The 144,179-nt window shown below is 39.4% G+C and overlaps 5 protein-coding genes across 10 annotated transcripts; 4 read left to right on the top strand and 1 right to left on the bottom strand.

Moving 5' to 3' along the window:
• Positions 1-14,982: 14,982 nt before the first annotated feature.
• Positions 14,983-21,369, bottom strand: neurod2 (neuronal differentiation 2). The gene is made up of 2 exons (XM_066698930.1): positions 21,240-21,369; positions 14,983-18,073 (listed from the first exon to the last, which is right to left on the bottom strand). The coding sequence occupies exon 2, from the start codon at positions 18,064-18,066 to the stop codon at positions 16,966-16,968; it is 1,101 nt and encodes a 366-aa protein (XP_066555027.1). The 5' UTR covers positions 18,067-18,073; positions 21,240-21,369; the 3' UTR covers positions 14,983-16,965.
• A 24,788-nt stretch (positions 21,370-46,157) lies between these two features.
• ppp1r1b (protein phosphatase 1, regulatory (inhibitor) subunit 1B) lies at positions 46,158-85,339 on the top strand. Its single transcript, XM_066698929.1, has 5 exons — positions 46,158-46,625; positions 71,129-71,212; positions 72,047-72,122; positions 78,859-79,008; positions 80,707-85,339. Exons 1-5 carry the CDS (start codon positions 46,515-46,517, stop codon positions 80,877-80,879), a joined length of 594 nt encoding a protein of 197 aa, XP_066555026.1. The 5' UTR covers positions 46,158-46,514; the 3' UTR covers positions 80,880-85,339.
• An 11,578-nt stretch (positions 85,340-96,917) lies between these two features.
• Positions 96,918-112,503, top strand: stard3 (StAR related lipid transfer domain containing 3). Of its 6 annotated transcripts, none has more exons than XM_066698924.1 (16): positions 96,944-96,995; positions 100,273-100,345; positions 101,018-101,241; positions 102,183-102,260; positions 102,517-102,594; positions 102,950-103,003; positions 103,494-103,620; positions 103,992-104,093; positions 105,794-105,849; positions 106,506-106,598; positions 107,065-107,127; positions 107,595-107,690; positions 108,887-108,966; positions 109,148-109,252; positions 109,512-109,605; positions 109,820-112,503. In XM_066698924.1, exons 3-16 carry the CDS (start codon positions 101,029-101,031, stop codon positions 109,925-109,927), a joined length of 1,347 nt encoding a protein of 448 aa, XP_066555021.1. In that variant the 5' UTR covers positions 96,944-96,995; positions 100,273-100,345; positions 101,018-101,028; the 3' UTR covers positions 109,928-112,503. The 6 variants fall into 6 exon arrangements, with proteins under 6 accessions (XP_066555025.1, XP_066555019.1, XP_066555021.1 ...); XM_066698923.1 differs by lacking the exon at positions 96,944-96,995 and adding an exon at positions 97,088-97,250; XM_066698928.1 differs by lacking the exon at positions 100,273-100,345 and having other exon boundaries at positions 96,918-96,995; positions 103,494-103,611.
• Positions 112,504-119,179: 6,676 nt separating this feature from the next.
• LOC136747031 (melanoregulin) lies at positions 119,180-124,831 on the top strand. The gene is made up of 6 exons (XM_066699985.1): positions 119,180-120,797; positions 121,281-121,452; positions 121,831-121,990; positions 123,431-123,521; positions 123,869-124,032; positions 124,574-124,831. Exons 2-6 carry the CDS (start codon positions 121,361-121,363, stop codon positions 124,829-124,831), a joined length of 765 nt encoding a protein of 254 aa, XP_066556082.1. The 5' UTR covers positions 119,180-120,797; positions 121,281-121,360.
• A 10,440-nt stretch (positions 124,832-135,271) lies between these two features.
• On the top strand, positions 135,272-137,945 carry tcap (titin-cap (telethonin)). Its single transcript, XM_066698921.1, has 2 exons — positions 135,272-135,720; positions 136,993-137,945. The coding sequence occupies exons 1-2, from the start codon at positions 135,572-135,574 to the stop codon at positions 137,381-137,383; spliced, it is 540 nt and encodes a 179-aa protein (XP_066555018.1). The 5' UTR covers positions 135,272-135,571; the 3' UTR covers positions 137,384-137,945.
• Positions 137,946-144,179: the final 6,234 nt, after the last annotated feature.

Here is a 144,179-nt window from a genome sequence, read left to right as displayed (position 1 = left end):
TTACTGTATTTCCCTGCATTGTTGAGTTTGTATGTAGTAGTCTAAATGTGTATTCTACCACTGTTCAATATGTAACATTTATACTACGTGATTTTTCAATATTGTTGAAAAATGGTAATCAAATTCACTGATTCATTGAAACTCAAAGTTGAATTCACTCTATTAATTTAAATTCATGGCTTCACAAGAAGTCATGTAAATTAAGGTAGAATTTTATTTTTTATATGATAGTCTGTCAACTTTAATTTCCCTTTGATCAAACAGGTAATATGATACCATATTTACAGTAACAGCAAGAAAGTCATCAGTCAACAAACCCATTATTATTATTATTATCCAGGGTGACTTACAAAATATAAGAGCATTATAAAATTGCAGTACAGTTCAAAACATAATACAATTACAAGTTCAAAATTACACAAGTGTATAGGAAAATATACTGTAAATACACTAGATTATCCCTTGAGACTCAATTTATCATACTATAAAATATGCTTTGCTCATTTAAGTTACACTGCCTTGACTTTATTAACTTACTGTAAAAAATGTTACAGTTAATGTGTTTTTAAAATCAATTAATTGCAGCAATAACAAAACATACTTTATTTCAATAACTTCATTTAAATTAGTCAAAACAGCTGGTAGGGTTTGCAGTCTACATTCAGGTGAAAAAGCTATGCTACACTTCAGAAAATTAGCAATTACAAACTGCCGTTATTTCCGTGTCAATCCAATGGCTAAAAATATCTTGTTTTAGTGTATTCTATTCACTGGCAGTTGCATATTCAAGTAAGAAGCAACCAGAGACTGTTGACAACCCTTGTTTATGAAAAAACTCACAATATAAAAAGTAGAGTTGCTTCAAAAGTACTATAGTAGGGTTGTGTATTCTAAAAATCCTAAATATATTTTCTGTCTGTTTTTGCCCAATACAAACTGCAGCTTGGTAGGGAACCTGAGATAACAAAAACAAAAAACTAGTGAATTGAGCATTTTTGCATTTTGATTTCATCAATGATATTAGAACTAAAAGAAATTGCAGGCAACTTTGTTTCTTTTATTATTTCTTTTATTTACTTCTTGGCAGACACCCTTATCCAGGCACCTTATAGGTTACACAAGCAATACAACTCAAATTAAATTCAACTTAAAAATAAATACAATTAACAATTTAAGAAATACAAAAGTGCAGAAGTAATGTTTCGCTTTTTGAGCTGTATCTGCAGGTAATATATGAAGTTAATATTTTAATATGAATTTATTTTAATGAAATATGTAGACTTTGCACTTTGGTTCTCTTTTAATGGTTGTATCATATACATTGTTGTTGTATGAACATCACATGCAAGCCTATAGTTTTCACAAAACCTTTATGGTTCTGTACTGTTTATTTTACTTGGGCAGGAAGGGAGTCATTGGGGATATGGGTTTCTAATCTACAGCTTCAAATCTCAGAGTAACGAAACAAGTAAAGGAGCGTTTGTGTTACTGTTTGTTATAATGTTATTGTACATATATTACATGTCCATCCAATGGATTGGACTGTCTGGATCTTGTGTAACTATGAGATTATGTATGGTATGTGTGTGTGTTGGGGGGGGGGGGGTATAGCGGTTGTTGCTGGTCTAGGCAGATGGTGCTGCCAGAGAGCTTGGGGGTCTCTGATGATGTGGCAGTCACATGGCCAGGAGTAATTGCCCGCCATATTGACCAGTTTGCAGTGCTACAGGCGGACTCTCTCCCAGCTGGACTTGTCAGATGGCGTTGTGTCCAGCTCACTGAGCTCCCTTACTGCACTCTCTATCCTTCCTCTGATACCCCAGTGGACTAACACTCTGCACACCGCTCCCAGTCAACTCTACACTGCGCCCCCAGTTCACTATCCCTGCCCTGCCTCTCTGACCCACTGTAACTCTCTACCTTTGCCTTCCAGTGGGCTCTATGGACTGTATTCATAGCAATCACACTGTCGTACTAAGTTAAGTCTCACATAAAACTTTCACATTAAGAAAAGTACATTAAATGCTTTATGCTTTTCAATGTACTATTCTACATTGAAAAGTAAATACGACATTATAGTTGTTTGGAAATGGGCCTAGCTCTCTCTACATTACTGAACACAGCATGCTTCCACCAGTAGACAATTACACTCTGAAGAGATGGATACTGCTCAGTCTGTGTAAAAACTCTTTTTGGTAGTACAATGCCTGCCAGTCCTTTATTCTAATGACAACAACAACTATTTTGGGTGAAAGACAGGGCAATATATAGAGTTTCAGTTAGAGGTTGTGATTGAGTTACTTCAGAGGCATGGAGTTTCCTGAACACGTATACATTTAATAATGATTCATGAGTATTCACAATAACTATATCTGCCAAGAACATTGTCAGAAACATATCTTTGTCTGAGACCACACACACAGTGTTGCCTCCCGAACTGAATTATGCTGACTTTAGAATATAATTACCTTATTATCCAGTTTGATCAAAAGATTACAGTTTGGTCTACTAATCCCAACAATAATAATCCATAGCCACATTTAAATAAACAAACAAACAAACAAACAAATAAATAAATATTCTTGAAAGATTTTATTTTTCCCAAGAAATAATAATTCAGATATATCACATAGGTAATTTGTTAAAAATCGAATTGTTACGTCTCAAATTAACCAGATTCTTTTAAACATACTGATTGCACTTATACATCTTTTTGTTGTTGTTGTAGTTGCCATTTCAAATGAAGTTTCATTAGCAGTGCAAGACAAGTGTTTTAGCATAATTTAATTTAGCACAGCCTGCTTTTCAATTACGAGATAATGCAACAAGGTAAGCAACTGATTATAGCTTAACTATTTCTACAATTAAATTAATGCTCAATTAGTTTAAAGAATACACATATCTCTATGCTGTAAAAAGTTTCTCTCACACAATTCCTCTCACAGGGCCCTCTCCAGCATCCATAGCAGACCTTTTCCTCACTTATGTCTTCCAAGGGGAATTATGTTATAAGGGTGCTGTTCTGTTGAATTAGGTTGGTAGTGTTAACACATAAAACATTAAACTTGGAGCATTCTGACTCAATCACACCACAGAATTAGAAAGATTTTAAATAGTGTTATATATATAATGCATAGGGCATGTTCTTATAAAAATAGTCAAATGCAGTGTTTCTGTGTGTGTGTGTGGGGGGGGGTCTTAATTGAATGATTATTACATTATATTAACTATATATAAATATCTACATATACATGTGGACAAGACTAGTATAATTAACCAGCCCTAAGAAATAAAGTGATTAATGGTAATCTCTAGAGCTGTTGTCTGTACTGTATGATGAATTTCCATAGGCTGCGAAACAGCAGTTAGAAGTGGTGGTAGAGAGTTGTCTCTTTGTTAGATACATGTAATTTGTTTTACACCATTGTTTTAGGTTGTTCAATTTATTATATTCTACCAAAATAAATGTTTGCCACCCCCCTCCAAAAACACTCCTTATGGTTACATTTTGTGTTGTTTCACCCATGAGAAGAGACTAATAGCTATTATTTTGGTAATAATTTGTTTAGAATCACTGCTTTTTACAGTGTACATTTGTCTTCTATGTGAAATTACTGCCTGTGCTCATATACTAAAAAGTGCTTTCTTTGCAGGGTTACATTTATTCTATACTCTATAGTGCTGGCTATGTTGCTACATCTATGCAGAATGCAAGCTTTGCTTGATATTTTACAAAAACATACACATTATAATGCAATTTTGAGAAAGAGTCTAAGATAAAATAGCCTACCTGATTGAGCTCAAATTGGCGGGGGTGGCATGGGCGGCAGTGGGCATGTGAGGCACAGGGAATTTGGGAGAGCTGTGCTTTTCCAGCTCCAGGGCTTTGGTCATTCTTTTATTAAAATGTGGTCTTTCTTTTGCATCACAGACACTCCATTTGAGCTGCCTGCCTTGTCTGTGCAGAGTAGCAGCATTGTGTGATAATGAACAGATGTTGTGGAATTTCCACTGAATTGCTATTCCATGCCAGCTTTGCCCCTTGGCTGGCATTAGGCATAGCGTACAGTCTGGCACTCTATTCTTGCAGGAGCCTTGTCTCCCCGAGAAACCCGCCTCAGAGAGCTGATATTGCCAGGTCTGTCCGTATTACCTATCAGCCGTAATGGCCAACAATGGCTTGCCCACAGTCTCTGTTTTGCTGATGCAAATTCTGCCATCACTGGCATCGGGAGAAAGGACTGAGAGGACTGTAAACGCAGACTGACAGAATGTAACCTGCCTTTGATTTGAGAAAATGTGCTGCAGCCATGATCTTTGACTTGAAGGCATTGCAATGTACAATGGTTGCATCACCTGCAGAATTCTGTGGAAGCATTTTAGGATCTATAATATTGATGATTAATGCTAATTGCTCAATTTTCTAATGTCATCCATGGAGTTCAAGAATAAGCTGCAATCATCATCAATTATCTATCTATCTGAAATATAATTTGGGGGTTATTTTGACTTTAAAGGCTGTGTATAAAATACAAGTTTGGCTAATAAATTATAGTACATGATCATACTGTGTTGTTCGTGGAGCAGAAAAGAAGCACACAGTGTAAGTATGCCTGACTATAACAGCATGTGTCCATGCAGCAGTCACACCCAGTACTCGACACAGAGCTGAAAGGAGTTTTTCTGCATTACTGTGATATGATCTTGTGTTGTTTCTGTGTTACCTGACAAATTGTTCAGATGGGCTTTGAGAACACTCTGACAAAACATAGAAGAATAAAAATGTCAAAAGATGTTACACTGGATGCTCAGGGTAGTTGAAAGCAGTGTATTTTCAAATGTGTCTATACAGTTGTAAAACACTGTAACCTTTCTGTGTTTTTGTAACTGGACCGACAAATGGAAGGATTTTTTAATTTTGTTTTAAAATTACAAATACTGCTTTCAAAGATACCTTATACAGTTGCTATTTTTTAAAAGCTTTATTTAAGCATTAGGTCAATTAAGAAGACATTTTCAAATTTGTATTAATAGGATAATATTATCAAATCTAAAAATCGTGTACATTCATATTGGGAATATTGGTTTATTATTGTTATAATAAAAAATATTAGTCCTTATAAATAATGTGAGTCTGATTGTAAGACATGAATACTTTTGTGTAAATCTATTATATTGCGATTATTCTTGTTTTTTTTATTTTCTAAATTCAATACACACATATGCTGTTATTAATCTGACATTTGACACTTTCCATGTGTTATACCTTACACATCGCGTTTAGTTCATTGTCACCCGTGTATTTAACACTTATTTTTCAAAAATGGACCCTTCTGTCTTAATGATACAGCAACAGTTTTTACAGCACCCCACCCCCTAAATTTCACAGCTCCGCGGATCTCTGTATTTAGGCTTAAACGGTGTGACTCGGCATCGCACGCAAAACTGCGGCATTTTGGGAGTTGCACTCAGCTCCGGCTCACGATTAATTTCAGAGGCGCTTTATACATCTTTGAGTGTGCGATATCACTTCACAGTTAGGTCGACCATTACCCAGTTATCATATGAAACAGTTATCGTTGAATCAGTAGCAGAATGACACACAATGAAATCCGAGACATGGCTTTGTCAGTCCTCTCAGTCCTTTCAGTTCTCCCGTCATGCCATCACCGCCTTCATAAGATGGTTAGCTTATATGTATTTAGGACTAGACAATATCAAACCTTTGACACGCCCGCGTATCGCAATGATCAAGTTTTACCCTATTGCGCTTTAACTAATAAATACTCCTAACAATAATTGATACCTTGCAATCGTACTTTGCATTCGCGGGTAGGTAAAAGTTTTGTTTTTGTCTAGCCCTATATAGTATAGGCAACTTTACTTGAGTTTAACAGCAGTTAGTTGAATTGATTGTGGTGACATTTTATTAATCGCACTCTTCCACCAAGTGTTACCTTGTACAAGTGGAGTCGTTTAATTTTAAATACACTGTAAAAACGAGTGGGCTATTTAATTTAAACACTGAGATATACTCATCGCTTCCAAATTTCTGTTACCGATATTTTATTTTAACAGAACTTTGATATATACATGAGAGAAAAGAAGACGATTAATTTATTTAATTGCGTTACCCTTTCAATTCAGTGGCCTTTTTACTGCACGGAGAATTTGACTATAACAACACCACAGCGGACGGAAAGAATTTGAACGGTCAACGCCAGAAGTAACAGATCCCAAATGTCGTGCAGTCGCTCCTGCAAATAATACATATAGATTATAATAAAAGAATCACTTGCAATGTTTATGAAAAATAACTAGAATAATGTTCATATCTGGTTCGTAATAACAATGAACAACTCTTAATCCATAATAATAATAATATAACGCATTTGTTAAAAAACAACTCATAATTTATTTTCCTTTACATATTACTGAGCATGAATAAGGACAAATCTTTTTTGTTTATTTTACTATTGGAATATTTACAGATACACAACCACTATGCTGGGATATTTAAAAAGCACACAGGATCCTACACATGCCGTGTTAACAACAGCACAAAATGTACAGTACAATATACTGAAATATATTAACACACAATACCAAAATTCGAATTATAAAACTATACATACATACATATATTATGTAGTAATAGGTTTAACATCCCAACTTACTTTATTCTCCAAGTAAAACTTTTTATTAATTGTTGCGAATTTGTGTGGATTCTATGACGACTTTGAATAATGCCCCCCACCCCACCCCACCCCACCCCCCACTCCCGACCCCAACATAAACAATCACACAGATAGAGAAATACATATTCAATTCAATTCAAACCTTTATTTAACCAGGTAAGGACACTGACAGTAAGTTTTCATGTATATATATTTTTATAAGCGTTAATTACGTGTTCATTCCAGTTTAATTGATCTTATCGACTATAAATATACATATATTAAAAACTGATCACACTAAGCTTTCCAATGTTGCTTCATTTGCTTACTTTGACTCCAAGTCAAAGACAAGAACCAAAGTCGTCTTCACTGCGACGGGTATGGCACTGGCTCGGCGCTGTGATCTTGTTGGTCACCTGTGGCGTTTCCAGCGCGGATCAGAGGAGCGCACAGGAACTGTCCTCGGTGCTGAAGCAGCGATTCTCCGAAGCGCCCTGCGCTCTACAGCATCATTCGATCACAGAGGTCAGCGTGTTACTTCATACATTCCTCCCTCTATCTTCCTCACTCCCTCTTTCGCATACATGTGTACATGTGTATGTGTATGAAAGTTTATGGAACGTCAAACAGTTTTATTTTCAGCTTTTCGCTGTAGATTATTATTATAGTTTTTATTATTATTACGGTTGTGTTTATTTCAGATCAATGTATGCATATATAATTATTTCCATCATCTTACATCACTGTACCTCAATAATGATGAGATGACTATAATTCAGTCACACACAAGCGCACGTCCGCACAATAGCAGTTTTAAGTACTGCTAGTGCGCACAACTTCTAGCCCTTTAAATCTCTGGGATAATGAACAGATGCCGCTGAATTAGGAAAGAAATACAGGCTCCTCCCAGCAGCGCCACTTTGGCTCGGCGAGCTGGCACATGGTGCAGCTGGCACCGGAGTCTTTGCTCCAGAGCCTGTATTTACTGGTGCAGAGACATTAAGCAACTTGGCACAGATCGCCACCCGGAGCTGCCAACTTCCGCCTCTGGAAACCGCGCACCTCACTCTGGACGGGGGAATATTTTGATAGATGCGCCTTCCCCTTCTCCCCGGCTCCCTCCCACCGCCTGCCTTCATCTCGCCGCGGCTCAAAGTTTTGCTGATTCGGTTGGAAGTTTAGGGAGTGCATTATCGCGGAGATTACCCTTTAATGGCTGCGCTAGCTGCCATTTTGTTGAAATCACGTTTTTTTTTCCCCCATGTCCCAGAAAACTCAGATATAAACAGATCGCATTAGTGTCACTGTGCCCGGCGTCTGTCGCTGTTGAAATGGGCTACAGCGTTCAGACCATCTCCTGTCACATACAACTGCAAAACTTGCATGACGGCCCCCGGGCTACTGGGGCAAGGTTGTTTACCCAGCAACCCAGCAATATGACACTCGCGAGAATTATGACCTTATTTACACTTAATCCAGGGTGTGTGTGTGTGGAAGGTCAAACAGTAGGCTAGTTTTTTGTTTGTTTTTTAACAGTTTTTCACTCTAGTTTATTATTATTATACCTTTTGTGTTAATTTGAAATAAATTGTATAGATATTTAATTAGTTACATACATAAACACTCTCACACACATATATTACATTGTAGATTACATTATTTCAGAGCCCAGGCATCAACAAAAAGTTTGCTTTTGAAAAGTGATTTTTGGAAAGAGAACAAACATTATTGTAAAATGGTTTTAATTAAAAAAAAACACTGCAACATTAAACATGTAACGTATATATTTCAGTGTTTCACCCTTATTATTTCTGAAATCTAAGAAATAAAATACAATACAATGATTAGCATATTGTATTTTCTGTCAAACGCACGTAGACCAACAGTAATCTGTCATAAAGGGTAACTGGATGTTATGAAGAAGACCAAAATCGTATGCGTAGAGAAGAAAGTATTATATTCCATTTTAATAATATAAGAGTAATATGATCGACATGCCAACTTTAATTCTTGTTTTTAACACACTTGTATTTAATTAACGTAAAAACTACTATTTTAATACAAGATGACCAGTCTGAATCAAACGGAATATAAATACAATATGAATACAAAGGGCCAAGTGTTCCTGCGGCATATCCTGACTAATCGTGAGGCCATGGCTCAAATCTATTGGCAGCATATTTTAGGGAGTTGATAACATTGATTTCAGGTCTGACCCAATGACTTTTGTTTAATTAAGGGAATACCCAGCTTCATATATATATATATATATATATATATATATATATATATATAATGGCACGATAGATTAAATTGAACATTGCTGCCCTTTTCCAGATTATTTTAGTTTAAAACTTTGAATTCACACATTTTAATAGTTCGAAACGAACCCTATACATGTAGGCTATATATTGTAGGCTATGTTTATGCTTTTTGTTTATATGTATTATTACATTTACCGGTGATTTGTGATTTCTTCTCGCCGCTGAGGCAGTGGACTGGGGGATGAATCTGGGCTGTTGCCTCAGCTCCTCGCTGGCCCTGGACAGGGAGCCTCTCGACGCTCGTCCCCGCTTTCTGTAGCGCAGCCCCCCATCCGCGCCGCAGCACTGTGTTAAAAGCACCCTGGACACTTTGCCCAACATATGGGTCTGGGGGAATCGCTCCAAAACCCGGGGTGGGCGGCAGCGGTTATCTGAGCTCTAGGGACAAGAAGAGCCACGCTGTTCCACAGACACAGTGCGTCCACAGACTGTAATAACACAGACTGCGCTAAACAAACATGGACAACACGCACATAAAACTATATATTCACACACACACACACACACACACACACACACACACACACATATATATATATATATATATATATATATATATATATATATATATATACACACACACATACATACACACTCTTAGAACAAACGTGTGGTTTAACACATTCGTTTTTGTATATACACTGTTGTATGTAACACTAACGGTGTAAAAAAATACACAAAATGTGTTTTATGCAAGACTGTATGTATGTATGTATATATGTATGCATGTATGCATGTTATTGTCGAACACCTGTTTCTGATATTAATTACTCTATAATATGTATTACTGTGTAAGATAACAGTTTATGGCTCACACAAGACGCATATACACATATGTGTGTGTGAACAGTTGTAGTTGAAAGTATTTAAACCCTTTAATTCAAACAATGTTATTGGGTAATTTACTTTAAGTGTTATTTTAATTATTCATTAAACTATGTAATTTGTTCAGTTATATTTGTCCAGACGTTTTGTGAACACTGCTTCAGTTTGTACATTCATTTCAAGTAAAGTTTGTGAATATATTCGACAGCTGTAAACAAACCTGTATCCTGTTTCCAAACTGATATTATTATTAATACAATATGCTATATATGGAGACTTTTTTAAAATAAATCTAAATAATGTATGTTTTATTTTATGTTTTAAATAACATTTGTAAATATTTTTGTACGGAATTAATTTAAAACAATTAATTATTATTGTTTTACATTTTTCAATATCCAACAAATTATTGATAATAGTGTTCCTACGATACACATAAATAAATACATGCATAAATAAGAAACATGCGGTATGTCAATAATAATAATAATTATTAGTAGTATTGTTATTATTACTTTATTAATACCATTTGCTAATAATAATAATATTACAAAATAACTGTAGACTTTTTTCTTCTTGTTTTCCCCGTCTGTTTGAAGTCGCTTTTCCTATGTCTTAACAATTGACTTGGGTGTTAAATAATGTGTTAATTTTAACAGTACCTTTGCATTGTTAATTGTATAACACGAGGTGTGTGTTATCCCTGATCAGCACATTTTGTGTTAATTTCAGAACAACTTACTATATATTTAAAATGAACCTCATTAGTTGATACTGTCCCTAATACTTTACTGGGGTTTGGAGACAAGGACGTGATGCGCGCTGAAGAATTTGGACTAACACCCGAGACTTCAGTCTCCCGAGACAAAGTTTATCATAATGCTATTTGAAACGTATTGCTGCAATATTTTACAGGCGGGAAACTGGAGCCTAAAATAATTCGTCTTACCTTCAGTATTTCAGAATCTTGTTATTTACATAATATGCATTATTATTATTATTATTATTATTATTATTATTATTATTATTATTATTATTATTATACATTGAAAAATATATCACTGAAAGATATTTTCATTGGCTATTTTTGGCTTTGAGCAACTGAAAAAATATATATATAATCGTCTTTAAAATTGGTGGTGATCATGCAATAGATAGTGCACACCAGGTTTTGGATATCCAATCGTCAACTTAATGTTACTCACTGTTAGTACAGGCTGATAGTTTCATCCATATTAGCATAATCTGAAGTCTCATATTTCGTAAATTGCAACAATATTCGTTTGTCTGTCTATATATATGTATCTATGTATCTATGTATCTATGTATGTATGCATGTATCTAGCCATCTATTTTTCCATGTCTGTCTATTTCTTTGGATATTATAAAAAGCTTGACCATGTTATTATAATTGTATATTCGAATATTCATCGTGAAACAGCTAGATCTCTTATCAGTTTATTTCTTAATTGTATACGTTTTCCACTTAATACTTTAACACGAAATAACGAGCATTGCATGGAATTTGAAATTAAACAAGTTTAATAGACTTATTTTTCTTTAAAACAATATCCAGAATTCAGAAGCACAGTGTTTAGACCCAATCGTGACAGAACGTTCATTTTTATTTTTTAATAAAGGAATAAATATAGAAAGTAAAAAACATGAATACTTAATCAACGAATTGCATTCACCACAATCAAACATGGCACAAAATACTTTAAAAATGTAGAATTATACTTTTGTTACCACTTATGGAAAAGAAACATATAAAATATAAAATATGGACCAGTACCCTCACGGAACAAAGAATGGTAGGTGAAAACCTTTTCATTATTAAAACCCGAGTTTTGTAGAACACCGTAAGCAATCACTGGGAAAACTTTGGGGCAAATATTGCACATTATTATTATTATTATTATTATTATTATTATTATTATTATTATTATTATTATTATTATTGTTATTATTATTATTAGTAGTAGTAGTAGTAGTAGTAGTAGTAGTAGTAGTAGTAGCAAATTGCGGCGTAGTAGTAACAGGCCTAGTATTAGTATATTCTTTTTTAAATAATATTTTAATTCAATAGTCTATGTTTATTGACATCTGTATATGTATTTATTTAGTAATGTGTGTATCACTTAGATGTGAGTTGTTCATTTCTCACCTTTATGACCCCCGCCCACCTACTTCCCAACTGGTCTGAAAAGCATGTGTTCCCTGCTTGACCTTGGGGCGGATTAAATCACAATTTCGACACACAAACATTTACGTTTTATCATTTTTGTGTTCGTGGTATCGGTTACATTTACGGCTCAAAGAAAGAAGCATTTTACTGAAAGTCAAGCCGGCATTAAATAGTTGTGTCATTTACTATTAACAGGTGAGTCGAAGTTTTTTGGTCAGAATAAATAAAAACTATGACTGCACCGGAAATAGCAAAATAACATATTTGTACTCCATAGTCGCCTACATTTCAAAATAGAGGTTTGACTTACAGAAACTCACACCGCTACCGAGTAGTTTTGTAGTACTGTACTCTATTAGCGGGTGGGACAAAGTATTGATGTAATCCCAAGCTTTGTCTCAATAGCGAGTAAGACACCGGGACAGGGCAGGACACCCCGGGCTCTAAAGCGTCATTTACACGAGATTGCTCGCTAAATTTATTCTCTGACTCGCTTTCTTTTTACAGGTAAACAACAGATAAAGTAATAAATATGCGCCCTTTTGTTCAGCTAATCACAAAACTCATTTAACTTGTTTGGGAATATAATTATATTAACATCATCAAATTTTCATCATCATCATTTTCCTGATTATTATTATTATTATTATTATTATTATTATTATTATTATTATTATTATTATTATTATTATTATTATATGTTCTATAAACACTTTTCTAAAACTCGTAGTGGAGAACCGAAGTTCCGTAATTGGGGTAAACTACGCTTCACATCGTCGCATTATTGATCGCACACACCATACATATTCTATTATGAATAAAAATGGGATAGTGTGCAACTTTTAAAATTCGTAGTTCGCAGGCAAGTCAAAGTTTCTAGGCTCAAGTTTTGTTTCTTATATTCACCAGCTCTTGTATTGACTAAGTAGCTATGTTTCTTGACGGTCCTTGCAGTGCCCCCAGTTTAACAGCGAACCTCCCAAATTTAACTAGCGAAATCAATAAATAAATAAACGAATAAATAAATAAATAAATACATACATACATAAATAGTGTCAACAAATGGATCTTGAACAATGTTATTACCTCCCTGTTTCTTGTTTCTGAAACTGTAACCATGCGATTCATTACGACCCTTCTGTTGTGAGTTTTGAAATTCATATTTTTTTCTCCTTCCCCCCTACAATGGGAAGGATCACTTATGTATGGTTTATTTTTAGTAGCTCAAAATGTACACCAACCGACTATAAATAGCGAGCATTATACTGTCCTTGAATCGTTTTCCAAAACCAATATACTGTATTTACAACGTCCTGAATTCCCAATATAGCAAATTATTGGTTTGCTTCCAATCCATTTGATGAAGCAGAGAATGCAATGGCATGTGTAGCACACCCGATAGGGAGTCAACAGCTGGGCAGGAAGGGCGTCTCAACACCTGGACAGAGCAGGCGCAGTGGAGTGGGTTTTCTTAGTCAAACGACGTAACGCTGCCATTGGAGTTCTTCGGCGTTTCCCAGAATCGTTCAAGGTTAAAGTAAAATGAAAATGGCCTTGCTCTTTAGAAATATACACATTCCAGATTTCCCTTCCTAACACAAACAGTATACTTGATCATGTAGGTTACTTGGTCAACATGAAGCAATTTTCAATTCAAATGTTTTAGGATTCCCCGGGGGTGAAATAATTCCCAGACAGAAGACAGAGGCGACACAGAGGCTTCAAACTCGCGTCGATCGGTTTCTGCGACACCGTTTCGTTCTCGTCAGCAACCACAGTTGGTTCCTCACTTCTACACGTCATTCCGCTTCTCGACCAGAAAAAGTCAGTACACATATAGTTGGAAATTAAGTCTCTTTCCTATAGGAATGCATTAGTTGGTTCACATCCGTTTGCGATGAGATTTCCTTTGCAAAGTGACATTTGAGATTCCGCTCCTCTTTCTCCAGCGCTGATGTTTTCTGCAGCGAGCACTGAACATTGTGTTGTCCTGCTGTACAGACCTCTTCGTGGTCCAGTCTATTCCCATTGCAACGCTTTTCATACCGTAACCCAATATTTTACACGTAGAAACATAAAGCCTTGTCCAGATCCAACAGTTTACATACGAAATGATATATATATACACACACACACAAATAATTGTAATAATGGTAATGATAATAACATAATAAGATGCATTTTTTTCTCTAATCAAAGTAGTCCTATTGAACAGACTAGATACATGACTTGTGCAGAGGCAAGTTACTAATTGTTGAAACCCAGGGGGAGATGTTCAATGTATTATTTAAGACTTAATACTATTTCACTGGTCATTTGTTCTATTTTTCATATACAGCTCTGGAAACAATTAAGAGACTCCAAGTTCAGAAATCAATGTTAAGTGGTCTCTTATTTTTTTTCAGAGCTGTATATATATATATATATATATATATATATATATATATATATATATATATATACAGCTCTGAAAAAAATTATATATATATATATATATATATGGAACATTGAATAAATAAGAAAACGTGTATTATCTCGAAATAAAACCCCTCTTAATCATATGCCTTCATTGCGGAAATACGGAATATCAGAATGGACTAGTGGGTTACATAAAAACACATTAAAAACAACACTATGTTCAAACTAGGATAACACATTTTAATTAAAAATCTTCATTGTGTTGTCCATGTTTAAACATATGCATGGCTATTTTCTGCTTTTGGGTTGTTATCGTTATTATTATTGTTGTTGTTATTTTTATTGTTAATAATAATAATGTTAATTGATTTGTTGGTTTATTGGATTGAGCCTGGGCACATGACATAGACAATGAAAAAGGAAATAAAAAGGATTCATTACTTTCATTACCAGAACTGTATGTACCTATGTATTTTCATACAAAATTGGAACACCTTGAAAAAGGTGTATAATAATAATAATAATAATAATAATAATAATAATAATAATAATAATAATAATAATAATAATAAGCAAGTTATGGGCAGGGCACTTTTACAGGCACTACACTTGCAAGCGCGTTCCCCCAGTTTATTTTATTTTTATTTTTTACTATGAACGTCATAATGTTCTTATTCTTGTTCTTGTGCTTGTTCTTGGTCGTGTGATGTATAGGCTACGTATAAACACAAGGATTGTCTTGTTGGTCGCACCATTTTCAGATTCTAGCTTCTACTGTAAGAATTTGATTTGATTGTTATTAAGATTTGTTCTGCATTTGTACAGTATAGGATGTTTTTATGTTCTTGCCCTCTGATGTTTGTGCTTGTATGTGAACACTGCAAGGATATGCACGGTTACATTAAAACACACTTAAAATATCCATAGTAAGTGTATACGTGGCATTAGTATTAGTGGTAGCAGTAATGATAATAATAATTAAATAATTATATATCCTAATTTTTTTTATTTTCTCTTCTTCTGAATTGCCCTCATTTTGAAGATTAAGGTGTACCCTCACACCCTGTTTCTAATCTTGGGTATGGGCTGTGTGGATCACAGTGGGGCAGTGTGTGAATCTGAACAGTTTCCAGGGCATTTTATCATTTGTAAAAATTAACTCCATCGTCAGAATGGAGCTTATAAAAGAGGGTTATTGCACTGTTTGTACATGTAATGTTTGCTGTTTTCAAACTATAGACACAGGGAGCAGCCTTCTTGGCCTAATCGAAATAGTCAAGAATTGAAGTTAACTTTTTTTTTCATAATTATTTAATAATAGTGCTCACCCTTTGCACAGTGCACAAACTGGCAACAAGAACCCCCTGCCAATGAAGCATATGTAATGTTTTGCATATTAATTCAAATAATTATGATTGAATAATAAGAACTTTTATTTATCCTGGTTTGATATATAAAAACAAATATGATTTTGTTATTAGTGATTTTAATAGTGTCCAATATGGTTTGAAGACTGGCGGTATGTTTGTGAGAGTTTTTATTTTACTGAACCACTGACTGAAGTCTGGCCTATGTTTTAAAGGTACGAACGGAAGTTTCAATTAGGCTATAGACAGCCAGGAATCATGACTTATGTAAGAAACCGCATGGATAAGATCTGGAACACAACTTCCCTTATCAACAATTTTCAATAGTATTTTCATCACAGCTAATTCATGCCTTGCATATTTAGATTGATAACAAGTCACGAATCAGATTTTATTTAATGTAGCAGTACACACACACACACACACACACACACACGTTTACGGTGTTGGACGTAGAAAACTAAAACGTAAAATATCCGAATGTCTGTAATTTTTAAATGTGTTCACCATCTCTTTTTGCAAAATAACCAAATTCATAATCTGCCATTGAAATGGAGGGCTTGGTCCGTAACTGGGATTTTGTTCATTAAAAAGGTTTAACGTTAGGCCTACAACTTGTCTTGCATAGATTTATTAAATTATTATTTCCTTATTGCTTTTAATGTAGTCTAGGCGATCCTACAAACAATGTACTCTCCCCAATATGTAAAATACTCCAATCCACGTCGCCGACCTTACTGGTCTTCTAAACCGCTGTAATTTGGGTGCGTTTTCTTTACTTTCTTTAACCATCACTCTATTAAGCATAATGCTAGAAGTTATTAAGTAGTATAAATGTAATAACCTCTTTTTAAAAAATATATTTAAGTAAATATTTTTTAAAATATTTTATTGTATGTATATATGGCAGCATTTAATCCAATACTGTAAAGTTGTTCACACCTCCACATTGTACAGGTCAAGTCGGGATTCTACCATGAAAAATAATGAAAGAAAAACTGATGACGTGAGAGTCTGTTCTCCCTCTCTCTTTCCGTGTTCAGTGGGTATAGGCGTGAAGGGGAGGGGTGTCTTTGAAAAGAGTACAGTTAGATACTGTTCACCAGTTCAGTGGATCGTGGTGGTGTGAAGTCGGAAAGGACAAGTGGGGAGGGGGGTGTAGCTGCTCAGTTGTGGAAAAACGCGTTGAGCTCCTCGTACATGGGCGCCCTGTCGTGGTGCAGGTGCATGTCGTGGTAAGGCAGCACGTTGTCGGAGTGCACGGCGCCGCGGCCGCTGGACGAGCCGAACACCAGGCTGTGCGCCGCGGGCCGGGAGCTGGGCAGCGCCGAGTAGTGCATAGAGTAGTGGTAGCTTTTCTCCGCGTCGGGCGAGGCGGCAGAGTCCTGTTGCTTCAGGGAGAAATTGCCGTTGATGCACAGCGGCGGGCTTAGTGGACCCTCGTACTCCGAGCTGTTGTACTCTGGGGAGGCGTTCCCGGTGTAGAGAGACTCGTAGGTGGAGCAGTACGCATGGGTCCTTAGAGGGTGCGAGTTAGGCATGGAGCCGGATTGGCACTGGGGACTGGAGAGCCGGGAGCACTGATAGGGGTAGGGATGCATGGAGAAGGACGAGTTGGGACCGTGGAACCGACCTCCCTCCTGGCACTGCTCGGTTAAGAAGTTCCTGGAGTTGAGCTGCAGACAACCAGCCACCAGGTTGGTGGTGGGCTGGGAGAGGCCTTTGCATAAAGTCTGCACGTAGGAGACAAGATCTGGCCTTTTCCCCGAGCGCAGGATCTCGGACAGGGCCCAAATGTAGTTTTTAGCCAGCCGCAGTGTCTCTATTTTGGATAGTTTTTGCGTTTTGGAGTAACAGGGCACCACTTTGCGCAGGTTGTCCAGAGCCGAGTTGAGGTCGTGCATGCGTGTGCGCTCCCTGGCGTTGGCCTTCTGTCTGCGCATCTTGGAGCGCTCTATGCGCGCCTGCGTCATCTTGCGCTTCTTCGGGCCCCGTTTTTTTGGCCTTTCTCCCTCAGTCTCCTCACCCCCGTCCTCCTCTTCACCATCATCATCCTCCTCGTCCTCGCCAGCTATTTCCGATTGGGCCCTGCTGCTGTCGCCTCTGAGGTCCCCGTCATCCAGATCATCGTCATCTTGCAGGCCGCAGCCGTGCTCCTGGTCGTCGTCCTTGGCCTTGGAGTCCTCGCTCTCGCTGTCATCCGCCCAGCCCGAGTACTTCTGCACCTCGGGCAGCAGGGAGGGGTCGCTGAACAGCCTCGTCAACATGGCAGCACTGTGATGGGGACCGCAAAGCAACAAGACATCTTTAATATCCCAGCGTACATAGACACTGCTCACAAACATTGTAATATCAGCTAATAACAAAGGCAACGAATAATAATGATGAAGAAAGGTCTTTAATTAAAACCAGTGTCTAACTATATATTTACAAATATCCTTCTCAAAATGGTCGGGCTGTTCTTTCATTTGTAACGTGGTAATATCCCATTGTGAAACACATGAATAAGTAAGTAAGGCCATGCAAGTGCTCTTCACATCACTGATGCTTTTGAAACCATAATAATTAGAAAACAATAGAATAGCATTTTTTTTCACCCGACTTATTTATTCCTAAGGATGTTTAGTGATTCATAATAATAATAAAACATTTGATCGCAGAATACTTAGTTTAAACCCGCAGTTTGAAAATACAGGACTAATCTGGGGCACGTCCATTACAGTAAAATTAAATAATAATAATAATAATAATAATAATAATAATAATAATAATAATAATAATAATAATAATAATAAAAACTATGCCGATTGCTAAAATAAATTAATCCAATCCAAGAGTGTTCACAATTTTATACGAGGCAACATTTCGTCAGATTTCGACAGGCGGCCTCCTTTATCTGGTAGCTTAATACCCTTCTGCTGTCCGCACGCCTGCCCGTCCCCTCCTGGCGGGGCTGAGCAGTGCGGTCCCGCGGGGCTGTGGAGAGGGGTGCCCCGTGTCCCTCCCCCGGCCTGGCTGCATTCCAGCACAGCTCACCGAGACGTCTGCCATCCCCCATCCCTCCCTCTCAGAGCAATAACCCCCACCGACACCCCAACCATTAATACAGCCTCCTCATTCTCATTAACCCTTGCGGATTTCCCCCTTTTCTCTTAAAAGCTGAACGCCACTCTTTTAAATGCTCCAGTCATAATAATACTAGACATGACTGCAGCTTCTACTGCTCCTGCTCAGCTCCAGTAAAAGCAGTCCCGTTGACAGTGAAAATCAGTTTATATTTTTCCTGTATTCTACTTTTATACAGCTGACCCGCCGTACAGAAGCGTCTGTCGTCTGTGAGTTTGTGAGGGGCTTGGATGCATTTCACATCTCACAGCCACCAATGGAAATGAAGTACGAAAATAAGATTGGGAGACGTGAAGTGTTAACAGGGTGGACAGCTGGGCCGCCTTACGGTCTGTATTCAGTGAATCTGTTAAGGGAAAACGAGGGGCTCCAGAATTTTTCTCTCCATTTATTTCCAGTATTTTAGTTATTTCTTCAATGGTTAGTGTGGCCGTCTCTTGTGACGTTTTTATGTTTTCTTGTACCCTTGGGGATTGCTTGACCATTTGCATAGTTGCCAAATAGGACTGGTTATAGTCAGAACGGAACATACAATCCTATCAATATTCGTGCGCCTACATCGACGAAATAAGTTGTTTGTTTTCTTCAATAAAAATAGACACAAATGTCCCGTATAGCTTTTGCTGCCATAGCTACAATGTATTCATTCAGATAATACACCGATTCCGTTTTACATTCACCTCATCATAATACATGCTCAACTTCTTAGAGACTTGAAATAAAAAGTACACTGTCTTAGTTACTGATATTCATTGACACAAAATGGATGAGAAGCGACTGACCCATTCGAACCCTGTCTCGTCTTAAATGTAACACAAAACTTTGCCGTTCTTAACACTGCAAAACCAAATTGTATCTATTTAATAACATTATCTGAACTCATATTTCTAGTAGACTGAGGAAAATAATATATCGACTGTTGCAAATGCAAGATAAAAAATGTTTTTTAAATTTGGATATTTAACATTAATGCGTTGAAAACTTGGTTTCGGTCAACTTGCGAGAATCATACTACAGTTGCACTCGCAAAGATTTTTATTTGAAAGAGTGCGACACTGGTGTAAGAATCGTTTGCTTAGTCTACAAAAAGCTATGATGGTTATTTTAAAATTAAACCTTTACATACTGACTTGAAAAGGATGCTGGCAGGACACGTTGTTTGTAAGAACAATTTAATCATTCAGTGTGGTAAAGAATAGAGGAATAGAATGACTCGGGGACATGCCAGGGGCAAAATCCAGTTTTTAAATTCAAAACACAAGAGATTAACAAAAAGTTTTAATTAGCAGAACACTTATTTCACATTAAAACGATTTCACACGTTCCGCAATAAGCTCGGCTTGGCAAAATGCATACACGCACTAGTAACCCTGCTATAAAACAGAAAATTGAAAATATGCTTTTTGATCGTCTGTTTTTATAGATCATTAAATGTATATACAGATTTTTGTATTTTTTTTTACAAAATAAAATAAGCAAAAATAAGTCACAACTGAAGTAGAGGGTGACTGGAGTAGGGGTTGTGAATAGGGGCATACTTTCGTTAAATATTACAAAAATAAAAAATAAAAAAATAAGACTGTGAACATAAACCCCCCACCTCCCCCCAACCCTGACTACATTTAAAACACTGGTGATAAATACACACGGTTGCTTGCATACTACGGTGCTTCCCCGAATATTGTTGAAGTCCCCTGAGTGAAGTGTAGATGCTGATAAAAATATCAATACATCTTCTTCCTCAATCAGAGCCGAAAAACGCGGATGAATTAGTGTCGGTGAAGTGAGAAACGCCTCTGTATGTCTGCGCACCCATAGGGTTGCCGAACACGGCTAAAGATCGCGGCTATTCCCTTAAATCAAATATCGAATATCGAAGATCCCGTAGATGTCACATTAAACACATTGAATACCCCATACACAAAATACCAGAGCTTCGTGCTCTTTTCAATATTTATTTCCGAGAGAGCTCGGTGCTGCCTGTATCCGCCCGGTAGAAACAGCAGCAGTTCCCCTGAAATCAAGTAGCAATCTCTGCCCATGAAGACAGCGCGGACGTACAGACAGCGGATGCCCCCCTATTCAAACTTAAAAGACGAAGCCGAAATAATATAAGCAAAGCGGCGTGAAAAGGAGATTACACTAAAAGGTAAAATAAACCGTTGAATACATCACTACATGGAGACATAATGCGTTTGATAGTCAGGGCTTTATCGCATGTCTGTGTTAAAATGAGCCCAGTATTACCTATGCATTATTTATTTGTCGATCAATTGGTTTATTCGTTCGTTTATTTAATTTGTACTCAACTTACCTCCACGGGAGCTCTGTAGGGTGATGTGCGTCTATTTACATCATCTTCTGGGACCACAAGCGAGGCTCCTATAGGTGCGGCTGCCTAGTTCGGAGTGTTACCCGAGTGCGCGGAGACAGTGTGGCATCGCTACCAGGCAGGGTTACATACCAGCTATGATGCCAGGCCATATGGTTGGCACGTCACTGGCAAGAGCCATCACATGAGAGCCGGTGATTGACATGCGCCTGCATTCGGAGAGATTGCCTTCCCTCGGGAAGAAGGACTCGCCATCTGTCACTCTCCACTCGGGCTCACACATCCAGAAAGAGAGAGAGAGAGAGAGAGAGAGAGAGAGAGAGAGAGAGAGAGAGAGAGAGAGAGAGAGAGTTTCCTCGATGGAATTGCCGAACCGGTTCTCAGAACCAGACCGGGGCAGGGTAATGAAACCGGGGGGAAAGAGATAGGGAGATATCGAAGGAAGGAGTCAAGGAAAGACAGAGAAACGGAGGAGAGAGAGATATAAGAGAACTCAGGCGAGAAGGGGTGGAATATATGTTTTGAACTGAAGAATAGATAAAAGCCGAGCATGTAAATAAACCCGCACTAAAGAAACAAAGAAAAAACAGCAGAGATAAGGATTCGAAGAGGAGAGCATAACATTTAAGAAATAAAGGAGAAGAAAAGGTGAAGATGATGTCCAAGCAGATTTTGAACTGCCTTTAAGTGGACGATAGATAGATCGATAAACGATAGACAGATAAACACATATTTAGATTGCTAGGCAGGGAGAAACACAAACATGGATACATATCTATCTCTCTATCTCTATCGTTCTATCGTTCCAGGCTAAGGACTACTACTTTAGTGTGCAATGTAGCAGTAAGCGACTGACGGGCAAGGCTGCTGGTACAGTGAGAGTGGGACCCAGGTGTGTTTTGATGAGGGGTTTGCTGACACACGGAGGCCCGGGGAGACGGCCAATCTTGGCAGTGGTGCCAGTCGAGAGCGGTGACGGATCGCCCGGCTACAACAGGCGCTGAGTTTCTCTTCCTAACCTGCGGCACACATGCCCGACTGCGAATCCATTGTTTAGCGCAAAGGGACAAACAATACAAAAAACTCCGCCTTTATCCGCTCTGCCCAACAACACTGAAGACGGGCCTGGGCATGGCACCAGAAGCTTCGTGTACCCTGCCATCCAAGAAACCACTTGCACCCAAAAACACATGCGGGACTTTCATGTTCATTTGACATGCGAGTAGTAGCACTGGCAACATCAGTGCTGTCCGTAATCGTAGACCAAGACGTGTGTTAGAGACGACCGTAGTTCACCCGACGTTTATCTGATAACACACAATGGCAGAATTTCAAAGCACAGTGGCACTAAAACTTTCTTCGGCGAGCTCAATCTGTTGTGCAAGGCTATTGTTTTGAAACAATCCAACGGAGCACATTTCAAAAAGTCTTCCCAATATGATTTGGTTGGGAAAATTACTGTATACACACAAACACAGAACTCAGTTGGTACTGCCCTTCAGTTTTCTGCAAGAAACAGAATTTGCCGATTCAAGGGTGGGCTTAACACACCAAATGGGTTAGATACATCTGGATGCATGTGCAGTACAATCTGTTGTAAGGCTTGTTAAAAGTCTAAAGGAAACAAGTGGACGTGTGCTTTCAGGCTGTCTCCTAAGGCTGCTGTAGAAGAGAACAAGGACAGCCACTGAGACATCACTGCTGTGTGTTTCCATGCTTTATGTAATGCAGCATGCCCTCCTGCCATAGCATCTGTAGATGTTAATTTTTAATCATTTAAAAAAATACAGTTACGACATTTTCCATTTATAGAATAATAATACAAACATACATATTACTGTTCTTGAATTTTTATGGACTTATTATTATTAATAATAATAATAATAATAATATAGAGAGATAGATCAAATGTAATTGAAAAACGTATTGATTTTTGGTTTTATCATTGAGGATATAAAGGTTTTGATTGCATTGTAGTATACTGAATTTTCTGTAAGTCTACAACTTACCTGGTGTGGCTAAGATCAATAATATCGTGGTGTTGGTGGGGTACTGACCCCTTCCTGAACACTACAGTCCCAGCAGAGTGTTGGGTAAGTTTCTGTAGTTCATAGGTGTGAGACATGAATTCACCAAGAGTGGATAGAAAGCAACAATACCAGGTTGGGCCACAAAAGAGAAAAAAATGTCTAAACAATTAAAAAAAGCAAGACAGGTCATGGAAGAACTGTGTTACTCAAAACAACTTTCTTGATGAAGGCACTAATGGCTGGGTCTTCCACTTGGTACCTGTTTACCATGTATAAAGTGATATTATATGGTTCCCCCAGGAAGAGATATATTTGTTTGCTAATGCAGAATGTAATTTTAATCTCCACACCCCCTTTTGGAAAAACAGAAACAGTGAAAAGAAAAGATAAGCTTCAGTACTAGTCTTCTATTTGTGGATGTTTTAATACCTGACCCCTCCAACAATGAAAACCTTATTTGTTTCTTTGGTTTAAAGACAGGTCTACAAGAAATTACACTGAAGCATGTTTTTTATGGCTTTTCGGAAAACATCCTGTAGGAACATTTTCACCTTCACCATTTTCCCTGCCTCACCTTTCCTCAAGAGAGGATCCACTCTGACCTCTTGGATCATGACCTTTCCTTGACCTTAGGCCAGTCTCTCTCAGCTGCCCGCTGTACCCAGCTGCAGTTGCCACACTCCACCGTACTAATTGCACATGCACATATGCAAATTCCTATTAATTAATTACTAGACTAATTAGTGCTGTGGTATTTGTGAGCAATAAATCAAGTGAAGGTGGGGGCGAGGATACAGCAGCCCAGGCCGCTGTGGTTGGCATCAAAAATTAATAGAGACCCGAGAAGGAAGAGTGCTGGCCGGCAGCACTGACTGTATGTGCGTGAGAGGCTGCGTGTGTCCGTGTTTGTCTGCATGTGTGGCTCCTTTTATGGGTGTGGGTCTGTTGAAGGGTGTGAATGTTTCGTGTGCGTCTCTTTGTGATGAAGCAATACAACACAATACGATTCATGGTTACTTGGAAACCAACTCAAAGCATTGTACAAATAAAATCCTTTTATGAACATGTATGGAGAGCATACAGTGTCTTCTCCAAATTAAAACCCTTTGAGAACCTATTTGTTCTTATGTGTGACATTGTGTAATCACCCAAAAATCACTCTTTTGTACACATTGTTGTTATCATTGACTGTGTGCCTGTCAGAGACTTATGTGTGTGTTGCATTAACAGGAATGTGTGGCAGTGGGGATTTGTGCCTTCTCTTTTTTATTTGTATGAATTTAGTAACCAGTTGTGATTGTTATTATGATTATTATGATTATTATGATTATTATTATTTCTTGGCAGACGCGCTTATCCAGGGCGACTTATAACGTGTAAAACAAAGTGCAAAAATACAGTTAAGTAAAAGGCATCAATCATTACAAATTCAATTACACTAAACATAGCAATTCAAAATACATTTTACAAATTCTAATTTACAATTTAAACAAGCAAGTACAGTAAGTGAGGTCTTACATCCTGGACGGTAAAAGCTAAGTGCTGTCAAGATGGAGGGTCTGCACCCTCCTGTGAAGTGAAATAAGAGTTATAAAAGAGTCACTAAAAGGAATAGTTCTAGTTAGAACACATAAGCTGCTCTTATGTGAAACACCCGACCAACCTTTGTTTTAAAATGTAGACTGGACCAATCAGGTTCTGGTCGGATTAGAATCTTGGTGGCTTCATTGGGAGCCCTGCCCTATCTGACCTATGCACTACCTAATCCTAACAGAACCAGTCAGCTGTGGTCTGGTCACTGAGGAATCTGGCAACACTTTGGGAATGACTGCAGGGAATTTTCTGCACTGAAGACAGAGGCTTTAACTCGAAGCCCCAGCCTTCAGCCCATAGAACTCAGAACCTTATCTCAGATCAGCCAATCATTGTGGGGGTGCAGTACTAGCGTCCCAATCATTCCTCATGGCTTTTATGTCGTTACATGATGTCATTTTATGTCAAGACAGTATGTTAAATATCTTCGAGGTCACATGATAAGGTATAAAAAATCCCAGGTACTTTAAAGAATAGTAGAATGTTTATAAATGTGATTAAGGCACTTGGCCCATCTTTTTATTTTTGTTGATAGTACATGATCAATCCCAGAATCCCTTCAGATTTTGAAGGTCACTAATGAGTCAGCCTTCACAATCTGCCTGCATTGCTGCTTCCAGACTCAAGCAACTCTTTGTTGAATGTGACTTCTGTTTCAGGTCTAAATGCTCATGGTGTTAATTTACATCCATGAGCTCTGGTCTTCGCTTCATTGCTGTGATAAGAGCAGTCACTTTTATTTTCAATAGCTTAGACAACATTAAACCTTGAAATGAACACCTCTGCAATCCCTTCTGTTTAAGACTAAAGATAATCAGATTATTTGAATTAGCACTGAATTATTCTGGTCTTTTTTTTAATAGTCTTCAGTTACTAAAGGGCCTTAGTCAAAATCGCACAGAATATTTTCAATGAGGTGTTACTATTACATTGTGTAATTTTAATATTTCTTTCCCTTTTCCTCCGCTTGTCACTATTTTTCCAAACATTCTGTTATAGTTTGTAACCCAATATTGTCTAGATGAAGATTTTCAATCAGTAGCTTTTAAATACTATACAATCCCTTTGCTTTCACTCTTATTTATGCAATCTGCAGGTTCTTGTCAACAAGTTACATTTGATATGTGTCTGCCCTTTCCTGAATAGTGTTAAGTATTTTTGTCACTTGATGTTTCTACAGGACTTGCTACTCTCCCTGTGAGAGTACCGGAATGTAATACATTTACTAACTATTGCAGGGTATAGGTCATTGGTATAAATCAAGAAAAACAGTGAGCCCAAAACAGATTGCTGTTATACTCCACTAATTACCTCACCCCAGTCCTCCCATTATCAGTACTCTCTGTATTTCTGCACATTAACCGGTTTTTCAATCCACATGCATCCACTTCAATCCACTTGGATTCCTGTGGTTTTCAATTTGAGAATTAATTTTTTATGTTATCAGTCAGTGCTTTGCTTAAAATCTTTGTAGGTCTTAATAAAAGACTAAGTGGTAAAAACAACAGCAGCAATACAAAATACTCATTACAAAAATGTGTCTTTTACAGCCTTTATTATCAAAATAAGAACATTGACTCTCTTTTCGAAAATCCTTTTAACCCAAGGCAAGTGATTCCTTTCAGCAGCTGCCCTGTTGAGATGCTTTATTGTATATCCCATCAGGTTCAATACAATTACATACAAATACATAACTAGTAACACTGAATACTGCAGCAGTACAGACAGAACAGCACTGCCTGTCAATAGGGTGTGTGTTTCCTATGTGTATTAATCATGCACAGGGCTTCTGTGTCAGAAGGACTGATAGGACACAGTGGGGCCTGATTCACAGACATCTTCCCTTCCTTATTGCCACAAATCAGCACTTCTTACTGGGGACATTCAGAACCCTGGCTCCATGTTGCATAATCATAATTCTGTTAAGAATCATCAAGGAAATAGATAGATAGACATAAGGACCTAAGAAAGGTATCAAATGGAAACCCATCTTACTTGTCTGTTGCAGCTTATCAAGCTATTTCTAAATAGTTTTGAGACTCTTCTAATTTGATTATTCAGGAATATTACAAATAATAATAACAACAACAACAACAACATGAATGTGTTTTTGTGCATCATTGGCAGCAGTGTGTGTCAGTTCTTGTAGGTGTGCCAGGCCCCCAGCATAGGTGTCCAAGGAGATCTCCAGTTTGAAATATTAATTTCCTGTGCGCACACCCAGCTGCTGCGTCCTAATTGCTGTTTAAGATGACTCCACCTCGATGCGCCACACTCCAGATGAAGACTGGAGGCTGTAACCAAAAGCCGGAGTGAGTCTCCACATGCAGATTGTCTGTGTGTGTGTATGTGTGTCTGTCTGTCTCTGTATGATAGATTGTTGGCCTTCGTGCCTGTTTTGCAAGTCTGGAACCTGTTGTTAATTTGAAGCACGTTTTTCTTTTGTTTTGTAGTGTTGATGCTGCTCTCTTAGTGCACATGACGTAGAGCACCGAAGTGTGTTCTCCTGCAGTATACCTGCTCTTGGCTACCTTAGACTTCATACCTGTTGGGCATAGTCCCTGGCCTCTGATAGTGGAGATATCTTGCTGGACCCTGTGGAGTGGAGTGATGTCCCCTATACAAATATAACAGGGATTGTATTTATTCAAAAATCTAGTTGTCATATATCATATTGGTAACCACAGTTATAAAAATTGTACATATTTTAATTGGCATTTTGTGACACTGAAAAATATTTAATTAGCAAAAAGAACCATAGATATATCACCAGTTATCACCATTGTACTAATATAACCTGATTTAATACCAAAGTATAGCATTTGTGACAACACTATGTATATTTGTACTATGTATACCACATAATATTATAATATGTACAATGTTTAATATAGCTGCATAATATAGCCATAGCTGGGTTCATTTAGTAATAGACCCTAATAAACTATAATACACAATGGATTGTTCTCACTTTTACCCTTTTATTCCATGGTAAATGTATATAGTGGCTCAGACTGAGCTCTCCCAATTCTCCCATTAGTGACCTGTGCTGTAGTTGTCCACACTCCTTGAAGTCAGAGACAATCTGTTCTTCTTTTCTCTCACTATTGTCTTCTTACATTTTCTGGTTCACACAATAAGAAACATAAGAAAGATTTCAAACCCAAATGGACCATTCAATCCATCTTACTCGGCTGGTTGATTTCAAGCAGCTAATCGATCCCAGAATTTCATACTGCTGTTTCCCAAAGGAACATAGACATTCAGCTTCAACCACATGACTAAGATGTGACATTTGGACCCCCCACACTTTGTTATAAAAAGCTGCTCCAGTTTTCAGTCCTGAATGGACCTAAAACCTATGACCTCTGGGCCACATTTTGTTGTCAAGCTTGAGGCAGTCTTCTGGATTTGATTTTGTCCATCTCATTTAATATGTTTGGAATTATTCTGCATCCTTCAGTCTCATAAGATCATAGATTTGAAGTCTTGGAAAATCACTCTGCTGATGAACAGCATCTGTTTTGGCTGAAAAGGCTCACTCAGGAGTGACTCGGTTGCATCTGCTGCACTTGGAGATGGTCTCTTGGGTTCCCACATGCTACACATAGGTTGTCCTCTCTGCAGAGCTCCTCTGCTACTTGTATGTTTTCTCTCACACCTCTATAGTTCTTGCTTGAGTTTGTGCTTCTGTTGACTTCAGTCTTCAGCAAGATCTTTCTAACTGTCTACATCAAATTCCTGCTCGGATTTGAACAGTTGCCTCAGTTGCCACAACCCCAAAACGAGTGATAGCACTGTAACTGTACTATACATTGTAAGACCTTTTACAGAAACATCTTTGAAGCACGGATGTAGGCATGCTGAGTTCCTTCTTGATGTGTCCATTTGGTTTGTTTCATAGGCATCACTGTCCGAGCAGTATGAATGTGCTTGGGAGATGCTTGCTCAAGCCCCTCTGTGTTGTAAACTTTACAGAAAATTGCGAGGCTCTGCAGGTAAAAGCTGCAGATCCTCTTTTCTTGTTGCAAGTATATTATGCATGCCTCACAACTGTAGAGGTGGAAGCTGATGTAGAACTGGCACTCTTCTGTTTTGCTGCATTCAGCCAGTTTCTTGTTGTTCCACACCCTCTTAATTTCCAGGTCAAACAAGAGGTAATCCATGATGGTAGACCTTAGCTGGGTGAACTTGCTGGTATCTTAAAAAATGAAGTTTGTGGCTTTTCAACATCTTGAACTCACGTCAATAGTGTCCTGCACACAAGTTCCTAAATTAGATCTTACTGCTGTATTGGACACTTTGCAGTAGATAACCAAACCTTTTTCAAAATTCTCCGTGTTGTGTAGATGAAGCCGAAGACAAATGAACATAGTGATAAACTCCTCTCTAGACTGGTCTGTTCTCTCAGGGTAAAGGGTTTGCAAGTCACATAATTGTTCTAAAGCCATAAGGTTTCTTTATGTTTCCACTCAATCCTCTGATTCACGTATGCTAATTGACACATCCGCTACGGCAACAGATACCTTCTAGCATGTGGTGCTTTGTCTGTCTGTCTGTCTGTCTGTCTGTCTGTCTTGTCTGTCTTGTCAGTCTAGGCCAGAGATGCACTACTGTTGCCAGCATTGACAGGGCAAGCTGAGCCATCTTGTGGGATTTTGGGCTTTTAATTATGGTAACGGTGGATTAATTACAGCGGGTAAACAAGGGGCCATGCATTATTGATGAATAAGGGTTAGTGAGGGGCTCCGGAGATGGTGGTAATTAAATCAGAACTCAAGCTGCCCTCCTCTCTCTGTACAAATTGCATTACTGTTACTATCAGTGTGATTTAAGTGGGGTGGTGCCGATGGATGGGAGGGGAGTGAGGAGGGGGCGCAGGGTAAAAGTAAGTTTTGACGAGAAAATGGGAAGTGAGGAGTTTCTGCTTCTCCTCTAGGTGAACATGTGTGTTGCTGTGTGCATGTCTCTGTCTGTACATATGTATGTGTGTACATTTCTGTGGATGTCTATCTGTGATTGTGTATATCTTTGCTTGAAGATAACATCTATTTTTAGTCTCAGTTAATCAAATAGATACAGAAACAGCAGGCTCACTTAGTTATGACTGAACTAAGACATGCTCATCCTCCCCTCAAAAAAAAGAGAAACATAAGGGTCAGGATTTAATTGTTGCTTTATTATATTATGATTGCTTTATTGATTTATCTATTTCATTAATGAGTGTTTACTCATTTCAAAATAAATTCTACTTTTAGTTGAATTGTGTTTCATGACATTTTTGCAGAACATGAACATGAATGAATATGCATATTTTCCCCTTCCATTTTGTATCTTCATTTTATCTTCACTTTTTCTGTTTGTAAATCTGTACTGCCAAGTCTGGTCATTTTCATTCCACAATGACAATGTACATCTGTGGCACAAGGGTGACACCTGCTGGAATGAAGGACTGCTGTACTGCCTTCTGAAAAACGTTGTATTATCGTATTTCTCAATTCTTCAGACATAATTCCTTAAACTATTTGCACAATTCTCAAAACAGGAAATGAAAATTACTGCTCAATTATTATTATTATTTATTTATTTATTTCTTAGCAGAAGCCCTTGTCCAGGGCAACTCACAAAATATCAGAGCAATACAAAGTGCAATAATACAGTGCAATAATACAATGCAGTTCAGGCATAATACCCTGGCTGAGCAGCTGAGTCGAGTAGTCGGTGAGGAAGGGATGGATTCGACATATGTTGCTCAGGAAGAATCTGCAGGTCAGCGTGGTGATGTGCTGAGTGTAGGAGAGCGCAGGATTGAGGGTGACTCCTAGGTTCTTAGCGGAAGAAGAGGGAGAGAGATAGTTTCCAAGGGGATTGAGATGGAGAGATCAGCAGAAAGAGGGGGAAAAAAGAGGAGATCAGATTTGGAGAGGTTGAGCTTGAGGTGGTGCGAGTACATCCAGGCGGAGATAGCAGACAAACAGGAAGAGATGCGAGAAGGGATTAGAGGGTCAGAGAAGGGAAAAGACAGGAAGATCTGGGCATCATCTGCGTAAAAATGGTAAGAGAAACCATGGGATGTGATGAGGGGGCCCAGGGAGCGAGTGTAGAGCGCCTGTGAGGAGAGGTTGAGGTGTGGAATGAAGAACCTCTCCATGTCTGGTCGTTGAGGTAGGAGGAGAACCATGTGAGAGCAGTCCCAGAGATTGCAAGGTCAGCGAGGCAGGAGAGGAGGATGGAGTGATCGACGGTGTCAAATGCTGCAGAGAGATCAAGGAGGATGAGGACTGAGGAGAGAGAGGCTGCCCGAGCACAGCTGAGGGAGTCAGTGACTGCCAGGAGAGCCGTCTCAGTGGAGTGGGCTGTGCGGAAGCCGGATTGCAGAGGATCAAGAAGTGAGTGATGGGAAAGAAATGCAGAAAGCTGATGGTGTACCGCATGCTCGAGGGTCTTTGAGAGGAAGGGGAGTAGGGAGACAGGATGGTAGTTCTGAGGAGAGGTGGCGTCAAGTGTTGGTTTCTTGAGCAGTGGGATGACAGCAGCTTGTTTAAATGCAGAGGGGAAACAGCCAGAGAGGAGTGAGGAGCTGAGGAGGGAGGAGAAGAAGGGGAGTAGATCAGGAGCAGTCACTTGGAGGAGGTGAGAGGGTCCAGGGCACATGTTGTGGGTTTGTGACGTAGGAGGAGAGAGGAAAGTTCAGAGTCTGAAAGAGGTGAAAATGAAGAAAAGGAAGCTTGATCGGTGGGAGACTTGGGTGTGATGGGAGAGGAGGGGGGACTGTTGAAGAGCTTGAAGTCTATGATCTTGGAGGAGAAGAAGGAGGCAAAATCATCTGCAGAGAGAGAGGGAGGAGGAGGAAGGGGAGAGGGGCGATGAGGGAGGAGAAGATGAAATAGAGTTTGCGGGGGTTGTTGACAGTGGAGCTGAGTGAGGAGGAAAATGTAGACAGTAGAGAGCGTTAGAGTTCGAGGGCAGCTGGAAGTTTGGACCTTTTCCATTTCTGTTAATCGGCACGCAGACTGGATTGTGTTGAGCAGAAAACGGAAGAGATCCAAGGCTGAGGAGGGGAGGGACGGACAGGACAAGATGTGAGAGGACAGAGAGAATCAAGGGAGGAGGTGAGTGGAGGAGAACAAAAAGGAGGTAGCACAGTTAACAGAGAGGTGGGAAAAACAGTCAATAGAAGGTAAGAGAGTGAGGGCAGTGGAAGCAATGGTGGAGGGGGAGACGGAACGGAGATTCAGGTGGAAGGTGACAGAGGGAGTGGGTGGGGTGGGGAGGGAGGGGAGAGAAAGGGAGAAGGAGATGAAGTGGTGGTCTGAGATGTCCAGGGGTGTCACAGAGAGCGTCGAAGGGGAGCAGCCTTTGGAGAAGATGAGATCTAGCTGGCCTGCACTGTGAGTGGGGGGAGACGGGGAGAGAGAAAAGTTAAAAGAGTGGAGAAGGGGAAGAAATCCAGCACAGTGGGAGGGGTTGGAGAGGTGGATGTTGAAGTCTCCCAGTAGGTTGGTAGGTGAGGACAGCGAGGGAATTGAGGAGAGAAGAAAGTTGAGTTTGTCCAGGAAGGAGGTGAGTGGACTGGGAGGGAGGTAGAGAACTAGAAGGAAGAGATGAGAGGGAGAGGTGAGTTCCACTGCATGGAATTCAAAATCATGATAGAGGAGAGAAAGGGGGGACAGAAGAGAGAAGGGGAGAGCAAGAGCCCTGTTCCTCCTCCCCACCCGGTAAGACGAGGGGAGTGGGACAGGACAAACAGAGAGGATAGGGCGGCAGGGGTGGTTGAGTTCTCAGGGGAGATCCATGTCTCAGTGAGAGCGAGGGAATCCAGAGAGTGGTGGGAGGCAAAGGCGGAGATGAAGTCTGCCTTGTTGGAAGCTGAGTGGCAGTTCCACAGACCTCCAGAGAGGAGAATGGAGGGGATGCAGGAGGAGGAGAGAGGCAGAGTGATGAGGTTAGAGGGATTAGGCAGGCAATGTTGTGCAGGTGCACGCAAAGAGGAAGGAGAGAGCAGGACAGGAATCGGAGAGATGGACATTGTTGCCTGCTGTTGCTGTGCAGTGTGTCCTCGCAGTCTTTTCCTTGCTGGAGTCCCACAGCTAGAGTCCCTGCCCTTTGGAATTGTGGCCCTTCGTAAGGGGGGCACTGAGGCTGCTGGCACTGACTGCTGGCGCAGAGGTCCAGGGGTCTGTTAAATACTACACCTGTAGCTAATTAGGATGGTACACACCTGCGTTGTGTTGAATGGCACAAGGCTGTCGGGATGGTATAATTCATCCCAGGCAGGACTGCTAATATCACAATTAATGGCTGCTTCAAATCTGAATACAGACAAAATGTGCCAGACACTATGTGAAATGTTTTAATAACTCAAATAATTTTCTTTAGCTATTGAGACAAACAGCATACAACATACAAACAAACACACAAACAAACAACAAGAAAGTGGTTTACCAAATTAGAGTTGGGGTTCCATCGTGACCCTTGTGTGAGCAGATATGGGCCGTGCTGTGTCTGCAGGCCTGGCACCCTGTACTCCAGGTCCCATGTGACTGGCTGGGTGCCTACACTGCAGCCTGACAGCACCTGTCTTGGGTATCTTGGTATTATCCACCGTCTCTGGGCCTTTTCAAGTGCAATAATGTATTTTTGGTAAGTGGTGACCAGAATTAGCCTTAGATGCCTTGTAGCCACTGGCGGCCACAGCCAATAATTGACAATTTCCACTGCTGAAATATTTGGAAGCAAAATATGTAATTATTGGTTTTAATCTTGTTTTTACAAAAAAAAGATACACAAAGTTACACATTTCAACATCAATATGTCATATCTCTATTTAGAAACTCACTTGGTGTCCTTTGTCTGTAAAAGTAAATAGTTGTCAATTCTTACACAATTAAAAATATAATGAAATTCAGCCAAACAATAGTGTTTTATTTCTTGCAAAGCTCTGATGATACTACATGCATTTGTTTAATCTCTGTTGTTTATTACATTTTTGGCCAATTTGTATCTCTTTCTTTAAATACCCACTCTCCGTGATGTCAGTGCTTATTTGAACACTAGAGGGCAATCAAAGCAAAGTGAAAAACAGGATTGAAAGCAATATTTTGGACAAGCATAATTCAGGTAATAATCAGTATATGTTTAGTTCTGTTATATTGTTTCTGGTAGTTTAGTAGAGGTGTGTACAGTGCCTTTACAGTGGACAGGATCCTTGGTCACTGACACTCAATGGCTTCTTGTCAGCCAATGTAGGTGCATTGATGAACAAATGTAGGGTTATCTTAAGGATAATGATTGTTGTCAGTGTACATGTACAGTGGACTAATAATTATCAGTTGCTTCATAGGCTCACTAGAAGCAGAGCAAACCAAGAAAAATCCTTGCAGACTTCAAACCCACTGAACACAACAGTGCCACCCCCTGTGGAGTCCAGGAAACAGTTGGTTATTACAAGCCCAGATTCAAACCAGTGATGTCTGGACTATACAACTGAAGCTGCATTTTGGGAGCCCCTAGTGTTTGCTTTTAAGTCCATCAAGTAAACATATCCCTCATGTTTGCATTCAAATGCCATGGGGATCATTGAACTCGTTGCTTCACAACCCCCCATCGAAGAGCAAAGAAACAACGCAATATTCTGGACAGACAACTGACAAGTGAAATATTGACAAATGCAAAGTACTGCATGCAGATGACATTACAGATACCTAATTGGTGACACAAAACATGAAAAAGAAAATATTCCCCATGAATTTATAATTTTACATTAATTTACCATTTTCTGTTGAGAAACTCTGATTTTGGATGAATCCTAATCAGTCCCGATTTGTGTTTCTTTACATCTCCACCTACTGACAAACTGCAAAGAATTTATAATTGATTCAATTTTTTAAATAAATGGTTCCGCTAAATAATTAAGTTGAAGTGGAACAAACACCAGAAGACACTACAGTCTTCTGGGACAAGTTTTCTTCAACAACAATATAGATAATGCAGAGAAGCAATATAAAATCATTGAAAACACTTGGATATTTTTAAGAAGTGAGTAGTTTTTGAGATTTACTTGAAATTTACTTGATTATGTATTTACAGTATAATCGTAAATCTCAAAAAACTACTCACTTCTAAATCTTTTGTAGTCATTTTTGTATTATTTCAGTATAAATACAAGTTAATTTGGATTCATATGTTGTTTTTTCTGACTTTATGTGAATGAAAAGACACAAAGTCGCCCGTTTCCTCATTGGAAATAGTTAAATTTCAAAATATCACTGTCCTGGTCACAAAAGCAAAGTTTGTGGGGAATAATAGACATTGTCTATAATTTTGAGGCATAAGCAATTAGGAAATAACACTTACTACCCAGGAACAAAAATTGTGTTACATAGTGAAATGTAATGCACAGTTTTGATACAGCTACAGACAATATTGGGTCACTTTAAGAAAAGCAACATTTGGGATTTAAATATATAAAGTGCTTGTTGTTTTACTTGCCCTAAAACTGCACTATTTGAATTTGCCTTTCATTATCATCATTATGAATTTTATTCATCACAGAGTACAAAATGCAGGCAGAACATATTTATTATTTTAATGTATTCTATGTAGACATGCACTCCTCCACAACCTTCCACAAATATACCTGATCCCTATTGGGTTACTATCTGGCACCAAAATGCTGCAGATGGTTTGAAACTGCTCAGGTTTTTTAAATAGCTCTCAAAACAGCATAAATAATGTGTAATTTAAGGATGTTGATACATTTATATTGTTACCTGATTACATTGGCAGCATTATTCAATATAATCAGAGTCAGTACTGAAACATTTTGAGATGCACTTTTCATACTTGCAAGAAAGTGACAGATTGTCTGAAAACAAATGTAATTTCTTATTTTTCCCCTTTTTAGAGAGAGCCCTACTTTCTCTGTCAAACATTTGACAATCAGAATGTGTGAATGGCAGATGGTTATTAGTAATCTGATTGGTCCAAACTAGTGCAAAATATACAAACAAAAACACCTAAAGTAAATAGAAAAGTAATGAATGTGAAACCTAAGACACATTCCATATAAATAGAAATATCCCACTGTAAGCCTGCGGGGTGATACCTGACAGCTGAACACGCCGGTCTTAAAACAATTCTCACTAGTGACATTTATGCACTGTACTCTCTGAGTGTTCATTTCTTTAAGTCCAGGGCTTTAAAAACACACCTGTCTTAAAGTGCCTGCATATTGTGGGAGGCAGTGGAGAAGAACCATAGTATCAGAGAAAGGCAGTGCAAGGTTCAAGGAGTTGACAGTATCACTGACAGGTGGGTGTATAGGAAGTACTCTGTGGGGCTGAATGGGGGACAAGAGTAGGCAAGGATGACTTTGGTGTGTCCTGCAAGTTGCTGCATGAGGCCGCATGTGTGTGTGTGTGTGTGTGTGTGTGTGTTGTCAGCAGGAGGGAGAGAGAAGGTGTGGGTAGGTGTATGTGTGGCTGTGCGTCATCTTCTGTTTACTGTCTCTGCCCCCCTCCCCCTCTCCCCTCCCACTCCCGCTGATATTTTCTGACTCATCCATAACCTCGCCAGCTCTCACAGTGAGGCAGTGGAATAGATAAAAAGACACCTCACAGACAGACCTTATTTTACAAAACACTGGGGTGAGAATGTAGGTGCAAACTGTGTTTCCACCATATTTTCATTTTATCTAATAATTTGAAATCACTGCACAGTTGTTATTCTGTTTCAAGGCCTGTTTCAGACAATGCATTGCTCTTCTGACTGACTTGACACTGCAGCCCCCATTCTTACATAAGAAGCATGCAAACAACCTTTGTGTATTTGCAAAGAGATAATCGGATCACCCTGAATCACTCAAAGAATCAAACTTGAAGTGTGGTTGGAATTCACTGCTCAAGTTGCCTTTGATTGTATTGCTTCTGTGCTGTTTTCCATTATCCTTGGCTAACGTGGATGGAAAAGACTCTCACTGAAAGTTTATTTGGCCTCTCAACTCACTTTGTTTGAGATTCTCACTCCTCGCCAGCCAGAAATACAGGGATTCCCCAAGTTAAACTCAGTGGTTAATGTTACTGATTTCTTTCAGTCCCATTTTCTTATATCTTATTTAATTAATGACAACAGACGCAGGCAGTGATGATGTAAAGCGTCTCTTGTGCTTTATTTCAGAGCTTATGTGGCATGTGGAAAGTGTAGAAGAGCTTAAAAATCATTCACACAGCAACACAACGTTCTGGCTTTATGTGTTCTCAGAGTTCTGGAAAGTTATGTGAGATCTTCTTCAAAAGAACAAATACACACAGTTTCCCAAAGTATGGTAATACAGCACAAAATCCTGGTCATCACTTGGTCAGTGTACCTCACAGATCACAGAACAGTTCAAGAATACTGTGCTACTGTGCTGCAGTCACTGAGGAGGATTTATTGAAAAAGATTTTATTAACAAAAAGCAGTTTATCTCACTATAAATATTATGATTATTTTGCATATCTTTGCTTTAATTACATTTCTGGACCTACATTAAAAAATACAGTAAAATTAGTGTTGAGAAATGGCATACCTCACTATGCCAACTCTATCTACATAATATCCCATGCAGTGAGCAGAATACAGCATAACGCCACCCCGCTGTCGCTCTCTCCACTTTTATGTCTCTCTCTATCTCTCTCCCCATGAATGGTATAGAACTGCATAACTGCGTGATCTTCTTCTCCAGTATGGAAAATTTTGAAATATATTTTAGACTTCAGACGTAATTTAGCTTTGTTGTCCTTCCTGCATGTGATTTAATATTAACAGACGTCCGGCATGGCGAGATAAGTGTTTTTCTTTATTTACATTTAAGGAGGACATCAGACAATAACATAAAAATTCTGTTAATTTATTTCTTAATTGTTTCTTCTTAATAGTGCTTTTTCTGTTCTTTCTTTTGTGATTTACACACCGACTCACTGTTGAAGAAGAGATGGCCTCTTCCTCTAATCCACCAAAAAGAAAACAAGATGGGGGATATATTGGCGATGCACAGGCTTTAGCCAAAACGTCTTCAGCTGTGGGCTTCAGGCCTCTCTTTCGATTGCCAACCATGTCTTCTCCTGCCGTTTTCTTGAGAATTTTCAGATTCTAATCTCCTATGCTGGTCAATTAAGACCCGTTTCAAGAGTGAGAACCAGAGGTGCTTCTTGTATACAAAAGGTATTGAGTTTAAGGATTATACTGCCCAGTCGTGTTCTGAGGAAGATGACCCAGAAAAGATTATCCCCAATGGAAGCACTTAAAATGGCACCTCACAAAGAAATTAAAACACAGAAAACAAGTAAAGTACCCAGAATACACAGCGCAGAAAATTTAACAAGTAAGACTTGTGCAGGGGATCATAAGTGATGCATTCTGGGGAATAAAGCATGGCTGTGTAACTGGAGTAGCTGTCCAGGAACACTCAGTCCAGTCCAGTAATCTGAAACGAGAATGCTTTGTTTTTCTTGTGGAAAATAAAGGGATCGATCCATCTCCTGCAGACCTAGACCCTGTGATCTGTGTTATTTTTCCTGTTATGGGCTCTGAATGCTGTTGGATTATCCTGGGCTCTGGCACTGGGTTTGTGTGGCTCCCCGGTCTAACAGATTCCAGATGGAATAGTAATAATAATAATCCAGCGCTTAAGACCATAATCTGGTGAGTTCTGGGAGCCGCTGAGCTGCGCAGTGTTGATTTACTCAGCGACATTCCCCGTCACATCTTCACTAATGCCCCATCCAGGGGCGGTCTGGACCACAGGCCTGTAAAGAGCTGAGATAGACTTAATCATAATGACTCACATCCTGAACTTTGTTGTAATGTATACTGCATCGGCACAGTGCTGCATATTGCAAGACCTGCGATGCAAGATCAGAGGCTCTCTTGAAGGCAACCTCTGACAAGTAATCCCAGGATTTCTCAGTAAAGGATTCAGAATTAAAATCGGGCAGCTGTGGCCTCCAGAGCCCAGGCCTGTCCCACACAACTATCATAATAATAATGATAATGATAATCAGAGTAATAATACTACTACTACTACTACTATTAATAATAATAATAATCATAATACAACTTTATTTATACACTGCCTTTTATACTTACAATCTACACGATTATGAGTAGACCCTTTAACATGCTGCGTAAAATCAAATCCCTAAAAAAACTATAGCCAGTTAAACTGTTTCATTGTCGATATACAGATTAAAATCTCTGTAGCAAAATCCTTTCATATATAGCAGATAATATCGTCAGGAGTTCTGTTAATTGCAACAGAAATAAGTGATTAGGTTTTGGAGGGCAATAGACAATTCCAAAAGAATTGGAGACTGACTATTAAATACAAAAAACAAAGACAGGAATGAAGAGAATTCCCCCTCGTTTTTGGATAATGAAAAATGCTAGCAAGGCCACCCCCTCGCCCAGCTTTTTGAACAAAATAATAAATTGAATTAAATCCCCATTCAAAAATGTATTACTGATACTGTGTCATGTTTTAGTTAAAAGGAAGAAGCCAAGATTATTATAGATATTAAAATCATTAGTGATGCTTTGTTTGATAAAGACCGAGCATTTAACAAGGCAAAACATAGAGTAACACAATAAATTGTGGGAAATTTAGAGGTAATAGGGATCCTAACAAGATTATTAAGATTAACACCAGCAATATTTGTACTTTATTTAAGGTGATAATGAACAGGTCTAGATGTAATATTCTCTATAAACTGTGTACATGATTATGAAGGTATCTCAGATTGCATGTCATGAGGGCAATCAATTAATATCCTGTCAAACGTGTGAAAGGACCAGGTGGACATCCATTTCCTGTTATATCAAAAAGTAGACATCATGAGCAGGTAGTTGATTTTTCTCAATAAACACCTCAAAACTGTTTGCTATACATCTTGAAATCCAAATATTTGCACCTATGTTTTTTAATGATGCTTTCAACCATAATATGAGATTAGATTTGCACACGTGTTCTCAATTTTTCTGTTTGCAGTAACTGTTTTAATGTTTGTGTTCATAGTTTCAGGAATTTTGCTTCAGCATAGGAGAAAAAGGTGTAACATTAATTATCTGAACCATTACTGTGCATCACTGAGTTTCTTGAGACTTTTCAAATGAGCTATAGATGATTCACTTTTGAACATGGCACTAGAAATTATCTGTGACATTATCATCAAATTCCAGAGTGCATGCACATCTATGGAATCCTGTAATGAGGCCCCCGCTCTCCTGTTCGTTATCAACACCGCCCGCTTTCTCGTTCGCTATATATATATATATTAACATGTGGGATGGATTGGAGGCCTATGTGAGGTGCCCCTTGAATTCGTCTGCAGAACAAACCACGAGGGACTGATGTGTCACAGCTGAGTGAAAAACAGCAGGCCCTACAAGAGATACAGAAATGCCACTACTATGCCTGCAAGGAGATTTTGGCTTAATCCCTTCCCACTGATTGCAAGATGGGGACTTTATGCCCAAAACACTGAGAACATCTTTCTTCATTTGCAAACAGCTGTTCTTACTTCTTAACTGTGGATTTACAATAACCAACAGGGGAGCTGGCCCTGTGTGTTTGTTCTGCTGCTGCATCAGGTTAGAGTCACAGCCCATCCACATACTGCCAACACGTGAGATGCTTTCACCTCCCTCTTAGGACTCTGTGTTAAAAACACATGTTTCTCAGGCTTGTCAGAACCTATGAAATGCATTTGGTTTCCAGTGCTGGTTCTGTCTATTACACAGTGGCGAACAACATGAATTTCAATGACGGTGAGCAGGGCAGTGTAAAAATTAATTGCTGGCCTATGTCTCTGATGGAATCCTGAGCCTGAACCAGATGTTCTCCAAAGTGGATTCAGTACAGCCCTTATGGAAGTTCATCCTGGTGAATTTAGCATATGATTTTTATCCTTTTAACAGGGGTTTACTATAGTTGTACCAACATTTGTACAATAGTTTCCTATGGTTTTCACTATGACGCATGCCTTCACTATGCTTTGCTACATTCTTTGCACGTCCCCCTATTTTTAAATAAAATCTCTAGTTAATATTAAATTATTTCCATTGTTCAAATTTGATCCCTAGCCACTTCAGCCTGCATCTGCCGGTGTTTCTGTTGCACGTTGTGTGCAGGACAGCAGGTACAGTATGTCACACACCGACAACGCTTTGATTATTTCAGCAGGCTCTTCAGAGTTCACTTTGTTTAGACATGTTAGTTTATCTTGCTCATGCGGTGGCAGTATGAAGCCTATATATTGTGCAGTCTTTGTTTTGTTAAAATGTAGCTTTATGTGTTTTTTACCCTGAAAGTTCTTATTTCTGTGGCAATGTTCCATTTTTAATCAGTATGCAATCTGCTTAAAAATATTAAAGGAAACAAAATATAGGCGTTGTTTTATCTCTCGTACTGTTGTTTTATAAGGCAGTGACAACGTGTCTATAAACGTGTTTTTACAAAAATGCAATTAAAAAAGTAAACATACTCTATGTTGTATGTGTAACTAACTTGCGTGTACAGCATACATTGCTGTCAATCATTTTAATTTTGGTACTTTATTTAATTGTTCAGGTGCTTTCCTGCATTTTAATTCCCAAACTTAAGTTGTCAGTTGTTAGTAGTAATACTAACTACAGGTACAGTTGCCTCCATAATTATTCACATCCTTCATAGACTACAGTGGGTTTGGCAACATAAATGCAACTGTACATTCAGTATTTGTTGCATAAATGAAAGCCAACAGTATTATTTTCAGACATTCAGTATAGGACTTTGTATTCAGTATTTGTCCATCATACTTGCATATCGAATGGCCTCCTCTCGTGTGTAAACTTTCTTATGTTCTTATTTGCTCAAAAACGAGTTTCAAAATTATTCACACCCTTAACATTCAAATCCAGTAAACTCTGGACTGAAATGGTTTTGCGATATCTGATCTGAACACTGATTGTCTTAGTGTTTTACATTTGCATGTCTTTATAAATCTGGAGGACACAGTACATTTACAATTAGGACAGTATCATTTGCAACTGTGTGGAGATGCAGAAATACATGTAAATGTGAATGAACTGTATTATTATTGTTGTGTGTTTCAGACCCTTTCCTCTTCAAAACAAACGTAGTATGTTGAGCAACGATGCAGAGCGACATATTGAAGATTTTTTAAAGTCCCTATGACTGAAGTCTCCCTTGAAGCCATTTGTAGTATCTGTAGCAGCAGCCCAAGTGAGGTAAATAAAGGTAGAAGGGGGTGATTATTTTTTAGGGTGACACAGAAAAAAAAAAGAAATAGTACAAGACCAAGTAAACACTTTACCAGTACTTTCAAGTGGGACTGAAAAGCTCAGTTGCAATAATATGTATTTGCCTGATTGTTCTTATAGTTTGTACAATACAGTATGCACACCATTTTTAAGGACTTTTTTTCAAACAAACAGACAAAGAATCGTGCCAAAAGAACAACTGGCAAGAAATAAATATATAAAAGAGGGTCCCACTCAACTATTTTTAGATGCCAAACCTTACACTTTGTTTGAAACCCATCCAAGATGTTTTTACAGTAACTGCTGTCAGAAATACCAGTGGCTAGAATACAACAAAAACAGTGGAACAATACTATTGAATATGTGTGTATAGCAATACATTAAAGTACGGTTACATTTAAAATAACTTGGGATACCATATAGATGTAGTTAAAAGCATTAAATACCAACCATTTGTAACAATAGTAATTTGTTTTCAGACTGTGCCCCCCCAAAACATTTAGCTGCATGACGCCCCTGAGTTATAGTACCATAGTAAACATACCATATAAATACTTATCATGGTATAACACGGTAATCATTTAGTCCAGAAATGCATTACAGTAAAGTGAAAGCATGTTGAACCTTTAAGAAACTACAGAAAACTACTGTACAAAAGTAAAATAACGTATGGTAAATCTACCAGGGCAAACTGGTGTAAGGACAGTACCGCAATGTTTATATCATTTTCTAATGGGTCTTTAAGATTAGGCATAGATTTTGGTCTTTTATTGTGTTATTTTCTAGACACTATACCTAGGGTCAGATTAAATCAAAACTTTGACCCACCCGTTAACAGAAAACTGCAAACCTGAACATTATAGCGGTTACATTTATGATTAGAAGAAAGTAGCATTTTACTAAAAATGAAGTCGCAACTGAGTATAGTTCTGTAGTTTTCTATTAGCGGGTGGGTGAAAGTTTTGATTTAATCCCAGCCCTAATCTGGAGATGAAGTAACAGGAACCTGAGTTATTGTAATTTTATTAAGACTCAAAGTTCATATTGTAACTGAAACAAATGACAACAATGCTTCTGCAATCACCAGCTTTATCTGCATCATACTTTTCCCCTTGTTGGTTCACAGTAACAACAAACGACTGAACATTCCTCATAAACAAATTCATCCTTTTCAGACTGAACTAAAATAAACACTGTGAGAGCATCTGAAAATGCTACGTATGATTCCTTAAAACCATTTACTTGCTTATAGCCACTTCTAATGTGATTATTCCTCCCCTATCATATATTCAAATGTAGTGCAATTTCCAATTTCCCCAATTTCCAGTCTCCTGAACCTTAACCAGCATGCTGTGTGAGTCCTGTGCATGTCTAGGGACTACAGGTGGGGGTGGGCTGTTGTGTCCTGTCCCCAACTGCAATTGCAGGGCATTGTGTCTCCAGAACCGGGGTCCCATAGAGTCTAGTGCTGTTTGTCTCTGAAGGAGCCATGAATTATTCACACAACCCTGCATCTCTCTCTCTTTCTCTTTCACTCATACTCTTTGGAGGTATGTTTAGTTATTATTATTAAGAAACACCTTTATTGGCTTCACACACCTGTTGATATTAGTCACTTTCTGTGCTGTGGCAAAAATAATTTCAACACATTCATACAAACATATATCCTCCCTCTCTGTCTTTCCCTCTTTTGCATGCTGCCATCTCTCTCGTTTATCCTCTAATCCACATCCTGCTCCCTGCAACCCATCCCCCCAATACTCATACGGAGATAAACATCCCCTCCCTCATCCACTAAATGCACACACACCCTCTTCTGTTGCATATTTACAGCAACAACAATTTGCTAATTAATTCAGGGATACAGAGAGAAAGCTCTGTTGCAATCATCTCCAGCCCTGGTCCTCGGGTCTCTTCCAAGAGTGGCTGATGTTAATCTAGATTAATTAAGCAAATAATTGTTTAATTAATGTAATTCAAAGCTGATTCTGGTTTTCCTTCCACTTTATCTCTTAATTAAGCCAATTAAACACATTCTTTATATAACTGAACCAATTAAATCCATTTCTCAGCTCAAAAGCAAGTTTAAATAGACCTATAAACCCTTTCCTCTATAGCCCTGTAGGACTGGAGTTAAACCTCAGACCTGTCAACACGCTTTAAACATGAGATCTTCTAATCAGCTGTCTAGAGAACTGTAAAAAAGCACAGCAAATACAAAAGTGCAGGTTTAAAATGGAACACTTTTGAGAGACTCACAGATAGTGAAAATTATATTTTTCTGTTCCCAGTAGGGGGGCAATATGTGCATGAATGTGTTGGGAAGGACACACAACCAAGTCAGAGCTGCTGATTTTTAATCGTCACCTCTGTATCCCTTATTCTACACCATACATAGTGCCAGACTCTCCCTTTGCTTGGGAAGGGCTTACGTGTGCAATAATCAGAAAGTTATTGTATTTTGGGGGTTTCTCGCTGTATCCTAAAGTGGCCAGGCTGGTAAGACCTATATGTCCTTGCTTTAAGGAGAATAACTGTCAATGAATACCTTGTAACACTTGTGTTAAAATGAACAGAAAATTAGCTGTAAAAGTATGCATGACACTTTGAGGGAGATTCCTTTTGCATTTTTATCTCCTTTTCTGGTTTTGGCCTGCATATTCCCTTTCCATTATTAGTTTTCCAGAAAATGTACATTCCGGAGTACAGTTTTGAATTTATTATACTTTATTATAAGTGTCTGTCATTTTGAAGGTTGTAGAAATGTTCTCTCCCTGAAAGCCCCAAAAGGATGTACTCAGACACAAATATCCATCACCTTAAAATAATAATAATAAGGTATATCCATATAATTGAAATTGTTGCGTCTGAGCTAGAGTTCACAATGTTGCATCCTACATGCTTTTGGTGCTTTCAGAAAGAGCAAGTATTGATAGCCTCTGAAATAACTAGCATGTTTACATTCAAAATTACACCATTTAAATTTGACATACCGAATGCACATTTTTAGAATCTAATGAATGCTGTTGATACATTTGGTGATCTTAACAAGTAAGTAATATCATATCAGGCTATTAAAACCCTTTAATGCTGATCTCATTGGTAACATTCACAGGGTCCTAGTTAGTATCTTTAAGTATGTATTTTGCATCACTTCCTATTTCTGCTAGTTCAGTGTCCACATGCATCGAAGTGATGCGTCATATCTGTGGTTCTTTCTGCAAATATTCTGCGAGATGTTGAGAGAGATACAATTACATTCGTACATCATTGTTTAGAGGGGTAGAGCAGAAACTGAAGTGTTAAGTAATGTATAGTATGAGGTCTCTGCTTGTACGTATTGTTATAAATGCATTTCAAAAGCCGTTTCTAGTCTTTCCCCCCCTTTTGCTGCTCTCAAATCTGACTCTCAAATTCCACTCACTTCCTGCCTCTCTCTCTTCTCTCTCCCCCTCAGTCTACTCCTCTGCACTGTCTTTCTCCTAACCTCTCAGTTGAGAATTAACATAAAACCAATGCCTTTATATGTGTTCATTTTGGTAACTAAAATCAGTGCAAAATCGCACTCGGACCCAGATCTGGTACCTTTATGCTTGACTGACGAGAATTAAAAAGTGTGTTTTCCCTATTATATATAGACCACAGCATGATGTGTTGTATATTTGTGAGTAATACAATTACTAATTTTTGTTGTTTTCCAAGTAGCAAATCACACACACCCACATGTGTATATATATATATACAAATGTCTGTCCATTGGGTGTATAGACTCCTTTTTTCCAAATTGAATGCTTGAATGTACATATATACACATCCTTCTGAATTGCTTAAAAAAGATGTTTCCATTTCCTCTCTCTCTCTCTCTTTCCCATTCCTCCCCCTCCTCTGTCTCTCTCTCTCTCTCTCACTCCTCCCTCTTTCTCTCTGTCCCTCCCTCCCACCCCTTTGCTCTAAGGACGTCCCATTCAGGCTCGTGCAGAGCAGGTTGTGAGAACAGAGAGAGAGAGTGAGAGAGAGAGAGAGAGAGAGAGAGAGAGAGAGAGAGAGAACCAGAGATACAGACTGAAAGAGAGTATTAGAGGAAACTAGCATACATACAGATACAAAGACAGGCAGAGAAAAGAGAGAAATATCAGTAAGGAGAACAGTGAGGGTAGGAGAAGGACAGAGAAGAGAGAGAAAGGGAAAAATCCTTAAAGAGGGACAGAGAGAGAACAAGAGTGAAGGAGATAGACAGACAAAGTTATCTGATCTTCGCCATTGGATTCCCCCCAGTCTTCTGACTTTATCCCAGGACTTCTGCATCTGCCATAGACGGACGGAGACGGACAGAGGAATGGAGCCCCTGCCCACAGCAGAGGTAGTGGAGTCCAAGGAGCGGAAGAAGATCCAGTTTTCTGTGCCAGCAACTGTGGCCAGCCAACTGGATCCACGGCAGGTGGAGATGGTAAGTCTATCCTTCCCTTACAGAAGATGACTGTAGTGTTAGCATGTTACTGTCACGCTGAACTTTTACTAGCATTTGCCTCCTTAAGCATGACTGTGTTCTATGAGTCTCACCTTGTTTAACTGACTTCTGCTGCGATGATCCCAGGGTAAAGTGCTAAGATAGCCATGGTCATGTACAATTATGTCCTTTGATCAGTCTCACAGCCACTGATCCCACACCCTGACCATTTCAGGAATAATATAGGATTATCAAACTGTGCTGGTAGGGAATTTCTAATTTCTTTCTTTCTCTTTTTCTGTGTCGATTTTTGCTGCGATGGGCTTTGTGTTTTTGTCTGTTTTGCAATAATTTCTAATAGTGTTTCTAAGTGATCTCCCTCTCTCTTTGATCTCTTTTGTGATTTTATCCAATTATCAACATACAAAGTGCTGAGGTGGGGGGTGGAGGTTGGTGTGGGGGTTGCAAAAGTCTCTCTCTGCTTCCATGCCTTTTGCTGAGTATTGCCCCCCCCAGTCCTCCGAGCCCCCAGCAATGTGTGTTTTCAACTCACCTGTAACTCAGCAGGTGATACAACCCATATCAGCATGACAGAGACGGAGGCAGGTGAGGGTTGAGCCCAGCAGACCATAGAGAGGCTGCTGTGGAAGATGGCTCGGGGAATACTGATGTACACTGCAGTTTACAGTGCCTGTCAGACTGGGTCCTGTATTGCCTTCCCCCCTCTCTCTGTGTTATTACACAGTAGAGGCTTTTGCCAGGGTGTAATCTACAGGGCTATACTGGTAAGAGCAGTTCCTTACCAAGATTACTGTTGTAAAGTACAGGGAGGCTGTGCCAGATTCCATCGTAGATCCTCCAATTGTGTCTGTTAATGTTCCTTTTGTGTGGTTATATCTGTCTATATAATATTATTTGAAAGCGAAATTCAGAAAGAGATCTATTTACAATGTTATGCCAGGCTGGCCAAAGCGTTTACACTTCAGGACAGAGCAGAAAGCAAGCAATTTATATCTGAAGTTTCCAGACACTGGAGACAGGCTTAGAGTGTGCACTTTCTCCACTTGCCCTAACAGACTGAGACTGATGTTATGCAGAGGGGGTGAATGTGAACACATCACAGTGCACCTACTTCAGGGTGGTAATTGGGCAGAGAGAGGAGAGAAGGGCAGAGCTTTGTGGGGCATCAAAAGAAAGGGTGAGGTTTGTTCATAAATACACCCTCTTTGAACACCACGCACTCTAGTGTCTGAATGACCTTGTAACAAGCACGCATTGTATGACAATCTGGAGTTATCAAGTTGCTTTTTAATAGTGTGCATTGATATTTCTCTAAATCTACATTGTTCCTTATTTATCTCAAGGCAGCAATACAGTATAGTGTTTTAATATAAATGTGTATAAACAAACAAACAAAATATCTTGAAAATCATTGTTACTTTTATTGCTGTTGCCTCAGTAATATTGATAGTTCCCACCTTCTGTTGGTGAAAACCACATTATTCAATCGCTGGCGGAATTATTTAAATTGAAGGACAATCTCAAAAACTGTCTCCCAGTGTCCAGATATTAAGGGGTCAGATGTTATTGGCAGAGTCATCTTTCTCCTCGTATTTTTAAATTATTTTCCAGGAAAACAGCCTGCTGACAACATCCTTTTTTATCAATGAGTTTCAATAGAAAGTCAGCACTCAGAAGTGTTTTTTTGTCTCACCGGCAGTTTGTGTGAACGAAAAGGAAGGACAGACCGTGTGTATGTGTGAGACTTGGTTGCAAAACTATTTTCTGAAGAAACAGATCTTGTGAAAGTTTAGACACATGCGTTACTACTCTAGATGATATCTCCAACCCTAAGATCAACACTTGTAGGTGTACTAATACAGTGGTTGAATGATTTGAACATGCTTCTCTGAGCTTTGCTATGCATTGTGTACTAGGCTATTGTGCTTAACCTGTGTATTATTGAGACACATCATTCAGGCTTTAAGGATCCAGTACAAACAAGAGAAAGGTCTTATAAGAAATGTTGCAATATTTCTACAAACCCCAGTATGGGTTCTGATGATTTGGCTGATATCTTTACACATGCAACAAAGAATTGTCTCTTAGTGCTGAGTTTACATATTATAGATGTTATTGAACTGCCCATATAGAATAACCATATTTGAAATAAATAGCCCATATTTATTAGTCAGTTATGGAAATACAAATACATATATAAATATACTTAAAATACCACAAAATTGGCCGGTTATTGGTATATGAAACAATTATAAAAATATATGGCCACATAATAAAATAATATATTGGTACATAAAACAAAAATCTATATCGAAAATGCATTTTAAAATATTCATCCATCCATATATACATACATACATTTTAAAAACAAAAAACAAATATTTTTTATATTACAAATAATATATGTATGCACACTAAACATGTGAATATGAATATGAATTGAGAATTTACAATATATTTTAAATATAGTAACCTTATGTAAAAATGTATTCTATGTGTATCAGGTAACTTAAATGCAAGTTCTGACAAAATAATCCAGTAATAAATACATATGCAGTAAAAATGAAAGATTTCACATATTCAAATTTGAAAAATACATTAATTTCAACCACTTTATTTGAGAAATATTCCTGCACAAAGGAACGCATTGCCAAGACAACCAGGAATGATGAGCTATATAATGAAAAAGAGATGTGATGCCTGGTTTATATAATGACACTCCAAAGGTATAGCCTTAATTAGTTCAAGCAATTACAGAAGAGTATAGTAAAGTCACAGAAAAAAACATGACTACAAAGGCCTGAGCTATATATACACTCACCTAAAGGATTATTAGGAACACCTGTTCAATTTCTCATTAATGCAATTATCTAACCAACCAATCACATGGCAGTTGCTTCAATGCATTTAGGGGTGTGGTCCTGGTCAAGACAATCTCCTGAACTCCAAACTGAATGTCTGAATGGGAAAGAAAGGTGATTTAAGCAATTTTGAGCGTGGCATGGTTGTTGGTGCCAGACGGGCCGGTCTGAGTATTTCACAATCTGCTCAGTTACTGGGATTTTCACGCACAACCATTTCTAGGGTTTACAAAGAATGGTGTGAAAAGGGAAAAACATCCAGTATGCGGCAGTCCTGTGGGTGAAAATGCCTTGTTGATGCTAGAGGTCAGAGGAGAATGGGCCGACTGATTCAAGCTGATAGAAGAGCAACTTTGACTGAAATAACCACTCGTTACAACCGAGGTATGCAGCAAAGCATTTGTGAAGCCACAACACGTACAACCTTGAGGCGGATGGGCTACAACAGCAGAAGACCCCACCGGGTACCACTCATCTCCACTACAAATAGGAAAAAGAGGCTACAATTTGCACAAGCTCACCAAAATTGGACAGTTGAAGACTGGAAAAATGTTGCCTGGTCTGATGAGTCTCGATTTCTGTTGAGACATTCAGATGGTAGAGTCAGAATTTGGCGTAAACAGAATGAGAACATGGATCCATCATGCCTTGTTACCACTGTGCAGGCTGGTGGTGGTGGCGTAATGGTGTGGGGGATGTTTTCTTGGCACACTTTAGGCCCCTTAGTGCCAATTGGGCATCGTTTAAATGCCACGGCCTACCTGAGCATTGTTTCTGACCATGTCCATCCCTTTATGACCACCATGTACCCATCCTCTGATGGCTACTTCCAGCAGGATAATGCACCATGTCACAAAGGTCGAATCATTTCTAATTGGTTTCTTGAACATGACAATGAGTTCACTGTACTAAACTGGTCCCCACAGTCACCAGATCTCAACCCAATAGAGTATCTTTGGGATGTGGTGGAACGGGAGCTTCGTGCCCTGGATGTGCATCCCACAAATCTCCATCAACTGCAAGACGCTATCCTATCAATATGGGCCAACATTTCTAAAGAATGCTTTCAGCACCTTGTTGAATCAATGCCACGTAGAATTAAGGCAGTTCTGAAGGCGAAAGGGGGTCAAACACAGTATTAGTATGGTGTTCCTAATAATCCTTTAGGTGAGTGTAGATTAATAGCTTGTTACAGATCAACATATATAGAATGATATAATATAGTGTACATGATATTTAGTATATCCAACATAGCTATGCAATATTAAAAGAAAGCACCTAAATTGATGAAAAGCATTTTTGTTCATATATTGTATATTATAATTATTTAATTATATGGCATCATAATGGTGTATTTAATTAAGTGAAAAAATACATGAGCAATAAAATAAATTAATTATATATCTATCAAATATATTAAACTATATTACAATATATATTTAAATATATTATAAGTATATGGTTCTTCTGTATGGGGTGCATCAATACAGGTGGAGATTAAGTTAATGCATACTCCCTGCAACCCATTTAATATGAATTTATCTGGGGGTGCTTAGTTACACTGGAATTACCAGTACATATTATAAAGTGTTATGACACTGTTCCTGGCCAGGTGAGAGGGGACTGTGTCGTGCACTATGCACACACTATACAACAGGCTGACCCACTCAGGAGCCCGCAGACCTTTATTTGTTTATATTTCCATGGATGTGAATGTATTCATTTGAGATGATTTAATAATAATATCCATATTCAAGGCTCCCTCAGACCTCGCACCCCCGAGCCATGGCATTATTTGGATTATTGGGTAATCTTGCAGCGATTTCGTGTAGTTAATAATATTAAGAGCCAGAAAGCTCAGGCAGAAGCCCGCAAATGTGAGCAGAAGTGATAACACTAAAAGGGGTTGTTTTCCTATGTATTTTTCTCACCTGAAAAGTTTATAGTTTTTGTTTCTGAGAAACCCCTGTCTGAGAGGTCCCACTTCTCACAGACCCCCAATACTGTTCAAGAGTCACTCCTTGCTCGACCCTCTGTAGGTCTCTATTGCTTCAAGGAAGCCCTTTATTGTCCTCTATTTCAGTGGTTTCTTCCAAAATTATCACATGCAGGTGACTAACTAGTTAATCTATTTTATAAGACACGTGTGCACAGCAGTGGGTGTTTCTCCATCTCTGTAAGGTCAAAAGGACTGCAGGCTGCTAATGTGTCATTGCTTTGTTTGACTGGAGTGGTGAATCAGAACTTTTTTTCTTCAAGAAAAAAATGACAATAAATAGCGTTAAAGAAAAGTACCACTACATCTGCAGCTGTTTAATTGTGCTGTAATGTTTTAGTGAGTACACAAGAAAGTGAGAATGATCAGAGATATGAGATATGTATGTGTTTTATACTATTACCTATTTCATATTATTGACTCACTTTGGAGACAGACCAAGTAATAATAATAATAATAATAATAATAATAATAATAATAATAATAATAATAATAATATAATAATAATAATAATAATAATAATAATAATAATAATAATAATAATGTATATTACTGGCTTATTTTCTAAATATAAATGTTTAAACCATCTCAGTATGGTTATTGATTTCACTATTTCTCCTAAACTAATTCCATATTCAAATCCAGATCCAATCCACTACTTTGCAAAAATCATCTCTGCAAAAATCATCTCTGACACCACTTGTGCTATACATCAGACACTTAACAAACAAGCTTTCATTATGGCCTAGATTTAGATTTGTTCAAATGAAGTGGATTGGTCACATGATTTGGCAGGCATGTTGCATTACTCAACACTCTTCCAGGAACTTCTACTACAGAACATTCAGACCCACTGTATCTAAGAAGAAAAGTCCTGTTAAATTAAAAATGCAATAGTTTATTTCTGTGGTATTACTCAGAGTTAAACACTTAATAAATAAATCAACAGCTCAGCTATTGGCAAATAAAAAAATACCCTGTGATAATTCAAGGAATGTGGGGTAATTCTACAACTGGTAAAATAACCATCTTTCATTATTAACAAACAAACAAATAAATTAATTAATGAATTCCTTTTGCATATCATCATGAAATTGCATATTTTAAAGCATGACACATGTCTATGCTTTCAAATATCTGGCAACTTTTAATGTCAGTGTGACTTTGTTTCTGCTTTAAAGTTGTGCTTGAGTTAATGGTTAATACAGAAACAAACACACATACAATAAAAGCATTCTGTAGCTTTTATATTTCAATTGATTCATATTACACATTGATTAATGTGCTTTTGACCTCAACTGGCAACAGGAGAGAACTGTGAAGGAAAATACTTGATACTGCATTCCTTTAATCTTATTAAAAACTAGGCCAACCCACCTGACGATGAAAAATCGAACCCATTGTGGTACAGGTCAGAAGGTCGTGTCCTTTGATGCTTTTGGTACTTTCAGGAAGAGTAAATTTAGCCTCCAAATATACAGATTTATAAGATTATTTTAAAATAGCTGTTCTTTCAAATGTTTGATTATTGGGACTCTACAGGCATCCCATCTGCTTATTTTGATTAAACGATTCTGCTCATTTTTTGGAAGCAAGGGAGCGAGACGATAGAGCAGTACAAACAATATAACTTAAGCTGGAGCAATAAATTATAAGCTATTACGAGCACTGTTATAAATTAGAGCACTAAAATTAGAGTATCTAAATATCTCTGCACAAATTCTACAAACAAATATAAGTAAGGTACAGTAGTCCAAGAAAACCTATGGGAAAACTAGTAACTTGTCTATTGTAGCCATAGAATACATCAGAGCAAGAACACTAATTACAAAAGTAAAAACTCAACACGGGTGAAGCCATACTAAAACTATGCTTAATATTCTAAACCTTTCTTATACAAGGGGAGTTTATCCATTAACTGTACATATATTTCCACTTTTAGACAGTGTATTTGATGGGACCTTCCTCACCTCACAGTAAACTACAGAGGTCCATATTCAGGGAACTATTACCATCATGTTCTTTTTGATACTGAGGGAAAAAAAACACAGAAGTGGATAAGCATCACATAAAGCTTTCATCTTACTAATGTAAGTGTAAACTTTACCGTTAGCTACATTTTATGTAATACTAAAAACAAATTAAATGCATATTTGTAAAAACAATTATGTACCATTTACTTATTTTCTGTCTTAAGAGAGCAGAGTGGTGAACATAAGATGACATAAACGTTTTATAAATATAGGCCTGTCTTTTTCCTTCCTTGAGTGATTTCCTCCTGTGAACATAAGGCCCTGAATGACTAGCTATTAGATATGCTCCATTTTGTGCTTGGTGATTTGTTAGAGCTGTAATATCATTTGCAAGCTAATCATTGTTAATGTCACCCTGTACTTCATTGAGAGGCTGCTCCTGCTGAGCACTGTACAGAATGACTGTACAGGCAAGAAAGGAGGCCCTTCAGTGTGCATACTGGATTTGTGCCCATGCACAGCCTGTGCCATTATCACTGACCTTGGGCTAGTCCAGAAGCACTCCAGATCTCATACGTGATTTATAAACACACACACATAAATGGAAGGATACAATTCTATTTTAGAGTAAATATCCTTATCAAGAGCCTAAGTATATTTAAGTGCGTATTCAGTCTGGAAAAAACATGCCATTAACTCCCTGGCAACAACTATGTCACCCTTTCATTGATTCAGGAGTGAGGACTGTTAGAAATTTAAAGTTTATATTAAATTCATAATATTGTTTTCAGTTTTGGACCATGCTGTCCAGCTGACTGTCATGTCTGTCAATGGCGGATTTAACATGTGTGTTTCGACCTCACTCGAGACAGTAAGCTTGAGTCAAAGATTAAATGCCCTCTGCCTCTCGGGGTTTACATTGTTTTCGTTTATTGCACTTGGGAAGAGCTGCCGTTTACCTGACATCATGCAAATTAAGGACAAAACAGTGAATTAATATGTAAATTAGCTCTATATACAGTTCTTGTTGTGTTTTTGCAGGAAAATCTCAGAAAGGGTGTTTTACATGAATGAGAAGAGTACTCGAGATCTTTATATCACTGAATCCATGGCTGTCATGTGACAATATGTTCAAATTAAACAGTGTACAGCTGAGGCTTGTGCCTTGCATCTGGTTGATTTTGGCCACAAACCTGATTCTGCCGCACATCTTCAGTTAAAAACACTGCATGGAAACTCCCCCAATAATACAGGTGCACTGCATGTTAAAGAGGCTAGTAAAATAGAAGCAATCTGACCTCATTTTAATTTTTAAATTATGATTTTTATTGGCATGGGCTGTCAGAGTCCTTAGACAGTTTTCTCCTGAGAAAATTAACCCTGTTACCTGTTGCATCAGATACACTACTAATATATCTAGCTAGCCAATGCAAATGCTACAGTAATATACAGTTAGGTCCATGAGCATTTGGACAGGACACAATTGTCATCATTTTGTCTCTGTACACCACCACAATGGATTTGAAAGGAAACAATCAAGATGTGCTTTCAGTTTAGACTTTCATCTTTAATTTGAGGGTAGTTACATCCAAATTGGGTGAACTGTGGAGGAATTACACCCATTTTTATATGTGGTCCCACAATTTTAGGGGCTCAAAAGTATTTGGACAAACTAACATGAATTAAATTGTGAGTTTCAATACTTGGTTACAAATCCTTTGCAGTCAATGACTGCCTGAAGTCTGGAACCCATAGACATCACAGATGCTGGGTTTCTTCCCTGGTGATGCTCTTGATTGTTTCCTTTCAAATCCATTGTGGTGGCGTACAGAGCCAAAATGATGACAATTGTGTCACTGTCCAAATATTTATGGACCTAACTGTAGGTTTATATGAACTCTTTAAGCTCCCCATAAAACCTGCAGGGCCAGGCCTATCCAGACCCAGGAAAGATCAGTGCTGAGAAGAGTTTCTCAGAGTTTCAGCTCTAATTTAGCCCTTTGTATTTGGTTTAAAGCTCAATCAGTCCTGTTGTGGACATTTTTTTACAATTACAGCAGATCCAGATTACAGTTAACACCGCACAGCTGTTTCTATAGTTTTTTTTCCTTCTCTTGATTATGGGCTTTTCCGGCGTGGAAATTTACAATTCCCATGGACAGGTGATACTGCACCAGGTACCATAAACAAACCTTGTTTAGAGGATAACAGGCTCCTTGTGTGTTTGGTAAAGAGATGCAGTGTTTAGTAATAATGATGTTCAGATTTTATCGTGGTTAATAGAGCTACAAGTACCATGTAACATCCTGTCCCCAGCAAAGGAGTGCAGAAACACAGTGCTGTCCCTGTACTCAATAACATGTGTGTAATGTAAATACAGATATTTCCTTTGGGTCTGATTTCTTCCTGCCTAATGACGGTTTACACACAGGTCTCATACACAGTAGGTCAGGGTGGGGGCTAATGAGACATAATCCTGGAGGTTCAAGGGAAAGTTCATGTGCTCCTTATTGAATATTTCATTTTCTTACTACAGTCACATTTATTCCTTATATTATTTGCTACCCCTGAGATCTTATTGCTACATGAAGGTCCAGCTGAGTTGTGTTTTGATTTGATTTAAGTGCAAGATTGTGTTTGTATCACATTTTTAATGTATGCATTTAATTAATGTATATATTTAGTTACTTTTTTAACCTCATCTACGCTGCATATTCATGGCAATTATGTCTGAATGGAGTTGTGACTATGGACTGCTGCTAAACGGATTGCACATGTTGGGAATAGTGGGGAAATGGTGTTGCCTGGGCTGGAGAGCTTGTCCTACATTGACGGCCTCTATCGTTCATCCAGGACTTGAAGGAACGCAAAAGTGCAGTCTGTGCACTGTGAAAGAAAACCTCTTAACCTATTTACTGAACATCACATTAAGTTCTATTTTATTTAATTTGATCTAGTTTTATCAGTCCCTTAGAATCATGTTGCTGTTCATAAATAGATACATACTGACATTGGGAGGATTGCTAATATTTCATCCTCAAGAACCCCTCTGGAAAATAATTGTGAACATTACTGTCTAGTCCCTCCAATGTCCACACAGCTCTTATGTCTATATCTTAGTGAGTGAAGATATGGAGGAGAACCCCCACCACCGCACTCTTTTAAATGGATTTGATCTAGACAGAAAATCCCCAGCTACATCTGTGATAACAGTAATCTGTGTTTGGGGGGAGTCCTCCGTAGAGCAAAGATTAGAGAGAGAGAGGTGGGAGGCGACAGTAAACACAGCTATTGGTGCAACTCCCTGTATTAAGTGTCTATTTTTAGATCAGCAAGACCAAGTCCAAAAACACCTTTGAGGCAAAATATATATACACTAGACAGAAAGACAGACAGACAGATAGACAGAGACAAAAATGGTTTGTGCCTCATTTCCATTCCTGCCATGCCTCTTGACTGATTTGCAAGGTCTAAATAAGAAAGAGAAATAAATAGTGGTTACAAACAAACGGCTGTTCGACCCAACATTCTTGCTTTAACATAAGAACAGAATCACATCCATTCTGTGTTTTCTATCTCATGGAATTGGCTTCAACAATATGTCTTGGGAGTTTGTTTCAGACGGCACATATTTGCTGTGGATGGGCAGCGTGGGCAGGTGGGACCTGGCTCGCTGACAGTAGATCTCCACTCAATACCTTCAATACAGCATCACAATTATCTTCTTCTATTTCGTTTCATCTCATTCACAAGGATTAATATGCAGTGCATTCAATCTGCCAAGAAACATAGATAGAAATACAACGTTACCAAGTGCAATGGAAAAAAACAAAAAGAGTTCCCAACTACAACAAGTGGAGTGCAAGAGAAAATGCTGTGAAATACAACATCCAATGGTCACAGCTGGAACTGTGTTCTAGCATCTGAACAGTGAGAGGGGGCGGGTGACACTGATGCAAACATGGTGGTGAGATCGGCTTGGTGGGAGTCAGGGCGATTAGCTTCAGAAGAGGCAGGTCGATTGGCTCTGTGGCTAGCTTGGCATTGATTTTTTGGGGAGAGCCCATTAATGCTGCTGCTCTGTGCCCAGCTGTGCTCTGTAAACATCTTGTCAGAGCACCTGCCAATTGCCAATCAGTTGGGGGGGGGGGGGGGGTTGGCTCTAATATTTCATGCCGCTGGCAAGGGCACATGTCTCTCAGGGGTTAATTGGAACCCCCTGCCACTCCACCTGGCTTCTCTGAAGGAGATGGGGGTCAGGAGTCAATAGAAATGAGCCACATTAGTGCAAATCCATGTCTCCCTTCCTCCCCAGCTCAGCAACATGTGTTCTACGTTGGTGAGCCTGCTGGATTCAGAGAAAATTAAAATGACAGAATATAGGGATGGATTATTGGAGGTACCTTTCACTTAGCACCTGATTAAACAGTTGATTTGACTTCTTATCCTAATTATGACTTCAATTAAGTAACGCACACACACAACAACAGACCACTGATGCTCTGGAGGACTTTAATTACCTAACAAAATTAAAGATAGATTTAATATTTTTCACTTTACAATCATAAAATGGTTTACAATCACCTGTTTGGTCTTTTTTTGGTCACACATGGGTGTCCTTCCTTGGAGAGATCTCTGCTAAAACACTCCCTGTTAATGTAGTTTCCACACACAGGCACTACCCACACAAACACCTCTTTGTGAGCCTGTACTCTTGTAGCTGGAATTCACAGTGAGAGAGATGACAGATAAGTGTGGTTACCTGGGAGTTGAAAGTTGGGTGTCGTCACCTTGAGCCCCTTTGATGGGACAGAAGCGCTCCAGGTGTGCAGCCCTAATAAGAGCCCTGGTTAACATCCAGGTGTGCTACAGGCAGCAGACACACGGTGGCTATTTATTCAGCCAAACCAATCCTTGCATTATTGTGTTTAGGGAGGGGTTATATTTGGGAAGGGGCACAAAAGCCCAGTGTAAAAATCTTATCAGCCTGTTTAAAATTAGCTTTTTTTGTCACAGTGGTGAAACTGGAACCCTTTAGTACCCAACAGCATAAATACTCCAAGGCAAAGTGATGCCCACTAAGTGTCAAAGAAAGTTTTGATTCTCTCCAAAATTACAAGTGCAGCTTTAAAGTTATAAATCCTTTGTTCTCTAGAATGCACATTTTTGGAAGATCAATGAATCATTTGGAGATCCTGACAGGCAAGCAAAATATATTGCATAGTAAGTTGATAGTTTGGATCTGCTAACTTTCCAGCTCTCAGCTTAATGTGATTGAGCATGACTTGTTGATCGTATGGCATTGGAGGAACTGAGATTGAAGCCTGGATCCCTGCAGCAGCCCTCATTGACCCTCATTGTCTGAAAAGGAGGAAGCCTGCAACAGCTTTCCTCTGAGACCCTGAATCTAGTTTAAGATGTCCTTGTGTTTTTTTAATAAGGCAAGTTATTAAGGAGACTCTCCAGAGAGCCTTATCCTTTTCCTACTTGGGTCCTTACCTGTGGGAGAAGACCCACATCCACGTTCTTTTCTGCCATACAGGCCAATGTTTCAGAGAGACAGAAAGAGCCCCCAAAACACCGTGACACCCTGCTTCAAAGTCTTCACAGACAGTGGCACCACACGGCATATCTGATCATGTATTGCGGGAAGGTTAGGAAAGGATAGAAGGACATTTATTATGAAAAGATTGAAAATGTGTGTGTGTGTGTGAGAGACAGAGAGACAGAGAAGAGAGAGAGAGAGAGAGAGAGAGAGAGAGAGAAGAAAATGACAAGCTGACATAATGTCCCTTACTTGAAGGCTTTGGATATTTAAAGATATAAGACTCCAATGGTCTTTTGGGTCAGCTGTGTTATTTTCAGTCAATGACCTTAGTCTTCATCATGACCTTTCCATTTTCTGTCCATTTTCAATATCCGCTTCATCCAGCACAGGGTCATGGTGAGACAAACCCTAACCTGGCAGACAGGGCACAAGGCAGGGTAGACAAAGCATGTATTGTTACATAATAGTCATTTATAAAATAAATAGGATAAGAAACCATGATACAATGATACAATCTGTTCATGAAATCTCGACAGTCTTGGATTTCAAGATCGACGGATCTGAAGGTCACGCTGTCATATTGTGTTGCTGTTTTGAATAACTTCCACATTCAAGCATTAAAACACAATCCTGTTTGCTAAAAGGTGCCTCACCCTGTCTTCTTCAGTGTCATAGTAGTGTATTGCCTTGCAGAAGACCATCTGACCATCCACAAAGTTGCTATCTGAGTCATGCATAACACAATGGGGCTCTCGGTATTCTGTGCTGAATATCATTCACAATACATCCCTTTATGTGCAGGTAGAGGAAAGGAAATGTGTAGTTCACCAAACACTGTAGTCTTAAAATACATACAGATGCACAAATGTTTGGAATACAGAAAACATTTAAAATATGGTTATAATGTATCCTACCGTATCTGTATAGTTTAAGTACCATGAATGTATAAATAAACTTGTACCTATTTTTAGAATATGACCTATTCCTCATAGCTAACTAATTCAGGCTAATCAGATGTTAGACATATTCAATTAACAGGATAATTGAAGTCATGCTATCTCCGTTACTTGACAGTAAATAGTGGCTAAAATGATCTCGTTAACTCGATTCCGACTTAAGAAATCAGGGAGACTGGCAGAGCACTGAAACAATGAGCTGCACGACAGATGACGTCAAAACAGAGAGCCGTGTTTTTCAGCTTGACTGAGCAAGACCTTTTCATGGAAAGGTTTGAGGAATATAAAGACATTATCACACCTAAATCCAACACTGCTACTGCTGCTGCCAAGTCCAGAGAGGAAGTATGGCCTTAAACTAACAAAATTGCAGATAGGCCTAAACTACTTGCATAAGTGAATTTAATTTAATTTTTGTATTATTACACAGGCCATGTATTTACCCCAATATAATAATTTTACACACATTGTACTACTTAATCTATCTGATATAAGTTGTTTATTTCACCTTCTTCACAAAATTAGCAGGAAATGATTGGGTATTTCTCTTTCCCGTACATGTAGTAAAAATCTTATGGGCATTAAACAGACTTGGATGCAGGTTCAAGTGACGTACCGTATAAGAACTTTATTCAAAGTGACAAGTGTCCTTGCAAGAGCCACTATGGGATCCTGGTGCTGGTTCTGGGTATGGAGTCATGAAGAAGGGTCTAAATAGTAGTTGTTTCTATCTCTAAGTAGGATCCTATCATAATGGCATGAGATGAACACTGTTAGATCACTTCATAAAACAAAAATTTAAGCAATGATTTCTGACAAATAAGATTATTTCCTACACCTTCCTCAAATTCTGGGCACAATGTAGACTCTCTGAATATTCTTGAGTCATGGACAGAACCTGGCCACTTGGCTTCAATGTTTGAAATGAGGCAGGTGGATTCACAGATCATCTGAAAATAATTGAGGTCAGGGCATGGATGTTGTACAGTATTATCCAAAGTCTGATACCCTGCTCTCTAGCACTGACATTGTATAATTGTCAATACAATTTTGCATTTTTTGCATCAGTTGCTGAATTGTAGCTCATTTTTATTTTCATGTAAGTGATCAAGTCATAAGCACCTGTACATTAATGCTGTGAAATGATTTCCTGTTCACAAAATCTGCCTCATTTGGTCCTGAGGCTGCCTTGATGGGGATCAGACTGCAGCCCACAGCACTAAAGTTGTTGCAGAACTCAGCATAACAATGTAGCCTACTTAATAAATACAATTATAATGGGATTAGCTATTAATTACATTGCATTTAACCTAGTAACAGCAGCTTTGCTGATATTTTCAGCATCGCCAACTGAGTAAAGGAATGCACTAGGAGAAAAAAATCACAGCTCTAAGCAAGTAGTCTGTGTTACTGTCAAAGCACGGCTGTGCTGGGTGGTGTGGGCAATGTATGGCTCAAGTAGATTGATTAGGTAAATTATAGCTTGCTGTCCGAATCTATAGGGCTGAAATTGAAAAACACATTAATGATGCAAATGATCTTGGCGATCTCTCAGTACTCATTCCCTAAGAAAAACAATTCAGATTGCTTCTTGATCTATGGGATGTCTGAGGAAGGCGTTGCCATTTTAGAGGGCTGTGTCAAGTGCTTTTATTGAGTAAAATTATGAATTTGTATGCACAGATCCACCTAATTTTGAGTTGGCCTGCACTAGAGCAAGTTTAAGATTAAGGATGTGTTGCTATGGTAACTTACTCAGCTGGACTGTAAGCTTGAATCAAGGATTGGAAAAAGCCAGATTCTGTCACGTAGTCCTGAGAGCTATCTGGCTAATTCAGTTAACTAATTCAGTTAGTCAGCTACAAGCAACAGGGCCCTGATTTTGCTATACGGGCAATGTTTATTTAAACAAAACATTACACAAAGCTTCTATGAGAACCACACCATTAAAAATGTTAACAAAAACTTTTATAGACAATAATCCTGGCAAGGGACACGTAGGGCCGGGAAGGGGTGATTCCAGTATATATTTTTAAACGTTTGGGTTGCCAGCTAGAGAACTAGCCAGGCTGGGGTGGCAGAGCTTTCTGGTGGGGGGGGCGGCTGCCATGTTCTAAAAATTAGTATAGCTATGAAAATAGTATAAATAATAAACTGAAAATAAACTCCATTTTTAATTATTTATTTTTTTGTCATGAGTAGGTTATTATTTTAACAACTCTGCATTGACATTTTTACCACAACAGTTGACAACTTGATTCTTGTAGAATAATTTGATTGATCTTATTACATAGCCTGATCCGGTCTCAGATGAGTTTTTGAGTCTTCAGAGTCTTCTTGTCTTCCAAGACAAGGCCGAGACTTGAGTAGGCCTACTACAGCACTGGTTCACTTTCAGGCTGTCCCTGTTATGAGGTCCAGATGTATTCTGGGAGCTGTAGTCACTCAGTACACCTAAAGGGAAATAAACTGTACATGATCGATGCAGGAGTCAATGTATATGCCGTGAACCACTCACCCCTACACTCCAGTACAATCCTCAGGGTGTAATTATTCATGCCATATCACAATGGAATCTAAACCACTCTGTCCCGGATTGTTGCATTTGCACTTGTTTTAAACAACAGCAAGAGTTCTTCTCATTGGAAGAGAGTGAGCATGCATACATTGAAGAAAATATATCCTGTGGCAGTGCAACAACACATCAACAAATGCTGTCATTTAAAAATGCCCTTTTCAAGTGTGATGTCATTGTCTTGGTTGTTGTTGCTCTGTGGATGGATTATGTGTGGTTCACTTACAATACATGCAAGCAAAATAGTTCACACAGCCAAGACATTAAACTCTTCAGACTTGGCCATAGTTTTTAATTCAGTACAATCAGACTGTGAGGGGATGAGGATCTACACTTTGCAATTTGTGTGCTTGGTGTGCTGTTTTTCAAATCAGAGAGAAACTATATTACCAATAGAAAAGGCTTTTAGAACACCATGGCTTACAAAAGCTGGGATATGCAAATAACACAAAGCAGTATAAATACACAAAGTTGTAAAACTATGAAGAATCAGAGAACAGATTAAATGCAGTTGTGTGTAGATGAACCAATTGAAGTTTTAGACAGATGAAGACATAATGGAGCTCACATTGTTTAGACATAATGTCCAGCATCGTCATGAGTAAATGGCTGTTGTTTTGTTAAAGAATACATGTTTGACATAAATGTGCAAAATGTAATAGGCTAGTTAATCGCATGTTTTATTATCTTTACTTTCCCAAGGATCACACAACTAAACTCTCCATTATGGTTGTCAGCCAGTGATTTATCCTGTGGAGAATGCTTTCATAACAGCACGGGGTAGTCTGTACTAGACTGCCCTTGACTTTAATGGGGTGCTTCATTATACCAACACCCAGGGACAGCCCATCTCCCGTGTAGAGAACTGGGAGGTCCCTGAGTGGAGAGCAGGGGGAAAGGGCACTACAGGCTGGGATACAGTCTTAGAGAATCAATTAACACAGTTCCCCAACAAACTCCATGACTGATTAATGGGTCATGAGAGTCGAGGAGAGCTGAGAGTTGCTTCCTCGCTCAACTGAGAGTCCAAATCACTCTGCAGGAGCACACCGACTCCTTGCACAGAGAGGCAGGGGAAAAAAGAAAAGGCCTAAAAATTGAAACCATAAAAAAATAATGATTCCATGGGAACATTCAACTTAAAATTCCCTAAGAATCTCTGTACTGAATGCTGCTTTTCATTGTTTTACAGGAAATACAAGTAGGTGAAGTTTGGTGTGTATTACATCCCAATGTGCCATGCCCTGCAAAGATAAGATAACGCATTAAATGTATATAACTCAAATAGAAAAAACATTAAATGAGATGCTCAGTTTCCTTTGGCTGAACTCAGATGTTTTATAGATTCCATACCTTATTTGCAAGGTTTCTGAACAAGGACTTTTCAATACAATCAATGTTCAGACCACTGTATTGTTTATAGCCAAGATGCAGTTGTTAAGCAAGTACAATAATAATACAATAAGTAAAAACTGCTGCTTCTCTTCTCATCACAAATCTCTTTAACTATATATCAAGGGGAAAGTTATGTATAATAATTGACTATGCACTTTAAGCGCTTTGATAAAATAATATAAAACGAGTTTGTCAAATCAAACAAACAATGTGTAAACTTAATATATGTATATACTTATTTTGTTAAAATGTATTTATTTGTTTTTAAAGGGATGCAGTTTACATTCTGTTTCAGACACATAGTCACAAAACCTGTCCGTGCATACCTCTGTCACAGACACAGACTGTAACTTAATTTGCTTTAATTCAGTTAAACTTAAAATGCTATTACTGAAGAGTAGATGGTGGTAAAAGCTATAGGGTTGTGGCAAATTGACTCGACCCTTTAATAAGAAAAACAAATTCTTCCTCACTATCATCCTTCTGAAAGATTCAAATGACTTTTTCTCCCTGTTGCCTTATATCACTGATCAGGAGTTCCCCTGAAGGCTCGATCACTGTGCAGGAGTGAATTTTGGACATGTTTGGAGATGGTTCCCCTATACTTACCTGCATCCCACATGGCTTCATATTTCTTTCCTATGTTCTGTTGAACTTTCACCTTATTTGACTTAAGATTCCCAGACTCCCACTTTTCTTAACTGCACTATTCTGTGATGGTACCATCTTTTCCATAGCAAATATCTGTAGCAGGGGTTTGTTGTCTCTCATAAGCTAATAATTTTCTCTGCTCTTAATTTTTGTTGCCACATGTAATCATAAAATTGACAATTATGCTGTGGAAACGGGCATTAAAGGAGGCATTGTACTGTACTGGAATGTGCCTGTGGTCTGGCCTGTTGCTATGCAAAAAAAGACTTCAAACAAACTAAAGATTTCAGTTCCCTATTTAACTATTTGTAGGTATTTCTAATTTTATCACTCCTCAGCTGCTTCAACTGTCTGCTCATATACTGGTGTTAATAACAGCCTGGACCTTGGAACCAAAGTGCACAGTAATGTCAGATAAAAACAGTGTGTACTCAATGTGTTGCAGGCTTGTTGAGGACTGTATTGATGGCTTGTTATATTTCAGTATATATACACCGAATGCAGAGGTATCACGGGAGTCGAGAGTTGGTGTTAACTTAAATAATATACATTGTGACCTCGTACGAGGAGTAATACATGTCTACATGGCACATACCTGTGACTGAGACAAGCACGCACATCTGCGCTATGTCAAGCAACGGCATAAGAGCTTATAGCCAACAACACTCACTGAAAAGAACCTGAGGGGAAATGCAAGGAGTGCACATAGGAGAGTGAGGAAACCACAAGAGTAAATGAGAGGAGAGGAGAGAACTACAGGACTGAACACATGGCAAACAACACATTTCTGAATGACAAATTCCAACAGAAAACAACTATGAAACAGACACACATAACGACCCTGAAAAATCCTCTCAAATGACTTCACACCATGGCAAACCAGAGTCATGACCTTGTAGTCTGGAGCAGTAGTGTTGTGTTGTGGTGTATGTATGTTAAACCAAAAGGAACCAATTTATGAAATACATTAATCTGATCGTGGGCACATTCTTTAATTCTTATTTTAAAACTATGGTTGTTCTGTTAAACTAGAACATAATGATGATGATTATTTTATATTGAAAGTGCTAAGATTAAAGTGGTAGGATATTGGCACTACATATCTCTCTGATCACATCCATGCTGGGATTGAGATAAAGTAGACAAGTTAAAGTTCAACCTGGATTTAATGGAGAACATGTTGACCTGGAGACGCACTCTGTCACTTGTGGTCACTTGCATCATGAAATCTGTATATTTGTATTCAGGACTATGAATTATTTTATTTTAATGGAAACTAAGGTTATAGGTTTTCCCATATCAGCTTGGTAGCCTGCAAACCCACCCAAAGTATCCCAGGACCCTGAGAGCGAGAAAAAGAGAAAGGGAAGGAGAGAGTGCTGACAACAGAGAGAGAGAGAGAGAGAGAGAGAGAGAGAGAGAGAGAGAGAGAGAGAGAGAGAGCAAGGACTTCTTGATGTTAACTCAAACAAGAGATGCCAGCTTTGCACTCTAATGAGATTTCACAGGAAATACAGCACAGCTTGCCCAGAGAGAATCTAAAGAGAAAGGGGGTAGGGGTTAGAGAAATACAGAGGGGGAGAAAGAAATGAGGAAGAGAATGAAAATAAAAAAATGTGTTAGGGACATTTTGATGTAGAGATAGAGCTAGGGAAAGTAAAGTAAGTGATGGAACAATTGAGGCATAGTGAGAGAGAGAGAGAGAGAGAGAGAGAGAGAGAGAGAGAGAGAGAGAGAGAAAGCAGAAAACTGCTTGGGGGAGAGAAACAGGGAAAAGAAAATTCACACACACACTCCTTATCTCTCCTTCCTTCTCCATTTCTCTCTCAGTTGACCTTACTGACTAATGAGGAAAGGATACAATTATATGGGTTTGGGTCATGTAACATTTAAAGTTGTTAGACGTGAAACTAGAATAATGTAGGAAACACAAATATTTAAAAAGGTATGAAGCACTGAATGCCTTTTCATTTCATGCACTCAATTGGTATTTAAATAACATGGAGATAAACAAAGTGAACTTGAAGACCTTAAAAACCCTGCTAGCTTGTTACCTGCTCTTATAATTCTAATTAATCAGACATTATATTAAATAGACATAAGATAATGTAGTCAATTTAAATAGGATTCCCCAACAAGCACAAAAGAAAACAATATTTTTTGGCGTTTTCTTTATCAATCAAAGGTGTTACATGAAAGTCTAAAATCTCCTTTGAAAAACAGTTTATGATTGTTTTAATCCTCCTTGAACTGTGCTTGTAATCCTCCATAAAAAGCAATATTACCACTAAACAACAGCCAAAAAATGTAAATGATGACCATAAAGAACAGTATAAACAAAAGTGCATGTATATGCAATTCTTAGAAAAACAAAGGATTGGGGGATCAGTGGTACAGTAGTTGTGGTCTATCACAGCTCTTGGTTTCTGGGTGGGATTATGGTCTTGGGTGTCTGCTTAAGTGGAGTTTGCATGTTCTCTCATAGCTGTGTGGGTTTCTACCAGGTGTTCGTGTTCCTAAATCCGAAAGTCATGCTGCTTAGGTTGATTGGCAGGTCTAAATTGCCCCGTGTGTGTGTGTGTGTGTGTGTATGTATGTATGTTGGTGTTGCCTGGCAGTTGACTGGCGTCCCATCCAGGGTTTACCATGCCTGTGTCTGCCAAGTTAGGTCCCAGCTCACCATGGGGACAAAAGACAATACGCCAGGATGGAACCAAACCAATGACCTTTAGCATAATTATCTATATAGTGACTTTGAATTTGTTTTTGGGCAGGATTTCTTACTACACAATTATGTGAAGTCGAGACAAGATTTACAGTGTGAGATGGATGTGGGGTCGTCTTTCAATCCAGCTGCTGACAACCCTCCTTCCTTTAGGCAGGTGCTGGGTGTGAATTAAACTGAAAGGAATGGGAGAGGTGGGTAGGTGTGGAATCTGAACATTTTTATTGAAGGTGGGGGGAGAGAGAGACAGAGAGAGACTATGAAAGAAAGATAAGTAGATGACAGAGACAGAAAGTGTTGTATGTTGAGAGTAAAATGGATAGAGAACAGGAATGAGAAAGTGAGGGAGAGAAAGAGAGGGTGAGAGGAATGCAGAGGTGAGAAAAAGAAAAAGACAGTAAGAATATCTATAATATCTATGATATGCAATATCTATATTCTGTACAGTTTGTACTAATTTCATCACTTGCAGAAAACACATATTTTCCTAGAATTCATCAATTGTGATCAATTTCCCATTTTATAGACTTCAAATATCCTCAAAATTCCTACATCAATCCAGCTGATCAGTATATTTGATTTTTGTTCATAATAATTCATGGATTATTCCAAATTGACATCTAGCAAACTGAATAGAGGCATTTTATATTTATTTTCAATATATCTTAGAGATTTTCAGGAAGCTGAGATTGTAGGGTGATCTTTCAAGTGAGATGGAAGCAAACAATATGGTAGTAAAGATTTGATTCCATCTGTGACACATGCTGTATGATTGTCTAGTACCGTATGCTGTATGATACCATAGAAAGTTAGCAAAAAATTGAATTTCCCACTCCCTCTAGGCAACATTTTTTTATCTGGAGACATTCTAGGTTTTTTAGTGTTCCGTAGAAATGTAGAAATACATTTTCATATTTGTTTGAAGAAAATAACAAATGTATCAGGCAAGAAACTCAATATGTAATTGATTTTGGGAGCTACTGTCATTTTAATGATTTCAGTTTTTGTTTTGAATGTGAGAAATCGGGAGACTATCGCATCAAATAATTTTGTTTGTATTGATGTGATTTTGATGTACCATGAATTCTAAGTCTTTTGAAAAGAAAACACCAAGATATTTTAAACCTTTACTTGCCAGGATAAAATTTAAATTATCTATTAATTCTTTAGTACAGAGGGATATTAATAGGGACATCTCAGATCTGTTGCAATTTATTTTAAACCCAGAGACATATGTTTATTGATTCATTAATTCTAGAAGAGATGGATTATTCATGATTCAGGACTATTAACAATAAAAAGAATGTCATCTGCATATGCCATCTTATGCTGTTGACTTCTTATTTTGACTCCCTTAATCCCAGGATGTAAATGACATCTGCCAAGGGTCCTAATGCTAGGACAAATAATAAAGTTGAAAGATTAATTAAAGACATTTAATTTATGAAGGTTTTGAAGTGCATTAATCATGCTTTTGTATGTTGTAATTCATCATCTTTAAATATTTTATATTTAGTTTAGTCAAGCATTTGAGCAATTTCAAGAAACATCCATGGGGCTAGGGAGAAACAAAGTCTTGAGAGCATTAAATAATTTACATTACATGACCTTTTCAACAGCTGCATTACTAGGTACACATCTAGAATAAGGCCTATTCACAAATACAGTGCCACACAACACATTTTTACAGTTCAATTTTCTTGGGGAATCTAAATACATGAGCTAAGATAGGTGCATGTGGTTTTCAGCCCCAAAGTGTCTATGGGGTAGACCAAATCAAAACAGTTCCAATTTTGCAACTTACAATTAGGTCGGGGCGATAAATCGATATCAGTAATTATCGCGGTAATTTATTCTCTCGATAACGATATAAATACGTTTAGATTAATTTTCGATAAAGTCGATAATTGGGTACAGCAGTCCAGTTCCCCTCTGTGACGTAGCAGCAGCGCCTGCGCACCGGCCGAGAGGAAGATCACTTGTTGTGGAGGAGCAGCGACTGTGGGTTTGGTTTGTTTCATTTAAAAACAAAGACCGAAAACAACACTACGAGCGACACAGCCTGACGTGGAGACGACTTTTGTGTCTGTTTTATTTTTTGTGCTTTACATGATTGTAAACAGCGTAATAAATACACGTTTCTATTAAGAGATATTAAGAAGAGCTAAACGTGTAGACAACATTATATTCAGACACGCATTACGTTGCTGTAAGAAAACATTTCCATGTGCAACAGTAAAATATTTGCTATTTATTATTATTGTTATTATTGTAATCATCGAGATATGTGCTAGTATATATGTATTTTAAATGGCACAACTTGACTCCCTTTATTACTCTTACTACAGATTTGTAACTGCAAACGACACTTTTTGCCGTATTATTTTCAATGTACTTACCAGACGCCCTTAACCAGGATAAGTTACAGTTAGTTTTCTCATGTAAGAGCCGGGGGGGGGATTGTTTCATTTTCTTCCTTGAATGATTACGTTACTCATCACACTTCCAGTGGGGGCTGAGCCCTGCTTTTTTATGTTCATTCATTCATTCAATTAACTTGTAAATGGACACACATTAACTAAATCGTTCGCCTTCATACTGATTGTCTCTGCGGGGCTGTTACACAAGAGTCGAGTTGTCCACCGTCCAGCTGTTCATACAATATTAATAAAATCGGCTGCTACCGATCCGACTATTATCCTTCAGTTTGTTTTTAACTAGTCACGCACTGCACCGGTCTGTGAAATGTGTGTTCGGCAAGTTTTCAATGCACTTGGATATTAACTGTAAACAGTAATTGTTTCTGTACGTGGATTTCACTTCATGTTGCTAATAAACTAATTTGTGGCAGGAAGCAATAAAAAAGGCAAACAGAGTGTTAGGGTATATTGTCAAAAGTGTAGAATTGAGAGCAAGGGCAGTGATGCTCAGACTGTACAATGCACTAGTTAGAGCTCATCTGGATACTGTGGACAGTTCTGGGCTCCACACTTCAAGAAAGATATCGCTGCTCTAGAGGCAGTTCAGAGGAGAGCAACCAGACTTATTCCAGGTGTGAAGGGAACGTCCTACTGAGAGACTGAGGACCTGAACCTTTTCACCCTGGAACAGAGGAGACTACGTGGGAACTTGATCCAAGTCTTCAAAATCATGAAAGGCATCGACCACATCAAACCAGAGGAGCTTTTCCAGATCAGCAGGGACACACGCACCCGGGACACACATGGAAATTGGGCTTCAAGGCATTCAAGACAGAAAACAGGAGACACTTCTTTACACAGAGAGTCGTCACAATCTGAACAAACTCCCCCAGCGATGTGGTAGAAACTGAAAGTTTGGGAACATTTAAAAATAGACTGGATAGGATCCTTGGATCACTTAATTATTAATTAACACCCAACAAGTATGATGGGTCGAATGGCCTCCTCTCGTTTGTAAACTTTCTTATGTTCTTAATTTCTTCATGATCCCACACGACACTTGAGATTATATCTTCTGACATAATTTGTGAAATGATCCAATGTTTGGCAAGTGTTTGCATTGTTCTGACCTTAAGAATAGTTTAAAACCACAATAAACCATCTGGTTTCTTCAACTTTCACTCAGGAGCAAAAATCAGCCTTTAAACGAATTAAATAATGATTTTTTTTATCATGGTAACATTTTTGGCCTACTTACAATTCACCCAACCAAAACAAAAGAAAATCATTCCAGCAAAAGGGGGTACATTTTCAATGGATTTTATTTATACCCCAACTGAACCCAACCCCTTCCTAATTTCTGTCTGTATGTCTGCCTGTAGATCCGTCGCAGAAGGCCGACCCCTGCAACCCTCTTCAGAGTGTCAGACCACTCCTCCCCAGAAGAGGAGAACTCCTCCCACCAGGTGAAATCCCACCATTTCCTTTTGGCTTAGAGGGTTAAAAGCAGCCAAGTCTCAGTGTGCCCTGGCTTACAATACAGCTCTACTGAGATCATTAAACAAAAAGTCATGGGGCAGGAATTAATTACTATTTAGTAATGAAAATAATTATACATTTTGGCTAGAAAATTGTCAAAACCAAACAAAGAGGTACTTATTCTTAGGAGGTAATTATTATTATTCAGGAGCTTTGGCCAAATCCTAATACGACTTTGATAGATGGAGTGTAGCATTATATTTAGATTGAGCATTACATTTCTTGGCTGAGGGAACAATGGCTTGCTCGTGTGTTTATATTATTAGTAATCGTAATGGTAATAACAAAATAATAACGATGTACAGTGGGAAGGATGTGCATTTAGAATCTATACATTTTAATTGTGTTAATTCAGTAACAGATACTAATTGACATATGCAAATTGCAGCCTAATAGAATAGTCCTCAGAAGTGTTAATGCATATCATATTAGAGCAGACCTGCTCAATCACTGGCTCTTCCTGTCTTTTCCAGTGCAGCTGTTTGAAACAGCCAGCTCTCTATCTGTATTACTGAATTAACCGTAAAACAATTAGATAATTAATAAGGTAGTTCTGCGATTAACCCAGCAGTATAATGGATTGGTAGGTCTGCTATTCTACATTCCCTGTTGTCAAACAGCCATGTCACACCACTGCTAATTCTATTACTAGTCTGATCAAAGCAGGGGCTTAACGTCTCAGCAGCTCTGCCCTTATAATCTAACCCCACTCTCTCTCTCTCTCTCTCTCTCTCTCTCTCTCTCTCTCTCTCTCTCCGCAGTGGGTTGTAGGTGAGAATGGAATCCTCAAACCCAAGCGGTCCAACCCCTGTGTGTATCACCCCCCCTCACTGAGAGGTATGTCACGGCAGGGGGCTGGCATGTGTATGTGTATCGGTATGGGTATGCGTGTTTGTGTTTGTGTAGTGCAGGGGCTGACTGATGGAGGGTGAGGCTCTGTGTTTGTACACTGTCCCTCTCATATGGAAGGAAAACCATGCTTTACCCAGCTTTTCTGCACTGTGCTCACCCTGCTGTCACTGAGCTTTACGATTCACCTGTTGTCCGCTGTGTTTCATCATCTGCTTTCATCATTTCACTCCCCTGCACCACACTCTGCTTCTGTTGGACCTGATTCCCTAAGGCAGAGAAACCTACATTCACTGTGCTGTGCCATACTGTCACTATGCTTCTGTTTATTGAAAGAAATGAATGCACGTTATTAAATAATTAGTCAAGATGAGAACTCATGTTTAACTGTAATGCATGAATGAAAGTATTGATGGAAGGATCAGTTTCTGACGTGATCAGAACAGAAATTGAAAGTAATTTTTCTTCTTCTGATAACTGCAAGAAACCAAAAACAAACAAACAAAAATGCATATTAATTACTTTATCTATTTTATATTTTTGGGTATAATTCATGTGTCACCATTTATTTTCTTGTAATTAATAAAAACGTGCTATTTGTCTTCAGATCACATCAGAAACACTGAAGTTGCACCTCTTTATCACGCACTCCAATTAGACATCAGTATTCGTCTTGGGAAATGTAATTCATTTCCATCAATTTAAGGGAAATTGTAAAACCCTCAACATCTCCAGGGGATTATGGATCAATCTGGCACCCTAGTCATGTCAAACTCTCCCAGTGCTGTGTCTTAATGTCACCATAATGTACCTTAATATGACTGTGCTGTACCATGCTGTTACCATGAATTCTTCACTGATGAGGACTAAGCACATATTTTTCCCTTTCTCTCTTTCAGTCACTCTCTCTCTGTCTCTCTCTGTCTCTCTCTTCTTCCTGTGCTGTGTACTGTCTCTGGCAGGGCAGCATGTGTGCTGTGTGTACTGGGATTAGGGTCGAATGACAGCTGTGCAGTGACTGTCAGACTGTTCTGGGCTGGCCTAGATCAGCCCTGGATTACGGCACCAGCCGGCTGCACACTGTGCACAGCTGGGGCTTATACACACACACACGCACCTACACACACACACATGCGCAGGGCTGTGCCAGGGTGCTTGCCCCGTTGCACATAGAGCCAGGCATGGTCATGTGCTCGGCCCAGCCCTGCAGGGTACAGGGAGAGGGATATGACCTTGTGGGGGTCAGACCCTCAGTGCACAAAGCATGTTACCGCAGTGGGAATGGTCTGACCGACCGGCCCTGTGACCTTGAGGGAAGGGCTGTGTATGTGTCTGTGTCTGTGTATAGGGATCTGTGTTTTATAATCAGCATAGAGCTTGATTATAACTAGAATTAAACATATACTCTCTCATGTACAAAAATAGATATATCCAATGGCTGCTTACCATTATACAACAATTTGGTTCAGAGTAATTTGATGCCACATGTCAACAAAATCATGGGGGCATGTCTATCCCAGTGCAGTAATACTCTAGAGCTGTAATACCCCAGCATAATAATACTGTAAAACTAATATCTCAGAATTGTAATACCCCAGAAAAGTAATGTCCAAACACTGTGATAATTCCATGCAGCACTGAAATACTCCAGCACAGTAATAAAACAGTAGTGGAAATAATTATTTTATTTATTGACTATAACAGTGCAGTAATGTTCCAGAGCTGCAATAGCCCAATGTGGGGATACCCTGGTACTTCAATAACACAGTGCAGTAATGTTAATACCCCAACACAACAGTCCCTCTGTTCAGTTTTGCCTGGAGCTCTAATACACCCAGTGCCGCAGTGCTGTAGTGGTGAGAGGGCAAGGTGACCCGAGGAGACAGTGAGAGTCTGAGGAACAGAAACTTGATTACAAGTGAGTGAGTCAGCACTGAAGAGAGAGAGAGAGAGAGAGAGAGAGAGAGAGAGAGAGAGAGTTGGGGAGAAATGGAGTGAGCGTGAGATAGAAGAGAAAATGGAGAGGGAGAGAATGAAAGAGAAGAAAGAGAATAATATACTGAGATGGGAACAGGGAGGAAAAAGGAGAGAGTAAGAGGAGGAAGGAGAAAGAGAAAGAGAGAGGAAAAGCAAACAGGAAAGAAAAAGAGAAACACAGCATTGTGCACACAGCCTCTTGCACACTTCCAGCAACATGTAGAACACTGACTGAGTAAACCATCCTATACTGTAGATCACCTATCCATTACAATTATCCATCCCTGAAACCTGCTTCTTTCACTTCTGACCTTTAAACTCCCACAGCTGGGTCCCCTTCTGCCATGCCATCCAACTACCAACAGCAAACGTTGGAAATGGTGAGAACAGTACAAGTTTATGAAGATATGTATAACAAAAATACACACAAAGAAAACTGAACACTATGAAAGGACATTACATGTGGAAAATAAACTTCTATTTAGGCAGTGCTTAATTTTGCAACAAACAAAAAAACAGGAGCATTTAATATGAATGATAATGTTCCTGTAAATTGATGATAATTAAGAAATGAAATGTGTTTTAAACTTGTTTTTACACTGCTGCTGCTGAGCGTGATATATTTATTCCTGCTGCATTGGCAACTAAAGAAACCTGATCTGTCTGAGGTGTGCTGACATTATGGGTCTGTGTTGGGAAATCTGGCAATTTCTGTGAATCCCAGCCCCATCACTGCCCAGTGACACACACTGAGGATTGCAGATACAGTTTAATGCTCTGGACATACCACCATGAGTGTCACACACACCTCTCTTTCTCTCTCTCTCTCTCTCTCTCTCTCTCTCTCTCTCTCTCTCTCTCTCTCTCTCTCTCTCTCTCTCTCTCTCTTTTCTTTCTTTGGAAGCAGTGGTGGCCAACCCTGTTTTCAGAGGCCATACTCCTGCAGGTTTTATAGGTCTCTTTAAATAATTTAAGACTGGATACCTTGAACACATGGTCATTTTTACAAACAAAGCCCACAAATTTTAACAATTAAGTTAATAAAATGTATCTTTCAATTCCAAATAGTTCCCAAGGTATCTTACCTTTCAACTGTAAAGGTAGCACTGAAGCCTTGTATCAAAACTGCTGACAGGCATCTGTGTGCTGGAGAAGCCATATTTCCTTTTGCAAAGGTGCCCCTTTTTTCTTTGGAAGAAAAATTGTCAGATATTCCATTCATCCAAGAAACCTCCCTGGTCCATTCCCTTTCAGGGTATGGATTTTCCCTTAGATTATTTTCCTTCGTACCACTTTGTCTGACCATCTCCAGGGCTCTGGGGCCGTTTGCACTAAAAAGGTCTTACTTTAATAAGTCATAGCCTTAGTGTAAGTGGACTTACGTAAGACCTTGAGATAAGACCGTTGCACGCACTGACATGAAACCAACATAGTTGCAACTATTATTAGTCAAACTTCCATTACTTTGTAATTAAGTATTGAAACATTTTTTTTAGAGATTGTGCATTCTCCTGTGTTATTTCTGAATTATTTATACAAAAAGGCTTTTGCCTGTTCTTAAATATCCTCTCTTGATGAAATATCCTTTAATTTAATAATTCAGAATTACCAGTTTATCATTTTATATAGCAAGAGATACCTTTTCGCCATTTAAGCCTCCTGTAGGGTAGGCTTAACAAATGACTTAAATTTCAGACCAAACTGATTTTATTTTGTTTTGTGAAACAGGCCTTTTTATTTTGGGCTTGAATTTAAGACCTAAAAAATTGTCTTAAAAGCATTTAAGACCTTTTGTGCAACCGGCCCCTGTAGACTGGGGATTCAGTGGTGGTGAGTACAGGGTCCTGTGCTATTCTTTCTGTGAAGACACCAGCCACTGAGTAGGAACACCTGATATTTCCATCCACAGGTTGTTTCTTCTTTGCTTGTATATTTGAGACACAGTCGCAGACCTTAATACACCACACTAGACTTCCTGCCAGTAATCTAGTCCGCTGCTGCAGATGCGATCAGGACTGCTCTATCTCTGAGTGGGAACAGATAGGGCGCGGCCAGTCTCCCTGCAGGTTTCTGCATCTCACTTCATAGTACCAGGCCTTAAGCGTGGTCTGCTGTGCTACAGTGTGCCCTTGTGCTTCTCTGGGTGCTGGCAGTGCAAGTTCGCTCGCACTTCTCAACCTCTCTGGCCAGCTCTACTCCACCGTCAACAGGGGCTCCCCATCGCAGACGCACTCCACGAACGAGCAAGAGATTCTGCTCTCACTCATGATCTTACTCATGCTCTTGCTCTCGCTCTGCTCAATTTCGGAATAGATGCTATGAAGAGTCCCATGGGTCAGACGTTTCGGCCTTAACCAGCCAGATGTCTGAATTCGCGGGCCTCATGCCCACACAACATGTTGTCTGCGCTGATCCTGCTGATGCTTACCTGTGCTGGCCCCTTAGGTGCAGGTGTCTTCTGAGCTTATTCTGTTGGAGGCCCTGCTATGGCATCCTCCCCAGGAGCAGGGACCACTTGATGCCCAACTGGGGGTCAATGTCATCAGGAACTGGGAACCCAAGGGGAACTGTGAGACTCAACTGAATAAAAAGACACATGACCAGGAGCAGGAGTCATCTTGGGTCTAAAGATCAGTAGTTAAATTGCCAGGACCACTGAAGAGGGCCACAACTAAACTGAAGTAAGACACACTGCCTGGAGCCCAAGCTCAACTGGAAACCACAATATTGACTGGAGACATCACCAGGACCAGTGGCCGCCAAAGGCCCGAGTTCAACTGGCAGCCAAACAGTTCAGGACCAGGGAGCCTAACAGGGTATAGAGACTCTACTGAATGAAGGAAAGGAGATATTGGTGTCTCCCATCTATGTGGACACGACAAGCTGAATGACTGCTAGATCAATTTTGACCATGGATAGAGACCGATTAAAATCTGATTTAACAATATGAGTGACAGCGTTTTCACCACTTCCCATTGCATAGGCAATGTCCCATAGCTCCCTTTGGGAGTTATTTTTAAATTGAAAGGTAACAAGAAGACATTGTGTTTTTTCACGACCAGGGCTTGGCAGCCATGGACAGGAGAACACCAGTAGTTCTCTAGTCCTGTTCCTACGGAGATCTCCGATCTAGGTTTTTTTTTATGTGGCGATAAATGACAAATGTCTATAATTATGGATCACATGTTAGTTATTGATCAATTAAACAAGGCCCTTGTTACATTACATTACATTACAGTATTTGTCATTTAGCAGATGCTCTTATCCAGGGCGACTTACATTTGTACCCATTTATACAGCTGGGTATTTTACTGGAGCAATCTAAGTGAAGTACCTGCTCAAGGGTACAACAGCATCATTGGATTGACCATAACACAACCCTGTTTAATTGATCAGAATTAACTGTTTCCAAGTTTTTGTAATTTATAGTAGTTTAAGGGTTACCTACCAAACCTGCTGGATCCTGGGACTTTAAAGGACCAGGATTAGAGACCCCTGCATTAGAAGTTTTGTACACTGTTAATTTTAGCCATATAAATAGCATCTATATCAACTTAAGTAAGACTTAATTTGTCTAATATGCATATATTACAATACGATAAAAAATACACAAGTTACTATATAACCTTTGTTTTGTTTTGTTTTGTCAGTACTTACAGGTTTAGTACTATTTTGCGTACAACAGTATGTATTGAACAGAAACACTAAACAAATGTCTATCTTATTTTATAATCTACTATAAACTGAAGGACTATAAAACCTTTGCACACAATGCCTTGGGCAATGCTTTTGCAACAGTATACCCATAAAACATAAATCAGTTCAGAGCGAGAGAAACAGAATGCTTGTCTGTATCGCAAACTGTCTTCATACAAAATTCACTAGAAAGACAGACAAAGAGATCAGTAATGTCTGTCTGCCTGTTTGTGTGTCTGTTTATCCTTATGTTGGTTGATTGATCAATTATTTTGAAGCCCACCATTTCTTGACAGTAGATAACAGTCTGCCTTTTGTTCTGACCTCTGTGTTTCTGAATCATTGCAGTGCTTGTATTCAACTCCATTTTGAAGTGTTTGTGCTTGTGCTCTGTGGAATGTATACCATATTGAAATGTCTTGAGCTCACTATTATTTTCTTCATTTTTGGGTTTCATGATTATTTCATAACCCCAAACTAAAAACACCATGTGTTTTTTCATTTCAGTTTTTGTTGATGGTTTCTTGTCATTAGCCTTTCATAAGTTTCTAATAATACTTACTGCTCTTAAGAGAGCAGTTTTATTGTATTTGTTCAATCTATTTATTGGTATTTTAACATTATCAAGTTCTATTTAAAACTAGAAAACAATAATACTGTAAATTATTAATTATACATTTATTTCAATATTTAAACTCTTATGTACAAATTAAACATCAAAACAACTGTTTGTCCCAGGTTTGCTGGGTGCATTAGTATCAAGCTATTGACAGTATGTCACCAGCTGTGCTGCAAACATGGGCTGAATACCAGTGTGGTCTGTGTCTCTGTCTGCTTGCATGATTAAACTCATCTGACAGTCACTTCTGTGAGTGTGCTGTGTCAGGGATACCTCACTGCTCAGCACAAAGGTGTTTCCTCCCTCGTTCCGCTAAAGCACATGTGAAGCACACTCAGGTCATGGTGTGAAAGCCTGGTAAACATCTCCCTCTGTCCCTCTGACCCTTTGTCCCTATGTCTGCCTTGTCTGTCTGTTTGTGTGTGCGTGCAGCTGTACAGCGGATGGCTCAAATCCACATGCAATCTCTGGGTGCATACCCCCCCCTGGAGGACCCCCCAGAGGGGGCGGAGAGTGAGGATGGCCCCCCAGAGGTGGAGCAACGGGATGAAAGCCCCTTTGTCCCCACAGACAGCCTGGCGGGTGAGAGGGGCGGCCCGGGAACCTTGCTGTCCAGAGACGCACAGCCCAGCTAGGACAGGGGTCCCTGACTAGGAGAAGCTCTCAAACACACTGTCTTTATAAAACACTCCCTGAGTGGGAGAAATATACACCATACACTGATGCCACACACTCCTTACTGCTTTGATCTGGAGTTTTATATTTCTAACCACTTAGTGAGCACAAAGTTGGAATCCACCCCCCACTCCCACCTCACAGAAAGGCATTATATATCATGATATGGTATGTCTAGAACTGTCTATCTTTCCAACTGAAATATCAACTTTATTTACTTTATATCAATGTCACTATTAAGATTCTGTAGCATTTGTTTTCTTCATTTCTTTTTGTTTCATTCTTTAAAACTGGATCTCCAACATGTAATAAAGCAAAGAAACACAACAGGATCTCATGATTTACAAGAACAATTAGTGAGTATCTTACTTGGCAGGTTTTCTTGGCAAACCTGACTTTTTTTGTTTTTTTTGTTTAATATAAATCTAGCAGAGTCACATTCAAGATTCAAGTTTACAAATGTGCAGGGTTGAGGTGGGGGGTGTCAAGGTTGCTGTCAGGAGCATTGCAGTCTTGAGAGGTGACTGTCTAGCAGTTGGGAATGATGCTCTCTGCATAAATGCCTGATATCTGGCAAGTGATTCCATATTAACTTTTACCAAACAAGTTTAAAAAATCACCTATGACAGCAGATGATGATGTATAATGTTAAGGTCTGTCAGGCAAAAGCTGGGCATAGCTCCTCACATTGTACTATATGAAGGAAATCGACCGTTCAGCTTGCATTCATGAGAATGTCTGATGAACCATACAGGCATGTAGATGTAGGCAGCCTTCATCTGAACCATGGCATAGTCTGTGTACATTAGTTTAAAATTTCTGGTTATTAATACTTACAGTAGAATCACCAATGTTTTGGCACAGAGGTCCTTTGATCCGGCAAAGGGTGGATGACTTGTTATAAATTGAAACTGGAAGCTATACAACTCCTATACAACAAACCTGATCTGTTTAAACCCAGGCTTGGCCTGGTAGGAACTTGGAAGCCAGGTGGCTTCTGACAATGGTATTGATGGCCCAGTTGCAGCACTCTTCTAAGGCAGAAATTTCAGTTTGAATCATTGTCTACTACAATGACAGGGGCGCTGTTTCGTCAGCATGTGCTGCAGTAGCAAATTAAGTGAGTACTCTACTACTTGGAAGTCACTTTTGGAATACAAAATGCCATATAAATGGAATATATAACAAATAAACAGACATTTTGGGGTGCAATGTCTTATGATTAATGGCCTAAGTCTTGAGAACACATGCATCTTTCAGTATTATTGTTCTTTTTTATGACTATACTGTATATGTCACAGAGGGAACTAGCCTGTCTGCTGTATTTAACACTGGCAATTCATACTGGGATGAGATTTGTCCTGTTTACTGTTATGCACTGCAGGACTACATGTGCTGTGAAACCATATTCCCCTTTAAGAAGCCAAATCTGTTACCTCAACCAATAAAACAATACATGCAACTACAAAAAGATGAAGAGTAATCACTGAATTGTCGATTTGACAGATTTGCCTTCTTTCAGTTTCCCTGTTCATTCCACAATGGGATGTGTGTGCTTAACTGGCGGTGTTAGTGTGACTCTGACATCACTTCCTGTCTCCACAGAATCAACAACAGTCTCTGAGAGCAGCACTCTTGTTGACCAGCAGGAGCTCTTCCAGCCAGGGTCAGGGATTATGACACATGAAGAGCGCTCCCTGACTACCCAGCAAGATCTGACACAGCCCAGCACTGAGAGAGAGGAAGAGGAGAGTGAAGAGAGAGCAAGAGGGGAGTGACAGAGAGAGAGAGGTGGGGGGAGGTAGAGAAGAAAAACAAATATAAAAGATTTGCAGAAAGAAGATGTGGGAAGACATGATCTTAAAATTCAGAAAGAGAGGGTGGATGGAAAATGAAGAACCTGTGAGAATGAGAATGAGAGAGAGAGAGTGAGGGTGAGAGAAAATGGCATGGGGGTTTTGGGCTGACCTCCCTAACAGTGATTGGCTAATGTAGATAGCCTTGCATACACCTGTCTGTCTGTCTTTCTATTTGTCTGTCTGTGAGAGTAAACTGGGAGGGAATCACAATAGGTAGTTGTGGATTTGGGGACAGGGAGCTATGCTTATTCAAATCAAAGGTTCCCAGGATACCCATGAACAGACCTCTGTTGTTGTTATTCAAACCAGGGCTTTCTTGGGAAAGACAGGAATGCAGCATCATGAGTTTATGTATGATGCAAGTGTTTATGTATGTATGTAACTATGTATATAGCCACAGACAGAAGTATTCTGTAAAACTAAATGCATTTCTGTAATTTCTAATCGTTTGATTGAAATATTTACATTTGAGTATACATTCAGCTTTATTATAAAACAACTAATCATTACATAATATAGATAAATATAAAATACAGAATAACACAAAAAGACAAATTTTATAGTGGGCATTTGTTTGATATTTTGCAGTGCTTTCTGAACCTTCTACCAAAACCATCAAACACAATATCTAATAGAAGCATATAGACAGTTACATAACACGGAATATTACCAACAACTACAAGAAACGATTTATCTACAAAATCAAACCTACATACAAGTCATTTTACTAACACTCAGACACGAACAGTACATCAACAACAAACAAACACAATATCTACTGGGCAGCAATGCACCCAGACCCAGACAATTTTACCTATTACCATAAATCCATAAAAACCCACGTACATGGACCATCACACATTAAATTCCAATAGGTAGACCCATAGTATCAGGCAGGTTGCAATAGTGAAACATACCAAATTGCAGAATACATAGTCTATTTCCTCAACCCCATTTCCCAAAAACACCCCAGCTATATCAAGGACACTAATGATTTCATTAATAAAATAAGATGCCTGACTTTTTACCTTAGACGTTACAAACCTTTACACCAACATAGACACAACAACAGGATTACAAACAATTTCAAATTGGTTTAAACAATATCCGGACAACAACAGGCCAGATGATCAAATTCTACAACTATTACAAACTAGTTTAGAACGTAATGACTTTAAATTTAACAAAGAATACTATCTCCAAATAAAAGGCTCAGCAATGGGCAAGTGGTTTGCACCAGCCTACGCTAACATCTATATGGCAGATTAAGATCAAACCATCATGAAACAATGCACTCTATTACTTACTCTTTATTACAGATATCTTGATGACATATCTGGACCCATACATCAACAGAATTTAACACATTCATCCATAAACTCAATCACCAACATGCCAACATTACAGTAACAAGCACTATCCATGAGACCCACATCAATTTCTTACACACTTCCACTTATAAAGGCCCACAGTTCTTGAACAACAACACATTAGACACCAAAGTTTTTTTCAAAGAAACGGACACTCATGCACTATTACACAAACACAGTTTTCACCTTAAGCACATGTTCAGAGGTCTCATCAAATCACAATTGTTACGATTCCACCGTATTTGTACAGAACATACAGAGTTTGAAAAAGCTACCACTACACTATTTAAGGCACTAACCCGGAGAGGCTACAACAGAACCTTTCTCAGGAACATTCCAACAACACAAAACTTAAGACAATAAAATCATCATACCCCTGATCACCACCTACTCACATTACACAGTCAAAGTCAACAATTCCATTAAACTAAATTTTCTAAAATAACAAGAAAACCAGAAACTCCCAAATCACAAAATAATATCCGCATTCCGTAAAAATAAAAGTTTACATGACCTATGAATCCACAGCAAATGCCATAAAATGAATCGGAAACCCAAGTCCAAACCCGCCTACTTCCGCCAGCTGCAATAAACAAAAACACATAAAATATTTAGTCAGGCATCTCATACACAACTCAAAACATGATATACCTTATCCAATGTAAAACCTGCAATCTAATGTACATAGGAGAAACTAAAAACTATTACCACATGAATCTCCCAACACATCTACAATATCAGGAAACAAAAGGCCACACACACACACACACACACACACACATAATCCAACACTTTATACAACAGATTACAGTCACGGGACTAGAAACCAACTACAGCTGGAGCACTACCCAACGTGAAACAAGAGAGAGACACTGGATCCACAAATTGAACTGTCTATCCGCAGGGCCTGAATTAAAGATTCTTAAAAAACAACTTCCACCACCCATCCCTAACACATTCAGAACCGGCCCTAAACTTAACCTTAAAACCCAAGCCCTAAACAACCCATTCACTCAAATCTTAACCCTAAACCCTATTTCAGTAACCTGAACCAACCCTTTAATCCAAACCCTAACCCTAACCCTAACCTTTCTAATCTAACAGATCCCTTAATTTCAACCCTAATCCTAAATTCCTGTCCACAAACCCCAATCCCCAATTTAGGCCCCAAAACCCTGATCCCCAATCCCCAATTTTATACTGCAGAAACCCAGGCCCCAAGCAACCTACTCACCCAGATCTTAACCCTAAACCCTATCTCACAAAGCCCTACCGACCCCTTTTACCCAAACCCCAACCTCACCCCTCAAATCTAACAGATCCCTTAATTTCAGCTCCAACTCTCAACTCCTGTCCACAAACCCTAATCCCAAAGCTAGCCCCCCCAATAATTCTCATCATAAATCCTCATCTCATTACATCAACCCAAACCAAGGCCTCTGACCCCATGACCCTAATCCTAAACCTAACCCCCAAACCAAGGCTCTAAGCTACCAACTCACCCTAACCCTAACCCGAACCCCATCCTACAAACCCAATCTTCAAAACCTCTTCTTGGCTGTCCCCCCAGAAAAGTTAAAAATCCAAATCCAAAAAGCAGACCCTAGATTAAACAACTCCCTAGAAAAAACCTAACCACAGGATCCCAAGCAAAACAGACAAACCAACCCTATCTGACACACAGCTCTCTCTCTTTATCAATAACATCATAAACAGAGAACCCCAACCCCCAAACTTTAACCAATAAACAAAGATCAATATCATATTTCACTTTTTATACAATTTTGATCACCATTTCATTAATAAATATAATAATCATAATAGTTATTATTATAAATCTAACAATATGCTCACTGTTGTGCAGAGTGGTGGGGGAGGAGGAGGGATAGAAGGTCTCACTCTTCCTCATTTAGCTCAGTAGGGTTCTCAACATGACCCAATAACCCCACACTGCAAAAATGAAGCCCGGTATGTTTCAAATCTATAATTTCTCTTCCACAACTCATGGAGTCATGGAGTCTGACTATCAGCAGTCTGCGGCACGCCTCTCGGACCAGCATGGCGATATTGATCAGGCCACTGTTTGAATGATGGGAGTTGAGCCCACATAGCACTGGTTCAGATACTCAATATGTTATTATTATAGCCAACTGTGTCCAGGATTTGGCATGAGGTGGCATGTGTTTGGAAGAGGACTTGCCAGGGAAGGGTGACTGGTCTTGAGTTGCCCAGGGGGTGTCCTCTGCTTGTTGCATAACAGCACAACCAGGACTTCGTGGGTACCTGGCAGTATTATCAGCTGAATTAGTCCTCCCTACAGAGCCGCAGCTCGGCTGTTAGCACTGGACTCTTAGTGTGAAAGGAAGCCAACAGCTTCGCAACACACATTTCAAATAACATGTGTTAGCTTCCTACATTCCTCCTGCATTACAACAAGAGTCGTAGTGGGGAGCCGAGCTGGCGATTCCAAGTAGGGAGAGTATTAAAAATAAAATAAAATAAGGAGTTTCAAAATGTTAAGCATCAAAACAAATCAAACAACAACAAAACAGAAGCAATATATACTGGAAATGTTAAACCCTTATTTTAAAAACAAACAATTGATACCATAATAATAATTCACAGTATTATTTTACAGGGAGGCTTCCATGCTCCCACACTGGATATGATCATAATATCCTCAATCTGTGAATGTTAAACTACCTAAAGCATCTTGGTATTATGGGGTAAATTATGAATCCCACTTCTCAGCATGGTCTTTGTCTAGAGCTGTCCAGGCAGTAGGTGTGCAGTGCTGTCTCTCTCTCTCTCTGTGATTGTGGGCTGTATCTTAGGGATGCCACATTTGTGGGTGGAGGGCAAAGGTGTGGGTGTATCTCATTGTATCATACCTTATTTCATTTTATTTTGATTGTATTTTATTATTGTTTATCTCAACCCAAAAAGATGTAGAAATTAAAGCAAGCAATAACCTGAATAATAAAGGAAGAGGCTTTCTTGTTATTTTTATGCCGAGTAGTTGGTGTATGTCTGTGTCTTGTCAGAGGGAATGAGGACTGACACTCTGGGTTTTTCAATCGTTCAGTTCACATAAATGGTTCAATTAAAAAACTTTAAACTTAGAGGTAGAAAGCAATTCAGAGGACACTCCATGATGAGGGTTCCTCAGCACTGTCTCTGATGATTTAGACATGCAAAGTACCTACACATTCTGTGACTGACACTGCAATTCAAATGACTCAATTCCTATTATAGTGAAACAGCACCATCTACAGGTGTGTCAGACTCATAGTTGCCAAAGCAGGGCTGGGATCTTAATTACTTAACCGAGTAATGAGAAGTCATTACATGGCAAAGGGTACAAAAATCATCTGTTTTTTCCAGGTTTTAATAAGTTTAAAAATCTGAAAAAAGCCCAGCACTTGAGGACTGCAATTCATTATTATTGTCCAGGGGTGTAAAGTAACGAAGTACAAATACCTCGTTACTGTATTTAAGTACGTTTTTTGAGTATTTGTATTACTTTTTCCTTTTACCCCACTATAATTATATATAAAATAATGTACTTTTTACTTCACTACATATCACACAGATCCTGTTACCGTTATTATAATTGGAGGTAGGAATTACATAGTCCTACGTGGAATTAGCATGTTTTAAGTTGGCTAGATATAATTTTGGCAAATCAAGCTCTAGCATAATCACCAGCGGTGTAGTGAGCCAATCATTTTTTCCTTATATGCGCTCCCTCTCTCGCCCATTAAGCACTTTCATCACTCTTTCTTTCCCTGCTCAAAGATGGAAATGAACTAATGGCCGCACTTAATACTGTGCACTGAGCGATACAAGTTATAACATTTCAGAGCATGGGTTCTTTATTTTCTGTTGGATCCAGAAGAGTGAGTTTTTGATTGTTCTGATAATTAAATGCATTCGTCAACAAAGGCTGTTTTGGAGCATTCCAAGGCTGTTTTGGGTAACTAAGAGATTAGCCTACATCCTCGCTAATTTGGTTCATTTCTCCGACCTTAACAGTCTCATACAATTTATCAGAATTGCATTCTTGTGTTGTGCTTGTCCCACTTCAGAAATTAATTGTTAACTGTTAACTAAATTAAAACTAAATTAAATGTGATGTAATCAACCTTTATCTAACAGCATTCTTCTGTTTTCACAGAAATATTTATTTTTCTAGATTCTCCCAATTGTGGTGATGAGAGCCATTGATGTGAAATCTAAGAGATTCGTGTTGGTTCAGATACAATTCCAGCTGTTACATGACAGGAATCCTAGGAAAATGCTGAAAAGCTTCTAACCCCCCTCTTACACAAATCTCATACACAACTAGACAGCAACAATAAGTACAATGTCAATTTAAACCTTACCATACCATGCCTTGTTTCTTGTTTAAACTCTGAAGATATTACCATGCTGCTGCTCGTCTTCAAAGTAAATGTTTGATTTGTATCTCCACAGCAACACATTCTAGAACTCTGATGGTTCCATACTCGGAGATTATGATGCGTTATTAGAACTCATGGATATAGCAAACTCAAAAATCTAGAATGTTAGCCACAACTTTCAAACATCAACAACCAGGTTTAGTGTTTATTCGTCTGAGCAACCACCCACCTTCCACCGCCATAGTATACAAATATACATTGTATCCTAAAGTCTGAAATACATTTCGGTCCTGCACTCATTAAAATTTGTCCCTCCCTATGTTGAGAGTATGTTAAATTGTTCCCCCCAATATTGTGTGGCTGGCTCCAAAGATGTAGTGGATGCCACCCCTCCACTCTCCTCTTCACAACTCAGCAACCACACCCCCACCCACAGAGGACTTGAAATGCATGGCATGCCCCCCCCCAATTCTGAAACCAAACCTATGCCACTGACTGTGTATGAACCTACGTGTTATGCTTTAGAAACCATGGATTTCTATTCAATGTGTAAATATGGTAATTGGTTATCTCTACTAGAAAAGTAAATTTATTCTGGCACCAAATGTAATTGGTAATTATCATTCTGATAATAAAATGCTGTTTTTGAGCATTCAGAGTCTGTTTTGGGGTTTTTGAAAGAGAGTGGCCAACATTCTCACTAAGATTAAAAATTTGTTATGCTGTAAACCTAGCCGAAATAGTTTCACTCAAGGACAGCCCGACGATGGCAGAAGAAACTGCTATATTTTGCACTAGCTAGCTTGTACAGCGAGTTATGTTAAGAAAACTGGAAATATTATATAAATGCCTCATTTAATTTGATTAGGCCTACCTCAATCAATAATCTGATGTGTCAATGCCTGATTTGTTTATAGCCTAACATTACCCTTTGTTAATACTGAATACAACTGAAAGACATTTCCAGATCTGTGCCTAAATAACTTTTATTTTTATAGGACGTGGTTTTCTTCAGGATAACATTGAGGAACAGTAAAAATACCTTAATTGTTTAAATAAAATATTGGATTAAAACATAAAATTATAGGTCATACAAAAACACATACAGATTCACTTTATTGCTAAAATCACAATTTTTACGTTTACTTTTGGTACTTAAGTACACTTGAATGTAGATACTTTTTTTTAAAAAGTGTCTGATAAAGTACAAAAGTACTGTTTGAATGGGAGACGTTTTACTTTTACTGGAGTAAGTTTTTTATAAAGTATTTTTACTTTTACTCAAGTGTAATTTCCAACTACGTTTTGCACCACAGTTATTGTCTATTTTTTAACCAGATGTCCTTACCCAGGGTGACTTACAGTTGTAACAAAATATTTAAAGAAACAGTGCAGTATGGACAAGAGAATGCAATACATGACTTTAGTACTAATTACAGTAAAATTAACTAAGAGCACATAGAAATATGGTGCATGATTCTACGTGCATGGTGAGGCAAAACTAAGACTAGAAAATAATGTTCACAATAAACTTCTGCACAACTGCTATCAATAATGAGAACTGGCTCATGTAGTGCAGGGAATTATGGGAAACTTTTGCAAAAAGTTTAATACAGTTTTGTATGAATAAATGTCATGTTTCGATTTTTTAACTAAGTACAACAGCATCAGTGACAGTTGTGTCTATCAGCGTCTGTCTCATCAGAGCAGAGCTGGGCAATTACAGTCCTCAAGGGCTGAAGGGGTTTTAGGTTTTCGTTTCCCCTCAGATCTTAACTGAAGTAATTATTTTTAGAGGAATTCAAATCACTTGTTTTTTCTCAGCTCTTCATCAGTTGCTTAATGAAAGACATCTATAAAGCTGCCGCAATCATGTCCTCGGGAACTGAAATTACTCAGACCTGTTAGATGCCTCCCATTATGCTGAGTAAAAACACATGTAGTTTGGTCACCATTGTAAAACCATGCCATTAAACATACATTTCTTCATTTAGATTTTTAAAATATTGTAGATATGTATGTATTTTAGGTGACCTAGATGTCAATACTGAAATAAATAAACTTACTATTCAATAGTGTGGGAGGTTTACGTAATATATAATGGCCCTTATATATCAATTGTATCTGCATATAGATTCCTACATGAATACAGAATTTAAAATCTCTTAAAATACATGGCAGATTACCAGTCTTGGGTTAGAATGGTGGCTTTGTCGATACAAAGTTGTTGATCGATATTTTGACACTTGCATCACTTTAGAGAAACTATGTGTACGTGTTTATGTTAATTTTGAAGTGACTTAGCCTACCTGGTCCTTTTGCATTTTAATTCAATGATTATGTTAAAAAAATGAACTGGGAACTAATACTGTGCAAAGTAATATGTTATATAGTAAAATTAAATTATGGTAGTGCCAGTAGTATACTGCCGGCAGTGTCACAGTATGAGTCTCCCGATTTTGTACACCTAAAACCACACAAACACACTCACCCACACACAAAGACACACACAACTCTGCCTCCAGTTTGACCCTTATTATGGCTTATGAGTATGGGAAGGTTGTATCTTTATTACAGTTACTGTGTTTGAAGAACCTGATCACAAACTTAAACATCTTTCCAAACTATGTGAGCAAATATCTAACATTTCATATATTTATTTGGCCGGTTGTTATTGTGTATATTTTTATTTTAATGTTGTCGCCTACATTAATACATCTTGGTTGGGCAAGGATAACCTCTTTCAAAGGCCATGTTTTCCAGTTTTCATGTGGGGAGGAGAGTGAACAGACGGATTCTGAAGCAGTTTCTCCTGCACATGCTCACACACCCTGCCACAACCCTGCAGACAAGGCTGACATGAACTGGGCCTCTCTGGGCCGGTCTGCCCCCTCCTCCCACAGGAGCACATAGAACCACACGTTCGCCACCACCATCATGATCTGCAGAGACACGGTACTGTATTAAATGAGTTCATACTCTATACATGAGCCTAGATTTCCTACTGATTTTACTTTGAAAAGACTTCTCTATGGACAAAAAATATATATTAATTGTAGGGATCAAAAAATAACCTTCTCCCTTGATTTGACTTTGATTTTATCATTAATTGTACCTTGAAGGTTAAAATCAACATGAACTGCATTCATGGTCTATTGAAAAAAAAAAAAGTCCCTTTTTCAATATTAAAGGTACATATTTTAAATGCTACAGGAGATTGACATTGTTTATGAGAAAATGTTTAATATATTTAAATACAATAATGAAAAGAAAAGAATAGGAACCATATTTATTATTATTATAAAAAGTAGTAGTGCTGTAGTATACAATGTTATGAATATAAAAGTTGTTGAGAGGGAGCCCTCTTGTAGTGATGTGTGCATCTCAACTACTGGTACAGCCTGAAGGCCTACTACCTGGCCAAGACCAGGGCTGACATTCTCTTCCAGGCAGTGGCGCCACTAGAGTCTCTGGGGGCCCCAGGCACAACCATTGATCGGGGCCCGTTTTGGGAGGGGGGGAGGGGTGGGCGCTGACGGTGTTTTCTCTGGTAGCATACTTTTCCCGTTTGTGTTGCGGTCGCTACTGTGTATTCCGTTTAGTTGCCCCTCGGGGGCCCAATTTTAGTCTTTGGGGGCCCCCTTCCAGCTCGGGGCCCCAGGCAATTGCCTGGTTTGCCTACCCCGTTGCGACGTCCCTGCTTCCAGGTGAGCTCAGAACCCAGACCCCTCATTCTGATCAACAGAATCCAGTCACCAGCTTTGAATAACTCTGAAATGTCTTACAGCAACCTTCTGAAAAAATGGTGCAGCGTTGTGTGTTGTTTGTGCAGTGTTTTGCATTGTGGTTTATTGATTGGGATGTGTTTCCCCCCCCCACAGGTCATCTGTCCCATCACGTACTGCAGTATTGTGCACTGGATGACTGAGTAAAGTCAGTAAAGTCAGCAGCTGACTTTCAATGATGCCCCCTGGTGGTTAAACTTAGGCTTGGCACACACAAATGTGGATCTGCAGAGTTGTGTACAGTCACGTTTTAACAGGCACATTTACTGACACGCAAGGCAGATATGGTAAAGATACATCAAATGTCTGGGTTTTATTTTCACTTGAAATCATGGAAATGTAGCTGGATTGTATATTCAGACAGAAAAAAAGAGCATGTCTTGCACTGAAAGGAACAGTTTCTGAAATACTGCACACTGCATTCTGCTTCCAGATACTTACTGGGTGCTCCATCTGTCTGTCTGTCTGTCTTTCCTTTTGATTAGATCATGGCAATACCATGCATGTACAGGAAAGCTCTATCTCAGTTTAGCCGGCACAGGACTCTGCTTCTGTGCTGAGACCCCTTCTTTGAACTTGACAGAGTGCTGGTAGCCATTTGCATAAACACTTCTTTCAGCATAGGTAGAACTAACCTTTTGTTTTCACATTAAACTTAGAATTGAATATTCTACTTTAATCCCAATATCTGTCAGACATTCCACTGCTATTTTCTTTGGCATACAGTATAGGCATTAGTCAATGTCTGATTTATCATTATTATTATTTCTTAGCAGACGCCCTTGTCCAGGGTAACTTACAAAATATAAGAGCAATACAAAGTGCAATAATACAATGCAGTTCTAGGCATAATACATTTTACAAATACCAATTTACACAAGTGTATATGAGATACAGTAAACAACATATAAGGTCTTACATCCTAGATTGTAAAAGCTGATAAGTGCAGACAAGATGTTAAATAACAGTCAAGGGCCAAGGGAAAGGGGGCATAGGGGAAATCTAAATATACAATACATGTGCTAGTAAAGCAAATCAAATAGTATTACAAAATGTAGTGCAATCTTCCAGAAGAGTAAATGACTAAATTACAAAACTGTCTGAAAAGATGGATCTTGAGTAATTGCCGGAAGGAGTTCAGGGACTCTGCTGTTTGACTTCAGTGGGAAGGTCTTTCCACCACTTAGGGGCCAGGGATGAGAAGGAGCGGCTCTGGAGGAAAGGTAGTGGAGAGGAGGCAGGGTTAATCTTCTGGCACCAGAAGACTGCAGCAGTGTGGAGAAAATGTATGGAGAGACGAGGGTCTGCAGGTAACTCTGTGCAGTCTGTTCAAGTCAGCGGTAGGTGAGTGGGGGGGAATAAACAGGAAGAGATGCGAGAGGGGTTGAGAGGGTCAGAGAATGGAAAAGACAGGAAGGATGATCTGGGCATCATCTATGTAAAAATGGTAAGAGAAACCATGGCATGCGATGAGGGGGCACAGGGAACGAGTGTAGAGGGAGAACAGGAGCGGGCCTAGGACAGAGCCTTGGGGTACGCCTGTGAGGAGAGGCTGGGGTGTGGAAAGAAGAACCTCGTCATGTCACTTGGTCTGGTCGTTGAGGTAGGAGATGAACCAGGCGAGAGCAGTCCTAGAGATTCCAAGGTTGGCGAGGCAGGAGAGGAAGATGGAGTGATCTATGGTGTCAAACACTGTGGAGAAATCAAGGAGGATTAGGAATGAAGAGAGGGAGGCCTGGGACAGATGGTATATTTCCAACAGTACTTAAAGAAATTAGGTAGATGGATTATGAACTGGTTGATGTATAGGAAACAGAGGGTGTCAATTAGAGGAGTCGCTTCTAACTGGAGTGAGGTTGTTAGTGGAGTTCCACAGGGATCAGTACTAGGGCCTTTGCTTTTTCTAATGTATATTAATGATCTGGACTCTGGGATAGTTAGCAAATTCGCAGATGATACTAAAATAGGTGGCTCAGCAGATAATCTTGGCAGCACAGGCTATTCAAAGGGACTTAGATAAAAGTTAGTTGTGGGCCGACACCAGGCAGATTAAATTCAATGTGGACAAGTGCAAGGTATTACATGTGTCACAAGCTATAGGGTGTATTAGCTGTGACATGAGACTACCGCCATCTTGTTTTGGAGTCAAGGAACACACCCTCCCCGCACAGGGCACTTAATATAATATGGCACCAAATGAAAATCCTAAAAAAAAAAAAAAGGTGTTGTTAATGTTCTCAAGGATTAGGATCTGGGACTGACCATCTCCACTGACTCCTGGACAGATGAATGTTTCCACTTATAGCAATAACAGTCAATGTATAGCAGCAGAAACAAAACCAATTGTCGCCTTTTGTTGATCTCTTCAGACTCCTGTACAACTGAAGAAATGCTGGCAGATAAGTGCCTGTCTTCAAAATCATGAAAGGCATCGACCACATCAAACCAGAGGAGCTTTTCCAGATCAGCAGGGACACACGCACCCGGGGACACAAATGGAAATTGGGCTTCAAGGCATTCATGATGGAAAACAGGAGACACTTCTTCACACAGAGAGGCGTCACAATCTGAACAAACTCCCCAGCAATGTGGCTAAAGCTGAAAGTTTGGGAACATTTAAAAAAAGACTGGATAGGATCCTTGGATCACTCAGTTATTAATGGACACCAAACGAGCATAAGGGGGCGAATGACCTCCTCTCGTTTGTAAACTTTCTTATGTCCTTATGACACTGCTAAAGCATCGATCTCGAATTCTATATCTATGGTGTTGACAGTGCTGTTCACAGCTTCATTGTGTGATGATATGTTGATGTTCACCTCCGCTAACAAGGGCACAGCAGTAGTTGTCATTCAGCTTAACAAGTACCTCTTGATCTCTGCATCTTCTCTTTGTCTCACATCAACAGCTAGCCTCCTGCAGCAGCTTCTCAGAGCTGCACAATTCTGCACAGATTTCTGCGGGTGAGGCTTAGGGACATCACACAGAAACACTCCAAGAACGTGCATCTCTGAATTTCTGTGCAGAACTACTCCTCATGAACATGACCTGGCGGTCACAATGCACCATAACAGCTGGTAATTTTCTTGTCGCCACTTTTCGCCGTATTGCAAAACAATCTGTGTCTGATCGTTGCATTTCTCTTGATTTAGTTTGCTGGTAATGTGAAGAGATGTCTCCCGGGACCACGTTTGATGCTTTTCAGTGTGTTACAATGACATGCATGACATGGGGTACAACTATAATGATACAGTTCTTACTGCAAAGATCTATTGCCAGTCTAATCTGTTTATTTTGCAAATATTAGCATTCTAATTCGCATGTAGTGCTTTACAAATCTGTAAGAAATGTATATTAAAATTGTAAATAAACACATTTTCTGTTTAAATATGATTAGCAAAAACATGCAAAAATTGCACCAGACAAAATACATTACTGTTTTTCCTACATATTAATGCATTTTCAAACATCTGTGGAAGAAAAACACATTACTGTCATTGTTTATTTTACTAGAGAATTGCTGTCAGCTGTTTCAACACAAACTGTTAAATTAAGTGTTCTTTTAAATGTGCAATTTGGTAGATGCTGTTACAGAACATGTCAATATAAGCAAATATAAATTTGTAAGGCATCGTTTTCTTACTTTCACAGAAAAATGCATAATTAATGAAAGAAATGTGCTTAATGAAAGAAAGTGTCTAGTGAATCTGTGAATTGTTCAACAATGACATTTGGTGCACATACAAATGGGACCATTTAGAATATTTCCTTATGAAGAAAATCTGTTTAAAAATAATCAAGGATTTTATTTGTACTATCAGAACAATAGCCTGGGGGTCTGAAATACCAAGCTATTACAAGACGGCCACAATGTCTTCTGGGTTTTGATCTAATCCAACTTCCACCCAGCTAACCAAATAACATTGTGGCAACATTGTAATAAAGTGAACTTAGAAAAATATGATGTTGTGGCAAAACAAATTATGTATACTCCAAGGAATTGTGTCAAAACATTATAAAATAATTGTATAAAATGTTTTTTTTTTTTAATTACATTCCACAGGAATAATATACTAAAATAGAGAGAATGAAAAGCTTATTTTATATTGAAGATTGTCTAAATATACAGAAAAAAATAAATGTATTTTCAGAGATAGACCGACTGGAATGTGCAGATACAATGTAGACAATGTAGAGCAACATTGTGGTCATTGTACTATGTTTCTACAATATCTTATTGCATCATATTATGTCAAAACTAAACTAAAACCAAAATAAAACCTCACACAACACTGTCAGAATGAAATGTGAGAGCTGCACAGTCACTTAATTGGTCTGATTAGCTTATTCACTGAATTCATGTAATACTTCTCTACATGCTGTATAAAAATGTTGTTAAACGGAGTATACCTTGAATCAAAATAATACTGTATTGCATCAACTGTAAACGACCTTAAAGTTATGTAATGTTTTTTTTTTAAATAACCGTTAATGAATGCAAGAAGAAACTAATGAATTACTGTAATACAGAAATATCTAACCATGATTTCAGGTTTAATTCCCAGTCTGAAATAACTGGAATCAGTAACAAGCTCTGTCACAAGTACTGTAGTGCAGGGAATGACAGGAAAAGGCCATTGTGTTGCAAATTCAAGTTTCTGTATGAATTTATATAATGTCTTCTTTTTTATCATAGAGCAACAGTACCCTCTACTGGTGTGTCTGCCTTTAAAAAAACATCTCAAGTCTCCAGCTATGCTGAGTAAATACACCACTAGTATGGACACCATTTTGAAACCACACGACTAATCATACAGTTATTTATTTCAATGTTTATTTTAAGTTAGCATGTATTTTGGGGAAACTGCATGTCACTGTCATGGAGAGTGACAACGCAGGTTAAGAAGCAGTAATTATACCCTGTTTATTATTTATCACTGCCTAGTTTCTTTATTATTATTATTATTATTATTATTATTATTATTATTATTATTATTATTATTATTTAAATTATTATTATTTAAATTACAATGTTATTGTTATTTTGAACTTTTATATTGTTTTTACAATTTTATACTTTTTCAATTATTATTAATGTTTGAGCTTGCATTTTCATGGCTCCCCTCCACCCTTGTCTCCACTGCTCTCACTACCTTACCTCCTATTGACAGCCTTTCCCATCTATCTGTGCAACTTTCACCTTTTTCTATTGTTCCCCTAAACAATATCTAGAAGCAATATACACCAATACAGAGTAATACAAGAGAAGTGCAATTGTGCTTATATCAGTCTCTTATGTTCCTTTTTACAGATCAGTCCAGAATACAATCTTGAACATCCATAACCAAAACTGGTAGGTAATAAAACCCAGTGGGTGGCAAGGCTCCTCCGGGCGGCGCTTTTCTCCCAGTCTGTCCGCCTCCCTCCTCCCAGTGTGGGCACACACCCTGTTCAGCTTTTCCTCTTCCCACAGGGATCCTCTAATATTGAATACATTACATATTTGAAAACTGTTGTCATGCTAAAACATATTTCCTTCACCAATGTTTGAAATACATTCAACATTTTAGCTACATATTAAAATATATGTATTCAAATACATTCCCAATACGTGTGCCAATCAATATAACAATATAACAATATAACATGACATTATTTGTATTCTTTATATCTAACACTAGCATACATGTATTATGTGTGACTTTTTTCTTTTTGTGTGTTGGGGCGGGGGGGGGGATCCAGTATATCTATATTTATTTATTTAAGTAAAAAAAGTATAGTTTAGTATAATAATTGTGAAATAATGGCAAATTCATGATATCAGTGTGGGACATTTAGCTATTTTCTGGATGTCCACCTGTCAGAGTGATATTGTGCCCTGGTCTGCGTATCTGAGATCGTCTTTGTTCCAGACCTAATTCTGTTCTACTTAATGGTCATATTGAAACAGATGCCGTAGCACCTCTGATGAGCCTAAGGGAGATAGTTAGTCGGTCCCATTACTAAAGCGCGACCCTTCAGGTCGTCACGTCACCGCGCCCGCGTTGTGCATTCTGGGAACTGTAGTGTTTTGTAAGGGTCACACATTGTTCATTTATTTTGGACCTCGAGAATTAAGAAATTGACTTGCTATTATTATTATTATTATTATTATTATTATTGTTGTTGTTGTTGTTGTTGTTGTTGTTGTTGTTGTTGTTAGCAGTATAAATAGTTATTTAATGTGATAGACTATAGGCTACTAATAAAATGCATACATCTCTGCAGTATTGATACATTTATTCCTCTGCTTTGGCTAGTTTAACCCACCGGCTCTGAGTGGGAGTGAAAAGTCATTTTATTTCCAGTTTTGCTTCAATCTCTCATTTCTGTTCTGCGCCTGCGTGCGCGCAGCCCCACCCGGAAGTGAAGTGCTAGCTGTGTTCCCAGCGCGCCCGGCTGCGCGGAAGCTGAAGTGAAAGTAATGAGCTGGATCGGGTGAGTTTCGGGTCAGTCACTAACGGCGGGGAGTAAGTTTGTGTGAGTTATGCTGTAGGAGAAACGCCCTGTTACAGATAGTGTACCCGGGTGGCAGTGGCGGGCAGTGGGGCGGCCGGGCTTGCGGGGTCGGGGTGTTTGTTGTGGAAAGCCGAGTATGTCTGGCATCGTTAATGTGTATTAGTACTCCAAACACCGTGTGATTTTAACACATTCAATGACTGCGTTGTCGGAGCTGTGTTGCCTAAATTACAGGTAGAGTGCTGGTTATTTCAATTGAGCTATTTTCAGTCAAAGTGAAACCGGCTGCTGCTGCTGCTGCTGTGTTATTTGTCCTTGCATGTTGCTGTGGACATCACGCTACACTCCAGCACGACTATAAGAAATCACCTTATTTCCGCAGTGGGTTTCTGAGTTTGACACACCGAGGTGTTTGACAATACCGTGCTTTAAAAATGAGAACAGTGCTCTTGAGTGCAGTCGCCAAAACAGCTGTGTGGTGGTTTGAGACAACGTGACTGGGATGCCATGACTATGCAAATGAGAGAGAAACTCGTTGCTATCTACATAGACTAGACCCGACCAATGAGTTGTCCACATTGACCTAATAACCTGTATGCGATGCATCCCTGTGTCCTGCTCTTGTGGAATAACAGCCCATTTGTGACTTGCCCTTAGGATCCCTTTTTTTTCCCAGGGATCTAGGTCCATGTGGGTTTACGTTGAGTTTTTGGTTTGGCTGTGGCAGAGCGGTGCTTGTGTCCTTTATTTGAGATCCTAAGGAGATTTCATGCGTGTCTGAGGCAATGACTATCTGCCAAACAGGTCAGATCACCAAAAAGGCACCTGCAGCATTAGTTTGTATTTTAATAATGTATCTATTGAAGGTACAGAAGCTAACCTTTAGGCTACAATGTGTGTCGAGCAGAGCCTGGAAGTGTGTGTGCAGTGTGCTGGTGAGGAATGGGGGCAACATCTCTCTAGTCTAACTTAATTAGTCTAACAACTAAATGAAATGTATAATATTTATGCTGAACTATGGATGCTAGACTGCAGTGCAGAGACTTTTCAACAACTTATTATATTTGTGACTCAGTGTGGGCGAGGCTGGAGGAGGTGGAGGTGAATTAAGGGGAGGAAGCTCCTGTCCCCCTGCATCCCCATGAATGGCTCCTTGCCTTTTTAAAATGGGAAGCAAACTGGTCCCTTGTGTGACGAGGCAGGTGCCCAAACCCATTTCAGATTAGATGGTAGAAAAGCAATCCTGACCTTAAAATGAAAGCCTAGGTTTACTGGGGACTCTAACCCTATCTTGGACAAAACTATAAGAGAAGCATGTTGGTAATGAACGTTAAAGGGACTAGATATGATAGCCACCAGACTAGGATTTATATAGATATACACGCTTTGTATAGGGTGAAGCTGAGAACATCCTTTTTATGTAGAATCTTTCCTATATTGTTACCAGTTAGCCTACAAGCACATAAGTTAATGTAGCTGTTAAGCTAGTAATGCTTTTATTTTAAATTTAGCCAATGTAAATAAAAAATACATGTTTTTTTAATTGTGCTTTGCCTCAGCACGGTGAAAATAAATGAGTAGCGAAGATACGTGAAAGCAGTTGTCATTAGGGGTACAAGCATGAGATTTTGCACACCACTGGAACATGTGTTAAGGAAAAGTTTCTGCTATTGTGCCATCATAGAAGATTAATGTGAAGGCAGTGTCAGCTATTTTACAAAATGGCTGCAATCCATTCCTTTTTTCTCCTAATCCATTGAGCTGGATCTAGTTGAAGGGTTGCAAACTTAAATCTGTTGTATTATTTATATTTAATTTACATTTCATACTGCTCAACACAGTTATATTACTAATGTACTTAAGCCATAGCACCTGTGAATGAAGGTGTGTATGCCCCAAGGCCCTCTACAGCACAGGGTAGCAGTTGAGAAAGGAGGTGGGCAGAGAGGATAGTTTAAATATGTAATTTAAATGGTAAAACAACAAATAGAAGAAAAACGTATTGATTCATGTGTAATTTTGTTTTAAAGGTTAATTTGTTAATGTTTATTTAATTGAAGTCTAATGGTATCTTAGTTTTTCATGTTTTATTATTGTGGACACTTCCAGAAAAAGCAGGGTTTCTTTAAAAGATAGGCTAGGTAGGTAGGAGCACAAACTCCACAGAGGAATAAATAAGTGCACTGGAGAACTGCCTTGAGGCATTGATACTGTCCCTTTTTAAAGTTGGGTGAGACTTCCCTTTCTTTACAGGGCCTTTTACTGTTTCCCCTCCCTCTGAGGGATCATGCCATCTGCTCTGCCAAGGATTCTTCAGCTGTTTGTAACCCCATGTGTTAGCCGACACACTGAGCGTTTCAAGGCTCTGACCTGTGATCTTCCTATTTCTCTCTATTTAAACAAGACTCTCACTGTTGTCTGCAGCAAGGCCTCACTGCACCTATACGTGGTGTCTTCCCTGTGCCCCCCACTGGTGACGCATCAGGACTGTGGGCTATTCACCACCTCTGTGCTTAGGCTTCACAGTATAAACTGTAAGCTTCTGGTAAAACAATACACGTGCTACTTAACGGCAAGGTTGTGTGTCTGTGCTTTGCCGGTCTTTAGCAATGTTGCCGCACCATGCTATTTGCTATCGCCTCACACTTGCAATGCAGAAGTTTTAGATTTGCAGAAGTGTGTGTGGTTTTTGTAAAATGCACTTACAAAACATCCAGTACAAAGCTTCTTTAGCTTTATGCAAATATACTGTGATGTGTAAATTAACAATACTGTACTAATTACAGTATAGTACTTGTACAGGGACATTACATTTTAATTTATAGTACTGTACTTTATGGTATTTTATTTAACTGGCCATATTTAATACTTCACATATAAAAATACAGAATGTAAAAAAGACTGCATTGTGTATAACTGTAGATACATGAAGTAATTTTGTTTCTAATGTAACAAACATTTATATTACTATATACACATTGTATATGTAGCTACATTCATCAGTTATGACAAGTTTTTACAGTACATTACATTTTACAATTTGGGGGGGGTTTCAGCAAGTAGAGTACCTGGTTATTACATACCTCAGTTATAACATACTAAGTCCCAAGGTGTTATGTTGTATCAGAGTTTGTGTATCTGCTTGATTAAACAGATGGATATTACCTATAGGATATAGTTGATCTTCAGATTCAACCTGTTTTCCAAACTTGTAAATCACCTGAATATCTGTCTAAAGTATTTTTTATTTTTTAAGAAGAGAGACGCTGTATATTGAAAAAAGTGGAAACCTCTTGGGGAGGCCTTCACTCAGCAGTGAATTGACAAAGGTTGATGATCTGATTTAAATCACATTTATTTGTATTATTTAAATCGCTTGATTCTTCATAAGCAAATGTATAAATGTATTATACTTTAAACTTTTAAACTACTTTAGAATAACTTATCATTCTTTTCGCTAGGAAAATACAAGTGTATTTTAACTTTTAATAATATGCAACATACATAAACTATTTTTATATTTAATGTTGATTGATACATTTATATAAACCTATGTTCTAATTAAATATATAAAAGTCACAGGTTATTATTTATGTAGAAGATGTCTTTAAAGTGAGATAAAAAAAATACAGAATACATAGCAGTTTAATTGAAAAAAATGTTGTACATATGAATGACCTGCAAGCTCATTCTTATTTTATACCATAAATCTTCCCTTTTTTTAACTTATTTTTTAAAATCCATTCCTTTATCCAGTCTTGAGCAGTAAACACTGGATGTTTTATAGCAAGGCTGAATGTCATAATCTGTTCTCCTTGGCACTCAGTACTGCAAATACATTCACAAGTAGTTTAGAGGTGCTGTTTATCTTAACCATTCTCTGAAACCCCTTGAATTGAAGGATAAGTCTGGTGGATAGTATGCAAATTTGTAGTTTCCCTATACCTCTTTTCCTTGCTTGATTCTTTCTCTCTCTTCCTCTTCCTCTCTCATGGTCACAGTGTGCAGTAAGATGCCTGGGGGAGTGGAGAATGGAGAACTGGGGGCCAGTCTCCCAGCCATCGCATCCTTGAACGCCTCATACTCCCAGCATTCCCTGTCCCTGCCATCACTGTACTTTGCCCCAGGGGAGCGCCGCACCATCTCTGATGTCCGCCGCACCTTCTGCCTCTTTGTCACCTTCGACCTCCTCTTCATCTCGCTGCTCTGGATCATTGAGCTCAATGTTAGTTTCTCCGTGTGCGCCTCTCTCTGCGTTTATTTCTCACTGTTGCTCTCTTAGAGCTGTTGATTTTCAATTTTGAGAAATTGAAAATTGTTTTTCAAAAATGCCCAATTCCGTTTTTTACATTTTTCGAAGGAGACCAATTCTGTTTTCCCCTTTTTACTAACAATTATATAAAATTTTCCTTTAAGTAATGTTTTACTATAGATCATTTAATAACTTAAAATTGAAAAATATACTGGTACTAGTTTAAACTATCAGTAATTGCAGTACTGAATTCATTACTTTAACGGGTAGTTTATTAATTTAGTCTACAAATGATAAGATGTTCTACAAAGCATTCACATCACAAAGATAGCATTAAGTAACAAACATTGAACATAAGTGAATTGTCAGTGACAAGATTTCCTATATTAGCTCTTTATGCATTTGTATTTGCTATGGAAGGTAGAATAAAGGTAGAATAAAACTCAATTTTAACAAACTATGAAGATGGCAATTTGGTTAATCTGGGCACCTTTGTCAGTTTCAGTAGGTTTGTGTGCTGCAGTTTTTGTTGCAGGCTTTCACTCCTCCATGCACGTTAACCCATATCAAATAACTAGGAACCTGACTTTTCATTGAAATGCTTTAATATGATTTCCAAACAGTGCTATAATATGACTGATTATGATCTAACACATCACAAATTAGTTATTAAATATTTGTCACAGACTAGCAGAATAGTACCCCATTGTCCTCATATAAATCTCTGACAAACATTGCAAGTTTGAAAACCAGGAAGAAAGCAAGTTATGAAAATGTTGTTCCTGTAACACTCAATTCTGTTTCCAATGCCTGATAAACAATCCCTGACACTCGCATGACAGTCTCTGCCCATCATTCCCCTCTTTTGTCTGTGTGTCTGTTATCTGCATTGACCTGATGTCCTCTATCCCTAGATCAAGGATTCTATCTGGCAGAACTTGGAAGAAGAGGTCATCAAATACAAATTCAAAACCTCCTTCTTTGATATCTTTGTGAGTTCCCCCCTTTTCATCTATGTCTATTGCATACAATGCTGCACCAGCTGAGGAGACCTGTCTGCTCTTCAGGGTCATTGTAGACTGAGGGCAGTCCTGTATGGCTATTTGGGGACATTAGAATAACAGAGCATTCTTGTCATTCTTGCTCAGTCTTGGAAAGCTATTTAGAGCATTTCTAGACCATTGTTGTAAGTTTCTGGGTTTTATGCAGCTTTTTGGAGTCTTACTTCCCTCTCTTTGTCTCTCTCAGCTCCTGGCCTTGTTCAGATTCCTCTGTCTGCAACTGGGCTATGCAGCTCTGAGGTTGAGGCACTGGTGGGTTATCGCGGTAAGAATTATTCCCAGTGGGGCAGACCCATATAACCAGGACAGAGGCTTGCCTTTATTTATATAGTCTTATTACTGGAACCTTTCTGATGGATAATGCAATATTCTTTGTATATAAGTTCTGTGAGGTGAAGAAGCGAGATTTATTTTGGAGATTCTTTCAGTGTAGTGTAGAGGCAGAAATGGAGACAATTGCAATATATGAAATATGTGTGGTTTCAAACTAGATAATAGATCATTTAGATGTAGATAATAAATCGGGGGGGAAAACAGACCTTGAAACCTACAAAATGAGCTTATATGAACAAGGCTCCACTGAGCTTCATGACACTTACTTTGTTCTCTGCCTCTCCCAGATCACCACTCTAGTGACCAGCTCCTTCCTCATCACAAAAGTCATCATCTCTAATGTGAGTGGGAAGCCTGTGCTCAAACTCTCATTACTATTATTGCTAAAACCGCTACTAATAATACAATAGTATTTCTATAGTGCTTTACAGATAGGAAGGGAAACGGATATTAAACTGGGTGTTTCCTAAAAAATAAAAATGCATAACTTGTCCTTTTGGTGAATATCAGGGATATTAATTAACCTATTCTGTCTTAACAGCCAGTTAAAGCAGTTCCTAACTCTCAAAATCAAATGTCTGCTTACAACATCTGTGAGTTGTCTAATCAGTTTTTTTTTTTTAAATGTCCTTAATTAGTTGTTGAACATTAACAGTACACACATCTGCTTTTTACAATTGGATTCTCTTGTCAACACAGATATTTTTAAGATTTACAGAAGCAAAATCATGGACATAATTGATGTAGCTTTACAGGTATTTCAATTCTAAACCACATGTTTAACTCGCTAGATGGATGAATTTGAGATGCAAACACGTTGTGCCTCCTCAGCTCCTGTCCAAGAATGCCTTCGGCTATGTGCTTCCAATCACCTCTTTCGTGGTGGCCTGGCTGGAGACATGGTTTCTGGACTTCAAAGTGCTCACGCAGGAGGCTGCAGAGGAGAGGGGTGAGAGAGGTGGAGAATGGTAGTTGTTAAATGGAAGTGGTGACATAGATGAAAAGAAAAAGAAAATATTGTATGAGGTTTAGAGAGAGTAGGAGAGACTGGGTAACAGAGTGAGCTTGATTGTGAGTCTAAGGAGTTGAGTGAATCAGAGAAAGAGAAAATAAATGTTTGGGGAGAATAGTGAGGTTCAGAGGACAGAAAGAGAAAAGGGATTGTGTTGCATGTAGGTGTTTTTTTTTTTTTTTGCTTTCAATTATCTGTAAATCTCATTTCACCCTCTTCCTGTTCTCTGCCTGTATTAATTTCTGGATCTCTTCTCTGATTTCCCCCTCTCGCTCTCTCCCATATTTCCTCTCTTACTCCCTCACTCTGTTTCTCAGCATATCTGGCAGCTCTGAATGCTGCCTCGGGGCAGGGTCCTCTGTTGTACCCCCGAGCCCTGTCTGATGGCCAGTTCTACTCCCCCCCTGAGTCACTGGCAGGTGAGTCACTGCACCCTGGGAAATGTCTGCCCTAGAATTTGAATTGCACATTACTGGTCTACACTAGAAAGAGATCTATACCAAAACACCACGTTACTCGGTAAACTTTGATTTAAACACGTAGCAAGTGTTTCCATTTTTCTTTGGACACATCCAAATTTTGATTTTCAACACTTTTGGAATGGTGTTCAGAAGTTCTTCCAAGACCCTGTGAAGATCTTCTACAGGATTCATGTTAACTTAATTTAACACAGTTTTTCTCTGTTTTGAGGTTTGTATTTGATGCAATTTGTCCTTTCAGTTCAGATTTCTAAACGCTTATCATACCATTAACCTATTGTAACTTCTGTAACTGCAACAGGAAGTTTAATGGTCAAACAACAGTAGGCCATTTGTTTACTACACATAGACAACATTTTTGCTAGATTAAAACCTTCAAAACCAGCATTAAGTTATTTACAGGTATATAAGGGTGTTTATGAAGCCCACTTTAATAACCGTGGCCATACACATGATAGAAACAGCCTGAATATGGTAGACCTTTAAAACTTTAAACTTTACAAGTAAATATTGTAGTTTCCAAGGCAACTAAACCTATTACATTTTTTTTAAACCCAATAAACCTCACAATGCCCTAGAGCTCTGCCTGCTCAACGCACATCCATTTATCTATTTATGTATTAATGATCCTCTGCCTGTGTGCTTTATGTATAACAAAATAACTGTTTAGGATTAAAAGCATGTGTCATTGAAAAGGAACATACAGTATAAACAACAAACAATATATAAACAATATATAATTAAGGAGAAAGCATTGAGTTTCAATGTAGCAATGGGCAGTTTGTCATGAAAGACTGGAACCTTGCCTGGATAGAAAGTTCCTGCTGTCAGTTTATCTTCATCGCTTTCTAAATTATGAAAAGTATTCAAAATGTCAATGCCAGTGATCCTGCCATGTAGAGAAGCAAGAGGTGCCAGTTTCGGGTGAATGTTTCTGTGATGCCATGAATGAAAATGTTGTATCAGGCGCATCAGTGATTTCATCCAGAACAACAAGAAAGGAAACACAATTTTTGCGATGTCTGCTATGTGTCGCTGCGTTCTCGTTCTAGAAACACCAACATTCTTAAATGTTTTATTTTCCTTACAAACAACATCACGCAGATTTCCTATTTCTGTTTATTAAAAAAAAATCTCATTGGTATAGGCATGTGATGATTTTGCAATGAGATGAGCAACTCTGAAACTTGCAAATGTTGCCACTTCAGACTCTCTTCTTGAAGAAGTGCCTGTGCATATTGCCACAAAACCGGGTCCTAGACCATGACTATATCATTGTGCCTTCAATCGCAACGCCTGACCTTTACAGAACAGTGCAATTACAGTGCTTCTCCATTACCACAATGACTGAATCACCTGCCCTTTAAAGCAAACAGCGTCACTGTTACAGTCTGCATGGTGATTGGTCTTACTGGTTGTGCTGTGGTTGAGTTAATGGAAAGATCTGGTTTATCTGCTGTATGTGCAAAACCACTGAAAACAGTTCTGAGACTCTTGCCGGTTCCCTGTTTAGCCCAGCTCTGTGAGAGGACAGTCCCCACTGGACTTCCTTCTGGCAGCAGGGACAGTGCCCTTCTGAGACTAGCAGTCCCCCGTCTGTCTGGCCTGACAGCTGTCTGTCTGTGTATTTGTCACTACAGGCTCTGATGAGGAACTCGATGAAGAGGGTCACGGCCGCAGAGCTGTCACTGCACAGGTGAGGGGTTACTGTAGGATGACAGGTTGTCAGTTTGTCTCTACTGTTTGGCAGTGTGGGAACCGTTGTTACCTGCTGTACTTTTTTAACCATTACTTGATTTCATTCTGCTGGTTAAAAGCAAAGTTTAGTTATTTCTGCATGTATTTCATCATCACGTAATGCATACAATATGCTGATCATTATTTTACACTCAAAACTATGCTAAAACATGGTATTTGAACTCCCCTCTTAATCAAGAACAAGTGATTAGTAAATCTGTTGTTAGCCTGTGCCCTAGTTAAAGACAGCGAAAACAATAACCATTTAAGTACATTTTTGGTTGAAAAATTCATTAATATACAAATCAATGCAGATGATTATATCCCATGTAGGTGATTTTTTTTTTTATTTAATTTATCTAGAAACATCTATGATGAGCGAAGGATATTTAGTTTATCACTAATGAACTTTCAAGCAATACAAAATGTCACAGTGGTCAAAATATGCTTTCATGCAATGATGTGTTCATCAGAAGTGAAATGTGGTCACAGCAGTGATTTCAAACACCATGTCGTTGTCTGGCTTGTTTAGGCTGAACATAGTTGCTTTCACCCTAGTAGTGTGCTATAATTGTGTTCTGGTGTCAATATGTAACCACTCTCTCTCTCTGTCAGGAGAAGGAGTTTGTGCGTCAGGGTCGGGATGCCATGGCCGTTGTCGATCAAATTCTGGCACAGGAAGAGAACTGGAAGTTTGAAAAGAACAACGTGAGGGTGCCGTCTGTTAGATGTAGTATTTAGCTATGAGGAATGTAGCTACTTGCTAGTGCTTGCAGAGTTTTTAGTGAAAGCTTTAGTCATCCTCAGATACATCCATAACTGCTGTTTGCACTTTGCTCTCACAATTGGGAAAGAATGTTATTGGCTTGGTAGCACACAGATAAGGCGTTATCTTTCTATGCTTTTCCCATTTTAGTACAAAGGTCATAGCAGTGCTTTTTTTTTTTAACAGTTGCCAATTCCAAATTGACAGGGGATAGAGGATCAGCATGTATACTCCCTACCAGTACTGTGGTTAACCTTTTCAATTACATTTTGACGTATTGCTTTGTACATATGAATCTTTATAACTAGTTGCTGAGTGAGGCACATTAAACATGGGTGTATAGAAGAAAAAATAAAATGGCTCCAAATGTTTATTTAAAAACGTCTTGATGTGTGTCTGTGTTCTCAGGAACTGGGAGATGCTGTGTATTCTCTGGAGATCCCCTTCCATGGCAAGACATTCATCCTTAAGGTAATCTCCCATCTCTTTCTCTAATCAATCACTTTTCCACACACATCCAGTATTCTACAAATCCATGGGGACTGCACACAGAAGCCAAAGTAGAGTTGTTTAGTATTAACTTGTTTTGAAGATGTAATAATTGTATTCACTGTAATGGGTAGATTTATTTTTTTAGTGATCTTGCTACCCTATAAATATAGAACATATTAAACCATGTAAATCACCCTGGATGAAGCAGTCTGAAAGGAAGAATAATAATTTAATAAACCTTATATAAAAGATAACTGAGTCACCAAAAGGAACAGTGTAACCTATTGTACATTCTGTTGACTTTTACTAAGAGAAACATAAAATCAATTAAGCAAGACAACTACAGCTTTTGTCATGTTTACTTGCTCAGCAAATATATGTAAGTATCATTGGGCACTACAGTGTCTTTGGCTTAAGTATGACTTCCCTATGTTTGTGTGTGCCAGGCCTTCATGCAGTGCCAGGCAGAGTTGGTGTACCAGGAGGTGATCCTACAGCCAGAGAAGATGGTGCAGTGGAACAGAACCATCTCTGCCTGCCAGGTAATGACCTCGCTGGGCCGGGCCAGTCTGTCTCTTGTACGAGAAATCCCTGCAAATCTAAGCTACGGGTTATCTGGGACCACGTGTGCAGGATTTGGCTTCTGTAAAATGGGCGTTCTTTCGTGGAAGGTTATGATTAATATCTTATTAATTTTCTTTCATTACACTGGCTTTTTTAGGGTTTTGAAACTTTACAACTATACAACCTCCCTTATACGGCATTGACTTAAATCATCATGTCTTCCAGATACAATTGATTCTTGAATAGCAACACTCTGAATACGTGCAGTAAATTGTCACTCCCACCCTACCTCCCTGGCAAGAATGTATTGATTCATTGTCATGAGACCTTTTAATCAAGAAAATAAAGAAAAACTATACTGTTTACGGTGTGCTCTATCCCCGCCAACACTGATAATCACTATCAACCTCGTGATAAGACTATCTCAAACAAAGAACATCTTGTAGTTTTTTTTTTTTTTTTTTTAATTCAACAATGTCTCCCTCGGGATATTTCATATTTTATTTTTCTGTTCATCTGCATCAAGGTAAAGTATTTTAGCAGGCAGTGGTTTCCTTTTTTTTAATTTTCTTTATGGTCTCCAGATCTATATTTGTCCATAACTTCAGCTCCAGTAGTCAAATTAGTTATACAGCTGGTATCACTGGCTTAGATTAGCTCTGGTTTTGGATTACCCTATCAAAAATAAAGTTTTGGGTTAAGATTAGTGTTAATCTGGGTCTGTGAAACCAGCCCATAAACAGCCATGGTCTCCACTTCGCCTAATCAGATTTGTGGTTGTGTAACAAACAAATTTGATTTGTTCCTAAATTTCCAATAAAATTGATGCATCAAATCAAAACCCCAGTCTGAAATCAATCTTCCTGCAGTATTGTATTGCTCCGGTAACCTGTAAGTCACCCTTGGGTAAGGGCATCTTCCAAACAAATAATACTAACAATAGTTTAAATACAGGAAAAAATACAGTTAAAATGAGGAAATAACGCTTCCATATTTCGATGGGGGCAGAACGTCATCCTGCGTAGCTAGATCTTCAGGCAATCATGTGAGATGTTTGTGTCCGTGGATCTGGGTTGCACGTCGTAGACCAGGGAGAAATGAAACAGCAGCCGTGTGTGTGTCTCACCATGGTCCCCTCTGTGCTTTAAATGTGACCGTGTTTTCTGTGCCTTAGATCCTGCAGCGAGTGGACGACAACACATTGATCTCCTATGATGTGTCAGCCGGAGCAGCGGGGGGTGTGGTGTCACCCAGGTAACTTGACTACGCACTAACTCTTTGATTTAATCTTTTTTTTCCCCACTCTCACCGTTCTTGCCATCTTTATGTGTTCTACTCCTTCTGCACTTCCTTCAGTCTCTATGTGATGTAATGCTGTAGCTTTGACTGCCATTCCCCCTCCCTAAATATGGTTCACTCTCTTTCTCCCCTTCAGGGATTTTGTGAATGTGAGGAGAGTAGAGAGGAGGCGTGACCGGTACATCTCCGCAGGGATGGCGACCATTCACGAGACCAAGCCACCCCATGGCCGTTATGTCAGGTGAGGGGCAAAGAGACAACATCCTGATTTCCTGTAGGAGTGGTGCCTGCATGGCTATGTGGACACATGGGTAGCTTGTGTCATCTCAGCCATGGAACGGTGTAGGTCTGTCAGAGTTGTCATAGTCCTGTTGGCGGCTTCTCTGACCATTGCCCTTCTTACCCGGCTGCTCAGTTTGGGGGGACGTCCTGCTCTAAGCACATTCTGGGTGGAGCTGTTCTGTCTCTGTCTCTTCATGTGTATTGTGTTTCACCCCCAGGGGTGAGAATGGTCCAGGGGGCTTCGTGGTCCTGAAGTCCAACAGTAACCCATCGGTCTGCACCTTCATATGGGTCCTCAACACAGATCTCAAGGTCAGAGCTCCACAGTTTGAGAGAGAGGAGAAAGTCAGACTGGTTGTGTCTGTTTGTCCTTCTTAACCTCTTTGATGTGCTTGTCGTCTTCGGCATATTTTAATATCTGCAAGTGTGTTTGTCTTGCTGAGCAACTGTGTGAAAAACATCCATCAATCTATTCATAGTAAATAGACCTTTAGATCTTAAATTCTCCACCCTCTCTCCCTCGCAGGGCCGGTTACCACGCTACCTCATCCACCAGAGCCTGGCTGCCACCATGTTTGAGTTTGTGTCCCACCTCCGTCAGAGGATCAGCGAGCTGCGCTCCGTCCTTCGCTAGAGTGGGGACTGCAGCGCCACCGAAGGCCAGGAGGGGAACTATGAGCTCGGAGGTGGCCGTCCCCCTCTCACATTCCCCTCTTCACACAGACACAGACCCCTGTATGAAGACAGGTGGGGGCAGGGACCTCTCAAACTGAACCCTGTTCCTGAAGAAGGGTGTGTGTCTGTGACTGCTTCTCCATGGAGAAGGAAGGAACAAAACTGCAGCTCTCCACACTGAGAGAGATCTCAAAACCTCTTAATCAAACTAGACATCCATTTCTTGCCACTTCTGCCACTTTAATGAACTCTCTCTAATTAATGCCCGGTGCGTTTTGCCTGCTGTTGGTGGGGCCACCTACTGTGATGCTCTGCTCCATGATTTCTATTTCATGAAGGGTGTCTGCAGTGGAGGGGTACATTGGTGGACTACAGTGCAATTCCCAGTAGTAAGGACTGGGTAAGACATGGTATTTGCTATGAGGGTTGATTCCCTGTCCTTTTTCAATTTTTTTTTTTTTTTTTAATGTGCAGGGGGTGAGATGTTACTGATGGAACTAAGTGTTCAGGATGGTGCAGATGCATGGTCAAGTAAACTGAATGTAGAAATGTTGTTCACTGCACATGTAGGCAGCAAAACTGTCCATTTATAAATATACATGCATGCAAACATCTGCCATACAAACATATGGAGATGAAATATATCTGACATTACACCAAGCACAGAGGGGAGGAGGTCAGAAGGCTGATATTTAAACCACACAATTCCAGTCTTGGCTTGGGTGCTCGTTTGAATGTGTCAGGATAGGCTATAATAGTACACTTGTAAACTACACTCGCTTGCAAAAAGAAAAAGGGAGATGTGTGAGCAAACGCACTATACTGGCCCTTTACCCTCCGAGACGGATGATCATTGTGACCCAAAACTGTTCTGCTGTTCCCCAAGCATTAAGTGTGGCAAAGACTGTGTAGATGACTGAGCCAAGTGCCAAATTACTGCCAATCTACTATCCTCTTTCCTTCAGCGGAGGGGCGAGGGGGTCACAGGCAGGAAGAGCAGCAGCTGAACACTACCGCTGTAGTGAGTATTGTCTTGAAGCAGGAAATATCATTTCAGCTTTTTTAATTAGCATTTTATATTTTAAAACAGTCTAGACAAGATTGTCCCATTGGTAGGGCTTTTAGTTTTATTGATATATTGATATATTTTCTTTGTTACTGCAAGTCTAAGAAGAGAATGCACAGGGACAAGGTGATCAGTGAACATATCTTCTGAGACCTGTTTATGTACGTTTTAATTATTCATGGACTGGTCTTAGACTCCCATTGCACAGCACTTCAGGTTTACCGGCTGCAGTTTCTGGATGTACTGACACGTTACGTCTTCACTCCAAAGGAGATCTTTGGAAAATTCTGGTTAATGAGTATTATTTGTACAGCTTGTAGAACTTGAATTGACTTATTTGCTCTGCTAGTGGGGTCATTAGTCCTGTCCCTATGGCTTTTTTTTCATTGACACAAAAATCTAGCAGTGATTTATGGAGGTTATGGATAATCTCTCTGCAGCACAGTGGCCAACACCCTCCCTCCCCCATTTGAATTGCCAATCACATTTTTGGAACTTGTGCCTTCTGTTAGTAACTAAGGGAAGGGATCAGTGTATATTATTATGTCTGTTGCTGTAGAGTCCTGGTCCTGGTTCTGGTTTTGTAGCCAATTATTAATTTAATTATGTTGATCATCAAGGAAGTAATCTAGAGTTTGGTCTGGTGGATCCTGACCATTGGTATGTTATCAGAGCTCCAGAGTTGACCTCCCAGCCACAGTAGTGATCTCTACGGTCTTAAAAACATCACACTCACACCAAACGGTTTTCTCTGCTTATTATATAAATATCAGCCTTCTGTATTAGGCCCTGCTTGATGCACTCGACTGCACTAAGCATGCGTTTTTGTATCCTCTGTTTTGTGCCTGGTATTGTGTATAAGATGTGTGGATTTGTATAAAAGAGATCATATTACTGTCACACTGAGCTGAGCTGGACTCAACTGGTGTTTATTTCAGTACTTATTTGATGTTCCTGTGTGTTCATTATTCTCTTTAATTGACTTTTAGTTTTTTGTTTTAACATTCACTGCAACACCAAGCATAAAAAGGAGCTGGCTCAATCACACCCCTTTCTAGGAGCGTGATCTTTTACATCATGCATGGACTGATCAGGGTGTGTATTGTAGGGCTCTGTGTCTTACTGTTGAAACTCTACAAAGAGGTAGAGTTTGGGGGGATTAAAGATAGAAGATTTGATTTCTGGAACAGTTAATCTAGCATGAGAATAGGCTACGTCCGGGGAAAAAAGAATCAGAAAATATGGGAGTCGCACAACAAGGAAATCACAGGGATTACAGACATTGCTCCTTAAGCAGGCATGAACACAGTCTCCCCACTAACTGTATGAGTAGGTGTCCAGGTGCTGTGTTGGCACCTGGAAGCAGTTCTACACCATAATTGGTCAAATCCCAGTTACTATGTGGCCCCCTCCTCTGTCTGGACAGGTTGTGGATAAGACTCCTGTTGTATTAAAGCTGTTCTGTATGATCATGGTGTTTGCCATCTTATTGGAGCAATTGTACATTGATAGACTATACATTTGTTGTGAATGCACATGGATTATTTTCTGCTTTACTACTAACATGCTGTACATCACACCTGAAATGGATTGGCCTCCTATACAAGGGGAGTCTGATTTTAATCTCCAAGCCGTTAATGATGTCTCGTCAGCAGATGTCTACTTAAGTTGCCTTACAAGAGCCCGAGTCTCCCGCTGCCAGGGCTGACTCACACCGTGAAAAATGGCCGTCCTCTTGCATGCGTATGTCCCAGGGCTCATCAGCATAACTCTTCATCAGGGCACGCTGATAATGCTGCCTTTGTTCTAGCTACTGGTCCTTTACTGTGGTCTTATTCATTTAATGAAGTCGGGTACTTGAAGAGTAGAAGCTCTGACCAGTTCGGTGGCATTTCAGTCTGGCCTCGATCTGGGGGTCTAATGCAATCATTGTCATCTTGCAGTGAGACAGACTGTCCTGGAGTTTTAATTTGCCATCAGCTTTAGGGTGTTGTTAAAAGTTATTGTTTCTACTGAATTTCTTTGGTCTCTCTCTGAACAGAAGTGTCTTTTTGTGTATATTATTTTGGGCTAAACCGCCCCACATGTGACCATACCAAGAGTCTCCATGTCCTAAATCCCAGGCGAGTGAGGATGAAATATGAGTGTGTGTGAATGTGGGCACTGTGCTGTGGTGAAGATGTGTATATAAATGCTGCTGTTTATTGTATTAACAAGGAGAATTATGATGACATAATTGATCTTAATAATAAAAGTCATGATTATTATAAAGAGGATTAAAGATGCTGTTTGCTCGGACGTGTTAGTCATCCCAGTGTGGATCTGCTTTCTGCATTGGATTTGAAGCTTTGTCCTTTATAGTCTGTTCAGTGTAACAAATGTGTCTATGCCTTGAAGAAAAATGTGAAGGTAAATACAGCGGCCAGGATCAGTCCAGGTGTTTCTGGTTAGAATCTAGACTACACAACATCCAAGTGCTCTCCATTACTTATCTAGTTATTTAATCAACTGGATGTGTATAACATTTTTATGCCTACATTGTTTTGTTAAAGATACAAAGCATGACTATGTTCTTTGTTTAATTTTGCAGTTCCTATCGATTTCAAAGGTGCTAATTGTAACGGGATCTTTTCCTGGAACAGTGATCTCAAACTCCTTTCCTGTATGGCCACAGTGTTTTCTTGGGCTTTGTTTCTACCAAGCACAGGGTAATTTAATATGTCTGATCAGCTGATTAACTGGATGACTCCCACACTGGCTTGCAGGTTTTATAGCACTGATTTAAAATTCTACTGATGTTTAAAGCATAATATTGAATAGCACATGACCTAGAAACTGCATTTCCTACTTCATATCCACCTGATCAGATCAATTGAAACTGTTTGTTTGTCTAGAGCATAGTGTGATCCCGTGGTCAACGTAGTTGGAATAATAGCAGCTCAGGAGCAGACATAAAACCCAACTGCCCTGCTCTAGTGCAGACCTAGCTTTATAGGCCTGGTACCATTTAAGTCGTCCCACTATGCATACACCAATTCTCAGGTCACCAGGGGTATTCGGAAGAAAAAAACAAAATCATACAAACAAAATTTATTAAAATAAGTTTGCCAAAATATAATTTAAATCACTGTTCATCTAGATTCATAATATGCAAAGAAAATATCGTATTTCCCCTTTATCCATTTTGTGGTTCCTTCGCTGTGCTGCCGCCTCCCCTAAAGGGTGATGTCACGCAGCTGCCATGACAGGCCAACTTGCACACACTTAAACAAATGTATATCTTATTAATACTTTAACATAAGACAAATACACAATTCCAAGGAAGTACAAGACATTTTCCCACTCGGGATGCGTTTCATCTCAAACTGCGACCCCTGTTCTCCCTTCCTGCACAACTTACAGGAACCAATCTGCCTCTGTGGAGCAACGGAAATCAGGTAGGAATCTAAATATATATGAGGATTTGATATATACATACATACATTGAAACATTTGTTAATTGGTCTTGCTCGGACATCCGTTTTGGAGGGACAAGGTATTGGTAGTGCCATTTGCCTTTCAACAACTTTGTCCCAGAGTCCTTTTGAAAGCTCTTTGGTGTTCATGGTTGAGTCGTTGCTTTGATAAAATACATACTGTGATGTTGTGAAGGGTGAAGGATGCCCTCCCTGACAAGCTTGCCAGTCCTGTATCATGATGCTGTCACCATCATCATCACAGGAAGGATGATGTTCCCTGGGTGATGGAGGTACTGTGTTGGGTTTGCACCAGACATAAAAATTGAACTATTTGGTCTAAAGTGTTTTCATCATACCACTGAATCTCTTTCCACATCTCTTCAGTCTCACACATGCCTTTTTCCAATTTCCAAGTGTGATTTTATGGGTTATTTTGTTGTTTTTTCTCCCAGAAATGGCTTCTTTCCTGCCACTCTTCCATACAGGCCAGATATTGAAGAGTACCTGAGCTATTCTTGACACATGGATACTTTTTTACAGTCAGATTAATTTAATCCAAAATTATGTGGAGCACTTTTTAATGATTCTCTTAGCAAAAGGGGTGAATACTTATCTAATAAAGACTCTTAATGTTTTTATTTTTAATTTATTAGTTTTTTCACCCCCCCCCCCATGGTTTCCCACATTGAAAGTGTGGAATAGGTTCTATAGATCAGATGGAATTAATCCCATTTAAATCCAATAAGACTTCAGGTTGTAACTGAACAAAATGTGGAAATGTCCAAGGGGTGTGAATATTTCCTACTTGTATTTAAATATATTTTTAAATATGGTTTGTGAAGAGTAACTATTAAAAATAATTAAATACAAACAGCAGAAACTTATTTTAAAATAATTAAATTTAATTTTTAAAGTAATATCCAAAATATTTGAATACAGATCCCAGAAAGGAACTGTTTTTATGATTTTTGATCTAATGAGTGTGAAAGCGTGTATATGGGTACAAAGTGTGTTGACCTGAAAGCTTGAGGAGGAGGGTCAACCAGCACTGACCCGGCACAGCATCAGCAGAGTGTTTACTTCCTTCAGTGAAAATAGATCTAACATTATTATTATGAATATGATTATTGCATTTATCACTGTTATACTCCATTATATGTATCTATCGGAGACGTGGGGATGGGTTGGAGATGTGGGATAGATGTAAGGATGCAGACAGGATAGCTTCAGTAAATGCTTGAATGGAGGCTTTGTTGCATTCTCTCTGTCCCGTACACACACTTTCACCATGTCGTCTTGTGTAGGAGGTCGTCTCACACAGAGCCATTGTGCACGTCTCCCTGGGGCGGGACACACTGCAGAATAGAGTGGAGTTGCTCATAACTGCTTCCCCCGCCCCACAAGCACCATATTCAACTATTCTCTGTATCACAGTCACATGCATCGCCTTGGGAAGGTTGTGCATCTGTATCTGTGTGTATTTTGGGTCCAGGTTCTGCGGGGATTTGAGAATTAACTCTTGTGGAAATGAACAGTGAACGCAACCTGTCTAGCTAGCCAGGGCCCCTCTATCCTAACACTGCTGTTCCTGTTCCCCACTGTAGTCTGGGGACAGTCCTGCTTTGATCAGCATTTACAGTGAAAAGCCGTAAGTCTGTATTATACTGTAGACCAGATGCCGGCACTGTGGTAATGTAGCAGTGGAGCAGCAGTCCCCACTTCACTGCTACAAGTCACACAATGAGTGAAACAATCAGTATGAAAAAATAGCCCTTTGTATTACTGGCTCTTTCAGATGTACTCATCACACTTATTTTTGCAATTGATATCTGCATTATGAAGTTACCTCAGTCATATTTTTTAAAGCCATCTTTTTTTTTTATTCATTTAATTGCATGTCAGTCTGGGTAAGGGTGTCTGCCAATAAATTATGATAATTGATCTCTTTTGAATAATAGAAGCCATCTTATAACCACAGATTTGAATGTTTTCATAACATGAACAAACCTTAATAATGTAATAACTTTGGCATTTGCTTGAACTTGGAGTAGAGGAATATGAAAACTTATGAGATCAAAGATGTTGAAAAACGATCCATAGAGTAATTAAGGGAAAATCCACTGAAAACTTATTTAATATTTAAGGAGTAAGTAAGTACTTTTATTTAGTAAGTACTTGATTTTATATAACTGACCTCTGTCTATATCAATCTGATCGTTTCCAAACTATGTCCCCAAAGTTTTTTATTAAATTGGGATTTTAAGCCTTTTTCCCTGTATACATAAACACATAGGAAGTAAATAAGAAATACAACTTTTCAATAGTCCACTTCTATCGCTCTTTGGACAGAACACCTATACAATTCTTGAAGGCTGTGTTATGTGACTTGTCCAGTCTTACTGTAATCAATAGTTCTCTGTCTACAGGGACATTTCCAGCTGCCTTTAAGACAGCCTTGGTGAGTCTTTACTTAAATATAAAAAGTGGGAGCTGCCCTGCCAACCTGCCAGCGCGGGACCCTCGTGAGTTCTGCGTGTCATGCTTGGGGCCCCCTCATGCTCGCGTGGAAGAGGATTTGTGTGCCCCAGCCTCGTGTAAGGGGCAGTTCTTTCAAGCTTAACTCCCTACATGACATGGATGTGTTCCCAAGAAGGCCAGTGCCCTCTTTTAAAGACATATAAATCACTTACTTAAAAGATTCCTAATTATAGAACTGAGTTACTAATTCCATATCAGCCATTGAGGTCATCTGACAGGGGCCCGTTTTGCCTGCCTTTAGTTATAATACTCTAAGACTGGAATTCATTGCCATGTTTTATTAAAGATGCACTTTAAATGATTCAATATTTAACTCACATTTTTAAAGAGTATCTTTCTTAAACTGATGTGTTTTTAATCTTTTTTTAAAATCTTTTTGTTCTCTAATTGTATTTTTAATTATTCGATATTTGATGTTCTTAATACATTTATTATTATTGTCATGGGTGGACAGCAACACACCATTAAGTCAAGACTACGCCACCCCCAAATATTTAAGGCGATTGGGGAACCTCCCAACCACCCTTCCAGGATTGGTCTGCATCCCAGAACACACACCACAGGCTCAGCTAAGGGAAAAGTGTTTTCTACTTCTACACGCTATACAGGAGAAAAATCGAATGCCTCATATAGGGCACGAAGTTTGCAATACATTAACCCAGGGAAGAATAACCTAAACCTAAAAATCTGGAAAAATCACCTTTAATAAAACTGGGCAAATATAACTAATTAAAAAAATAGCAGGTGGGTATCTGATTCCGGGGGGCATCACGGCTCCTCTGGGTGGCGCTTCTCAACCTATCCTTCCATTCTCCAGGACCCCCAATAGCTCCATCAGATGAAGACATATTGTGATATGTGACAATCCTTATTCTTCTTTCTCATTCCTTTGAGCTCTGTCTCTCTCTCTCTTCCCCCCCGCTCTCAGAAACATATGGAGCAGTCCAGATAGTCCTGGGCTTTGCATTGTCAGATACAGCCCAATGTGATCTCCAGCCCCCCTGGGTAATGACACAAAGCTTGTGATGATCTGCAGGGCTTATGTGTTCATGTGCTTTTAATACACCCTTGATCTGTTTTTGCTTTGAACAAAATTTTAACAAGAAAAGGAGAGTTTAAGAGTTTGTCACCGTTATATGCTGAAAACGGGTTAGAGCTTGCAAAGGCACTTGTGCCTACTGTTAAGTGTCCCATGCAGTGCTGTGATGTTATACTGAAATGTCTGCTTTGTACATTGAGACAGATCTTATTTTTTCATATGGATATCATTTTCAAATAACTATTTCTTGTGGGATTTTGCAGGCTCTGGCCTCTGAATGAGACAGACTGTGGTTCTGAAGTGCATTCGGAAATGGAAAATAACAAAAAGAGTGTGACTAATGTAATTGCTTAATTACCACAGATACAAGAACAAGTAGTGTTTTAATTTAGTGTTAACCAGTATATATGTCCATATGTGAATGTATATGAGGATCTGTTACAAGTGTCCAAAAGACAAATTTGTGCTCTCTGAGGTATTTAAATAGCATATTAATTATCTCAGGGCTGGTTTCTCAGATCCAGATAAGCATTAGTCTTGGACTACCCACCATAATTGTAGGTATTGTAGTGCAAGACTATTGTTAATCAAGATATGTGAAACCAGCTGTCGGTTGTTTAATTGCTACTCCAACATATATCCTATTCACTATCAGGGCTATAATACACATATAGCTTCTGCTATATTAACTGACTTCAAATGCCAGGTCTGCTCAGGCTGGAAACTGGGTGTAGAAATCAGAAAATTAGAGCAAGAACTAAATATCTGAATCTAAAATAACCCTTAAAAATGGATGAGCATGTATACAAGGCACAAGCTCATTTCAAATGTTCATTTTTTGTATTGAGCACTGCATAATCAAAAGACATTGTTTTTTCTTTTTTTGAGGTGTTCGCAGTTTTTGCGTCAATGAAGAGGTACTTGTGAAGGACAATTTCAATGTCCTTTATTTCTTTTCATCCCTCTGGCATACTTTCTGGGAATAGTGAATCTGTGGCCTCAAACAACCATTCTAATTCTGCAGCCATTATAGAAAATATACATTATTCATCGAAGTTAAAGGAAATATAAACTAATAATTATAATTTAATAATACTGTGGTACTCTTCATAGTGATTGAGGTCTAAGCTTCATAACCATTGTACTTTAGGATGGTGGTGCTTATATAACTTGATTGAACTGAGTGAGAGAATGGGATGGATCCAATTAGATTAGGCTAGGCTTGTAAAGAAACCCACTGCCCAAGTGCCTTTATTCGTATAAACTCTGCACTTGTCTGAAAGCTGTAACTCCTCTCCTGAGTCAGTTATGACATTACTTGCATTTAATTAGCCACTCTGGCCAATAATACCATTCAAAGACAGCCTGAAAAAAGACTTCACAGCTGTTGGTGAAGAAGTGCAAGAGAAAAGCCTTTCAGTTTCCCTCAGAAGCTCTGTGCAGTCTCTCGGTGAAGAGCTTTGCTAATGTGGCCAATGGCAAGACAAGCAACAAAAAGAGCATCAAACAAGTCTGCAAAAACATCAGATGACATTTAAACAAGTTGTTTTTAAGCCCCCTTTGTTTTTCTGTCCTGGCAGCCGCCCCCCCCCCCCCCCCAGGCAGTGTAGTGCTGTCCCAGGGTGGAGAGGGGTGGTGTGTATCCCAGTGTGGATGTGAGGTGGGGAAATTGGGACCGTCACTTGCAGGCTATGTCTGTAAGTGGGGGGGGGGTGGAGTTGCTGTTCACATGACTGCACTGTGACTCCCTGAAGCCAAGGACTGTGTTCCTCTGCAGCTGTGTCTGTAGCTGTATGTGTGTGCTGTGGGTGTAGGGGATAGTGCTACCTTATTAATACACAAGTAGTAGACTGAGAGTCTCTATCTCTGTCTCTATCAGTTTCTGTTCTTTGTGATAAGACCGGGTTGGGAACAGAAGAACGGCACTCTTGGCCTCCAAGACCTCTCTCTCTCTCCCTCCTGATCTCAGACACTTGGGCGACTCTAATCCAGTGAACTGTTGCAGTTGGATCAGTGGGACCAGTTCAGCTTTCATTACGCGGTGGTGTCCACATCTCTTCAGAACCCGACTGGGAACAGCTGACTCACAGAGACCAGAACATCTCCAGCAGTTGTCGTGGACTGGATTGGGTTGTATCTCAGAAACACTGCTGTTGGGTCAGAACTCTGTCATCACAGCTCTAAAACCTCTGTTTCAACTCAATTTGTATTGAATCTTCAGGTTTGGATCTCCAATGTACCTTTAACTCCTGTAAATATGAAGTTTTGTACCAGAGCATCTCCAAGATTGCTGCAGTAAATCTGCAGTTTGGGATCACTACAACAACAGCTTTGTTCCAGTAAATCTGCAGTTTTGGATTAGTACAGTGCTGTCACAGCATCACTCTTATCGGCGGTTTCTCTTCAGTCTGGGATAGGAAACATATCCCCTTTTGAACCAATAGAACAGCCACTTTTCAAGATCCCACAGTCACACCACTAATCTGACAAGACAAATTTATCAGACCAGGATATATTTCCAGTACATTTTGGCAACCAGCAGATCTTCGCTAGGAAGTTTTTACTTGAATATCCCTACGTCAAACAAAACTCTGCAGAAGACCAGAAGTACACTCTTGGACCAGTACATATGTCGGGTGGACCAGCGTGTGTCTGGTTTATCCCCAGTTGACCATCATCTGGATCTTTTGAACAACTCCAGTTTGCTCCAGTCTTCTAGTAGAACCAGGTGGGTTTTCCCCAGTATATTCTCAATAAGTATCTAGTGTGGGGAAGCCTTTTATCTTATTCTGTGTGTTTGAGAGAGTGTGTCTACAGTCTGTAAGCATGTTCAATCTTCACTGGGACTAACACCTCTCCAGAACCAGAATGGTGTGTAGCTAACACTAGGTGTGGTACCAGAAATTGTTTCCAATATGGTTGTAGTCTGGTAGTGCATTATCTGTATGCAGGCACTACTGAACAGTACTCTTCTAACATTTCTTCTCCAGTCGTACTCTCTTAGTCGCTCTCTGTCCGTATAGTCTTTTTCATCCATTCTCTCTGTCCCCCAGTATCTCCCTTCTCGGCGTGTCCCTCTTAATTTTTCTCTCCAGTTTACAGACAATCCCTTTGTCCCTCGTCTCTCTCTCTCACAGTGTCTCTCCCTCTGTGTGAGTCTCTCTCACTCTTCTTTCACACTGCTCATCTCTCTTCTCTCTCCCTCCATCAGTGCCTCTGTGTCTCCCAATCCCTGAGTCAATCCGTCCCAGTCCCCCCACCCGCCCCTCTGTTTCTCTCTCGCTGGGCAGTATGGGTTCTGGTCTTCGGAGGTTCTGTGCTCGCTCTTGCTGCTGTTGCTGCTGTGAAGAGGAGGAACGAGAGGAGAAGAACCCACTTCTGAGGTATGGACACCCCCAAAATACCCCAGCATACTCAACACAACATCTGAACACAGGAGTAGCTATAGGAACAATGAAACAGTCATGTACAGAACTCCATTACAGAACCCTTCATTATCCTCAATATTTGTCGATCACAAAATGTGATGGCGAGCGAGTATGTAGGATTGTGTGTTACTGGGTTGTGTGTGACAGTCCTACCTATGGTGTAGTGTCTTTCTATGTGACCGTACTATGTTAATATGTAATGTATGTGACAGTGTATTTCTGTAAGTTTCTTTTAGTGTGACATTGCTGTGTGTGTGTCTTTTTAAGTGTACTGTTTGTTTGTGTGTGTGTTTCTTGAGTGTGGAAGTGTTTGATAGTACTGTGTGTCTGCAGTGAGACTCTGCTCTACTTTGACCGTGAGGCAAAGCGGCGCAGGGCAGAGGAGACCAACCTGTGGAGCGAACCTGCGGACAAGTTCCACACCGAGAGAGACGACGACCGCGACCTCTACAACCTGCTGCAGAGGAGGTCCAAGACACGCCGGGGATCCCAGGTCAGAGAGGTGGAGATGGGCGGGTGGGGGGGTGTTAGGGGAGAACAGTTGTCACAGTGGAGAGCTTTGTGTTGAGGCCAGGGGGTTGGGAGGTAGAGGAGGAGAGAGAAAGGGGGGCAGCCGTACCTTGAAAAGCAAGAACATGCAGGCAAGTCACAGTTCAGAGTGCTTTAAATATTTTTATATCTGTTCCCCTTTTCATTTACCATGCTTTACTTTCTCTGTGAATACATAAGCTTTATTCAAACTAGCTGACGAATGGCAGTTCCAAACGTCTGTGGTGATTTGTATAATTTACTATGTATTCATCCTTGAATTTGTATTGCCTTACTGTACCTACTACTATACTATTTGTAATGCCTGCTCTGAATATGTTACACAGTATTGATGCACTGCCTGTAGCTCATCCGTTTGTGCCGTGAATCTGCAGCATGAGATTAAATACATGGATAAAACAAATCTAAAAAAAAATAGTCTGTCTTAGTGGACACAATTTGTTGAATCCAAATTTGTTCCAGCAGTATTTTCTTCATATGTTATAAAATTAAGTGATTTTAAAATTGTGCTTAATTGTATTAACTGCTTTGCCTGTATAATAGTAATTGTACACAAGGCCTTGGGCTCAGCACAGTTTTTAAGACTTGTGTGAAGGACTGTCAGACAACTGTTCAGGACAGACAGAGTGCACTTATCAGGAGTGTCCACCAGAGGGAGATCTAAGCTCACAGCAGGCTGTTGTACTGTGAGAGTTTTTCTGTTCAAAAGAGCTTTATTGGGATGATAAAGCATTAGTATGTGTTTCAGTATTGCCAAAGCATGTATAGGAATATTTCACTTTAACAATTATAATAATACTGATAGTAGTAATACAATAAAATTCTATTTTGGGGCCTATTTGAAGTTTCTGGCTGTATATTCACATCTGCTCATGTTTATATTTCAATTCAATTCTACTTTTAATTATTTGTGTATCCTTTGTGAACAGATCACCACAGTGTTAGAGTTAAAGTCAGAGAAAGGTATAAACAAATAGAAAGAGTGCAAGCAGCACAAAGACTGAGAATTTCTACAAACAGTCGCTTCACAGTCAAGCATAATGAAATGAGACATCTGGGGGTTTGTGTGTTTGTGACTGTGTGAATGAAAACATAAGGAATTTGCAAATAAGAGAACGCCATTCAACTCATGATAATCCAGTTTCATCAACATGGCTGGGGTGTTTGTTCTAGAGACCCACAACTCTGTGTGAAGTGCTGAAGTGTCTCTTGTTTTCTGGCCTCAATTCCTTTAAACTCAAACTGTACAGTCCATTTTAGTTCCAGGTTGTAGCAATACAAAATGTCCAAAAGTCCTTGGGGGGGCAAATACTTATGAAATCCACTGTATATTCAGAGACTATCCCCTACCCCATTTCTCTGTCTCTCGCTCCATGTCTCTCAGGGGTACCGGCGGCTCAGTGTGGATATTTACGCCATGCGGCAGGTGCGACGTGATGTGAGGGAGAAGTGGAAGATGATCCTGGAGAACCTGGGTAAGGGAGATAGGGAAAACTGAAAGATAAAAGACAAATAGAAAGACAAAAACAGACACGTGTGGACTGAATGCCATCTCTGACCATGGGCTTACCATCTCTTCACCTCTCTCTTTCCATTTCTGCACTTCCATCTCTCCCTGCCTCCCTCTCTTCCCTTTCTCACCCCTCTACCTCCTTCTGCTGCCACCTATTATCTCTCTCCCTCCTACCCATTCTAACCCATCCCTTCCATTCCACCTATATTATCCCTCTCTCTTCCTTATCCCCCCTTCCTATCATTCCTTGCTTCCTCACGCTGAACCTTCCTTTCCCGGCCTGCATCACTGCTCTTCTCAACCCCTCAGGGTTTGTGGACGAGGCAGAATCTCTCCTCACGGTCTCCTCTAGTGCCTCCTATGGCACCCTGCGCCATGCAGCTGCCGCCCGCTCCCTCCTGCAGACCTTGAGTGAAGAGACTGGCATCTTTGACAATAAGGGGCCGCCGCCAGAGCGCTATCTCTTTGTGTTGGTGAGGACCACTCAGACCTGGGGGGACGGGAGACTGGAAGTAGGGTGGAGTAAGTAAGGGGAGCTGAAAGGGACAGGTATGTTTGAGAGAGGAGGATGGAGAGTACGGATACAGAGGTGGAAGGAAGAGAGGAGGATGGAGATAGATGGGGTGAGCAGAGAAAGAAGTGGGAAGGAGGCGAATGGGCAGAGAGGAAGGTACAGGGAAGAGAAAGGAGGACAGAGACGGAAGAGGTGAGCGTGGGAGGAGGGAGGATGGGAGAAGGGTGTTGAGAGGTGAGGAAAAGGATACAGAGAGTAAGGAGGGCAGAAGGAGGCAGAAAAACAGGAAGGCAGATAGGAGAGGTGCAGTGGGAAGGAAGGAGGGAGAGGAAGAGGAGTAACATTATCTCTTACCCTATCTCACTGATTCACTTGAGGTTTACTGGACCTGTACATATTCATAAATTATACATAACACAGATATGTCCAGAGCGTGCGTGTTTAAGTAGCAGGTATGTATGTATATATGTGTATGAGTTTACTCTCAGGTCTTCTCTCAGGACCGACTGGCCTATCTAGATGCAGCCGAGGATTTTGTAGACAAAGCACGCCGCTTCTACCCCAAGGAGGACGAGATGAACCAGGACGAGGGCGAGGCTGAGCCGCTGATGACTCTGCCCATCCTGGTGGCTAAGGCCAATCATCTACCGCCAGGAGAGGAGGTGCAGGAGGTGGAGGAGGAAGAGGAAGTGGATCTGGTGGAGGATGGCAGTGTGGAGATGGATGAGGATGTATTCCTGGGTAAATCGCTGGACTGAGCTGTGCTGCTGATCGGGCACCTGACTGGGTAGGGCAGTAGGGGGCACTGTTTCGCAGTTTGGGGTTTGGGTCCAGTTGTAATAGAAGCAAGACAAGGGGAACTGGACTGCTCCCCCTCACTGTCCCAAGAAACTCTGAGACAAGATGGGCTTTACAACATTCCTGCTCTTCCTGTTTATTCCATGTCAAGTTCACCCTGAGATTTGAAGGGCTCCCGACAACCCAAACTTTCCAAATATGACATATGAAAAGAAAAACCATCTCATGTCATGTTTTATAAATATTATAAATGTACTATACACACACACACTACACTCACTCACACACACTCACACTACACACATACATACACACTACACTCACACTACACACATACACACACACACTCACACTACACACATACATACACACACACTACACTCACACTACACACATACACACTACACTCACACTACACACACACTACACACACACACACACTACACATACACACACACTACACACACACTACACACACAATCGCACTACACACACACAATACACTCACACTACATACACACTACACACGCTCGCACTACTCACACACTCACACACAATCACACTACACACACACACACACACTCACACACACAATTACACTACACACACTACACACACTCACTACACACACACACTCACACTCACACTACACACATACTCACACCACACACACTCTCACACTACACACTACACACATACTACACACTACACACTCTCACACTACTCACACCACACACACACTCACACTACACACTCTCACACTATACACACACTACACACACTCTCATACTACACACACACACTACACACACACTCACACTACACACTCTCACACTATACACACACTACACACACTCTCATACTACACACTACACACTCACACTACACACACTCTCACACTACACACACACACTACACACACTCTCATACTACACACTACACACACACACACACTACACACACTCTCACACTACACACTACACAGACTACACAACATTCTAGGGCTTTTACTCATTAGAGTTCATAATACACCAGTATTGTAATATACTACACAGTAGTAGCTGTATTATTGTCATGGTTTCTAGAGTATGGAAATCTAAAAATGTCTCAGCCATCAATGCACAGATAATGATAAGCCTTATTATGATTGCCTGAGGGTCAATGCACAGCTGCCTGAGCACAGGTGGGGTTAGGCAGGTTCAAAGCCCCCGGGGAATCTGCTGCTTGCTACACAACAGGGACTGGTTACCTAGCACCTGTGTGCGCAGTGCTATATATAAGAGCTGCCTAAGTCATCTCTGTATTGCCCCCCTAGCTCTGAGTGCAATGTAGGCCTCACATTATGAAACATTTCAAGCATTTGTGAAAAGGCAATTGTACTGTATTTACTATGTTAGTACAAGGGATAGAGTTGAATAACAGTCAGCAAATGTTATTTGGGATGATCTAAAACTAAATTCTTCCATTCCAAATTAGAATTCAGAATAATGAGCCATAATGAATTATACAATTAATTCAACTGTGGGAAGAAATGATCATAATCGGAAGCAAAACTAAATATCCTGTGTCGGCCCATATCATTTCATTCTGTTTCTCCTCCTCACTGCCTAAAGCAATCATTCCAACCCAGAGGCCCTGATCAGTGATTTAGACTGGAATGGGACAGATTGTTGTTTCAGACTGTTCTAAAGACCAGTGACCTCTAGTGTTGAGAACTAATCTGAATTTGCAAAAGCTTTGTTTTCTTCCTGTTTTCTTAAAGTTACGGCTCAAGTTTTAAGGTACCTACCCAGTTAGGACAAATAAAAGTGAGGCAAAAGAGAAATGAAAATAAATGAATGCCTTTATCACTTAAATGGCCAGAGTGTATCTAAACATTGAGGGTGGGTCACATTTTGCACTGAAGCCGAAGCAGACATTCATACAAATTGTAGAATAATTGGACACCGTGACCATTTATGTGAACCAGTAAGGTATATGCACTGTGCTTGGTGTGAGTATAAAGGATAGTGAGAATCGTGGAGATTGGTGACTTATGTTTGTAAGCACTGGGTGTAGTAAGGAAATCTCAACCACCAATTTCTTGAAATTACTTACTCATTACTTTCTTACTTTGTCTCTGTATCCTGTGCACACAATCTGGAAATTCAGATCACTGTTTTGAAGCATTTGCAGGTATGCATGTCAGTTATCCCCTGGAGGATATCTGTCAAAGTAGAGAGGACTTTGGGTACATATTACTGTACACCAGAGTAAAGTACTTTTTTGTTAGTTTGTCTTGTTTTTACATTAACTAATCAAATTTGAGAGATCTGCAATTCAATTTAAGATATCTTAAATTGTATTTCCTGATATCTCTAAATGAAAGTTTGGCTTACCGTAGATCCATGGCAAACAAGGTCTGTGCTTATTAGCAGGCACAGATACCCATTATCCAACTTATCATCAACACTATATCCCATTCACTGGCAGATGGATGCATGTATCTCCAGTACTGATGAATGCTGCCATTTCCCTCATACACATATAAACCTGCAATGTATATGTTTTGTATAAAAAGTATGGAAAATAAACACATTGAAATAGCATAGTAACAAAATAATTCCCACCATCAACCTGCCTGATTTCCTCCTAATTCTCCTCCTGTCAAAACTTGCCCCCCAGCCACTGTGTGTTTAGGCGTCCTACCTGTGGTTCAGGCTGTGGGTATCTAGGTTCCCACTCTCCATCCTGCCGGTGACCTACATGGCACAGTGTTGGCCCCTGATGCTCTGTCTACCCTGCCATTGCTTCGTTTCTGACCCCTGCTGCTTTTGGTATCCACACTGTGCCCCTGCCCCAGCATTTCTCCAACCAGTGACCCTAGATGCAGGTGTCCCCCCTACAGAGGACGTTTCTGCTGCTTTTCCACTGCCACCTCCACTATATGACCTCATCTTCATCTACAATCATCTATCCCTCCACCAGCAAGTAATACAAGGTGTAGATGTTTCTCTCTTCTCTTTTCTCACCTTACACTTTACACTAAGCACTGAGCTGCCATGTTGTACACTATTTGACATTTATTTATTTCTGCATCATAATAAACCTGTAACTCAACTCAATGTAGAAGTTTCTCCTCGTCACAACCGGTTGTCGGTATTACTCTCTATATCCAATACAAAACCACCCCATGACCAAGTGTAGACACTCCTTTTAAACATTTGCACAACACACAAAGGGTCATATCATTGAGCCACACTGATTTACAATTGGTGACTTCAACTTGGGAGGGTATAATGAGAAAAATACTCAGTTTTCAAAATAAATATACAAAATAAACAAAGGGAGCAAGCCTGAGTAAAACTAGGCGCCGCAGTAGTGGTCTCTGGAGGCTCCTTCTAAATCTGACAGAAGTTTCCCAAGCACTCCTCGTGTATGAAAATGTGCTTCAGAGCAATGAAATGGCAGATTAATATAACCTGCCCCTTGATGCTAAGACAGCTGAGAAGCTTGTGACTCTTCCAAGGTGTTTACCTCGATCACTGCTGTCAAGAGAGAAGGGGCATGTGTCCGAGGAGTGTGACTGGACGGGCCCAATGCCAGTCATGGCACTATGCGAGGTAACATACTGGTTTCTGGGCTAATATTATAGGCTGGAATTAGTTATGTTGGATTTTGTTCAAATCTGAATTAATATTATTTTTTAAAAGTTTGCAGCTGTTTAAAGCTCCTGTATCTTTTTGTATTGTGGGGGATTGAACACTTATAGAGAATAGAAACAAACTTAAGCAAAGAAATTGCATACAAAGACTATGGTACTGGGAGATGCATCTGCAATCCTGATCAAGGTTTTCCTGCATGTAACAATCCTCTTTCCCATGGGAACCAGACAAATCAATATCTCCAAGCATCTGCATTATGTCCTTTATCTCAGTTTTCCTGCTGTGGGAATGATGAGATGTTTCAAATAACAGCATTGACCAGTAGTCAGTTCTTGGTTACCCTGTTCATCAAAGTCTGATGCTGTGAATGCTGCCCATAGAAAAGCCATTGATTGTAGGCAGAAGCTGTGAGCAGTAGGACACTGAAGGTAACCATAGGTAAAGGAGTCCATATCACTGATCAAACACCACTCTGCCAGAAACATAGATTGCCTTTGCATAGCTGTGCAAAGAATAAACATGCATAGAAATAGGTTGCACAGTGTTACATGAACAGATACATAACCCAGTCTGTTCCCACTTGATAACTTGTTATGAAGCAACACCACCTGAAGCCTGAATGGTAGTTGTGTTTGAAAACACTTGATCAGAATAGCAAGTAAATATGGATGAACAGGCAACACAGATAAAGAGGATCCCTGGACTCCCTGGCAATCAAGTATATAGATAATGAGAAAATATGATGCCCCTTTGTCATGCCCCAGGAATTAGGGACCTTATTGATTTTTGTTTTCTGTTTCTTTCAATGAGTCTAGATTTGTATAGGGTTGTATTGCCCTGAAGTGTAAAAGCAATTTTAGCATAGAGATTTCTACTTTTACATGGATTTTCCCTGTGTAATTGTGGAGTACATAATTCCTGCCCTGTCTGCTTTTTGTGAAATAAGGAGAAATAAGACAACTTTGTACTTACTTGGTGTCTGTGAATTGGATGGTCTGAACCTGCTTGGGGGGTGGTGTTAAGTCTTCCCATCCTCTGTAATTATACTACAACTCCCAGTCAGTATTAGCCTCCTAGTGGGAAAGAACACCACCTCCAGGTGGTGCTATTCATATCCTTGTTTCCTCAGGTGTCCAGGATGGTAGAAACAGGAGTGTGTGTGTGTATGTGAGAGAGAGAGAGAGAGAGAGAGAGAGAGAGAGCAAGCATGCCTCACTAGGAAGTCTCAAGCCTCACTAGGACAGTTCTTCCCAAGGCAATAGCTTTAAATCTCCTTTCATTCACACCACCTGTTAATCACGACAATCAATGTCCCTTTATCACCGTCCTGCTGTGCTCGTCTCTCCACCAGATATGTGCGTCAGGACTATACCTGGATCACCAACCGCAGGGGGCCCTGACACCCCCAGAGGGACTTCACAACATAGAAGCTGCTGCAAGTAACCATAATTTAGCCCAGAATTCGTAAGGTTTAACTAAGTCTCTGTTTTTCCTTCAGGTCACGATGATTCTTCTGTCAGAAACCAAAGTATAGGGAGTAGTCAGCAGCACATTATATAACTGATACATCATATTAATCCTCTTTCACTGTGTATTATTCTATAGTTTTTAAATTGCAATCTCCATAAGCTCCTGTGTCAAGTTCAATGCAGCCTCTAGCATTTCTCAATCATTCAACAAATACTTATCTTTTGTAATGCTGCCTCTCGTTGCAGATCTCAGTCCTGAATCTTCCCTGGCACTTCATGAAATGTAATGGCTCCAATGTCGTATCTGTCTGAAGTGCTCTGTTGCAGTCTCGGGAACTCTCCTACCCTGCCTGCGGTTATGGTGGCGGTGCTGCTGCTGAGTAAGTCATTAAGTAATAAACAAATTAAATCACAAAGTGCAATAAAAATGTACCCAAAGTTGTCACCGTCTGTGACAAAAACACCAGAAATCTCTGTTGAAATCTCCTTACTAAATAACTGCCTGTCTGATATAAAGATTTGACTAAACCGCAACAGAACTGAAGTGATGCTTGTGGCAACACCGCACCCGATCAGGAAAGTGAACAAGCATCACATCACTCCCAGTAATGTGGTTTCTGGAACATGGCCAGACTGAGGCCATTCCTGTTCAAGCCTGATTCTGAGAAGCTTGAGCACATTTTCAGTTCTCCCCAGTTTAATTACTGTAATTCACTGTTTGTTGGCGTTACATCTAAGCTTATCAACAGGCTTCAATATGTACAGAATTGTGCAGCTCAAATTATCACCAGAAATAAAGCATTGAGCACATTTTCCCCATCCTCATATCCCTTTATTAGTTGCCAGTTAAATATTGTATCTTCATCTTTTATTGAACTTGAATAAAACTAATGTATGCTGTTCAATAGCAATAAATCTAGCGATGTCTGTACGATTGTAACTCATGCTGGGTCTGAGCTAGAGCAAGTTAATTATAAGTATCTTGGAATCTGGTTGGACTGGACACTTTCACATTATTTTTGTACAATCTAAAGACTTGGTTTCTTATATTGTAATGTCCTTTACCATCCTGCCATTACATTTCTGACTGGTGCTCCATTTAAAACACATCACTGTGAACTTTACTGGCACCAGTTAATATATAAAATAATGTTATGCAGAGCTCCTAATTACATAATTGGTAATCAGGTGTTTTTGTCAAGCTGGTATTAATGAAGGTCCATACTGTCTTTGGCCGCAACTCGTTTCAGTTTTCAGCTGCCAATGACTGGAATGAGTTACAACATAGTGTGAAGCTGTTCAGCTTCATTTCAATCCATATGTTTAAGCAAAAATTGAAGGCTCTGTTCATTGATATCTGTGCTTGCTGACTTTAAATTGTTTAATATGTGCTGTAATGATGTTTGCCTCTTGGCCAGGTCATCATTGTAAATGAGAATTGGTTCTCAATTGACTAACCTGGCTAAATAAAGGTTAAATTCAATTAAAAACATTGCTGCATTAGGCAGGGAGTATAGATGTTGCTGCTTTACAGGCAATCAAACTGATAGAAAACAGATGGTCTTAATAATATAAAAGGCTAAGCCCAGGAAAGCCACAGACTTTACTTTACTGTGTTGCACACTAAAGTTTATTTTTCCATTAAAGGAGAGAACAGTCACCAAAATGCATCTACCTTTCTCAACCTGACATGTCTTTCTGATGCAGAAATGTTAATGTGTTGCTTAATGTAGAACATATATTTCTAAAGTCCTCCAATATTAACGATTGCTTTACATAGGAGAAACTTTACCTGTGTACGTGGCTTGTGCTTAATAAAAATAGGATAAGGATAATAAGACCCAGCTCTGTCACCTTCATTGACCGATTTCACTTCGATCACCGGGGCGGATGACACAGCCGGTGGTGACACTCGACATCTTGATACCTCAACTGTGCCACCCAAAGGGTTTGTGAGGACTGGGAACCTAAATACCACCCTTATACTCCCAAGGCAGATTTGAATAACATGCCCACAAACTCAACCACGAACACCGGGTTAGTAAAATTAATTTTATTTTTCTTTGGTTCACAGGGGATGATATTCAATACAGTGAGACAGGGCAAGAAGTCTGTTCTCCAGAGCTTACATGGGGCAAGCTATCCTAACAAACAATTACTAATCTAAATCCACCTTTACTGATACAGGGTGATAGAATAGTCTAAAACACTAAACTAATACAATAGAAAATAACATAAATTACCCAAATGCTAAAATACCGAAACGCTAACTAATCAATGTATAACCCCCTTAAAAATATAAAGACAAAATGCAGCAATCACTAAAAAACTAAGGAATAAGTGTGGGGGGGGGCTGGGGGCGTAAATCTTTCTTAACAGTCTTTACAGTGCAGTCCTCACTCAGATCATTGAGGGCGGGTTATTATTTTCCCTGGGGTGGACTCAGGTAGACCCCTCCAAGCTTATTATAATAACAATGACCAAACAAATATGTAAATCCACAAAAACATGGAGTATTTCGTCAATTAACTATGATGTTTTTTTTTTATTCCTGGTATTAGCATGTCAGGCATGAAATAAAGTGAAGCAGTGTAGCTTTTATTTGTTGTTTCAATACTGATTTCCCATATTGCCCTGCTTTGCTGATGTGACATTTCATGTGATGTGGACTCTGTGTTTGTGTCCAGTTATCTGACTATAGCAACAGGCTGGCACTGCTGACAGAGCTGCCTTATCTGTCAGCCTGGTTATATAACAGTAAAAAACAACAACATCTGAGCTCTGAGACCTGGGGGTCCACATTGACAAGGGTGTGTGTGTGTGTGTGTGGGGGGGGGGGGGGGTGAGATCTTTGTTACATCAATACAGGACTCCCAGCCAACAGCCCAATTACACACCTGTTTTTTTCCCCCCATGGAGTATTGGGAGAGGGCTAAACTGTATCAGTGCAATAGAGACAGTGGAGGAGAGTGATGTGGCAGGTGGTGCCGTAGTGCAGGATGAGTGTGTGACCAGGTAGAGAAAGAAAGATGTGGAGAGAGGCCCGGCTCCCTGGTATTGCTTCCCTGATATTGCTGCTATTGTGTCTATGTACAGGGGCTAATATTGTGTTTTACCTAGACTTAGGGTCTTGTAAACTAAGGAACTGATTTTGTCTATTCTATTTTGTTATGATCATTATTATAGTATTTTAATGGTAGTTACCCAACTGAAATAAAGGTGATTTTTTACGGATCCCTCCATTTGTTTATCCTCCTTGAGAATTTCAGTGTAACAGACCAGATCTTCTAATGCTGTAGTTCACCTGAACTGTAATGTACTGTACCTACAGTGTGTAACTGAAATGTCCTCCTGCACCTGTTTCATGGAATTAAATTGATTGCATAATTCAATGCTTCCTCATTCAGCTTCTCCAGAGGAAACATGGGGGTAGTGTACATAAATCATATAGTCATGTTGCCCATGCATGAAACTAAGAAGGCTTGTGACAAAACCAGTTAAGCTTTAGTATCGCCTGTCCTTAGAGTCTTACGCGTAGGTAAACCTTTACCCAGCAGCGTAAAATGATGCCGTATGTTTTAAATATGCCTGTGACATGCAGTGTCGGTCACCCCACCCCCTGGCTTTGCAGGACAGCTGTATAAGCATGCTGATTTCAGTGGTCTGATGTCAGTGACTTAGAAGGCTGTGTGACTCAGCGTGTGTGTGTGTGTGTGTCTCAGTGCAGGCAGAACCAGCAGTGTGAGACTATGCCGGATTGATCACATCCAGATATTGGATTACTGAGTGACAAGAGTCCAGTCCTGTTCTGGACATTCAGTCCGTGGTCATGCAGGTAGTCCCACGTACCCCCCCTCTGTCCACTTTTTCCAGACTGTCAAGGGCAATGTCACATTTGCTCCAGAACAAATTAATCTACCCCCTAAATCAAACTATAAATGTTTCATAGGTGCTTATCTAAGCAATACACTGTGTATGTGTGAGAAACTGTCAAGAATAGCAGGGGTCTCAAACTCAGTTCGTGGAGGGCCACAGGTTTTTGTTAAAGCAAGAGCTCTTGATTACTTAATCTAATTATAAAAGTTATATGAAAAAATTTTCAAGGACTTATTTTAGTTGATGGCTTAAAATACTTGCACTATATATATAAAGTCATTTTCAGCATATTAATTACATAGTTTATCAGACCAATACTTGAAGTAGAAGCTCTGAAAATAAAACCTTATACTTTCCAGCATGTTGCTACCGCTGTCTAAATAACATTTTCCTCTTCCATATTTCATTTAAATTCTGTCATTTTTTATTTACAGCTAAAGTACAGCTCAAAAGTAAATGACTGAAGTTTCACTCTGCTTTAAACATTTTAGATGTCATACCTTCGTCATGATTTCCCAAAGGACCAAAATAAGTTTGCAAAGAAATGTATAAACTAATTTTGGGTCACTTCATATTTCCTTTCAAAGGGTATATATAATGTATCATCCATCCACTTTTTTTATCTTTAAAAATATAATTGGGGTCTGTGAACTGCTTTTTCCTTTTTCTTTTAATACAAAAATCTTATTTTTGGTAAGCTATTTGTTTAGTGCTGAACTTTGGAAAAACATACTAACTGTTGAAAGAAAAATGTAAAGTATATCACTTAGGCAATGTGGGGAAATATAATGCTACATCTCTTACCCTTACTTGTAAGTGCTTAATAGTTGTGGAAAATCAGCTTAAAGGTTATTTGCTTCTAAAAAAAGAAAAGTAAATTGTGCCAAAGAAACCTTTGAAATCTATCCAGAGACTTGCTGTAAGTAGCGTCATTTCTTTCTGCATTCCGAACGAGACAGGAGAACAGCTCTCACAACAACAACAAAACACTGTTAAAGGTCTTCATATCAGAGAGCTGCTATTGAGAAAGAAGGGGAGGGGGTGTACGATAGGGTCTTATCATAACCGAGGCCTTTAAAACGCAACCATTAAGATTCCTTTTAATTTAGAACAAAGGTAATGTAATGAATTACACTTGGGAAATCTTAAAAGGCTATTTTCCACTCAGATACACTTAGGTAAAGGCGGGGGGTTGATGGGATTATGGGGGCTTTGAGGGCTTGGATTCCCATCAGAGCAGGCATCCTACCCCCTCTTCCCCCCTCTTTTCTCTTGTCCCAAGTGTGGGCAGTGCCGTCCGTGGCGTGGGTATTGGGTGTCAGTACACTGAGTGAGTTGGCTGCATCAACAGAGTGTGAGGGCACTGCCTGGAAATAGCAGCAACCTGTCTATATAAATCTGGCTTAGCCATGAGAGAGCAACACAGAGGGGAGCTGCTGCTACAGAGAGAGAGACCAGCGCAGGGCAGCTACTGCAGTTTCAGGAATAGCCATAGCCAGACAGCATCACTTGTCAGAGACAGACAGGTCAAGTAGGTGGCACGGACACTTTAACAACAGACACAGACCGACAAAGAGAGTTCCAAGCCCTCATAGAGTCAGTGAAGTTGAGTCAAACACCGGTGGACAGACAGACCTCGGAGAGCATCCTCAGACCAGAGAGACTGCTCTTGTTTAGAGAGAGTTTACAGACAGACGCTCCAATAGACAGCATGCAGGGCTGCACTGTGCTGGTGAAGCGGGCAGGGAGCCTGACACGGGCTGAACTGGGCTGCAGCGTGCAGGAGAGGAACCAAGCAGCACGAGAGAGCTACTGTGCCGACTGGCAGAGCATCAAGCTCACCACACAACCGCAAGACAGGTCAGTGGGCACTTAATACCTTACACAAATACAGCATGAAGTAATGACCACACACCGGGTACTGAACTCGGACTGAGTACTGAACTCTGTTCTCACACTGGGTACAGAACTCTGACTGAACACTGAACTCACACTGGGCACACACTGGGAACTGACTTTATGCAAGATCAGTGGTGGCCAACCTGGAGAGCCGAAATACTGCAGATTAGGTCTCCCTAACTCATCAATCGCTTGAATACCTTAAATACTTAGTAATTTAGTTAATTAAGCCCATTAACTGAATCACTTAAGTAGTTAATGGTTTCAATATAACAAAACACAGTAGATGCTTGGGCTCTCAAGGACCAGAGTTGGAAGTTTGGAAACTCATTTGCAAGGTTTAAATTGGTGGTGATCGAACAAATTACAACATTGCTGTAGAAAAAGGAAATAGCATATATATATATATATATATATATATATATATATATATATGCTATTTCCTTTTTATATATACGTATATGTATATATATGTATATGTATATATATGTGTATGTATATACGTATATGTATGTGTATGTGTATATATATATATATATATATATATATATATGTGTATGTGTATATATATATATATATATATATATATATATATATATATATATATGTGTGTGTATATATATATATATATATATATATATATATATATCACTTATGTTATTAGTGACATAACTGAGTTTCTATTTTGTTGTAGAAAAAAACTTTTACAGCATTTCCATACCAAGACAAACATTTATTGGCATGACTAGATATACCAATAATATACAACAACAACAAACATAATGAAGGCTGCCTCACACTGTAATGACGCCAAAAGACATTGACCTGACATAAGAGGACATGGCAGTCAGGACTTATCAGTGGGGAGTTTTGTCTCATTTACATTTATTTGTAATATTATGCAGGAAAAAACTACACAGAATGTGTGTTTATAATTGGATTGTAAAAAAGGCTGTTGCAGATAATTATTATTAGGGATAGAATAAAGTGGCAGGGGCACTTTACATTATATCAGACAGATAAAGAGTCACGGGGGTGGGCAAGAAGAAAAAATTCCATTCCTTTCTTCCATTCCATTTTTAATCTGTCTCGTGATTTCAGCAACCATCTTCATTGTTGTATACTTCAGGGACCTATTGTATCTTTACCCCCCGCATCACTGCATCCCTCTGCTCTGCCCTCACACTCATTCTCTCTCTCAATCTCTCTCTCTCTCTTTCTCCATCTGTGCAGGCAGTCAGTATATTTTGAGGACAGATCTCGTCGGGAGTCTATGACCCGGCAGTGGGAGGCATACCCCCTGGAGCAGTACTGTCCCTCGCAGGTGATCCGACTGGGCACACTGGCAAGAGGGGTACAGGAATACCAGCTACCCTACCAGAACACACTGCCCCTGCCACTCTTCACCCCCGCAGAAATGGGCACTCGCCTGGGCAGAGGAACTGCCCACGCGGAGGTGGCTCCCAGGCCGGTCTCCATCTCTGATGGAGCCTGCCCAACCAAGAGGGACGTCACCGATATCACCAAGGCCCTTCCCCCGGTCACCCAGCCATTCAGGATGAACTTTGCCAAAGCCCCCAGATCCCTGAGCCGTTCCATGTCACAGGAGGCACAGAGAGGCTGAGGGGGTGAAAGAGAGAGAGGGGGTGAGAGGGTGAGGGAGTAAGTGAGAAAGAGGGAATGACAGGGTTTGGGGGTGAGAGAGGGAAAGAGATGAGAGGGGGAGTGAGAGGCAAAAGAGGAGGGTAGGAGAGTGAAAGCGAAGAAGGGAAAGAGGTAACAGAAAATGTGCAGAGTGAAAATAAAGACAAAAGATAGTGAGGAAAAGGAGTGGGAATATTTAACAGTTTTTACACGAAGGCTTATTCTTAATGAGGGCTCATTTGCAGACCTTCATGACCCCCCACCCACGCCATATGAACCTCACTGGCTTTTGAAGTTAGAGCTGAGCTATGAGCTGAGGGACAGGGTGGGGGGGTGGGGGTAAATCTATAGGCTACTGATAGAAGATTACATAAGATTAGCCCTCCCCACCCCATCTCATCTCTGCTACCACCCCCAAACCTAGGTTAATGCTCTCAAAATGTAGTTTTCTCGCCTCATCTTCAGTTTCTGTTGGATAGCAGCACACCTTTTGATATTTTCATGGGTGATAATATAATAAATGTATTTCAAGTTGGCTTTTATGGCAGTGTGTTTCCCCTATTGCAAGCCAATTCCTGTGATCTACTCTTGTGCCCTCAATGCTACTGACTAGCGTACCTTCCTGTATATATATATTTGTTGTTAACCAAAGCTGAAACCCAGTGCTGCACCTGTAATCAGATGTGTTCGATAGAAAATTACTGTACTTTTGAAACACGCCACAGTCATGTCAGATGGTCTGGACGAAGGATTTGAAATTGAAGACAAAGTTGCCAAGGTGTCAGAGATATTTAATGCAGTGTCACAGAATCTACAGTTTTCTTTCACTTCTGCCACAAAAGGCACCCTGCAGTAGCATCCAAAAGACACTGAGTTGCAGTTCAATGCCGCATGTGGAGGACTGCAATTGCTTTCCATCTGTGTCAGTGTCGGGGGAAAGTGAATGGCAGTAGTGAATATATCTGGATGAATGATGAGAGTGAAACCAGAAGGAAAGTGGTCCCTACAGTGGCTGTCTGTTACAGTAAGCATCGAGAGAGACAGGTTCATTTGGACGGAGAGTGTTTGAGTACATTGGGATGGATTTCGGAATAGTATTCAATTGTGTAAAAAGGGCACCTTGGTGATTGATGCAAACTTGAATGCGTAGCGGGAATGAGATGTTTTACACAGATCAAGGGCTTAATTTATCTTTGGCATAGAGCAGGTGGGGGATGCCTCAAGTCCTTGAAAAGTCCTCTAGATATTAATATGGCTAAAGCTGCCTGGGCTATACTAGGCTCTGGAAATATCTTGTGTGTCTTTCAGAGCAGTGCAAGTGTATTCACCCCCGGCTCCTGATATCTTTTGGATGGATTGTGCTTGACAGATATGGGAGTGAGTTAGTGATTGTTTTCTCCTTGGTGGTTACCTCTGCCTGAACTGAGCAGAGCTGCTGACTGCGGGGATTTTGAGTGGCCCTCAGTCTGCCCCTTGTAAAACTGATTTTGGCAGTAAAACTTCTCCATGTGTGGAGTAGTGAGGGTCAGGGAGTGGGCATTGACAGCACCCACTTTAATCATCTCTGACTTGTTTTTTTTATATAGCCATTGCTTCATCTTATGTGTTATATATATATATATATATATATATATATATATATATATATATATATATATATATATTAAAAGCAATGCACACATGTTGAATGGCTTTCTTACAATATGTATAGATGTGTTATCATGGATTATATGGTTTTAACCGATTGTTAGTTTTATTTTTTATACAATAAAATGTGTGTTTGTCTGAAAACTCCTCTCTGTGTCTCTGTCCATCTGCAAGATTGCCTTCTTGCAATTGCCTTCACATTCATTTGTGATGTGGGTGTCACTAAACCACAGACTGCTGTTTGGTCTCTAAGTAGTGTCACTTTCGGCAACTTTTGGATCCAAGGTCTGGTGATGGTTTTTGATTGTGTTCTCTTCAGGCCATGTCACAGTGCCCCGTCTTTCAAACCGCGCCACAGCAATTTTATTATGAGGGACGATGGGGAGCTTCCATTTCACCAAATTACCGCTCTACTCCCCATGCAGGTTCTCAGGAGATACATAAGATATGCTTCACTTTTTCTCAACATCTCTCCTCTCTCTCTCCCCTTATCTATCCACCTCTCTCCTTTCCTCACAGCTTTTTTACATTCTCTCTCCATCCTTTTCCCTGTGCCAATAATCCCTGCAGTGCCAGCCTGCCCATTCCAGGGAGTCAGTCTGACATGGGTGAGGTATTTATAGCTGAAAAAACAACTGTCCTACCCCAAAGAATGGGCTTAAGCGCTCCCCTCAATACTGAGCCCATAATCCCTCTCCCTGGGGGCATCTATAAACAAATAGTACCTTTAAGACTCCAGTCTCATATGTCCTCAGAGCCAGGGTAACATGTGTGTGTCCAAGAACTCCTACACATTGTATATTCATTACAGCTATACATATATTAAGAAATAGACATGCAATATAGGCATAGGTATATATATCTATCTATCATATATATATATATATATATATATATATATATATATATATATATATATATATATATATAATGTGTATATCCACCACCATCAGCCTATATCGATCCCCTGCTGGATGAAGGCCTCCCCAAGATGTTTCCACCGGCTATGATCTACAGCTTCCCATCTTCTATGTGTTCTTCTTCTAGTCTTTTTTAATCTTTTGGGATCCTTTCAAAAGCTTTGTCCAGCCTTTGCAAGAAGAACAGATCAAAGATGGACAATGTGTCCAGTCCATTGCCATTTTAACATTTTCACTCTTTCAATTATGTCACATAATTTGGTTTGTTCTCAGATCCACTCATTTATTTATTCATTTTATCTCTTCTTGTTATTCCAAGCATACATCTTTCCATGCTCCTTTGTGTCGTCCGCAGTTTCTATATAATATTTGCATTAAATGACCATGTTTCATATCTATAAGTGAGCACTACTAGTGTACATTGATCAAATACTCTTCTCTTGAAACAAGTGGGTAGATTTCCTTTCAACAGCGTACCACTGTTTCTTCCAAATACACTCCATCCCATTTTCACTCTTCTTTTGATTTCTTCCATAATATCTCTATCTGCGCTGGTTTGTTGTCCAAGGTAGACATAACTTCTGACTTCTTTAGTTTTCTTAGTTTTAACAAAGCTATTGAACATGACTTTGAACAAGTTATTTTGGAGACTAGTTCTTTACTTGCATCTGTTAGTTCTTGAATTTGAAGCTGCAGGTCTTCAGGTGTATTTGCAAAGATACAAATGTCAGCTGCAAATTGGAATTTGTTGAAATAAGCTCAGTTTATCTGATTTACTTTTTTTCCTGTTTCCCTTTAGTCCATCGAACCCTATATCACAAATCTATATTGTTTCCAAGCTGCTTTCCCTCCAGGTCAGGCTAAATTAAATCAAGCTCTCCTTAATCTGCTCTCAACTGAGAGCAATCTCTAATTAAAATCAGGTGTCTCCTAATAGTGAAAGTTAACATTTACTGGTGGGAGGGTGATGTACTGAGCTCCTGGGATCAAAGACAGGTGTGCTTGCTGAGTTAAAATGCACTCAATGAGTCAAACATGCCCAGCACAATTAACTTCAAAAACAAAATATATCAAAGTGATGATAGTCAATTAATAAATAAAAACTCTGTCACCCCCTTGACATACAAACACAGATAGAAAAGACAAACCCAAACCTGAAAAGGAATTAAAAATAATAAAAATATTAATAATTGAGTCTGAAAAGGAATTCCCTGACTAATCCAAATAACACTTAACAATAAGTTTTATAATTTGACTTTAATTGATCTTGCTTAGTCTGAATGTTTGCTGATATATTTAGCAGTTTGAAGTATACATATTATCCACTGTGTTTGTTAAATTTAGGGAGGTCATCTTGGACTTAAAATGTTTATCCACAATAGGGGACTGAAACTGAACTGAAATTTTGAACCCACTACTAAATAAATTAATATATATATATATATATAAATATATTTATTTATGTATTTATTTATTGCCTATTCAGCTGCTACCGAATGTATGAATAATCAATATTACATGAAGTAATCAGAAAAACTAAGATTATAATTATAATTAAAAATGGCAATCAAATCTATTGGGCTTTACCATATGTATAAGTTTGTCACCTAATCTAAATGCGAGTAAACCCACACGAACACATCCATTTTGACCTTTGTGGCAAATACGCCCCCTTGATACTACCCCGCGGTGAAGCCCTTCTAATGTCATGACTTGTTACAAGTTACATGGGCAGTTTTTATGTCAAAACAAAACATAAATTGCATTATTTACTTTTTATCAGTTAAGGAAAAAAACATCCAATGTATTTTATCCTGCAATATTTTATACAATGTGAATTTTATTTTATTTTAACGCTATTTAACACAGGATGTGGGAAGTAACATAAAGAGGATGTTAGGGGATAGACTAAAAAACAGTTCATTTTAGGGATGGAAAAGACATCTTTGTCAGGGAGAAAAAAGGTTTGATAAATTGACAATGTCTGAGTTAGGCTTAATACTTTTATTGTAATCAACTTTAAGCTTTATTTGATTAAATACAAATAAAAAAGATTTACCAGCCTATTCAAATACAACATTTTCTTAACTCTGAATTTAATATTTTTGTAGGGGATATGATACATTTGTTAAGCCAATATAAGTCATGTTGAATTTGTAGAAGTGTACATTACATTTTAAAATAGTAGTAAATTACATAGGCTTTTTTAATTTTTGTATATCGTTAAAAACATTGATAAATACAGTACCCTGGATGTAGGAAAAGACATTTAATACACAATATTTGTAAGAATATTTTGATGACTGTGCCACCAAAAAATCATGTGCTTTCACCTGTACCTCCTTGTACATGTGATGATTACACCTGTACACCATTCCGATCTTCTCTTATACCTTAATTTTATTCACTGCAATGTATAGATTATTTTATAGTAAGGTTGTCACCCTTCTAACATTGTGTATATGCAGAACATGTTATGGTAAACCATGTGAGTCGCCCTGGAAAAAGGCACCTGCTTAACAACATAATAACTTACTTAATAATAATCATCGTCATCATTTAAAACTGGAATGCCACTGGAAAACAGGAAGACGCCATGTGGTCTGATGGGGGGGAGTCTGGACAGCTGGAATGGGAAGGGGAGAGGTTGGCAGTGGATTTCCTTTCCAAACCAGGATTACTCTGCCTAATCCCAAAGAGCCTCCCTCCCTCTCCCTTTTGCATCTGTCTCTTTCTCTCTCCTTTTTCCTTTCCCCCTCTCCCTTCTTCTCTTTCTCTCCCTCTCATGCTATCTCCATTGAAATGCTCCCACTTTTTATTTTCTACTGCTCATCTCTGTGTGTCCCCACCTATCTGTCACTCTCACTGCCTGTCTTTTTTTGCATTCTCTCCCAGTGTGTCATGTGCTCTCTCTCTGTTTCACTGCATGGTCAATGAGGGTCTGACATTCCTCTTTTACATAAGCCCATCTCTGCCAGGGCAGCTGCATGCTTCGGATTCTGGTACGATAAATACCCACGTGCACTCACCCATGCAAAGAGCGAGAGAGACGGAGAGAGAAAGATTATATTGACAATGTATTGTGGCCAGTCATGATAAAGCCCATTGTAGTAAAGAATGGTAAAATCATTGTAAAGCATGGAGAGGTAGAAATACCATGGTACAGACCACAGCAAAGTAAAGCAATACACATACTGGTAGAATAAGCCAAGGGAAAAGTATATATCTACTGAGGGACACATTGAACAACAAGTCATTATCTGACAGCTTCAGTAGTAGGGTCAGGTCACTGAAGTGGGATGGAAAGTGCATTAGTGTTGGAGAGAGCTGATTGTGAGATGTTTTTGTGTGTAATTGGAAAATATATACATATATTATTTGCTTCATCTTATGTGTTTTTTATATTTAGAGTATGTTATTAATTGGAATGTTAGAATGCTGAATTATAGAAATGTTCCAAGCTGTGCCAATTACACCGTGTCACCATTCATAACTCTCACTTAACGATATGGCTCCTCAACATGGAACACCTCAGTTGGTCAATTTTTTTTCTAGTTTGATTGTTTTATAGCTGGCAATTATTTATTTCCTTATATAAAGTTCAAATGAGAAATAGGCAATTATTAATCTTCTTGGCTCACCAGTGTGATCCTCAGACAGAAATGGAACACAAGACTTGGTAAAAAAAGATTGAATTAAGTAATTAGTCATTTGGGGATCTTTAAAAGTAGACAGAGGTATTTTGTATGATATTGATGAGTTACATGAGCACTTGAATAGCCTCATTGTGCTCTGTGGCTTTGATCACAGTAACTGGCCCATGATAAGGGGGTGTTGTTGTTTGCAAAGCATTGTGGGAATACAGGCCACGTCGGGTTAATGTGTCCATTAGAATCAAACGCCTTCACCTTTTAACCATGATTAATTTACTTTACCCATCTCTCTCATCCTATCCTCTTATTCTTATAATTTTCTTTCTTTGTCCCTTTTGCTAAGTTTTCTTTCTCTCCCCCACATCCCCCTACACTCTCTCTTTATCCCCCCCTCACCTTCTACTCTTCTTCCTCCCTCTTCCTCACCATTGCACTTCATATTTTGGCACCATGACTCTATCCACCCCCTTCTCTCTCAGTCTGAGTGATGAATGATAGTATCAGTGTGTCCCTGTATCGGTGTGCCTCGGTGATAATGGCAATCTGTTTTGCATTA

Source organism: Amia ocellicauda, chromosome 3 (genome assembly GCF_036373705.1).
Source record: "Amia ocellicauda isolate fAmiCal2 chromosome 3, fAmiCal2.hap1, whole genome shotgun sequence".
NCBI classification, from domain to species: domain Eukaryota; kingdom Metazoa; phylum Chordata; class Actinopteri; order Amiiformes; family Amiidae; genus Amia; species Amia ocellicauda.
Note: the sequence above shows the minus strand (reverse complement) of the source record. Positions and strands in the feature narration are given on the sequence as shown.

Excerpts from the sequence above, each read along its gene's own strand:
- neurod2 (XM_066698930.1), bottom strand. The coding sequence starts at position 18,066 with ATGTTGACGAGGCTGTTCAGCGACCCCTCCCTGCTGCCCGAGGTGCAG.
- tcap (XM_066698921.1), top strand. The coding sequence starts at position 135,572 with ATGCAGGGCTGCACTGTGCTGGTGAAGCGGGCAGGGAGCCTGACACGG. Across the intron at positions 135,721-136,992 it reads ACCACACAACCGCAAGACAG|GCAGTCAGTATATTTTGAGG; the intron begins GTCAGTGGGCAC and ends CCATCTGTGCAG.
- LOC136747031 (XM_066699985.1), top strand. The coding sequence starts at position 121,361 with ATGGGTTCTGGTCTTCGGAGGTTCTGTGCTCGCTCTTGCTGCTGTTGC. Across the intron at positions 121,453-121,830 it reads GAGAAGAACCCACTTCTGAG|TGAGACTCTGCTCTACTTTG; the intron begins GTATGGACACCC and ends GTGTGTCTGCAG. Across the intron at positions 124,033-124,573 it reads AGCGCTATCTCTTTGTGTTG|GACCGACTGGCCTATCTAGA; the intron begins GTGAGGACCACT and ends GTCTTCTCTCAG.
- stard3 (XM_066698922.1), top strand. The coding sequence starts at position 101,029 with ATGCCTGGGGGAGTGGAGAATGGAGAACTGGGGGCCAGTCTCCCAGCC. Across the intron at positions 105,850-106,505 it reads GCAGAGCTGTCACTGCACAG|GAGAAGGAGTTTGTGCGTCA; the intron begins GTGAGGGGTTAC and ends TCTCTCTGTCAG. Across the intron at positions 106,599-107,064 it reads GGAAGTTTGAAAAGAACAAC|GAACTGGGAGATGCTGTGTA; the intron begins GTGAGGGTGCCG and ends CTGTGTTCTCAG.
- ppp1r1b (XM_066698929.1), top strand. The coding sequence starts at position 46,515 with ATGGAGCCCCTGCCCACAGCAGAGGTAGTGGAGTCCAAGGAGCGGAAG. Across the intron at positions 72,123-78,858 it reads TCACCCCCCCTCACTGAGAG|CTGTACAGCGGATGGCTCAA; the intron begins GTATGTCACGGC and ends GTGTGCGTGCAG. Across the intron at positions 79,009-80,706 it reads CCCCACAGACAGCCTGGCGG|AATCAACAACAGTCTCTGAG; the intron begins GTGAGAGGGGCG and ends CTGTCTCCACAG.